Below are 144,179 nucleotides of genomic sequence, written 5' to 3'. Positions count from 1 at the left end.
GGTCTATGGCAGCTGAGTCCGTGGCAGGAGCTGTAGGAGTGTCTCAATAAATCAGAGCGTGAAATTTAGATTAGCCCACTGCAGGCGATCAGTAGAAGGGGGTAAAGAAAGAGTTGGCTTGGTTAAAGGTGTAACCTGTTTCTTTTGGCCCCTAAAATCTTTAAACAGATGGTGTGACCAGCTGTCTCTTTCAGCCATTTAACTCTAAGTTGGTAACAGTTTGAAAAGATTATCTGCAGTGGATTTTATTGTGATTTTTAAAAAACGAATAAGTGATCAAATTATTATCTTGCCAAGTATCTAAAAATTGAAAACAACCTATAAAATAAATAAAATATTAGATAAAATTAATTCATATATAATATGTTTTATATTTAAAAATCATGTTTGTGGATTTCAGGCTATCAATTTTAATTGTTTTTTAAAAAAACTACTTGGCACATATCTACTACAATTACACCAGCAGTACAATCAAACATGTTTAGCCATAATATTTTAATTCTGTTGAACTGCATGGATCAAGCAGTGTGCTGCCTTGTATTATTATGCTGCTTTGAGCGACAGTTCAAGCTTCAACAACAGTATTGAAATCTAGGCAAAGTGGTTTTGCTAATATAAGAGAAGAATCAGATAGAAATGTCATTGAGAACAGTTGTAAATATTTGCTGCTGGGGAAATAATTACAATTCTTTTTCTGCCTGAAGTGTATTTAAGTGTACTTTACCAGTTAAGGACTCAGTTTCCTTTGAGAAAATCCAGCAGCAAGCAACCTAAAGCCTGATACTTTTTTTGCAGGCTTCTCTATTATAATGTTTCCATAGTTTACATAAACTCTTAAGGACATGGTTTAATGCAGAGTATAGTATCACACAGTTCACACTACTTACAGGTGAATGCAGTGAGGATTCATACATGGTTTTGCATTTCTATAAATTAAGGTAATGGTGCTTGGTGACAGACTTGGAGTCATCCCTGATTAAGCTAATTTTATATTCATAAAATATCTTTCATTTTTTTTACTGCATTGTGGTTAAAATGGAGCTTTTTTCACTGACAAATTATTTTTTCAATTCTGAGAATTTCAGGTACATTTCGCCATTAGATTATATATCTCCTGACTACTAAATAGGATGATTTTCCAGCATTTTGTTTGTTGTTTACCACTATATTATTGCATATTCACATCAAGAAACATCCGGGCTTATGTTAACCTAATTCACCTGGCAGTAACAGGGATTTGCCCTTTTTACACCATGTCCGATTTTGTTCTCAATTGAAATCTTTGGAGAATAAAATTAGAAATGAAGCAACATGAATGGCTGACCCAGTCCCATCAGCTTCTCATCAGTTGATTTAAGTTAAAATTAACCCATCATCATTCGTTGGAAGTAGCCTAGTCCACTCACCCCTCTGTATTTCATTTGTACCTTGCTGCACATCATGCAATTACGTTATGGTGCCCATGTGGCCTAAACCTCTCACCCTTAACTAAGTTTACTAAGCTCCTTCTGTAATTTTTGCTTTGATATCCCATTTATTTTAGGTGAGAGTACAACTTTAACGTTAGTGCATTACTAAAGTTATAGTGATGCTGATAATAACCTGATGCTGCCACCTACAATCTTTACGTATATAGGCCCTTAAGTTACATGATTGTTCCAGTGGTCTTTGACTGTAACTCCACTAGGAGCCCACTGGAATAATCATAAAATCAATCAGGATCCAACAGAGACCGAACCCAGTCTTCACCCACCCATTTTAGACCACTGAGATGGGGATTCCCTAGGCTAGATTTTTATTTTGCGGTCAAGACCATGATGTCAGGTGAATCTCTGGGTCCCAACCTGCATCACATTGGCATCCCCTGCCCACTAAGGCCAACTGATGGAACAATCATGCATTTGCCATCTATTTAGTCGTGGTGATTGAAGGTCAATCATCTCAATTACAGGACATCACTACAGGAGTTCGTCAGGGTAGTGTCCTCGGCCCAGCCATCTTCAGTTCCTTCATCAATGACCTTCCTTCCATCATAAGGTCAGAAATGGGGATGTTCACTAATGATTGCACAATGTTCAGTATCATTTGCAACTCCTCAGATACTGAGGCAGCAAGACCCGGATAATATCCAGGCTTGTGCTGACAAGCGTTAAGTAACATTATCGCCACACAAGTGCCAGGCAATGACCATCTCCAACAAGAGAGGATCTAACCATTGCCTCTTGACATTCAATTGCTGAATTCCCCACTATCAACATCCTGGGGGTTACCATTGACCAGAAACTGAACTGGGCAAGATATATAAATACTGTGGCTACTAGAGCAGGTTAAAGGTTAGGAATCCTGTGGTGAGTAACTCACCTCCTGACTCCCCAAGGCCTGCCCACCATCTACAGGACACAAGAGGGGAGTGTAATAGAATTATCTCCATTTGCCTGGATGGGTGCAGCTCCAACAACACTCAAGAAGCTTGACACCATCAGGACAAAGCAACCCGCTTGATTGCTACCCCTTCCACAAACAATCAATCCGTCCACTACCGACAAACTTTGGCAGCTGTGTGTACCATTTACAAGATGCACTGCAGGACCTCATCAAGGTTCCTAAGGCAGCACCTTCCAAACCCATGACCATTACCATCTAGAGGGACCAGAACAGCAGATAACTGCAAACATCATCACTTGAAGGCTCCCTCCCAAGTCGCCTACCATTCTGACTTGGAAATATATCGCCCATTGTTCCTTCACTGTTGCTGGGTCAAAATTCTGGAACTCCCTCCCTAACAGTACTGTGGATGTACCTACAACCCAGAGATTGCAGTGGTTCAAAAAGGCAGCTCACCACCACCAGCTCACAGGCAACTAGGGATGGGCAATAAATGCTAGTCTAGCCAGTGACCCCCACATCCCATAAATGAATAAATAAAGCAGAGGCAGGAAGTAGGTGGAAGAGGAGCATGGAGGGTCCAATGTAAACAGAAATCAACAGCCATTATTGTGGTTGTTAATCTGTTTTGTAGTGGAAGGAAGAGGAGCTCAGTGACACAGCAGCAAAACAAACACCTATGCAAGGGCAGCCCCACAATTCACTGGTGTCATCTTTGATGTCATTTTTGAGGCAGTTGCACCTGGAGAGAAAATTCTATTTCCAGTGAGCAAAGGTCATCCAGCCAGGCTAAGCAGGCAGGGCTGGAGGTAACTCAAGAAGTGAGAAGCTGCAGCATTGCCAGGAGGACATGTTCCAGTTTCAGATGTGCTTCAGTGACCTGTGGATTGGCAAGAAGTGTGTAACTCTACCCCTAAATGGTAGGCTTTCAGATCTGTCATCACAAACATAGTAACAGTTTTAACAACACCAGGTTAAAGTCCAACAGGTTTATTTGGTAGCAAATACTATTAGCTTTCGGAGCGCTGCTCCTTCGTCAGATGGAATTTCCACTCCATCTGACGAAGGAGCAGCGCTCCGAAAGCTAATGGTATTTGCTACCAAATAAACCTGTTGGACTTCAACCTGGTGTTGTTAAAACTGTTACTGTGTTTACCCCAGTCCGACACCGGCATCTCCACATCATCACAAACATATCCATGATTGGAGCAGCCTAAGGGCATGTAGTCCTCCTGAATATTAAACATGTGTACCAGGAACATTACAGAGCTGTGGGAAAAGATCACATTGTTAGCAATAGTGGAGGAAGCAGCAGAGATCAGTGACATCACATGTGTTAGCACTGCTGAAAGTAGGGTCCTAATTCTCTCACTTTGGATCTTTCTTAAGAAAAGAGTACACCATGCCAGAGAAATGGGTCATTCATATGGTGAAGTACCCTATCTATTGATTCTGATATCTCTGGAGAAGGAGGCCCTTTATGTGATAACTTTGAAGACGACTCGTTATGGCTTCAAGTTATCTCGGGTTTATTATCAACAATATTTACATATGTACAATCAAGGGTCAAAAGAACTACAATACATGTCTTCCCCCTCTGGCCGAACATTGTGATCTCCCGACAACTAACAGAGGGTTTTTTTTCTCATCGCCAGTGTAATAACTTCGATGGTGACTCATTGTGGTTTCAAGTTTAAAGGATTTAGTACCAAAAATATTTATATATATGTACAAACAAGGGTCTGACAGACTGCAATACACGTCGACTCCTCTCTGGCTCCAACTGAGCTTCCTCCCCAACCTAGGACACATGCTCTTGCACCCAATTGGCTCGGCTTCCCATGCTGCCTCTCCGTAGGGTCCGGCCCTCAGGGATTGCTCCCTTAAAGGGACCACAACACCACACTGTACATAGCCAGGGCCAAAGTGCTTCAGGAAGTGAGAGATGGTGAGATGGGAGTCTGTCCAAGCTTGGTGAAATAATCCAAACATCTCCAGGTGACAAAGAGGCTACCTTCTCCCCGGTTTCTTCTTTGCCAAATCATAATCTCTAATGCTCTGCAGAAGCAGCACTAACAGAGGCAATTTAGCATAACCATATTCTTCAGTCTTCCACCAGGCCAGTTGTGGAGGGGGAGCCAATGCAGACCAGTGTGGCATCACTGTTATCCTCTTCAGAGGAGGAAGAAGCAAGCATGTCTGCACCATCACATCAGTCCATCAAGACACACTTATCTCAGTGGGGCTGCATGTAATCCCAGAACAGGTAGCGTAGAATGACTATCTCCTCATGATTGAACAGGATGAGTTGAAAGAAACAGAGACAGCTGTGGGCAGACCCCATTGGAGTATGAAGGGCATACACACTACTGCTTAGTTAGGTGAAGGTGCCCAGCCACAGCTATCACATACATAGTGGACCAGTAGCGTGAGGCGATGCCGAGCCATGGACAGAGATTCATCATATCTGCACCACCATGCCTCAGGTTTTTGAGCTTCCCCCCCAATAAATACAATAAATATCTCAACTGCAGATTGGGACCTGTGACATATGTTGCAACACATGGGCACCATCCTCCGCAACCTATTCCTTATGCTGTTTCTCCTCCGATGTGATGTGCAGTCCAGCACTTTTCCCTCTTCACGGTATACTTCTCTCTGGATGTCCATGTTATGGCGAATGCAGCAAGCTATCACAATGCAAGAGACCCTTGAGGGAGGATACTGGAGGGCAGTACCACCTGTCAAGGCATGGAATTGCGGTCCAGTGGCCTGCTTGACAGTGGTCCTTGTGATGAGATAGCCTTAGTTATAATGCCTCTGTGCTTCCATTACAGGATACATATAGATATCTGTAGCTGTCTCCATGGGGGATATCCCTTGTCTCTTCACGGGCATCCACAATATTTCTCAGCTGCCATGAAGAACCATGACACCTACCATTGCCTGAGGATGGAGGAGTCATGGCAGCTGCCAGGAAATTATGCACAAACCTACATAAAGTGCTTTTTGTGGTTTCAGACTAACTGGACATGTATAAATGAAACCCCTTGTTGAGAATGCCCCTAGATTTTCAGTTGGTGCTTTATTGGTCACTGGTGCAATCAATGACATCCCCTACACATGAGGGAATCCAGCAATGGAGGTGAATCGGACTGTCCACGGTGTCTGTGTTGGAAGATCTGTTTGGAACTGTGTAAGAGGCTGCCCTCTTAAACAGTACATCCATGCAATGATGGGCAGCTGGTTGAGAAATGTCACCTGGGTCAAAAGCCAGCCCTTGAAAAGCCCAGATGCAAAGACATTCAGAACCATTGTAGCTTTACTGCCAGGGCATGCTCTGGAGACCTGTTAAGCCTGAGATAATCGTCAACGAGGGCCCACAGCTCAGAATTCAGTTGCCTGGATAGGTGCAGCCTTCTGTAGCACCGAAAACCTGATATCTCTTAAAAAATGTATTCTTTGTCAGTACATCCTATCATGAGGGTATCATTTTTTTGGCCTCCCAGCTCCTCATTCCTCACCACTGCATCGCTTATGGACAAGGGTGTGCCTCTGCTCCTGCTGGGGCTACACCTCATCACTGCTGATTTCCAACTCAAAGTGGTTAAAACTCCATTTCCAAGAATGGCCATCCCTGCAACCAGCTGTAGTATTGTGGGTTCCTTGACCCCCTACTATGTCTGATGATCCCTGTGGGTTCACTCTCTTCCCCCCCCAAGTTTTACTGATCAAACTCTCAGGGAGCATTGATCACACGATGGCCACTGTGTGGAAATGTATGAGGTGTTCCCTGAGCTTTCCCTCTCTTGTGCAGTGTTCTGAGTAGTACCCACATCCACGACCAACTCCCCATTGTGATGTTGTACCCTCCCCATTGTCAGGCCTGAGACCCTCCATGTTTCCTGTGCTTCCTCTTAAACACTGCACTTCAATGCGCTGTTAATTAGCTTGTTTACATGCTTGATTACACCACCATTTTCAGGTGGCTGACCGCTTCCTGACTCCTTTGCAAAAATCACAGTACGTAGGGATGGGTGCAAAATCTCCCACGTGCACAACACTCAATTCTGTTCCCACCCCCAGCCTGCTACAAAAATACAGCCCCCTATGTCAGGATTTCTCTCTCATGTTCTTACTATCAAAATAGGGACTCCGCATACAATTGGCACAGGTAAACTTGGTTTCACTAAGAGAATCTTTGTCAAAGGGCTGAGTGGGCACCCAAATATTTTTTCCTGGGTGCAGAACCTTTGTCCAGTTGGCTACCTCTGACTTTATGGAGTCTTTAGCAAATGCAAATCCATACTACCATAGATTCACTCCTATTGATTATGCCCTAACTCATATATTCAGTGTGGTCAGTAGTAGTTTCACAGCAGACACGATCTCTGAATTACTGTTGGGATCACCCTGTAATGATTTTATAAACCTTAGACTTTAAATTCTGTGAGACCATCTCTTGTGTATGTAACCATGCATATGCAAAGTTCTCCCTGGACTGAATAATCAGAGGCAGGAAAATTTCATGGTAAAGATAATTGAGTATGGTGTAAGGTGTGCTGCCAATTTGTGGTGGTCCAGTTTGCATTACTACCCAAGACAAATTCACCCTGACCCCAAATTTCAAGAAAAACACAATAGTACTTCCTGGGTTGAACTGATACTAAGGATCTAAGACCAGTAGTTGCAGGATTACAGCTGTTTTGATTGGAAAAATTTATTTGCTATATAACCTAGTTCGCTTACCCCCTATACCAAGGGGTAATATTGGCAACAGTGGATAATTGTCACAGAGTCAGGTTCTAGACACTTAACTAATTTTCAGAAAACTGAGACCAATTGTAGTATCATCACTGTCGCATAACCATCCACAGCAAGATTATGACAGTGAAATTGGACTTTGTAGTGCAGTTGGTGCCAGCAATACAAAAGCCTCAAAGGTATAAAATTGCACAGGTTGTGCTATTAGCCACTCTGGTGTGGTCCGTGATGTGCTCCAAGCTGGGAAAGGTGCCAACGTGAACATATCATTTGTGCAGCAGTAACTTCAGGAATGGTCAGGTTGTGATATCAATTAGCCTTTCTGGCTAATTTGATGCATGTCTTTCAAATGCACATTGTACAGATGCAGTGAATGTCTGTGTGAATCACTGACATAGGGGATTTTCACAGTAACTTCATTGCAGTGTTAATGTAAGCCTACTTGTGACTAATAAATAAACTTAAACTGATACCTTAACACTTTTTAACTGCATGAGGAGCGTTATTTAATGGGAAAGCCATCCAACTTGCAGGGGAGATAATTTTGACTTGCTTCTTCTGTAGAAACATATTGTGGCTTGTTTTTGGAAGATTGTTGATGAGCAGGCATGTTCAATCACAGAGGGCAGAGGGGTATGGAGGCTGTATTTTCAGTGTACCTCATCTGCAGCACAACAGAGAAATGGGAAGCTCTGTAAAGAGGGAAGAGGAGCCCCCCGCCCCACAGAAGGCCTAGTGCACTGTAGGTTTTCTGTGAGTACTTATTGCACCTACACCTCAACTAGGAGTAAAGCCTAAGGTGACTCAGAAAAACAAGGAGGTGGTCACAGAATTGTATCACTTCCTCTAACGGGACCTGGAGCCTCACATCAAGGAGGAGGATGGTGATGCCAGTGAAGGTCACAGTTGTATTAAGCTTGTATGTGACTGGATTATTCCAGGCAAGAGTGATGGCCAACATCTCCCATTCCTACATTGGGGAGTTGATGGAGCCCTTACCTGAGGAGAGATGATTACATCATGTTCTCTCTAAGCAAGGGAGAAGCAGGGTAAAACGGTGTGTAGCTTTGCTAGCAGGATTCCCAATGGTGCAGAAACTATCAATTGCACAAACATGCCTCTGCAGTCCCCCACATCACTGGTTAAAAACATAGGAATTGCAAGGGCTATGATTCTGTCAATGTGCAGTGATGTGCGATCATACACAGACCATAATGTTGGCAGCAATAACAATGCTTTCTTTCTAAAGTAGTTTGCCATGCCCAACATCTTCAGGCCTCCAAGAGGAATCAGAGTGCTTGCAGACTAATATCATCCCCCTCTATTGCTGGCTGGTGACCACTCCTCTCCTCCCCCTAACACTCCCTCCACCACATGACCATGTATGGACATTGGGCATATAATGAAAGCCACGAAGCCATCTGTGAGTCAGTCTACCGGTGTGTTAAAACAACATTTCTACTGCCTGGATAACCGGGGGGTGGGGGGGGGGGGTGCTTGCCGTACACGCCAGAATGTGTCACCGACCTCATGGACATCTGCTGCCTCCTCCACAACATTATCATCATTGCAGTGCAGCCATTGCCACCAGGCCTCTGGAAGTCACATCAGGAGAACCATTTAGCCTAAGAGTGGCTGCTCAGATTCCACTTCCAATAAGACAACCTCCCTTCACCAACATGGCTGCATCATTTCCCACCCTACCATCCATATGAGACTCTCATGACAGAGTTTCCTTGGCTAAGATCCTGCCATAAAAGCCACCAGCAATTGCAGTGGTGGTGGAAGGCTGTTTTCCACTGGGGAGACTGCAGATGATCTTGCAGGATGCCTTCAAGCAGCTCTGGATCATGAAGGCCTGTCTTCGGACTGTACCAATAAAGGGCAACAATAAGTGGAGTGGTAGTGGAGAGAGCACAAATGCTGTTATCCTGAAACAGCAGCGTAAGTTTGTGCTCCACAAAGTCACTAGCACCTGTGTTGGACAGCATCTCGGCAATCTTATTAACTTGCTGGAGGAAATATTGCTGGATTGGTGCATGAGCTTGCATGGCCCTTTGAGCACAGAGATCCATAGTCAAGATAGCAACAGTCTGAGCCTGTATGGCAACAAGAATGAATCTCTCGACTTTCGCTGAGCTAGCACTGAGATGTTGGGTGGCTTCTGCTTGTACTGCAACGGAAGCTGAGACTTCGACCATCAGATACTGCATCACAAGTGGGTCCATTAGTGCTATAGAGTTAGTTACCACATCCATGGGGAAAGGATGTGCTCCAAGCTCTGCACAATGTCCTCTGCCATATTGGAACTAAATTCCTTCTTATTCCTTGCCAGCGACAGAAAGCTGTCTAGCAAGCTTGCCAATGCACCAGACATCTTAGTGTTCTCCAGTGTACCGTCCCATCCAGACTCTTATGAGTCCCCTGTAGCAGAATTTGTCTGCAACTTTATCATCTGCTGAGTTGTAGCCCAATTGTGCCTGGTGACTCACCATCTGAAGATCCTGAAAGAATGTCAGTGATTGTGATCCATTGTGTTTGGATGATATATGCCTGCTATTGATGAATAGCTGAATGTACCTGGTGACAATGAGAGACAGATCTGAGACTGGTGTTAGTGAACGACGAGGGTGAGATTGAGTAAGATCTGAATACTGAGTGCTAGGGTATGTTGGTGGGTGCAAGATAGGGGTGTAGTGCACTGATCACTGTGAGAAGTTAGTGGTGTATTGGGTACAAGATGTCATCTGAAGGTGCATTCACTTAACTTGAGCACCCACTCGAGGTAATTGAACTTATTCCAGCACGGCTGCCAGGTTCTTGGCAACAGATTCCCAGCATTGACCTCCCAGGCCACCTAGAACCATAGAAAATTACAGCTCAGAAACAGGCCTTTTGGCCCTTCTTGTCTGTGCCGAACCATTTTATGCCTAGTCCCACTGACCTGCACTTGGACCATATCCCTCCACAATAGAACCTGCTGCCATTCCCTTCAGAGGGCGGTCCTTGATGGCCTTCTGACCTCCTGCAGAACATGGCCTCTCTCTGCCAATCTCTATGACTGAAGCCTTCAGTCCTGCATCTATGAAGCTAATGGTTGCTCTCTCTCTTCCTTGGTGCTCCATTTACTTTATTTTTAATTGTAGAGTCACTCAGATACCTTGCATATTCAGAGAATTGAATTAAATTTTTAAAAATGGATTCAAATTGAATTCAGTATCCAAAGCATTTGCATAGCATCTTTGCCTCAAAACTAGCCTCACACTCTGCTTGACCCAAAAACCTCTGCTTGGTCCCCTGTTGGATGTGTCGCACTCGGCTGCATGCTGTAATGTGGAAAATGAGGAATCCTGGGTGCAGGTGGATTGTGAATCATGAGCCCAGGGCCAAAAGTGAACGCAACCAATTTTTAGCCATATGAAACTGTGTTCTTAAAATTAAGCAAATACCATGTCCAGGCATACATACAGAAGTTTCAAAGTAAGTGAAGATAGAAATTAATTAACCTTTAAATTATACTTCAGAAGTTCACCTGATTTGATACAGATGCATTAATATTGAAATTACCAAACAAAAAGCACAAAGGGTAGCCAGCATGGATTCAGGAAGGGCACATCATGCTCACTTAATTTGTGTACCATAGTCAGCAATGGAAATGCTGAGAGTGTTTTTTGCTTACATTTCCAAAGAACTTTTAATTAAGTTCTGGGTTAGAGATTATTGATTAGGAACCTAGGATATCGTTCATCCATTTGAAAATGTTCTGCCATTCATTTATGTCATGGCTTATCTGAACTTAATTTACCTGCCTGTGCTCCATATCCCTTGATATCTTTATCTGACAAAATTCTTATCAAACTCAATATTGAAAGCTCCAATTGACCCAGCATCTATGGCCTGAGAAGCAAGTGAGCTCCAAATTCCTACTACCTTTTGTATGTAAAAATGTTTCCTGATTTCACTCCTGAATGGCCTGGTTCTAATTTTAAGATTAGATTCACCCTGCATTCCCCCACCAGAGGAAACTGTTTCTTCTTAATCTACCCCTTTGAAACCTTTTATCATTTTAAATACCTCAGTTAGATCATCCTTCAACCTTTTATATTCAATGGAACACGAGGCAAGTTTATACAACCTGCCCTCATAGTTTTAGCCCCATGTCATTCTGATAAATTTGCACTGCACTCACTCCACAGCTGATATATCTTTCCTGAGATGCTGAAATTCTGAAATTTCAGATGAAAAATACGCAATGAGAAACAAACAAGCCATCAAAATTCAATTTTGTGCATCTAATCTATCAAGCAGCATTTTATTGATAATGATTACAAAAATCAAAGTCTGTAAACTTCACCTTGTTGCATGGAAAAATAAATAAAATTTTGTTGATTGTTAAAATTGCAAATTCAACTATAAATAGCAATTAAATGTAATATTCTATAAATACAAAGTAATTACAGTCTGAAATTTTCTATTCAATATTCATTTTACTGTTCTGGCTTCAGTTTCATTTTGAACTTGTAAATTGAAATACATAATACATATTGTGAACGATTGTCCATCATCTTTTTAAATATAGTTGTCTAAATAGGGTAACAAACAAGGGGCACACTTTTGCCCACATTATCAGTAGCCATCAGCTAGCAGTCATCAGGTAGGGACAATAATTTAAAGTATAATTTATTATATTGTAAGAAATAAAATTGTTAAATAGCTTTGTTTTAAACTCAGATTCTTTCAGAGATTTAGTGAAATAAGAGTGAAAATAATTTAGCAACAAAAATTTAGCAACAGAAGAAATCTGTGCGTGTGATTTTCCCAGAGGAAAATCTGAAAATTCTATCATTATGTTAAAGATGATAGGTTGTTTTTAAATTAATAAAAACATGAATTTTGTCAATTTAAGATAATTGACTGAATATTTGATTCCATTTTACAGACATGTAAAAATAAATCTTTCTAATCCAGCATTTTACTAATTTTTGCTGTTGCAACATCTTTTAGATCTGGAAAAAGCTATTTTTCACTAAAATACCTCCTGTTAAATAGAAGAATCACTTATTTATGATTGTCGTTCAGATAATGATCAATAATTATCGGCAGCACAGTGGTTAGTACTGCTGCCCCACAGCGCCAGGGACCCGAGTTTGATCCCGGCCTTGGTTGTCTGTGTGGAGTTTGCATGTTCTCCCCGTGTTTGCGTGGGTTTCCTCCAGGTGCTCTGGCTTCCTCCCACAGTTCAAAGGTGTGTAGGTTAAGTGCATTTGCCATGGTGAATGTGCAGGGTTACAGGGGTGGGGCTGGGCCTGGATGGGATGCTCTTTCAGAGAGTCTGTGCAGACTTGATGGGCCAGATGGCCTCTTTCTGCATTGTAGGGAATCTATGGTTCTAATAATAAGTAATCATGTTGAAGGTGAGTGCTAACTGAATTAGCCCAGAATATAAACAGGTTCACATTAAACCTGCTCTGACGAAGTGTCATCCAGACTCGAAATGTTGGGTCTATTTTCTCTCCACAGATGCTGTCAGACCTGCTGAGATTTTCTAGCATGCTGCTTTGTTTCACGTTAAACATAACCTTCAGTCCATGTTCAAAGAGTCAGCCTGGTATCATGGTATCAAAATAAGAAGAAACAGATCAAACACACATTAAACATTATTATTCAACATTAATAAATTAATTTTGTTAATGTCAGCATAAATACAACTTTAATAATAGTCATCGTGCTCAAGTCCATTATTTATATTTGTTTAATTGTCTTTTAAACAAAAGAAAACTATCTTGAGATATTTCATTTCTGGATTAAAGTATTATATTGTCAATGTATCAATTTAATGAAGTTGTCTTAGAATAATCTACAATCATATTTCTTCTGAAACAGAATTAACTATTGAAGGAAAATGTTTTAAAACTATTAACCTTTATTTTTACTATGTAAAATTGAAGCTTCTAATGCTATATACCTGCCTTCTTATTTTATGTGATATACCAAACTATAACTAATAATAGTTTTCAGAGCTGCACACAGCTCTGCTCTCGGAGACTGACCTACCACCCACACCGTGCACTTTGGTTGAGGTGTAGTGACCTATCCCACCCTGCCTGGCCTCAGGGCAATAAGCACTATGACATAGACCAACTCTTAAACATGCAGGCAGTGTAAGCCTCAAAGCTAGAATCACAGTATCACATTGCAGAAAATATCCCCAAAATTAGAAAGGCCAAAGTTTTGATCTCTCCCTTGTTTGGAATGGCGAACAATAGCAGCTTTTATTAAGACATGACATCAAAGCTCTACTGAATGGTTGCTAGAAGTATTAGTTTGTGGCAGATTATATTGGAAATTCGCAGATGTTGTTATGCTATGAGACACTACTTTTACTATTCAAGTACACAATATCATGAAACATTGCATTTGTGTGAAAAGTTCATATAAGACTGCAGTCATAGTCCTTGACCAGTATCTATGAAGTGTGATGTACAACTAGCAGACTACTACTGCTACCTGTACATCGCTGCAGGTCACAATAAGGTCAGGCACAAAGGGGTTCTGTGCATTCGTGCTTGGACGCATGTGCAGATTCCAATTTACAGGGCATAATTTCTCATGTTAGGAAAGAGTGGATGGGAGTGTCTGTTCTCTCACAATATTGATTTGTTCTAATTCCCAGTGGACTGCCTGGGAAATATCTGGAGTTTTACTAGCCAATTCAAACTCAAAAAGAACGACCTGTTGATCACTTAATTTGTCTTTGGTGTACTGGAGTTTCAAATTAGAATCTGATAAGTTATACTGTCTTGTTTATGTTGATCCACCCCTGAAATTGCTTACCATCAAGGTGAAAATGGAAGAAGAACTAGAGCTGAACGCAGATGTGAAGCTTGTGTTATTCAAAAGATTTAGATAGTACAGGAACTATTTCATAATTGAACATAGATTATAGGTAAAATCAAATCACAAACAGCTGTAACATATGGCATATGCTGATCCCTAACAGGTGTTCTGGCTGTAAAAGCTTTAGAAATGCGAGTAGTATTACATTTTTAAAAAAACCTCTAAATACAAATGAAAAAATATTTGACAACTTTGAAATCAACAAATATTGTAATAAAAGTTCCCTTACCCTTGGTTTTAAATATCTTTTCACTGCCTAACTTCATTTTGTTTATTGTAGTTGTATATCCAGTACACCCTCAAACAATTAATTTCCAAATGTTCCCACTTTCCCTTTGGACTGCAAGGTCACCCAAGGTCACATTAAATGTCTTAAAGTGATTGATAGCCAATCACTTCTGATTTTGAACCAGTCACATTACAGTCACAGCAGAATAATGATTCTGGCATGAAATCAGAGTATTTTTTTGATTTATAAAACAAGAACTAAGTAATTTTCAAATGTAAAACAATGTTTTATGCAGGAAATCCTGCAAAATTGGTGGTCAATGATCTCCACATTTCAGTAAAATCCTGTTTGTTATGGTTAAAGTTTTCATCCAGCTGAGAGTCACTTTCAGAAGGCAACAAAGGTTATTTAAAAACCTCAACACAATTTAAGCCTTATAGCATTGTGCCCTGTGCTTGAAAACCAGGCTGAGGTTTTTGCTTATTTTAGAAATAAATGCTTCCTTTTTTTGTTCCTTAAGAACTGGTAAGAATTTACAATTAAGACACTTCAATACAAAACTTCTAGAGGGCAGCATTTATAGATTGGAGAAAAGAAAGACAAACAAGAAGCACAAACACAGACTTATAACTATAAATTTTTGCTACCATGGAATGGAGGAAAAAGTTCAGAAATTAAAATATATGGCTACTTCATAAGAAATGAAAATAAGGGGTGGGATTTTACGGCCTCGCTCAAGTGAGACCAGAAAATCCCGCCTGGGGACAACGGACATTTTCATTGTCCACCCTTCGCCCGCTCTGATTCCATGACAGGCGGGGCAGTAGAATTCCAGCGAAGATTTTTGAAATATTTTGTTTTGAGCAACTTGCTTCTTGTCAAAAATTTAGTTTTCAGCCTTGTTTCTGTTGGAATGACAGGATGTGGCGATGCCGGCGTTGGACTGGAGTAAACACAGTAAGAAGTCTCACAACACCAGGTTAAAGTCCAACAGGTTTATTTGGTAGCAAAAGCCACTAGCTTTTGGAGCACTGCTTCTTCATCAGATGAGTGGGATTTCAGTTCACAGTTGTGAGACTTCTTACAGAATGACAGGAGTCAGTGGTGTAGTGGTATTGTCACTGCACTAGTAATCCAGAGACCTAGGGTGATGCTCTGGGGACCCAGGTTCAAATCCTGCACTACAGATGGTGAAATTTGAATTTGATAAAAATCTGGAATTAAAAGTCATAACAAATGAAACCATTGTTGATTGTCATAAAAACCCATCTCGTTCACTAATATCCTTTAGAGAAGAAAATCTGCCATCCTTACCTAGTCTGGCCTACATGTGACTCCAGATGCACAGCAACGTGGTTGACTCTTAACTGCTCCCTCAAGGGGGGCAGCCAGTGATGCCCACATCCGATGAATGAATTTAAAAAAATTTCAGCAATGATACAGAGTAAATGCAGGCACTTTGTTTTCTTATGATGTTTAAGGAAAGATGGTGGCACAATGGTAATGTCACTAGATTCGTAATCCAGAGAGCCAGGCTAATGCTCTGGGGACAAGCTTTAAATCCACCCATTAATCAATCTGGAATATAAAGCTAATCTCATTAACAGTAACCATAACTGTCATTGAGTGTCATTAAAACCCATCTGGTTCACTAATATCCTTTAGGGAAGGAAATCTGCTATCCTTACCTGGTCTGGCCTACATGTGACCCGAGACCCACGATGGTTAACTCTTAACTGCCCTCTGCAATGGCCAAGCAAGACACTAGTTTCAAGGGCCATTTAGTGAGCGGCCCAGCCAGCAACACCCAAATCCCATGAAAGAATAAAGAAAAGAAAATTATACTGATCTAATTCAATGTACAAGCTTTGGCAAAGAATTTTACCTCGTAATGAAGTGTATTGGTAATGAACATCCTGGTCAAAGGTAATGTGAGAGCACAGAAAAATGTTCACAAAAAACAGTTGTTCCTGATGTGCATGCAAAAAGAAACTTAACAGTAAATGATTACATAAAATGCAAAAATCATTTTAACACCCTCAGAAGAATGACAAATATGAGTTTAAATATCAACATTTTAATACTGATCATGTATACCTAAATGTATAGATAGGGCGGCACGGTAGCACAGTGGTTAGCACTGCTGCTTCACAGCTCCAGGGTCCCAGGTTCGATTCCCGGCTCAGGTCACTGTCTGTGTGGAGTTTGCACATTCTCCTCGTGTCTGCGTGGGTTTCCTCCGGGTGCTCCGGTTTCCTCCCACAGTCCAAAGATGTGCAGGTTAGGTTGATTGGCCAGGTTAAAAATTGCCCCTTAAAGTCCTGGGATGCGTAGGTTAGAGGGATTAGTGGTTAAATATGTGGGTGGGATTGTGGTCGGTGCAGACTCGATGGGCCGAATGGCCTCCTTCTGCACTGTAGGGTTTCTATGATTCTATGATTCTATGATGCTGCTAAGCAACTAGAAAATATGTTGCAGGTTAGTTTTATGTCATATTTTTGGTCAGTTTCTCTTTTCAAAAGGGTGAGGTCTGTCTGTTGCTTCCAGGGACTTATGAGATTTCCAGGCTTGGGATGGAGCTTCAATGACTTCTCCCTTCTATCTTCCAACCATTTTATGACTTTTCTTCAGCCAAATCTTTGATTAATGCTTTTGAGCAGAGTGACCTGTTGTGCTTGCCCAGTGTTTTGAGTGTTTTGCTGGAGCGTGCATGGTTCTCGTTTCTGACTTCTATGATGTTCCAGTTGCACTTGTATAATGAGTAGAAGGCCTGGAATGGAGACAAACCCTTGATCACATGAAAAGGAAAAATTGGAGGTTGAGACAACCCACATCACTCCTGTACACTTACCGCCAATTAGCTCAAAGGCATGTAACACTGGGGACACAAAAAAGGGAAATACCAATACACAAAGAAAAGAATGTAAATCAGTTTCAGTTTTAAAGAGTCACTTACCTGAACTGCTCAGTACTCATTGCTTATCCAGAGGGTCTCTCAAAGAGATTACTTCAAATTAGATATAGTTACAAATAGAATATGGAAAGAATATGAAATTTGCTACAACTAGAGTGATTGAGGCAAGTAACATCAATGCATTTAACAAAATCCTAGGTCAGTACATAAGGGAGAAAGGAATTTATAAGGATATGTCGATAGGATGAGGTTAAGTAAAGAAGGATGGGGAAGGCTAGTCTGAAACATTGGATCAAATGGCCTGTTTTTGTGCTGTAAATTCTATGCACTTCTAGAAGGATTAAAATCAAGATCCTACAATTATAATTTCAGTATTCTGACCTCATTTGTATCTTGTTATGTTTAATGCTGCCAAAGCAGCCACATTATTTGATGTGTAAATGGGAACAGTAATGCTGTGGTTATGAATTCAAATTTTACCATGGAACATTGTGAAATTTAACTCAATAATTCCGGTGATACGTGACACAAGAAAAATACCATCAAAGCTTCTGGATTGTCATAAAACCCAATTGGTTCACTAATGTCCTTTAGGGAAATGAACCTGTCACTCCTATATGTTTTGGCCTAGACATGACTCTTGTCCAATACTATGTGGTTGGCTTTTCACTACCCTCTGAAATGGCTCCCACCAATTTCTCAGGCCAGCTGGGGATTGGCACCAAATGAGGTCTTGTCTGTGACACCCTTATCTAGAGAACAAATAATCACATATGGCACAATGACTAAAGGGACTACAGCAGATTAAATCTCAGGCCTGTTAATTGATATCAGCCAGAAGAACAATAGGAGATTATAATTGGATTCAGTGATACCTCCTCATCAAGTGGGTGTTCGTGTGTGGGCATCAGGTGAGGACAGGATCACCGTCAGCATTAATGCACTCTTTGGTTGAATACCCTGTTAGTACACATTGTCACACATGAATAATGGCTTCTCAGGTTAGATATTCAATGGTACTCATTGCAAGATGAATGAGAAAGAAGTCAAATTTTCCAAGATTATAAGCAAAGGGGTTTAGTTTTTATACAACCTACCATTGCATTATGGCCTTATTTGCACATTTCCGTGGTTGCCCAAATGCGCTAATGACTAAGTATGGTATAGCTATTTATGCAATTTTCAAATAATTTTTACTTCTACTAAATGTATGAATGCTCTTTAAAGAAACACATCTGAAACAAAGTTCACAGCAAATTAATTACCAACATATCCAGCAATAAACAAACACTCCAGTGTAACTTACATGAACTTTTTGATAAGTACTGTACAATACCTTTGTACCTTTTCAATTACCTTATTCTTCTTTTGTCCTAATTGTCTCTCTGTGCAATGTGCTCGTAATCAGGCAGTCTCACCCAGTCAGATGGAGAGGGACCATGAGAGAATTTAAGATTTGATTTTCTCTGTGACTGTCTTTATAATGTATTGTTGAGAATGGCACAAGGATGGTACTTTCCCTTCTAAATTTCTTTCCTTTGTGACAAATAGATGAAAATTTCCAGACTTGTATTAGGCACAAGCTCCAGCAAGTATATCTGGGTCTTGAGCTGCTTATCCTATGATTCTTAACAGGATTGCTACAAGCCACAGACAAAAAGGCCCTGTTACTTTGCAAAATGTTAACCTTGGTATTTATGGGGAGTCAAGCAGGATGCGGGGAAGGGTGAAGCACCCAGCAAGGCTGGGAACAAGGTGGTCCTATCAAGATTAATGGCCTGATATTATTTGTTTTTGGTCCCATTTTCCACCCTGCAGCTGGCCAAATGAACAGGCAGGTCAGTAGCCATGAGTGAACAGTACTGCAAAGCATCACCGCCAGAGACTCCTAAGGAAAGTCCCTGGCAATCAAGAGGAAGGAGAGAGACCATGCTCAGGTGGGGAGGGGAGACAAGCCACAAACAGGAGAGGTGCTGCATTCTGAAAGTGGTGGGAAGGATCACAATCAAGGACAGAGAAAGGAGGCAAGCAATCAAAGATGGTCAAAGCTGAAGGCATCGATTAGGGATCAGGGAGGATTCCCACTCCACCTGACCCAGAAGGACTGCTGAAAAGGGCAGTTACCCTGTGGCGTCAGCAGTGGCTGTCTCAACTCCTGAGAAACTGGCCTCCCAAATGTACTGTGGGAGTCCAACTCCGATATGGCACTTAAGTTTCCTGCCTCTCCATAATGAAACATTGGAACGCCATGCTCTTTGCCACCGTAAAAATGGCGGTTAGCACATTTACAGAGTGTTGAGGATGCATTCCTGCAGTTAACTCTTTAACCCCGCCCAACCTTCTGCTGCCCATTGTGGGAGGGTTAGTATTGAGGCCATCATTTTTTGTGGAGTCAGCAGACACGTTCTTTGGCCTCTCTTAATTGCCTCTCTACAAAGCCCCACATTTAGCAGTGGGCCTTGATGCCAGACAAAGTTGGTTTCACCTACATAGTCAAGCTTCATTAGGGTACCTGTTGGCACATCCAGCTGTCCTGAATTATGGTGGTGAGGGTCAAGGGCAAATTTATTTTTAGTTCTTTGATCTCTCTTTTCTGGCACTTCATCACTGTGTACTGTCAGATTTGGTGTGCTTTGGGGTGCTAATGAGTTTAGGCTATTAGACACAAACAAATGGCAATGGGATTCCACCTTCTTTCTAATAGGAATTAAAATATTAGCTCTTAAGTCCAAAGTTTCTGTGAAGGGTGTTAAAGTGTGTATGGTGGACACACTTAACTGGATAAGAGATTTTAGTTACATCACTTACAGCCTGAATATTTCATTATAGCGGACATTTAGTTGAAATCAGATTTTTTTTTTTCCAAATTCAATAGATTTGCATGTTATTTTTCCTATTCTGCTTTGATATAGAAGGTAAAGGACATTTACAGCAATCCCTTCTTAATGTGTGCTGGTGTACAATTAATTTTGATCGTGCCATGCAGTGGCACATGTTTTTAGTTGAACTGAAAGCAATGGTGTAAATAACTTATTTGTTCTGAGGTTTTGTAGACTTTCCCTTCACATGAGAATGACCTGAACTGAATATAATTTCTTATGGTTTTTAAATGGTTGCATAGATTTAATTCATGCCTTTGGCAATTTTAAATTACCAACCCATGTCATATGCATAGTTATCCTCTCCGACACAAAAGGCAACTAAAAAAAAATCACTTCCCTTTGCTGGAACCTGTGTTATGAATTTCCTAGTTTGAAGCCCAAACCTTTGAAGCAATGAGTGCTTTATTTCAAAATACAACTGAATAAACAAACTTGTAATGTTTATTCGATTAAAGTAGTCCGATTTATGTAACCTAAATGTTGCACAAGATTTGCAGTTGCAACTCTAAATACACTACAATCAATGTGGAGTAAATTGCTATGATATCAGTGTAATTTGGAAATTATAAATTAATTTTCTAACTCTAACTGTCTTCAAATTATATATAATAGCAAATTTATAAATATCCAAAAGAAAATTAGATTTGCATTTTGCTGGAAAATATCAGGACCTGTCTATGAAGTAAAATGGACATACAGTGATAGTTAACCTGCCACAGAAATAAACTCTCAGTGCCTTGCATGAGACATTGGAATATTTTCTTCCATTTTTTTCCATTCTGCTTAAAAACATTTTATTTTGCTTTTTTCACCTGTTTATAATTCATGTTTTTACATGTGCCGTTTCTCAGTATTTAGTTGCAGGAGTCAATCTGTATGTACGTAGGTAAGGTGGGTGAAACTCATGGATTATTTTAAATTGGAGAAATATTGTGTGATCAATTCTCATATCGATACAAACTCCTGTTAGTACATAACTGCTCACTAGCTAAATAAATCATTACGCATTTAAAGTGAATTTATACTTCAGCATATGAACTGCATATGAGCTGCTGTGGGGTCATTTTGGACTTGGGAAATCAACTTAGACTAGCTTTCAACAAGTCCTATTTCCTGTATGTCAAATTGGTAGTCATGATGTGGAGATGCCGGCGTTGGACTGGGGTAAACACAGTAAGTTTTAACAACACCAGGTTAAAGTCCAACAGGTTTATTTGGTAGCAAATACCATTAGCTTTCGGAGCACTGCTCCTTCGTCAGATGGAGTGGCAATTTGCTCTCACAGTGTCTCTGTGCCCTGTTTGAGAGCAAATTTCCACTCCATCTGACGAAGGAGAAGCGCTCCGAAAGCTAATGGTGTTTGCTACCAAATAAACCTGTTGGACTTTAACCTGGTGTTGTTAAAACTGTTACTGCGTCAAATTGGTCAGCAGCTTGTTGTTGTTGTATCATGACTAATGTGGATTGACACAATTATACTTGAATTGCATTTATTCTGGTCAGTTTACCAAACTAATCAATAGTGGAAAAAAGTTCTTCCTATTACCTCTAAGAGGAATATCCAATTGGAAATTTCATTAAAAATCACAGAATAATCTTTCTTATTTTCTGCCAAAGTTCCATTCTATTTGAATCCTAACTACAGAAGACCATTTACACTGCTGTTAAGGCATCAGCAGTTTGAATGTGAATTCCCCAGCTGCTGCATTTGACATTACTTGTATCAGTCCCTGTTTATGCAACAATTTAAGAGTTGCACATCGCTTCATTGTAATATTAAAGTTGATGTACAGTATGCCATTAAAAATAATATCTGGAATCATTTTGATGACCCCCAAATCACTGTTAAGTGCGTTAGATCCTAGAAGCATTATTCAGGCTTCTTTATATTGAGTGAATATGGAGTAGAACTTTATGTAATTAACCCATTCCCATTAGACAGGATGTAGAGGCCAGTTGCTTCTAAGAATTTGTCATTTCTACACTTTTTTATCAGTTTATGTAAGGTGCTGGAGAGTCTCCCTCCAAAAGTAAGTAGGTAGCTTTATATAGCACCTGCCTCTGCTATCACAACCGCATCCAGGAATCATGTAATAATCACAAGAATTTACATCCTACCACTTTACAATAAAACAAATTCATACATTATGTCAGACTATCACAGAAATACGCCATAACTAAATACTGATGGAAAAGCATCTGTAAAAATATATCATAACAGATGGGAAAAACAAAATAAAATATCTTGAATCAGAATTGAGGAATAGCATTTCACTTACACATATTCTTAGTTGTTGATATACAGAAATGATTCTTATTGTGGAGCTGGCATGGCGAGAAAGCTCAAGTGCCATATTAAACACTGCATTTGGAATAGGACTGATAACAATTCTGACATCTCCATATTTAATATACATTTATTTTTAAGATATTGCACTACTATGTCTAGTGTTGATACTCAGAATTATTACGGATTATTCACATTTGTAGAAAATGCATAAGTAGTTTCCAGCTAGCTGTCAATTTTCTTCATTATTGAATGTCTTCACTATTGGTTTGTATTTTATCATTTCCAAAAAAAAATCACTGTAGTTGTGAATGAATGATAACATGGCCGGTCTTACAAGATTCTTGTTTAATTCTTTATTACAATGGACTATAGCGGAGGCAGAAACTTGTTAAACTCGAGTCAGATGACCTTCTGTTTATCTTTAAAGATGAGCTACTAAATGGTTTTATTTCTTCTTCTTTTCCTTCAGGTTGACTTGGATCCACATTCATTTAAAGCCAAGAAACATGAATAAAGCATTGGCATTTTAATGTTAAAATAAGCTTGAACCATGAACATGCAATTGTTGCATTGAATATTATGTAAACTGGTGATTTCTGATTTTAAAATGCTGTGCTTTTCATCAGGAGTTGATTTGGAAATTAAGGTAACACACTTTGTGCCACTGGGAGTAGTTTATAATTCACATTTGTAAGGTGGAGACAGTAATCAATCTCATTATTTGAAATATCAAAATGTGTATCTCATTTTGTGGTAAGTTTAGGTTGGATGAAACCAAGCTACATTTAAAATCCATTCTCTTATTGAATTATACCAAATGCTGTTTGCTAAGATCAAATGCATTGTCTATCTTATCCATATTATATTCAAAATCTGCACCTTTGCTTTAACAAGAGATATTTTGATTAAAATGAAAACTTTGTGCAACAAAATTTAAAATATTTCCACATCAAATGTCATGTTTGTTATTAAATTGAAACATGTCTTGGTTTACTCACCAGGTGAGTGATTTACGTTTAATTAGCATGTTCATATGATGTAAAACATGATTGGTATCTCCGAACATTTAGCATTGAACTCAAAATATAGCATTATAATTTTCAAATGAATATGTATTTGTGGCATATTAATGATGCGAAAACCATTCATACTAATCCATGTTCCAGTGTGAGTATCAAGCTGAATAAAATAATATATGGAATGACATCTAGTTTTCTATTCATTGAAATTTTTGTATCACTTATATGTCAATAGTATCACAGTTACCAGATTAATTGTGCTTTCCTGATTTAGTCTACCATCAAATATTCAGTTCAATTTTCCAAATCACAAGCAGATATGTGTCTTAAGATATTTCTAGAGGCATAAAGTGTATGATAGAAGACACATTTAACTATGTGCCATCAAAAGAAAATCTGGCCTTACACATCCCAGGTCTTGCTCTTTTTCTTTCAAGGAACTGTAACCAGTCTACCTAGGTAAATGACAACCATTGAAATAAAATGTGATTAACATCATTTTTTAAAATCAACTGTCCTAATATATCACTTTAATATTACTTTATTTTCTGGTCTTTGGAAACTGAAATTTCATTGATCCATAAATAAAAATAATAGCTGTTTGTGCTCCACTGTTCTGATCTAATTAAACTATCTATGGAAGATTATGCTTTATGAAGTTGTAAAAGGATACTTTATTGGTTTGTCTTATGATTATTCTAAAATATAAACTGCATGGGACAATTGTTTAAAGAGAAGACTACTTTATTTTTGAAGACGTTTGAAAGTAATTTTGATTATTTCCCTACCTTAACCTTTTTTCACAATTCAATTTCTTATTCATATCCTGATGCCACTTCATGTATAGCACACTTTAAAATAATAAAGAGCAAGTGAGCAAAATCCAAGTTAAATGTATTAACTTGGCAGTACCCTGGCACAGCGTGAAACTCCCATCTCACCACGACGGAATCTGGAGCCGTGGGAGAGGACTTGGCGCTCTAATCCCTTCAAAAGAGCCGCCCCGTTTAAAACTATGCAAGTCTCAAAAGTCTTTGAGGGGACACCGATTGTTGCTACAGGAAAGGATGATAAAGATCTCTGTGTGTTATCGTTTAGAAGGATTTCGTTTGCAATGTGCATACAATTGAAGTTAACGACTGCTGTCAGTATCATGTTGCCTGAAGGAAGACCTCAACAGTCTTTTTAAAAATAAAACACCTTTTAAGTTTATCCTAATAAGTGAATTTAAGCTTGTTTCCTAAACGTCAGTTATCAGTTCATGTATTGATATTGAAATATATGTATATACCCCAAGTCTCACCTCAGACAACAATACTGTATATTTAGTTTGAGTGTCTTTTTTCAGATTAGCCTGCGGATATGCAGCCAATGTAGATGACCTTTTTAAAAATATATATATAAACTTATAGTGTATTTGATTTGCGCTTTGTAAAACTTGTAAGATTGAAAAGTGGGACAAACCAATTAAATGGACGTGCCCACATTATTTCCACTGATCAGGTAGTTGATTGTAATCGATATATTAAATACATAGTAAAGGGCATGTCAGGGTTATGGGTTTCTACATATTTTTTGTTTTGTCTCGAACATGCACAAATAAGTTTACTTGACAAGGTATGCAAATGAACACCATATTATATATATATATATTGCTTTTGTAAAGATATCAACTAGTGATTCCGCTGCAAGTGTTGAGTTAGAGGATTTGAAAAGCTGCTTAAGGCGGAGATCAGGCGGAGAAGAGAGAAATTGTTTCCACTTTCCTTGAACCGAGCTGCTCCGCCTCCGCAGCCTTTCACGTTGCCACCACTTGAAGGGACTTAACAGAGCTATCAACAGCCTTCACACTCCAGCCTCTGATCTCTCCACTCGGGGACTCAAAACTTCAGGCTTTTGACGTTGGAAAAAAGTCACCATATCAGGGAGCATGGGCAGAGAAAGTTTGGAAGAGTTTCACATTTTGTGTCGTGACAATTAAACAATTTGGATTAACCGGTTCCAGTGGTATTGAAACATTTACCGATTTCCCTTAGTTTGTTAAACAATTAAAATACACGACTGTATTATAGTTTGGATTTAGCACAGGAACAAATTCTTCCAATTGATTTTAAGCAAATAACTTAGACTTACTATTGTGTTACTGAATTGTGTGCTTTAAAGTAAAACTGCACATTTACAATCGGCGAGTTTTCCTTCACATTGTTACATATTTCCAGTACAATGACACCCTTATAAGGGGGGGGGGGGGGCTGCATACATCGCTTCCAACACATATAAAAGTGCCATTGTGGTGAAAATGTTTTTAAAAAATGTAAATATCTCTGAATGATATGGTACTTCGTTTTCAGATGTTTATTAGACAACTTGCTTTAATGTTGCCATTCTCGGCAATTTCATTAAACTTTTCCGAAGTCAGCAACTCTTTCTTATCGTTTACACTTGGAGCAGAACTATGCTGTCCGTGATGCTGAGATGGCTGATTCATCTCCAATCGCCTTTATTTGCTAAAAGTCATCAACGCAGTAATGTTGGAACAGATTTAGTGGAGATAACAAAGCCACATTGTCACTTAGGGCTGTGCAACAAATCCTTAATTACAAAAAAGAGATCATATGACTTAAGCATCCAATACAACGGTCTCCTGGCGGCACCAGTGCTTTGATCACGTAAATCCAATTATTTGTGTATATACATTTCCCACATAGTGATTACTTCATTAATTGTCCCGCCTTTATCTCCTCCTTTACCATCCCCCCTAATAATCAGTTCTTTTATACATACCAACAAACACGCCATAGGAGCTTTGTGTATTCAAAGGATTTGGTTTCTCTTCTGAAAGACCCGCAATTCTTTGATGATTGGGCAGCGGCAAACTTCAAAGCCATAAATCTTTCTCCTGACTGGCTGGCGGTCTACCAAAGTCTTATCAAATTCTAAGAAGTGATCCCTCGACCACAGATATTCCAAGGATATCTCAGAGTAGCAGGAGGAGGAAAGAAAGCTCTCCATGCGACTGATTTCCCTTTAGTGCTGCATGAAACATTGAATCGTGTCTCCTTTCAACAGTTTGCACGGGGAATGGCTGCTGTGGCTGTTCTACGCAATGATTCTCTGCAAGCATTTTTCCAGGTTCGTACTTTTAAACACGTAAGAGGTTGTTTCGCAATAGCACAGATCGTTCCTGTTTTCAACCGTATACCAAGTATTTCTCAAACTTACCGCAGTACTTGATCAAAGTTTGAACCTCTTGCTGTAACTTTCGATTGATCTGAACTTTTTTTCTCTCTTGTTTCATTACTTAGGATCGTACACCAAATTCTTCCCCGGAGTCCACCAAGCAGTCTCCACTGGCTCTGTTAGCGGCAACGTGCAATCGGATCGGACAGACCGGGTCAACACACGCTGATCTTTTCCAGGTCCCATACGATCCAACTCTGAGTTCCCCGTCCCGCATTTTTCACCCATGGAGTAACGAGATCCCGACTAACCCAGGAGGAATCTCATCCCACTCCAGCTTGGCTCTAACCCCGCCAAAGGTTCATCAGCTACCGCCTCATATTCAGGCGTCTTATGGGTCTCATGAACTTCCTCTAACGCCGCCGGCGGAGCCGTCGTACCCATTCGAGCTCTCCCCCGTCAAGATGCTGCCTTCATCTATGCAGACCTTAGCTTCAAGCTGCCAACCAACCTATGTTCCCGCGGTCACCTATGGTACGCCGACTCCTATCAGTTCTGCCATGTCAGGCTTCGTCCCAACTGGATCCACTTTACTGTCTCATCAACACAGGCATATGTCACCCAACCAAGTAGAGGACATCCCATGGTGGAGCATCCAACAGAGTAGCAGTGCCAGCCACCCCTCATCCATTGCTCCTCATCGCTTCCCTCTCCAACGTTCCTTGGTTTTGGGTCACTCAGACTTCGCCCAGTATCAAACTCAGATAGCGGCTCTTCTTCATACCAAATCCCCTCTGGCTACTGCCAGGAGGTGCCGAAGATGCCGCTGCCCCAATTGCCAGTCTTCCAGCAATGGGGATGAGCCCGGGAAGAAGAAGCAGCACATTTGTCACATTCCGGGATGTGGGAAGGTTTACGGCAAGACGTCTCACCTGAAGGCTCACCTGAGATGGCACACTGGCGAGAGGCCCTTCGTCTGCAACTGGTTGTTCTGTGGCAAAAGTTTCACTCGATCAGACGAGCTCCAGAGGCATCTGAGGACTCACACTGGGGAGAAACGCTTCGCCTGCCCAGAATGTGGCAAGAGATTTATGAGAAGCGACCATCTGGCCAAGCACGTTAAAACCCACCAAAACAAAAAAACCAAACTTAGCGTGGAAAATGTGAAAAGGGAAGACGGGAATATGCCAGGGCACAACTAAACAGAGAGAGGGGTGGGGATGGGGGTGGGGGGGTTACTGAAACAAGACTGTGAGCTGTTGATGCAACTAATAGCTTTGGTGGTGCAATATCCTTGAATAAAGAATATTTTAAATGAATAGAAGGTATTGCTGTAAATACTTTCTGATAAACATGCTTCAGCTAATTTCACAGTTGGTCGCTATGCTTCAATATGAAGTTGTATATATTTATAGGGATGTCAAATAATACAAGTCCTTTAACTAGGGGATTTCAACGGCGTCTTTGGTGAAAGATCAGAACTGCTGTGCATAGAGTATTTAATAGCTTTGGTTGAATGAAAAGTGTTTTGCCTTTATTCTAGCTCAATGGGGAGTTCTAGCATGCTTTTTAAACTCCACACTCCTGTAAACTGAAACGACCTTATACTGTGTGAAAAATAAAAAATTCCGTTTGGCTTAAATTAAACTGCTCCCTGCTGAGTCGGTCTGACTTGATACTTTCTTGTGTTTACTCTTTAAAGAGTTTCATATCAACAGGAATTACTCAGACTGCGCGAAAAGTTATTTTATGAACTTATTCTCAAAGGGTGAAAATCGTAAAACTTGCGTATTTAAACTTTGTATAGACATTTTCTGCTATGTTAATTACATTTAAGATTGATATGAAGTTTATTGCATTTTATCCAAAGTGGTGTCATTTACATCGCCCGTAGCAATTTCCCCCGAAACTTTTTACATGAAGTTGCCGGTTTATTTACTTGCTGCTAAGTTGTTTTTATATTGTTCTGCTCTTGCTCACGGCTTTTCAAGGTAAGAAAAACCTCCTTGTGTATATTCTGTGTGGGTTGGACAAATGAAAGCATACGACATGTTTCCTCCGCAAAGTACTGCTCAACAGTTAAAATGGGAAGACATTCCTGTGAGGCTGTTAAACAACACATTTTTAAACTTCAACGTCATTCAATTTAAACTGCTCTTTCTTTGTTCTGCAATTCTGCATGGGTGGAGGTTAAACAATAAATATCTCGTGTTGAAGTAAAATTAAATTGTCATCAACTCAAATGAGGTGCACATATAATCGTCAATAGATATATCAGTCATTGCTTAAAGAATACTTCAAAGAGACGCAAGATGCCTGCCTTTTGTGGCATTATTTTGCTCAATGATTAATGAAATACAGGGAGCAAGATTTAAGATTATACACTTAGCGAATGCATTTATTTAGGTCTATTTGTAGGGTAACTGAATGAAATCTATGGAAACTAACCTTCTACAGAGTTGCCAGATATCATCTTTCCAATGACCCAGATAAATTGTTGAAGGTTGAATGTTTTCTATTTTAAACTAAAGTTTGCTTTTTCTTCTAACTTTAAAGCACGAATCTTCCTTTAGAGGGATTAGAGGCTCAGGCCGTTTTAAATGTGTCAAGGGTGTATGGGCAAATTGCAATGCCACTTAAACATTTCAAGAACTCAAGTTCTAAACGTTACTAGAAACCATATACCGTTTTATTTACTGGAGTGTATGAAATTGTTTATCTTTGTTTAACATCAGAAATGACCAACATGGATAATTGTGTACTTTTGGCCACACAGGGAGTGATACAAGTGCACTTTATGTGGAGAAATACATTGATTATCAATGTAATGAAAACAGTAGCTTAGATGAAATTGCATGAGTTGGAACAGTATCAGCCATACAATCTGCAAACGAATTTCTACTGTTGGTGTTTGAAGTATGAAAAGTTATTTATATTAAATTTCTATGAAGTAGAAACTATATCTTGGAACGAGAATGTCAACATATCCATACCTTTATAAAACAACGGTCTGTAATGTGATGATTAAGTTTATATCAATGGCAGGTAACACAATATATGAATAAATATTCTTTCCATTCAAGTGAAATAACATTGTTTTACAGAAAATAGATTTTTTTGTGTTTGCGAACTTTGTACAGCGCTCAAGTAAGATTGAGCATGGGTTATCGACATTCCGGTGTCTCTGATCCAAGCCCAGAAACACCAAAAACAATCTGCACTTTCAGGCAAATGTGCAATCTCAAATGTTTCTACTCAGTTTTTATGTTGACTATTCAGGTTTTTCAGGAAACTTAATATAACACGTGGGTCTAAAGGGGCACATTGCTTTTGGTATGGCTAGTTTCTTAAGTTGTCAATGCCCTTTGATCTCAATTTCCATTTCCTTGTTTCTATTACGCCATAAAACCTTAGATAAATAAACGAGGTTTCTTCTTGCAAGGTGAACTTTATCTTTGCGTCTCTATAGGACTTTATGACGGTATAGTTTATTCAAGTAAAACAGGGGAAGTTGTAAATTAACCCCCCCCCCCCCCCCACAAACACTTCACCGTTAGTGACAGAGAGGTTGAGCGTTACACACTTTATTGTTACTTCACAGGATGTAGTGACCCACCGACTCCTGCCCTCCCCCTTCTCCAAGCGCCCCATACATTGTAATTCTTCAACAACCCACCTGCCCATTTTATATACTCTCAAATCTTTGTGCGCTGGTTTATAAGTATGGTGGTTAAGTAATGTCATAAATAATGTACATATGCTAATTCGGTTTCAAATACATAACAAATATTGCAACTTCAAAAGACCATTGGAATAGTCAAACAAATTGATTTTCCGCATTGAATATACAAGATGCTTTGCTTTACAAATCAGGTAGTTGCCAAAAACAATGTAATCAGTTTCAAAGCGTCCTGCAGATCAGATTTTAGATAATAAGGAAATGTTCGTTATTTGATTTTCCTTAGCAATTTTTCAAATACTTTGTATATGAGCATCTTTGCAGGATGCCTTTTTCACGACAAAGACAAATGACCGTTCAGCAGCATGCGATGGGAACATTTTAAACATTCCCTCGGAAGCTCAATGTTTTCACTCGTCACCAAGCCTCACAGCAGCGCCCTCTAATGCAAATTGCAGGTTATCATTAAAACTAAATTGTCATCTTTAAGTGTCAAAGCTTCTGAGGTTTCTTAAATAATGAATTCCACGTAATCGATCTTGCGAGAACATTTGTATATATATTGGTAAAATCGGAAGATCTACAAGTTTGCGTATCAAAAGCTGCTTTACTGCCTATTGGGTCAGCGAGGGTCAGCGAGCAAGCCAAAACTCGTGTCACGCCACTAACAGACATCATGGTGTTTTTAGCCCTTTGATTTCAATGCATCTTTGTGTTGTGTTAAACCCCATAGAACATGCAGTCTACCTGCCAATAGCAAATGACATTTGCTTTCGCCCAGAAGTGAACGCATAAAAATATAACCAGCCTTTAACCTTCTCAATTATGCAAAACATACCAAAAATATACCCATTCAGTAAGCAAAGTAACAAGGGTGACTTAATTCGATTAAAATTATTTCTGCACAGTGGGCTTTTAACGCCAAATCCAAGGGTCTTTTCCTTGTTTATTCCAATAATTTTCACTTGATGGAAACCAGGACTGTGTCAGCATGTGTAGAATTAGGCCAGCATAAGTAATAAGGAAACCAGGGCTGATCACTGCACTAGTGATTTGTGCATTTGGTCATGGGGTCCATTATTTAAGACAGATTTTTTTTTTCTCAGAGGGTCAGGAGTCTCTGGAACTCTGTCTCAATAGGCAGAGGAAGCAGAATGTTTAAATATTTTTAAAGGCATAGTTAGATAGATCCTTGATTAACAAGGGGGTGAAAGGTTGAGGTCATATTAAGATCAGCTATAATATTGCATGGTGGAGCAGGCTCGAGGGGCTGAATGGTCTACTCCTGCTCCTCATTCATATGTTTGTATGTTCACTTAATGGTCAGACTGACCATGGATGAAGAGCAAACTGGAGAGCTACACAGGCAGATGGGGTTGCAGACAGGTTGGGGGTGGATAGGTTACATAAAAGGGCAGCTCCCTCCAAGGAGGGTTTTATGGGTAACATCAGAACATAGGACTTAGGTTACTTGGCCCTTCGAGCCTGCTCCGCCAGTCGATTATATCATGGCTGGTCTGGTTTTGGTTTCAACTCCACTTTCCTGTCTGCGTCCACCCCTGTCCACCCCCCTCAATTCTTGACTGTCAAAATCTATCTAATTCAGCCTTGAATAAATTCAAGAGCCCAATTGCCACTGTTTTCTGAGGGAGAGAATTCTAAGGACCCCCTGAGAGAGAAAAAATCCCAATCTCCATCTTATCCTTAAACCCCCGAGTTTTTGTCACCCTTGCAAGAGGAAACATTCCCCTGGTATTCATCCTATCGAGGCCCCTCAGGATATGTTACGATAAGGTCACTCATTCTTTTAAACTCCAACAGGGATAGGCTCAATATGTTCGACCTTACATTTCAGCTTCATAGCTGTCGGGGAGCAGTAGTGCTACAAAAGGCTAAAGCTCTCATGGCAGATGGTCACAGACATCTTTGTTTTTCTGAGTGAGGATTTCGGGCCCCAGGGTGCAGGTGGTCACCCAATGCCAGGGAAGGTGACAGTCCTCTTAACCTCCATGCCACTTGTTCATTTTGGGCTTTGGCTGGGGACATTTTTTGAACTTTTCAGTCAGCCGCACACGCCTGTTTAATACAAGTGACTGCAAAAGTTCTCCATGGATGAAACCAAATGAGACACAAAGGGCTGACTGATTTTCCCCAATGGCAAGATTCCCTTAGATTCAGAGGGCATAGACTGTACCCAGGGAGGTCCTGTGGTACAGTGGTAACATCCCTACCTCTGGGCTAGAAACTCTCACTTCAGGACTTGATGAGCACGGAAGATGCTTTCATAATGTGGCCAAACAGGTTGATTAACAGTCTGTAAATTCTCCCAATATGCATGATGGCAGGCAGTAAGAGCTGGAGAGTTTCTTGGTCAGCAACACTTCAGAGGGCAATGGAAAACCACTGCAGTACTTTGCCAAGCATAATCATGGATCAATCCAGGGGAAGTCCATGGTTGCCAACATTCTCTTAGGGTGTGGTACCTGAAGGAGAAGGAAACTGAAACAATGTAGTCATTAATTAAAACACTGTCTAAGGCAGCGAGTGGGAGGGATTCATTATTAAGAAAGGTTTCCACTCCCTGAATGATCAGATTATCTGTGACCACCTTACACATTTCATGCAGGTTTGTGCAAGGATCCCAGGCAGCTAAATTGACTCCTTCATTCTCAGGCAGTGTCATGAGCCTCAGTTATTCAGCCACCACATAACCTCCAGGGATGGATCCTGGGTGACAAGGAATAACCATTGAAGGCATGTCTCCCATCTACAACACATCAACAGAGGCAGAGGACCAAACAAACATTTGAATTGGAAGCAGGCGTAGGCCATTCGACCCCATGAGCCTGTTCCACCATTTGATAAGATCATACCTTATCTGATTGTGGCATCAACTCTACTTTCTGTCTATTCCCTAGACCCTTTGACTCCCTTGTCAATCAAGAATCAATCTAAAAATATTCAATGGCCCTGCCTGCATTCCTTTCTGTAGAAGAGAATTCCATTCTCGGAGAGGAACAAATTCTCATCATAAATTGAAATATCTTTAAAACTGCGTCCTAGTTCAAGTCACTCCCTTAAGGGGAAACATCCTTTTGGCATCCATCCTGTCAGAAGTCCCCTCAAGATCTTATATGTTTCAATAAGATCACCTATCATTTGTTTAAACTTCAATGGATAGAGGTCCGACTTGGCCAACCTTTCCGCAAAAGATCATAGAATCCCTATAGTGCAGAATGAGGCCATTCGGCCTATCGAGCCTGCACCAACAACAATTCAACCCAGACCCTATCACCATAACCCCACATATTTACCTGGCTGATCCCCCTGACTAAGGGGAAATTTAGCATGGCCAATCAATTAAACCTGCACATCTTTGGAGAGGACTCCTTTATCCCAGGAATCAATTGAGTGAATCTTCTCTGTATTGCTTCCAAAGCAGTTATATTCTTTCTTAAGTAAGGAGGTCAAAATTGTACACAGTACCCTAGATGTGGTCTCACCAACTGTAACAACACTTCCCCTGCAGCATTCCCTTCGCAATAGATACCAACATTCCATTTGCCCTCCCAATCACATGCTCTATCTGTGCACCAACATTTTGTGATTCATGTACTAGGACACCCAGATTCCTTTATACCTGAGTCCTGCAGTATCTCTCCATTTAAAAAGTATGCTGCTTTTCTATTCTTTTCTGCCAAAGTGGATAAGTTCACATTTTCCACATTATACTCCACCTGCCACATTTTTGCCCATTCACTTAACTTATCCATTTGCAGACCCCTTACATCCTTCTCACAATTTACTCTTGTCATCAGCAAATTTAGCAACCATACATTCAGTCCTTTCATTCAAGTCATGGTAAATAGTTAAGGCCACAACACTGATCCCTGTGGCACTCCATTGGTTATATCTTGCCAACCAGAAAATTTGCCATTTATCCCTATCTGCTTCCTGTTAGCTAATCGATCCTCTATCCATGCTAATATGTTAACCCCCTACGCCATGAGTCCATCAAATGCCTTTTGGAAATCTCAGTACATCACAGAATTTTACCGCCTCGCCCGTCCCAGAATCGGGGCAGGCGAGGCTCGCAGAACGGAATTCTCCATTGACCTCTGGCAGGATTTTACGAGCCTTGCTCAAGCGAGGTCGTAAAATCCTGGCACACATCTACATGTTCCCCTTTATCTGTGTTGCTTGTTATTTTCTCAAATAACTCAAAATAAAATAATCATATACGATTTCCCTTTCAAAAGACCATGTTGAGTCTTTCTGGTTGCATTAATATTTTCTAAGTGCCCTGCTACAACCTCCTTAATTATAGATTCTAGCATTTTGCCTCTGACAGACTGGCCTGTAGTTTCTTTCTATCTCCCTCCTTTCTTGAGTAAACGAGTCACATTCCTATTTTACAATCTGATGGGACCTGCTGCTTTTTATGTTCCATCCTGTCATCTGACTTGGCATTATTCTTCATGGAATTGTACGTTAATATTATAATTTGATACCATCTTTAACTTCCATAAATGATGCATCCTTCTCCTCGAAACTTTCCTTCTCACTGGAATGTATCGGTGCTGAGTGAGATATCTCCCCAAAAGTCTGCCACTGCACCTCTACTGACCTAACTCTTACTAATTTCCCATCACTAGTTTGCTCTGCCTTCACAGCCTTGCAATTTCCTTTATTTAAATTTAAAACACTCGACCCACTCTTCTTTCCCTCAAACTGAATGCAAAATTATACAATGTTATGATCACTGCTACTTAGGCATTTCTTTACTATGAAATCATTAACTAATCATCTTATTGTATACTACCAGGTCTAAAATAGCTGCTGTCTGGTTAGCTCTAGAACGTACTGCTTTAAGAAATTGTCCTGAAAACACACTATGAACTTATCTTCCAGTCTACCTTTACCAATCTGATTTGTTCAATCTATATGTGGGTTAAAATCACCCATGATTATTGTCATACCTTTCTCACAAGCCCCCATTATTCCTTCCTGTACACCCCATTCTGTAGTTACTGTTGGGTTACCGATAAACTGCTGCCATGACTCCACCAGGGCAGCAATCAAGTAGACTACAAATTCTCGAGATGCGTTTCTGGTGATTTGATTAGTCTGGGGAGTCTTAAGTCCACATCTATGAGTTTTTCTCAAATAGTGGTCATGTACTGTGCCTTGCACGACATGACAATGCATCAAAGGGAGGAGTTGGAGATAATGATGGACTGGTTATCATTTGCTGAGGACAAGGAGGAAGAAGAATAGTAGTAGTAGATAGACATCCATGATAGGGATGCAGGGGGCACCCTCGTCCATACCAGATTTTCATAAAGAGAGTTCAGTCTGCAGTTGCTGGTTTCAGACCTGCTGCTTTGAGTCATCTATCAGCTAATGCCAGATCTATCTCAAAACAATCATTTCACCTAGCACTTCCTAACGCATTCCAGGCTTAATTTGCATCCAGGGTGTTTAAGAGCAGGCCTTTTAGGTGATCTTACAGGGAAGAGAGGGCATTTAACGAGTTTGGCAGCAAATGATTTCACATTCAAATTTAGCATCTGAACATTCAACAATCAATGAAAAGCCACCCAAATGTGGTCCTTGGTGAAACTACAGTAACATGTAGAGCTTTGACCTACACTTCTACCTGGTTCTCCCCCTGTCGCTGAGGCCAATGTGGAGGCAGCCTGCTCCATTCCCTGCTGTGCCAAAGGAGATGCTGTGGCTGCTGTCACCTTGGTTGCTGTGCCTGTGAGGACTCTGCCCAGACTGCTTCATCTGCATGTTAAGAAGTTTAACCATGTTAAACTTCTTACTGTGTTTACCCCAGTCCAACGCCGGCATCTCCACATCATCTGCATGTATGCAGGGACAACCTCAGTCATGGATGCAGGTATCAGTTCCTATGTCTCTGGTAAAAGTGTCAGGGAGCCAACTGTTGACTGTGGAGTGCCTTGAGGGAGAGCCCCATCTTGTTGAATGGTGGAGCAGTTCGAAGGGCCAAATGGCCTACTGAAGCTCCTTTTTCTTACATTCTTAAGTTCATAATGTTATGGCCAGGAAATACTGACAGCGTAAATGGGATTTGCCTGCTCCCAGATCTTCAGGGCCAGAAATGCTCACTAATCGATCCAGGCAGCCATTCTTCTTCAATATCGATATTGGAGGATATCCTTCAATGCCACAAATATGACATTCACTAAAGAGAAAAGTAGAGACTGATACATTTTTTGACGATTATTATTTACGAAATAAGCTTTCTAACACTAAAAATGCTGGTTCTTTGGAAGAGAGAATTTGTTGATTATTGTTTGGGTAGATGTTGTGGTCCACTAAGCAAATGATAATTGGAAGAAAACAGCACTGAATGTCATGCTGTCTGAGGGTGAAAAGACAGCTGCCAACAAAATTATTTTTAGCACCTAGTGTTTAATGACCTTGTGATTTAAGCAGATCTCGTTCCGTATTATGTCAGTCTCTGTAACTGCCAAAAGCAATGGCAGTACATTAGTAACAAGCTGCATATAAAGCTAGGTGTGCATATGAACTATGATATTCACATTGTTCATGTACATTAAGTATCACCATGAACCAAAATTCAATGCACAATATAACCCCTATTGTTCAAAGGGCAGTCACAGCATTCTGTTAAAGGCACCATGTAAACAAGTAGAAAAGTGTTTGTTCATGGGTGTAATGACTGAACTCTATAAATCAGCAGTCACAGTCTTGCTTTACAAGAAACAATATGGCAAAGTAACCTGGTTTGATCTAAAGGGCTGTAATGACTGCATTATTTTTTTTCTCTATACTCAATATCGGACACATTTCTTATTAAATATCTTCTCTGCAAATAGTTTCAGCTGTGATAACAGCCTTCAGATATATTGTCAGAGTTTACAAGATTATTGACAGAAGCTTTTAATGAGTTTTTAAAGCCATTTCCTCCTCTCCTTTCACAAAAGTACTGATTGTTTTCTTCGGTCTCTTTTCCTTGAGTCGGTCATGTTGCAGGAAGTGGCAGCAGCTAATTAGACTACGAAACATGTTCATCCGACATGCACACTTCCAGCAGAGATCATTGGGTGGTGATCAGGAGTGAAAGCACACACCACTTTTCTCCTCCCTGATTATGAAGTGCTGAGACCAGTTGTAATATTGCTCTCATAATCTTGCCTGTAATATCTGGTACCTTCAAAATTGCTGATCAAAATTACCAGCAATATCTTATACAACTGTGATTACAGCATGCCATCTCCTCTACCTATAGCTTTCCATGTGGCTGATCATGTCATCTGAATCTTTGCCTCCTCTTCATGTTCGACTTGCCATGTCTTTCACAGTACTGTTGTTTCAATCCTATTTGCCCACAGTAGTCAATATGTCGGCTGCAATGTGTTCTAGAAGTGACTTCTCCAGAGGCCTCATTCATGGGTGTGAACTCAATAGGCCTCTCTACAGCTGCCATCCTTTCTTGAGATTGCTGCAGCGAGGAGAAATCTTTAAGTGGTGCTGCTCATGTTGCTAATAGACTCTATCAACTGGCCAACCAGCTGCACCACCTTCTGTGACAAAGTCTGCAGCACCTGTACATGACTACAATTCTCTGTTAGCTTCTTCTCCTTCTTCTTTGGCAGTCCCTCAGGGTCAGGGATGACTTGCTTCCACTCTGAGGAGGTGGGGTCTGCAGTGGCTGAATAGTCCAATCCTGGAGCTGCAGACTCTGCCACAAGCTTGGCAGGTGGTGTTTAATGGGGTGGGTGGGATGATCTGGATTCTGCGCTCTCTTTCCGTTGTTTATGTTTCACCTCCGTGTGCTCCACTGATGACGCTTGAGGTGATTGGCGCCTTCAGAGATGTTTCTTCTCCAGTTTTTGCATACTAAGGCAAGCGATTCCGACATGTTGATGGGGATGTTGCATTTACTTAAGTAGGCTTTCAGAGCGTCCTTGTAGCATTTCCCCTGCCCTCCTAGTGATTGCTTGCCATTGCGGAGCTCAGAGTAGAGCACTTGCTCTGTTAGCAGCCTTTGTTTAAAAGCAGGGCCTGCGAATTCTTTTACAAGTTAATCATTCTTAGGATGTAGATGTTCTTGCATTAATTGTCTTGAGAAGGTGGTGATGTGCCTTACGCTAACTGAACGGCTTGCAGTCACATTGGTGCGGGAGTAAAGTCTCACATAGGCCAGACCAGCTAATAACAGTGAGTGTCCTTCTATAAAGGACATGAGCGAACCAGTTGAATTTTTACATTACAACAGCTTTATGCAGACGCAGACAGACAAAAAGTGTGAAAAACAAACAGAAAAGCTCAACATTTCAGTGAGATTTCAGTGAGACCGGCAAACTCTCCTCTAGGATATAGAAGATAGAAGGGAGGAAGGCTGCTGGTTCTTACATGCCATATGGAGGGATGTGGCACTGAACTGCGTGCCAGCTCTCTCATCCTAGGAACTACAGATCAGTGCCGCAAGAAGTTGAATGACCTGACACCAGCTGCTCTCCCCTTTCTTCCTTGGGCGTCCAGTACAACAATACACTCATCACCCTTGAAAATTAACAGCTATACAATGAGGCCTTCACATGTCACTCTGCATTAAGGGGAACACTAACTTGGAAAAATACAATGTATGTTTCCATGTCCTCTAACAACAATTACTTACAAGCACAATAGAATTCCTTTGTCCAATTTTACAAGGTGACACCATTGCCATTGTTACGTTAGCTTTCCAATAGCACCTGGATGACAGTCCTCAATATTTAATGTTCACTTAAATCATTCAATTTGCTATAGGATAAATTATTTGCATTGCACAGAGCAGGACATCGGGGGTGGGAAATCCTTGACAATAAGGATTATGCACTGGAGCTGATGGGAAAGTATCCTGTGAGTGAGGCAAGTGAGGGCATCAAGAAGGTAGGAGTGGAGAAGCCTCGGCCTTTGCAAGTGTCCAATGATTTTGAGATTTTTGCAGCTTGCATGGATGAGAGCAGGGGCTGCAGGGTGGATGAGTGAACTGACCATACCACCGTGGTACAGGAAGCTGTTCAAATAGGAGGGAGTAAATAGGAATATAGAGGTAGTAGGGGCCAGTATGGTCACAGGGATAGACACGGTTCTCAGAAGCCAAGAGATGAGTCCAGACAACTGTGTTGTCTGCCTGGCACCAGAGGTCTGAATGCCTATTCGGGGAAATTTTAATGGGAGAGGGAGGATCCAATTGTTGTAGTCCACATTGGCACCAACAACACAGGTAGGACTGGGAAAGAGTTCTGCATAGAAAATATGAGCAGCTAGAGGCTAAATTAAAAAGCAGAACCTCAACAGTAATAAACTTTTGATTATTACCTGAGCTACAAGCAAATTGGTTTAGAGTAAATGAGATTAGAGAGATAAATGCATGGTTCAAATACTGGTGTGGGAGAAATGGGTGTCAATTCTTGGTGCACTGGCAACAATGGTGGGGAAGGTGGCAGCTGTACTATTGGAAAGGTCTTCACCTGAACCATGCTGGGCCAGCTTTCTAGTGAGTTGTATAACTAGAGTGGTAAAGAGGGCCCTTAAACTGAATAGTGGGAGGAAAGGATCATGTGAGAGGAAATGGTACATCAAAGGGAAGCAATGAGGCAATAGAGAGGTGTAAAATGTGAGTAATTATACCCAAAGTATGACAGGAAGGGACAGAGCATACAAACTTATAAGTACACCAGCAAATAAAGCCAGCGATTGCAAAATTTGTAAAAAGATAGAGTTATGGCTGAAATCCTGGAATTCCCTTTCTAATGGCACAGTTGGTGTACCTACACCACATGTACTGCTTCAGTTCAAGAAAATGGCTCACCACCACCTTCTCAAGAGATATATGGAATGGACAATACATGTTGGCCTGGTCGGTGATGCCCACATCCTGTGAAAGAATAAATTTGAAAAAAGAATCTGTATCTGAATGAACACAACATGTAACAAAGTGGATGAATTGTTTACACAGATAGAAATAAAAATTTATGTTCTGATAGCTATTTGTTAGGGACAGGAGAGGGATTAATTTAAGCAGCTCTGATTTCTCCTCTCACTATGTTTGTAAACATAAAAGTATTTTTGATTTCTGATTTCCCCTTCTATAAGTGGTGGGCTATTTTCCCCAACCTTTCAGTTTGTAGTGAATCTCTATAATAATCCTACAGCAAACCCGAGATAAGATAAAATAAGAGGATTAGTTTATCTTACACACACACTAAAGGCAGGAAAGGGGCTTCGCAATGTTTGTTCCTTTTACATTCATACAATAAGAAAGGGATAAGGGAGAGAAATTGGTATGGGGCAAGACCATGCTAAAATTAAGAGTTATGGTTTTATGTGAGTTCAGAGTCCAGAATCAAAAGTCCAATAAATAAATAATAGATAAAAGCAAATTACTGCAGAAGCTGGAATCCGAAACCAAAAGAGAAAACGCTGGATAATCTCAGCAGGTCTGGCAGCATCTGTAAGGAGAAAAAAGAGCTGACGTTTCGAGTCCAGATGACCCTTTGTCAAAAGTCCAATGGTGTATATTCCTTCAGAGGCTGTTACGTCTTTTCAGAAGCAAGGGCTTCCAAGATGGAAGACACATAGGACGGGATTTTACGATCTCGTCCGAGCAAGGCCGTAAAATACCATCCATAGAGTTGAATCAGTCTTAAAGACACAAATACAAAAGTTCCAGTGTTCTAGTGTCACACAGTGTAAATGAAAGCCAGGCAATTTAACTGGATCGAGCTCTTTCTGCTGCTACCCACTCAGTAGAATGGTAGAGCGCCTGGGTTCAGTTCTTCATGCCAATATTATAGGGTCTAGCACCTTGGGGGAGATCATGTGACATACCTTCCACTTCTTTTCCTGGCTGTTGAACAAAGAATGTATCTTCCCAGGTCTGGAATTTTGAGGTGTTTAACAGAGGAGTCAGGGTGTTTTTTGTCCCTTGCAGACAGGCTTCCTCCAGTGGCCAGGGCTCTGTCTTCGAAATGTAAAAGAATGTTAGTTTATTTCTTTCAATAATATTGAGTTCAACAACTTTAGACTGTGATCTTTATTTTATTAGTCCATGGGATGTGGGTAGTTCTGGCTGGGCCAGCATTTATTGCCCATTCCTGAGGGCATTTACGAGTCAACCACATTGCTGTGGATCTGGAGTCACATGTAGGCCATCAGAGGTCACTAATATGGGCATTTTATAGGCCTACTAACAGTAGTTAAACTGTAGGACAGAGTATACAATGCTCTATCTCACTCTCAGCAAATGCCCCGCTAGAATGGAGCTAAACTACAGAACAAATAGGAATCTGTTCAATCTCTACCACCTGCAGACCAGATCCAAGGTCATCCCATCCTCTGTCACTGAACTATGGTATGCAGATGATGTTTGTGTCTGCGCATAAACTCAAAGCCATCGTCAACAACTTGTGCATTAGAGAATGGACCTTACACTAAACATTTGTAAGACAAAGGTCCTCTGCCAACCTGCCCCCCACACAGCACTGCCCCTTGGTTATCAAAATCCACAACAAGGCCTTGGACAATGTGGACTACTTTCCATATCTTGGGAGCCTACTGTTAACAAGGGCTGACATCAGTAATAAGTTTCGACACCATTTTCTGTATGCTAGCGCAGCCTTTGGTCACCTGAGGAAGAGTGTTTGAAGACCAGGTCCTCAGAGCCGGCATCAAGTTCATGGTCTACAGGGCAGCAGTGATACCTGCACTCCTACATGGCTCAGAGACATGGATTTTGTACAGCAGGCACCTCAAAACCCTGAAGAAGTACCATTGGTAGGATAGGCATTGGTAGGATAGGCACACCAACTTCAGTGTTCTCATTCAAGTCAACATCTGCAGCATTGAAACATTGACCATGCTCGATCAGCTCTGCTAGGCAGGTCACATCCTCCACATGCCTGACGTGAGGGGAGGAATTCTCCAGCTGTTTACACTGGTAGGATCCTCTGGTCCTGCTGGCATTGCACCCTCTCCCATGCCTTTTGCAGTGGAGTGGGGTGACATCAATGGGAAATCCCATTGACAGCGGCGGGACCAGAGAATCCCACCGCCAGCAAACAGCACGCTCCGCTTGCTGCCGAGAAACATATAGCTGGAAGGTTGGAGAAGTCCTCCCGAGATTCCCAAAACAAGTGCTCTACTCAGAGTTTTGACACTGCAAGCAAGTCCCAGGAGGGCAGAAAAAAAATCCTTCAATGCCTTATTGAAAAATTCCAACACCTGGGAATCCATGGCCCAAAATGGCCCAACGTGGAGGCAAAGAATCTGGGAAGGAGCTGAATACCTTGAGTTTTATCACCAACAGCAAGCTGAAGGCAAGCGTCAAGAGGGAAAGGAGTGCGTAGCAATTCAGGAACCCAACCCTCCTACTCCTCCAACCACTCTCTTCCCCACTTCTGACAGAGACTGTTTAAACTTGAGATTTATTTATTAGTGTCACAAGTAGGCTTACATTAACACTGCAATGAAGTTACTGTGAAAATCCCCTAGTCACCACATTCCGGCACCTGTTCGAGTACAACTGAGGGAAAATTTAGCATGGCCAAAGAACTTAACCAGCACATCTTTTAGACTGTGGGCGGAAACCCATGCAGACACGGGGAGAATGTGCAGACTCCGCACAGACAGTGACCCAAAGTGGGAAATGAACCTGGGTTCCTGGCACTGTGAGGCAGCAGTGCTAACCCCTGTGCCTCCTTGCCTCCCTGTTGGTTGCACATTGGACTCCTTAGTCACCTGAGAACTCATTTTTAATGTGGAAGTAAGTCATCCTTTGTTTTAAGGGGCTGCTGAAGAAGAAGAGATACATGTTGAAATAAATGGGGTGTGTAAGAAAGGTCCCACAATAATCGTGGATGACTTTAATCTACAGGTAGATTGGATGTATCAGATTGGCAAAGATACTCTGAAAATGAGTTTATATTGTGCATTCAGGTCAATTGCTCAGAGCAGTACATTCTAGAGCTAACCAGGGAATATACCTGGTAATGCGCAATAGGACAAAGTTACATAAGAACATAACAGCAAGGAGCAGGAGTAGGCCATCTGGCCCCTCGAGCCTGCTCCGTCATTCAATAAAATCATGGCTGATCTTTTTGTGGATTCAGCTCTACTTACCCGCCCGCTCACCATAACGCTAAATTCCATTACTGTTCAAAAATGTATCTATCCTTGCCTTAAGAACATTCAATGAGGTAGCCTCAACTGCTTCACTGGGCAGGGAATTCCACAGATTCACAACCCTTTGTGTGAAGATGTTCCTCCTCAACTCAGTCCTAAATCAACTCCCCCTTATTTTGAGGCCATGCCCCCTAGTTCTAGTTTCACCTGCCAGTGGAAACAACTTCCCTGCTTCTATCTGATCTATTCCCTTCATAATCTTATATGTTTTTATAAGATCTCCCCTCATTCTTCTGAATTCCAAAAAGTATAGCCCCGGTCTACACGGTCTCTCCTTATAAGCCAACCCTCTCAACTCCGGAATCAACCTAGTGAATCTCTTCTGTACCCCCTCCAGTGCCAGTATACCCTTTCTCAAGTAAGGAGACCAAAACTGTACACAGTACTCCAGGTGTGGCGTCACCAGCACTTTATACAGCTGCAACATAACCTCGCTGTTTTTAAACTCTAGCAATGAAGGACAAAATACCATTTGCCTTCTTAATTACCTGCTACACCTGCAAACCAACTTTTTGTGATTCATGCACAAGGACACCCAGGTCCCTCTGCACAACAGCATGCTGCAATTTTTTACCATTTAAATAATAGTCCATTTTGCTGTTATTCCTACCAAAATGGATGACCTCCCATTTACCAACATTGTACTCCATCTGCCAGACCCTTGCCCACTCACTTAGACTATCTATACCACTTTGCAGACTTTCAGCGTCCTCTGCATACTTTACTCTGCCATTCATCTTAGTATCTTCTGCGAATTTTGACACACTACACTTAGTTCCCAACTCCAAATCATCTATGTAAATCATAAACAATTGCGGTCCCAACACTGAGTCCTGAGGCACACCACTAGTCACTGATCGCCAACCAGAAAGACACCCATTTACCCCCAGTTTTTGCTTTCTGTTTGTTAACCAATTCTCTATCTATGCTAATACATTACCCGTAACACCGAGCACCTTTATCTTATACAGCAGCCTTTGGTGCGGCACTTTGTCAAATGCGTTTTGGAAATGCAGTTACACCATATCCACAGGTTCCCCATTGTCCACTGTGCACATAATGTTCTCAAAGAATTCCACCAAATTAGTCAAACATGACCTGCCCTTCATAAACCAATGCTGCGTCTTCCCAATGGGATAATTTATGTCTCGATGTCTCACTATTACTTCATTGATGCTAGATTCAAGCATTTTCCCCCATTATAGAAATTAAGCTAACCAGCCTATAGCTTTTGTCTACCTCCTTTTTTAAACAGTGGCATCACATTTGCTGTTTTCCAATCTGCAGGAACCACCCCAGAGTCCAGCGAATTTTGGTAAATTACATGCATTTGCTATTTCCCCCTCCATCTCTTTTAGTATCCTGGGATGCATTCTATCAGGGCCAGAAGACTTGTCTACCTTTAGCCCCATTAGCTTGCCCAACACTACCTCTTTCATGATAATGATAGTTTCTAGGTCCTCACCTGCCATAGCCTTCTTGTCAATTTTTGGCATGTTATTTGTGTCTTCCACTGTGAAGACCGATGCAAAATACCTGTTCAATGCCTCAGCCATTTCCTCATTGCCAGTTATTACATCCCCCTTCTCATCCTCTAATGGACCAATGTTTGCTTTAGCCATTCTTTTTCGTTTTATATATTTGTAGAAACTTTTGCTATCTGTTTTTATATTCTGAACTACTTTACTTTCATAATCCATGTTACTTTTCTTTACAGCTTTTTTTCATGGCTTTCTGTTGACCTTTAAAGATTTCCCAATCCTCTAGATTCCCACTTTGTATGCATTTTCTTTCAATTTGATACCCTCCTTTATTTCCTTAGATATCTATGGCTGATTATCTTTTTTTCATGATGTGGAGATGCCGGCATTGGACTGGGGTGTGCCCTGTTTGAGAGCACATTTCCACTCCATCTGACGAAGGAGCAGCGCTCCGAAAGCTTATGGTATTTGCTACCAAATAAACCTGTTGGACTTTAACCTGGTGTTGTTAAAACTCTTACTATCTTTTTTTCTACAGTCCTTCCTTATCACTGGTATATACTTTTGCTGAGCATTATGAAAAATCACTTTGAAAGTCCCCCACTGTTCCTCAATTGAGGTTAATCAATAACCTCATGACAAAGGAGCCTGTAGGTGACAACAACCATAACATAATGGAATTTCACATTCAGTTTGAAGGGGAGAAGCATGGGTTTAAAACTAACGTTTAAACCTAAATAAAGATAATTACAAGGATATGAAGTCAGAGCTAGCCAAGTCAACCAGGAAACTAGGTTAAAACAGAGGACAAGAGAAATGCCGTGGCAGACTTGAGATATTTAATAACTCTCAGCAAAGATTTACCCCAGTGAGAAAGACTCTTTCAGCAGGATGCATCATCTGTGGCTAAATAATGAAGTTAAGGATAGTATGAAATTGAAAGAAGTAATATACAAATCTGCAAAGGTTAATGGTAGGTAAGAGGTTTGGTCAGATTTTAATAACCAGGAAATAATGACCACAAAATATAAAGAGGGAGAAAGTAGAGTAGCAGAAAAATATAGTTAGTAATATAAGAAAAGAGTAAGATTTTCTACAAGTCTTTAAATTGGAAGAGTTTGGGGAATTGATAATGGAAAAACAGGATACAGGCATTGAACAAGTACCTTCTGTCTGTCTTCACTGTAGAAATATCTAAGGCCAAAACTGGAAGAAACCTAGGAGTCATTGTAAATTCAACATTAAACATGGCCAACAAATGTAGAGCAACAATTAACAAAGCCAAACAGCAGAATATAAATCAGAAGAGATAGTAAACAATAGTTTGGTCAAAATTCTCCTTCAATACTGTGGTGAACCATCGTTGGTTCCCACTAGGTAGTACTGAGCCAGGGTCTGGCCAGTACTACGAGTATGTATATATGTTGCTGTTGGGGTTAGGGATGGGTTGTTCTACTTGTTGCTGTTGGGGTTAGGGTTGGGCTGTTACACCTGTATTATAGTTATTCTGGTACATCCCAGTCGGGCTCCGCCTCCTGGGAGAGGTATAAAGGTCACTGCTCTGTCTGGGACCCCTCAGTCTGGGATCGTGTACTATACATGGTAGCTTCGTTGTAATAGTAAATAAAAGCCTTTATTTCCTTGAGCATCTCAAGCCTCGTGTGTGATAACGCGCATCAAATACTGAATCCAATCTGGTCACCAAGAATTAAGAAAGACTTTCAAACACTGGAGACCATGCAAAGAAGAGCTATTAGACAGATCCTCTATGTCGGGGTCTAGGTTGTGAGGAAGAACTGTGTAAACATAGCCTTTTCAAATGAAAAAGGAGACAGCTAAGAAGTGATCTTACAGCAATGCAAGAAAATCTCTGTTATTCAGCATGCCCTGGGAATGGGAGGTGCTGATTCACGAGATATAAGGTGAGTTCTGCGCATTCATCCAATGAAAAAGCTCCAGGATGATCACGTTGTATTGAGATCTCATGCAAGGTGCCAGAGCACCTGAATCAAATGAGTCGTGCTATGGCAATATGGTGCTGCAGAGCAGTGGGAGGCCAAGGGTGGAGTGAAGACCAGCCACAGGTAACTATTACTGGTGAATTTGACATCTCCAATCAAGAAACACCTAAACCCTAGAATTCTGGTTAATAGAGAATTCCAGTTAGTGGAATACCAGATAACAAGAGTCTTACTATATCTTTAACAATCTAATAGGCAGTAAAATACACATTAGGTTTCATTTGTAACTTTGATTAGGGTTATTTTATTTGTCCAGCACAAGCAGAAACCTGATTGGAGAGATATAAACCGGGATTTGGCAGAAAGATGGGAAAGAATTTGAGGGGCAACAATGCTTTTAAGCATTTTTGGAGAGGAAAGGGAGAGTGGAGATGTGTTAGCAGGGAGTGGGAAGCCTTGGAAAGGTTTGGATCAGTGGGCAAACAACAGAGACAACGGAATGGATGGCCTTAACTTTGTGACAAACAGGTCCATGAGCTCCTTTCACTTAAGATATGAGGGTGCAGGAAGCAGGGGTAAAGTTTATTAATTAGTCACAAGGCTTACATTAACACTGCAATGAAGTTACTGTGAAATTCCCCTAGTCGCCACACTCCGGCGCTTGTTTGGGTCAATGCACCTAACCAGCACTTTCAGACTGCGGGAGGAAACCGCAGCACCACGCAGACACGGGGAGAACATGCAAACTCCACACAAACAGTGACCCAAGCTGGGAATCGAACCTGGGTCCCTGGCGCTGTAAGGCAGCAGTGCTAACCACTGTGCCACTATGCTGCCCCTGGGTAAGAAGTTTAATAAGAAATCTAGTAGTTGAAAAAAGAAGCTATGCTTTATCTTTGATTTCAGCATGGTCCCAGAGTAGTGAGTGATTTTGCCAGAATGAAACTCAATAACATTTGATGTCTTCTAGCCTGATCTTATAATCGATGGCTAAACCAGCTGTACACCAGATACCATTACCCCATCGACTTGAAGGAACAAAGGTGGGGGTTATAAACAGGAAGATAAGATGGAAGAGGAGGTGGTAATAGTTTTGTTGGAGACAAGGCCATTGAAGATGGAAGTGAGGAACTGGTTGGACAGTTTAACAGCTGCAGAAGCAAAGTGCCAAATGTGAGGCCAAAGGCCGGGCAATTGGGAGGTTGAAAGTGAAGTGGTCGGTGACTTGGAGAAATTATTTTCTAGGCTGGATGCAGAAGGAGGTGGGTTGTAAGGGATCAACTAGAGGGATGTGGGTTGTGAAGATACAAAGAAATGCTCAGAGATTATTTTTTATCAGCGATTGAGATATTGTGAACAGGAGGGGGGGAGGCACCTGAGATTGTATTGTATTCCCTCTTTTCATCCCTCAAACCCTCCACGGAGCAACTCCTCAGCCTTGGGTGAGCACAATCTCTGTCTCACCCGCCTTGCCCTTTCTCTGTTAATGCAATGGCCCTCCATTAACCTCTCTTTCCAAACAAACTTTCCTGCCTATACTCATGGGCAAACTGCACGTTTGTCCTTTCACTGCATGGGGGCCTGTTGTGTGCAGTGTGGGCACTGGCGCGCCCTGGGGAACTGAGCTTTGTTTATTTGTATATTTTGTAAACAACTTGAGGTGTGTGTGTGTAAATATATACATATATATATATATATGTATGTGTGGTTGTCCTGTAACACTATTCGTCCTATTGAAATTGAACAAAGCTGTAACTGAACACTTACTGACTGGAAACAGGCCGCTGCGGTTACCCTGGAAACGACGCCGCAGTTACCAGGGTGAGGGTTTGTGTCGATCCCGAGGGGGGGGGGGGATTTGGAAACGAGGGGAAGGGGGAAGGGGGGCTTTGGGAAACCGGGGGAGGGGGGTGGTCCCCGAGCGGTGAGGGTCGCTCCCCCTGAGCGGTGAGGGTCGCTCCGCTCCGCCTGCCCGCGGTCGCTGCTGACAGTCCGGGGTTCCCGCAGGCAGAGGCTGAGGCAGGAGCTGAGCCGGTGAGTGTGGGACAGACAAACCGGGACAATTGTTGCTGTTTATGATTATTATTATATATTTCCTGGGCTCTGACCTGTTGATTTATTCTTTCAGCTCATGGGAGATGGCGGAAAGGTCATCTTTGCCCAGGGTGAGTGTTTGATCAATTATTGTAATCGGTTAGTGTGGCGGGGAGAATATTTCCTCCTTGGTGCAACACTATAAAGTTTTAGTATTAATTATTTTTCAAAATAAAAAATACTTCACATAAAATTTATACAAGTACACATAACAGTTCAAATTGGACATTTCATAAAGTGCAAAACGGATCTTTTTTTTTCAATCCAGTTTCTGGCACTCTGGCCTCACTACATTTGTTATATTATATACATTTAATATCAAACATACAGTCCAAAGGTTTTAGGAAGTTGTTTTAACACTGGAAGACTAGGCTCTACCTGACTCCAGGCCCAAGTGCTGTCAAAGTACCTTGAAGGGACAGACTGGAACCATGTTCTCCTTAGAACTGTATGATTCTAAGAGGGAATACAATACAATCTCAGGTGCCCCCACCAACTCCACCCCGCCCCCCCCCCCTTCATATATCTCAATCGCTGATCAAAATGATCTCCGAGCATTTCTTTATATCTTCACAACCCACATCCCTCTAGTTGTGACCCCTTACAACTCACTTCCTTCTGCACCCACCCTAGAAAATCGTTTCTTCAAGTCACCTACCACTTCACTTTCAACCTCCCATCAATATCTCACGTTTTTGTATTTGTTCATGGGATGTGGGTATCTTTGGCTAGACCAGCATTTTTGCCCATCTTTCGTTGCCCTTGAGAAGGTGGTGTTGAGCTGCCTTCTTTCATCACAGCTATCCTTGTGGTGTAAGTACACCCACAGTGTACGTAGGGAGTTCCAGGGTTATGATTCAGTTAGTGAGTGAAGGAATGGCAAAATAGTTCCAAGTCAAGATGGTATGTGGTTTGGAGGGGAACTTGAAGGTGGTGGGTGGTGTTCCCATGCATCTGCTACACTTGTCCTTCTAGGTGGTAGAGTGGTTGTGGGTCGAAGGCACCTTGGCGAGTTGCTGCAGTGTATCTTGTAGATGGTTAACACTGCTGCCATTGTATGTCAGTGGAGGAGGGAGTGAATGTTGGAGGTGGTGGATGGGGTGCCAATTAACTGGGGTATTTTGTCCTGGATGATGTCTGGCTTCTTGTGGAACTGCACCCATCCAGGCAAATGGAGATATTCCATCATACCTCTGACTTGTGCAGGCTGCTCTGCAGGGTGATCTTTGGCTGTACCCACAACCAGGTAGGGAGGGTCTGTAGACCTTCCAGTATGGCACCCCAGCTTGCCACTGGGTGCTTGTTTCCAGACAGCTGATTCATCTCCTGTCATGTGGGGAAGCCGGAAGCTGATTCAACAATCCCAGTTAACAAGCTTTTGCTTGCTTACCTAATGGGGTCAGAACCTGCTCCTGGGCCTGGCGAGGCGAGCCACAATAGGTCCAGGCAGTGGGTGATCGACGGGGTCATCCATCCTGACTGTCTGCCCCTCTACCGCGGCTATATTTGTGGCCAGGTGTCCCTGGAGAGGGAGCATGCGGCGATCACGGGTGCAGTTGACACCTTCCGTGACCACTGGGCACCGCAGGGGCTTGGGTGTATTATTGACCCCAATAACCACATTTTGATTTGATGTTCTAAGTTTCCTTTCTGCTTTGATTTTTGGTTCGGGCGGGTCTTCCTCCTTTTGGGGAGCTGCCCTTTTTAAGTTGTCCCTCAGTTAATTTGATTTAGTTTATTTGGTTGGTACCTGAAAATAAGTACCTAATGGGGTCAGGTGACATTACTGGGCCCCAAACTCGCCTCCTCCAAAAATGGCTGGAACTGGGAACAATGTTCTGAGACTGCCACACAAGCAGGCGCAGGTATTTTTGTAACCCCCCACAACTGTCTCTGTTCCTGACTTTGGGGTGCAAGGGGGAGGTGCTTTAAACTCAGCCCTTATATTCTGAAAGCTATGTCTGCTTGACCAATATTAGTGGGCCCTTTGAGTAATGTATGGAGGGGCAGGGTGACAGGAAACCCATGGATCCGGTTATCCAGTGGGTGATGACATGCAACGAAGAAAGTAATTGCAACAGGCAGTGTAAAAAGGTTCACAAGATTCACAAGACCTTAAGTGGATGTGACTCAGTACTGGATTGGTTCCCAGGGACACAACTTGTTTCTTCAAGGTTCTAATGGAAAAAAGAAGCACCAATAATACTCAACTATGAAATCTTTCACAGGAGTACTCGGGAAAATTCCTGATTTCCCCGATATGGTCAGCCCACCCTGAAGAGATCATAAAAAACCTTTTGTGGCTCGTATCATATTTTGTTACATAATTCTCCAAAACATCTTGGACATTAGATTACGTTAAAGGGATATAATAAATACAAGTTGTTGTTGCCTGTTATGAGGAAATATAAAGGCAGTCTTGGATCTGCCTCAGAGAACAGTGGAGATTCTCAAGTAATAAACATGTTTAAAATGCAGGGATGCGATAGAGTAAACTACTTAGTGTAGCACTGACAAACACATTTGATGTGGTGGACCAGACTTAACATTCTGGTACTATGGTATGAGCCATATAAGCAAACATTATTTGGATTCATAGAAAAATAGAAGATAGGAGCAGGAGGCCATTCGGCTCTTCGAGTGCTCCGCCATTCATTACAATCATGGCTGATTGCCCAACTCAATAGCCTAATCCTGCTTTCTCCCCATAACCTTTCATCCCATTCGCCCCAAGTGCTATATCTAGCTGCCTCTTGAATACATTCGTGTTTTGGCATCAGCTACTTCCTATGATAATGAGTTCTGCATGCTCACCACTCTTTGGGTGAAAAGATGACTCCTCACCTCTGTCCTAAATGGCCTACTCTGAATCCTCAAACTGTGAACCCTGATTCTGGACTCCCCCAGCATCGGGAACATCCTCCCTGCATCTACACTGTTTAGTCCTATTTGTATTTTATAAGTCTCTATGAGATCCCCCTCATTCATCTGAGCTCCAGCAAAAACAATCCTAAACTAGTCAATCTCTCCTCATACATCAGTCCCGCCATCCACAGAATCAGCCTGGTAAACCTTCGCTGCACTCCCTCGAGAGCAAGAACGACCTTCTGCAGAAAAGGAGACTGCACACAATATTCTAGGTGTGGCCTCTCCAAGGCCCTGTATAATTGCAACAACACATCCCTGTTCCTGTACTCGAAACCTCTCACAATGAAGGCCAACATACCATCTGCCTTCTTTACTGCCTGCTGCATCTGCATGCTTGCTTTCAGCAATTGGTGCACAAGAACACTCAGGTCCCGCTGCACACTGCCCTCGCCCAATTTATAGCCATTCAGATAGTAATCTGCCTTCTTGTTTTTGCTTCCAAAGTGAATAACCTCACATTTATCCAAATTATACTGCATCTACTATTGATTTGCCCACTCACCCAACCTGTCCAGATCATGCTGAAGGATCTCTGCATCCTCATCACAGTTCACCCTCCCACCTAACTTGGTATCATCTGCAAACTTTGAGATGTTACATTCAAAGGAGAATAAACTGATGTATGTTTCACTTGTTCTCTGGATGTAAAATGGCAAAATGTATACAAATTTCTAGGCAGGAGGCTCTGTGCCCAGCTACCATCACAATGGACCTCCCTGTTTTTAGGACTCCATCATGCTGGATTATCTTAAATATGCAACAAATCACCGGTTTCAGGGCCCTTCTGGGTGAAAATCTATGTGGAACATGCGTTGTGCAAGCTCTACTAATTATTCCAGCTCTACAGCAATCTAACGCGCAGTCTTTATAGGCACAGCTGGAGGATGCTAAAGAAATGGTAGAGAATTGTTTCTTTTCTTTTACTTACCCTTTCTGTGGAGCAAGAGGGTTCCTTCTAGCTCCACAGTATAACCATGGGCCGCTGCTGGTCCTCCTGCATTTTCCTGTGCCTTACATCACAGAAATTACAGGCAATGCAGAAGGCTGCTAATGAAGGTGCGAGTTAGGTCACCACTGTTATTAAAATCAGAGCCAAGGCCTAATTTCTGATAAACTTTGGGCCCTTTTTTCTGGTCCTTTTTTTGGATGTAGTTCTAAAAAATAATTTCCTCAGAAAATGGTTTAATGACAGCTATTAATTGCTGCTTTTTAAGTGATGGTGTGCAACTTTCCTGTAAACTTGCATTTTTCTCACTGTGATGAAGGTAACAACTTTTAAACAAAATTTACTTGATTTAACAACCTGACTATGTAGGATTTAACATATCGAGATATTACAAACTAAATCAATGGCGCAGTGGTTAGCACTGCTGCCTCACAGCAGGTTCGATTCCCAGCTTGGGTCACTGTCTGTGAGAAGTCTGCATGTTCTCCCTGTGTCCATGTGAGTTTCCTCCGGGTGCTCAGGTTTCCCCCCACAGTCCGAAAGACATACTGGTTAGGTTCATTGGCCGTGCTAAATTCTCCCTGAGTGTATCCGAACAGGTGCCGGAGTGTGGTGACTAGGGGATTTTCACAGTAGCTTCATTGCAGTGTTAATGTAGCCTACTTGTGACACTAATAAATAAACTTTCGGGCAACCTCGGGTGACCATCTGTGTGGAGTTCACGCGTTCTCCCCGTGTCTGCGTGGGTTTCCTCCGGGTGCTCCAGTTTCCTCCCACACTCCAAAGATGTGCAGGTTAGATGGATTGGCCATGCTAAATTACCCCTTAATGTCCCAAGAGTTATAGGTTAGGAGGGGATAGTGGGGGTAAATATGTGGGGTTACGGGGATAGGGTTTGGGATGCTCCATTGGCGAATTGGTGTAGACTCAATGGGCCGAAAAGCCTGCCTCTGCACTGTAGGGATTCTATGATTCAGAAATCCATTCATCAAATGACATTTTTTTGAAAGATATTCAATCAAAGTATTTAGTTCCAAACATACAATAAATAATATATTAAGGGGTGAGATGCTCTTCAGAAAGTGATTGCAAATACTTGACTCAAAAATAATTTTCGGAATAATCCCTGCCAGTCTCCCCCTTGGCTGCCCTCTTTCAGCCATTCTCTTTTCTAATGATTTGATGCTTGTGCTTGGGCTCTGGCGACAAATTCTGCAAAAAACCTGGCGATGTGCTGACAGTTGAGACAGAGTCTCTCAGGCCCAGGGTTATATCCTGTGGAGCTCGGGCATTGGATTTGTAGCTTTGATATATGGAGCTTGCAAAGTAAAATCGGGCTGAGAGCTGGAGGCCACTGGTGAGCAGGTGAAGAAGAAAAAAACTGAGTTTTGGAATGGTGGAACCAAAGATGGTGGTGAGGGTCACAGGGCAGAAACCAGAGGTGGAAGGAACTTTGTTTCTACCATCAACTAATAGTGACTCACTGAAATTGCACTCGTAGCTAGTTATTAATAATATTGGTAATACTCAGGTTCTCCTCCAAAGTAACAGTAATAAAATAGCTAATCTAGAATCAGTTGTTTGGTAGTACAGAACTTGGGTATTGCGGAAAAAAGACATTTTATCAAAACTTTTCATCTTACACTCATCAGGACAGTCGTAAAGTCTGCTAGCTTTACCTGTTGCTCAAATTTTTGAGATTACCTTGGAAGGACAAGGTAATGTGAGATACTTTTGACACTGAAAAGTGCCCAGTCTGGCCTTAGACCAGCTTGTGAGTTTAGTTGCTACTATGCAGTAGCAATACGAGTGGTATTCTCTGCTAACAGGATGCTGCTGCCAAGACACAAAGACGTTCTGCCTATCACACAAATGAGTAATGTAATATATGAATTTCAGTGCCACAATGATGCTACGTTTGGAGATCACATGTCCCACACACGGATGGATCGTATGAAACACCATGCTCCTTCTGCTGCTCGCAATAGGCATAGTACAGCCTGTGGTTGCAAAATTCAAAACACAGGCCGGGTTTTTCCGGCCCTTAAGTTCCTGCCAGCAGCAACCTCCTGCAATGGGTTCCGAGGCAGCAGGGTGTGCGAAGTATGCAATATGCTGTTGACTTTGACGTGACCAGAAGATCCCGCTGGAATCGTTAGAGTGCTAAACATCACGGTGATACTCAATTTAAGATTGTCAGTTGGGCTTACAGTATGGCATATTTGTATGTACCGGAAGCTACGTACATTAATAAACCGAGCCCTTTTTTGCAGACACAAAGAACATATGCATACATTATGCCTGTTTCAGCTAAACAAAATAAGTGATAGCTATTCGCTGACTTATTCCTTGGGGCAATATCATGACCAATCAGCTTCAAGCTGCCTGGTTTAAATTTTCAAGCCATGCTTGACAGTTACTGTCATCTTTTACTGCTGCATTCTCCATGACACTGCCTCTGCCAATCAGAGCCCACTTGCCAACCAATCAGCACTGTCATCTCATACAGTATAAAGTTGCTGTTTCCCTGACATTGGTATTGCAATTGTCCCAATGAGCACAAGACAAAAAGCTTTGACAAAATGTCTTTTTTCAGCAATACTCATCTATAATCTATATATAACTAGTAATAATAAGCATGATGCTCTTAAATCGCATCTGTAACTGGTAGTAATCTTATAATACACTGATGTTCGTCCCGTAGCTACAGCCAACATCCTGTGAACTGCATTTAGGCTCCCTGAAAAGGCCCCATCTCTCCCTATCTGCTCTGACTCTGGTTTGGACTCTGGTTCTATGTGACAGTTTCATCTCTGCATTAAGTTATCCCTTAATAGTCACTTGCGATGACACATCTGATGATCCAATTGCTGTCAGTGAGAAAACCTTCCTTCACTCTAATCCCCTTGGTTCTTGCAATGAGAATCCTCATTCCATATTTTGCTCCCTTTCATCCACCAGTAGAAACAATCTTTCACTATTTATCCACAGTAAAGCCTCCAGTTTTCTACCTTCTTGTTACTGACTGTTCCTATCTTGGTGCTACTCCCATTCATCACTTGGCGACTGTTGCTGCTCTCAGCTCTGCAAATGATGCTAGACTTTCAAAAAAGGGACAGAATATGTGGAAAGTGGTAGTGACGGGGGAAGGGGGGATGGAATTTGAGTGTTGGGTGAATTTATTCTTTCTTCATCCATGGGACATGAGTGCCGCTGGCTGGCCAGCATTTATTACCCATCCATAGTTGCCCAAGGGCAGTTGAGAGTCAACCACATTGCTATGGCTCTGGAGTCACATGTAGTCAGACCAGGTAAGGACAGCAGATTTCCTTCCCTAAAGGACATTAGTGAACCAGATGGGTTTTTCCGACAATTGACAATGGTTTCATGGTCATCAATAGATTCTTAATTCCAGATATTTAAAAATTGAATTCAAATTCCACCATCTGCCGTGGTGAGATTCGAACCCCAGTCCCCAGAACGTGAGTTGAGTCTCTGGATTAATAGTCAAGCAATACCACCACAAGGCCATTGCCTCCCTTACGCAGTGGTGATGATCGAACACATAAGAAAAGTAACAGTAATGAGTGCAGAAATATAAAACAAGGTTTTGGCAGAAAGGATAGTAGCATGAAACAATCATAAGAGAAATTAAAGACATTTATGAGACACTGAACATATGAATGAATGAGATGATGAAGAGTATGATGGGTAGAAATGGAAGCAATAAAATAATTGACAAAGCAAAAGTTCTAGATCAAAGGAACAAACTGGCCTGCTAACTCAGTGTTCCAACAGAGGGTTCCCATCCCACAAACCTGCCCTTGCATGACCTCTCGTTCCTGGAAATTCTGGCACATCCATCCCATGTTGAAGTTAGAAATAGGAAAGGAGTGGTCACGTTGTTGGGAGTTTTCTATTGGCCCCCAAATAGTAATAGAGATGTGGAGGAGGAAATTGCAAAGCAGATTATGGATAGGTGTGGAGGTCACAGGGTAGTTGTCATGGATGACTTTAACTCATAAGATGCAAGACTGGGCGGAGAAGTGGCAGATGGACTTCAACCCAGATAAATGTGTGGTGGTTCATTTTGGCAGGTCGAATAGGATGAAAGAATATAATATTAAGGGTAAGACGTTTGGCAGTGTGGAAGATCAGAAGGATTTTGGGGTCCGGGTTTATAGGACGCTCAAAGGAGCGTCGCAGGTAGAGGCTGTGGTTAAGAAGGCGTATGGAATACTGGCCTTCATCAATAGAGGAATTGAGTTTAGAAATCGGGAGATAATGCTGCAGCTGTATAGGAACCTGGTCAGACCCCACCTGGAGTACTGTGCCCAGTTCTGGTCGCCTCATTACAGAAAGGATGTGGAAGCCATGGAAAGGGTGCAGAGGAGATTTACAAGGATGTTGCCTGGATTAGGTGGCATGCCTTATGTGGATAGGTTGAGAGAGCTAGGTCTTTTCTCCTTGGAGAGGCAAAGGGTGAGAGATGACCTGATAGAGGTGTATAAGATGTTGAGAGGTATTGATAGAGTGGATTCTCAGAGGCTTTTACCCAGGGCTGAAATGGTTGCCACAAGAGGTCACAGGTTTAGGGTGCTGGGGAGTAGGTACAGAGGAGAGGTTAGGGGTAAGTTTTTCACTCAGAGGGTGGTTGGTGCGTGGAATCGGCTGCCGGTAGTGGTGGTGGAGGCGGATTCGATAGGGTCTTTTAAGAGACTTTTGGATAAGTTCATGGAAGTTAGTAAGATAGAGGGTTATAGGTAAGCCTAGTAGGTAGGGACATGTTCGGGGCAACTTGTGGGCCGAACGGCCTGTTTGTGCTGTAGCTTTTCTATGTTCTATGTTGCCAGCTGCTGGAGAGAAAACGGGGGTTTTAATTAAGATCTGAAATATTAAAATCAGCGTAAAGACTGGAGAGTTGGGTACAGCTGAAAAAACGAGCTATTGTTCCTCAAATTTGCTTGGAATGGGAATGGAATAGAGAATTAAAATCACAGTAACATGGCGTTTGCATTTCCACTTGGAGACAGGGTGGAGGTATTTGGCAAAGTGGTCACCCTGTGTTTGATCTCCCTACTATGGTGATGACTGCACCTTGAGCTGTATGTAGTCTGTAATAAGTTGAGAAGGAACACACAAGTTGTCTCATGACAAAGGGATATACTAGTCTGTGTTCTCTACTGATGCTCAATAATTTTGGCATCTTTTTTGATTTTTTTTCAGATTTTCAGCAGCTATAGTTTTTGCTTTATAACACCTCCAAGCTAGGTTTCAACATGAGAATAGAAGCAAAATATTGCGGATGCTGGAAAATCTGAAATAAAAACAGGAAATGCTGGATAAACTCAGCAGGTCTGGCAATGTCTGAGGCGAGGAACAGAGTTAACATTTCAGATCTAAAAGATCTTTCTTTCCCCCGATTTATCCCTGGTCTTCTATTCTGCCCCCCTCCCACCCACTTTCCATCTATATAATTCTGCAATTTAGATCTGACAAAGAATCACCCAGACTCGAAATGTTGGCTCTGTTCTCTCTCCACAGATGCTGTCAGATCTTCTGAGATTTTCCAGCATTTTCTTATTTTGTTCATCTAGATCCAAAATGTTAACTTTCTTTTCTCTCCACAGCTGCTGTCAGACCTGCTGAGTTTATCCAGCATTTCCTGTTTTTATTTCGGTATAAGAAAGTTTAAACTCTTTAAACAATTATTCTCACAATCACACTTCACAGCTTATCTTTCCTTTTTACCTATGCAAGGCAATCTTAAATTGTTGTGTATTTCAGAGGGATTTCTCCAAGAACATACTGGTTCCACAATGTTTCTTTCTTAATTGACACGTCAACTTTAATAAAAAGTCAATATTTTTATCTTGAGCCTGACTTGTAACTGACTCCAGCATTTATTTTAAAATCAGCACAATTATAAACTCGAATCTCAATGAGGCACACACCTTTTTTCTTTACTTGGTACAGAATTCCTGCATTTATAAATCAATGTGCCCCCATGACTTGCAATGGGCAGCATCCCAGGGGATTTACTGATAAAATATTGAATCCTCATCATTGCTATTCTTTATCTGTGTACACAATTTATTGAAAGTATTGTTCTTGATCATTTTCTGAATTTAAACGTCAAAATCCAAGATCCAAAAATTGCAACCCAGCCACCTATAAATTGGGTGTAGAATAACTCAGTTTCTGACATTAACATTTTCATACCCATATGATTAATTTGTGAGGTTCATGTTCTCTGATGCAGTTTGAAGTTGGAAATGGCTAGAACTTCTTGGTATTTAACTATCCTCAGATTTTAATTTTGTTTATTTGTGAGAATGCAGTATAGAAAAAGTTGAGTCTCATACCTGATGTGCTCTGTTACTAATTATACGGCAGTCCTTTGTTGGACCAGAACCTCCTGAATTGGCAAGAGAGTAGAATTTGAGTTGAGTTTCACCTTCCCTCCACTCTTTTTTTTTAAAGCATTGTATGGGCCATTTTAAAAACTGAGATGCATGGTGAGACTTTCTTGTCATTCCCGAGAGTTCCTTCATCTCTTAATCCTCATCACTGTTAACTCAATCTTAGTTTGAAGCTAAAAAGGGAAATAGATACTTCTATTGATTCAGTGCGGCAGTATGTGCTCACTGTTGCAATGTAATAAAGCCATAGCAAGGTCCTATAGGAAGCATGAAACCCTTGCTCTTCTTCAATAGGATCTTTAGTTTCCTAATGAAAAGGCAGACAGTCCTCATTTTAACACTCCACCTGAGAAATGGCTGAAGTGTCAGACTGGATTATGTGCTTAAATCACAGGAAAAATTTGGCTTGAACAAATAACATTTTGATTTAGCAGCAAAAGTGCTACTACTGAACCAAAGCTAACACTAAGGTGGAAGTCTGTAGCAGTACTTTGCAGTTGGCAGTAATCACATGGTTTGGTTGTTGTAATATTGGTCTTAGAATATGGAAGCACTAGCAGATGGTGGCAGGATTTTGGAAGACTGGAACATTGTTGGACTCTGAATGTATTGATAGGGTACCTTTGGTCTGAGAGCAGTCAGAGTGGATTCTGTGGTTTGGGTGTGGCTCTGGAGAGAGGTGTTTGCATGTTATGGAAGTACTTGTAGGATGTCACTGAAATGTGGGAGAAGTGGGAATGTTGTGCAATCTGGAAGTAGCAGTGTTAGAGTCTGGATTTACTGGTGAATGATCCTAGTATGAGCTGGAGGTTCATACGGGTATTGGGATCTAGGAAAACTGAGAGGAAAACCACAGGGACTGAGAACTGAAAAGGTGTTTCATGTGGGAGCATAGCAGTAGTGAAAGAAAATTTTTAATATTTTGGAACAATGGCATGTGAAAGAACATGGTAAAGATGGCTAAGAAATGGGAATGCTGGAATGTATGTCCCATGATTTGGGAGTATTGATGGGGTATTGTGGCACCTGTGAGCTTTGGGGAAAGCAGTCTCTCTGTCAGGGAGAAATGCAGACGACATCGTGGGATATGGAGATATTGTAATGATATTGTAGTGATTCTGGAATGTGTGAACTATAAAATGGAGGTCCAGGTCTTTGATTAGTGGGACCGATTTCGAGACTGGAAATATTTAGGATGCAAATGTACTGAAAAGGCAGTCTGGGGATCAGGAGTTGGAATTGTATTGTGGTATGTGCAGCATTTGGAGGGAGGGTGGATTTTTCACTTTAAAGTCACAAAAACAGGTGAACTGGCAAACGGTTGGGTGGGGCATATTTGGGACTAAGCTGTGTTAGGGTGCTGGGTTGATGAAAGGTTAAAGAGGCTTCATTTTGGTTAAGGGAGAAGACTGTATTTTGGACAGGCAGCAGTTGGAATGTTTATGAGAGAGGAGAGGCTACCATTGGTAAATACTAATAGATTATTTTTGCATCAAAGCCACAAATGCAAGAACCAGATGCCAGCTAGTCATGGCATATTGGAAATCCAAATGGGCTTTGGCCGATTAAGTGCAGAGGAGTTGTTGAGTGGGTTGGTTAATCACATTGGTTCTGGTAGAGGTAATATCATTGGAGCCAAGGAATAAGGTGTAGTTATGAAACGTTATTTTTAAGTTTAAATTTACTTTGCTTTGCAGGCCTGCTGGGTTAAGGATGCAGGGAGAGCAACTGTAGAGCAGAGTGGGAAGCTGATTCAGTGGATGAGTGAGTCACATGGTACACATCAGGCAAAAAAGCAAGTATAAGAAATCGGGTTAAAAGTAGCAAGTTTTAAGTATAGCGGAAAAGAGTTACAGAAAAATTATGACTAGTAAGATTTAAAGAAGTTCATATCTTTTAAGAAATGTTCAGTATACTCCAGACTTCCACTGTCTTTCCATTCCCTGTAACCACATACTCAAAGCGCCTCCTCTGCTCCCAGTATTCTTGGCTGTGCTGACTGACATGAAAGTTTTCTATGGGACAAAACAAAAATTTATTTCAGAACTAAAATCAAATCAGAAAATGCTGTAAAAATGCAGCAAGTCGGGCAGCAGGTGTGGAGAGAGAAGCAGAGTTAATGTTTCAAACTGTAAAGTCTTTTCAGAACTCCGGAGTTCCAAAGAAGAGTCACATTGGACTCTAAATGTTAATTCTGTTTCTCTCTCCACAGAGGCTGCCAAACCTGCTGAGGTTTTACAGAATTTTCTGGTTTTATTTCAGACTTTGAGCATCCGCAGTATTTTGCTTTTATTTTTGTTTCGGAGCACAGCTGAGAAAGAGGCCTTTAGTTTGTGGAGGAACTTAGGGCTGGATTTTTATTCTGCCTGTTGACAGAAATGGGACAGGCAGGTGGTTACATTGGTGATTGGATGTTTTTTGCTTCTTGCTGAATTTGTGACATGTTCATACCCATTGCCACCTAACTGCCAGTCTTTCAGCAGATTTGACACCTTGGAAGAATCATGTATCGAGTCACTGAGGGTAGAGCTCAAACAGGAAGTAGGTAGTCACTATGATGGGGGTGTACAACAGGCCTCCCAAAAGCCCACGTGAAGTTGAAGTACGCATATATAAGCAGATTCTGGACAGATGTAGAAATAATAGGGTTGTTGAAGTGGGAGACTTTATTTTTCCTCATATTGACTGGCATTCCCTTAGGGCTAGGGATCTGGATGAGGAATTTGTTAAGTGTGTCCAGGAAGATTTTTTTGGAACAATATGTTAATAGTCTGATTAGAGAGGGACCTGGTACTAGGGAATGCGCCCAGCCAGGTCTTCAAAGTTGCAATGGGGGAACATGTGGTGAACAGTGACCACAATTCCATAAGTTTTCGGATACTCATGGAAAAGGACAATTCTTGTCCTAGGGTTAAGGTGCTAAGTTGGGGGAAGGCTAACTACAACCGGATTAGGCAGGATTGGAGGCTGTTGTTTGGAAGAGGCTGTTTGAGGGTAAATCCACATCTGGCATATGGGAGTCTTTTAAGGAGCAGTTGATTGGAGTGCAGGACAAGCTTGTGCCTGTGAAAAGGAAGGACAGGAAAGGCAGGATTCGGGAACCGTGGATGACCAGAGAAATTGCACGTCTAGTCATAAAGCAAAAGGATGCATACATCAGGTCTAGGCAACTAAACAGATGAAACACTTGAAGAATACAGGGAAAGTAGAAAAGAACTTGAACAGGGAGTTAGGAGGCCAAAAAGCGATCACGAAATTCCTTGGCAGGCAGGATTAAGGAGAATCCCAAGACATTTTATACACATATTAGGAACAAGAGGGTAGCTAGAGAAAGAGTTGGTCCACTCGAAGACAAAGGAGGGAAATTATGACTAGAACCAAAGGAAGTGGGTGAGATCCATAATGAGTACTTAGCATCAGTATTCACAAAGGAGAGGGACACTTTGATTGATGGTGTCTCGGAGGGGTATGTAAACCCTTTAGAACAAGTCATCATTACGAGGGAGGAAGTGTTAGGTGTATTAAAAAGCATTAAGGTAGACAAATACCCAGAACAGATGGCATCCCAGATTACTGAGGGAGACAAGAAGAAATTGCTGGGCCTCTGACAGAAATCTTTGTTTCCTTGTTGGCCACAGGTGGGGTCCCAGAGGATTGGGAGGATAGCCAATGTTGTCCCGTTATTTAAGAATGGTAGCAAGGATAACCAAGGTAATTATAGTCTAGTGAGCTTGACGTCAGTGACAGTAAAATTGTTGGAAAAGATTCTTAGGGATAGGATCTATGCACATTTGGAACTGAATGGTCTTACTAGCGACAGACAGCATGGTTTTGTTGGAGGGCGGTCATGTCTCACTAATTTGATTTGAGTTTTTTGAGGAGGTGACAAAAATGATTGACGAGGGAAGGGCCGTGGATGTTGTCTACATGGACTTTAGTAAAGGATTTGATAAGGTCCCTCATGGCAGGCTGGTGCAAAAGATTAAATCACACAGGATCAGGGGTGAGCTCGCTAGATGGATTCAGAACTGGCTTGGCCATCGAAGACAGGGTAGCGGTGGAAGGGTGCTTTTCTGAATGGAGGTCTGTAACTAGTGGTGTTCCACAGGGATCTCTGTTGTTTATAATATATGTAAATGATTTAGAAGAAAACGTGGCTGGTCTGATTAGCAAGTTTGCGGATGATACTAAGATTGCTGGAGTTGCGGATAGTATGAAGATTGTCAGAGAATGCAGCAGGATATAGATAAGCTGGAAAATTGGGCGGAGAAATGGCAGATGGAATTTAATCTGGACAAATGCGAGGTGATGCATTTTGATAGATCCAATTCGGGTGGGAGTTATAAAATAAATGGCAGAACCATCAGAAGCATGGACACACACAGATCTGGGAGTACAGATCCTTAAAAATGGCAACACAGGTGGAAAAAGTGGTGAAGAAAGCATATGGCATGCTTGCCTTCGTTGGCCAGTGCATCGAGTATAAAAGTTGGCAAATTATGTTAGTTATATAAAACGTTGGTTAGGCCACATTTGGAATACAGTGTTGAATTCTGGTCGCCACACTACCAGAAGGTCATGGAGACTTTGGAGGGAGTACAGAAAAGGTTTACCAGAATGTTGCCTGGTATGGAGGGTATTAGCTATGAGGATTGAAGTTTATAAAATTATGAGCAGTGTAGATAAGGTGAACAGTTGGAAGCTTTTATCCCCAAGGCAGAAATGATAATTACAAGGGGGCACAAGTTCAAGGTAAGGGGGGAAAGGTTCAGGAGAGATGTGTGGGGAAGATTTTTTTACAAAGAGGGTGGTGGGGGCCTGGAATGCACTGCCAACTGAGGTGGTTGAGGCAGACGTGTTCATGACATTTAAGATTTATCTGGATAGACAAATGCACAGGCAGAATAGGGGGATACAGGCGGTTGATCTAGATCGGACAACCTGATTGACAAAGGCTTGGTGGGCCGACGGGCCTGTTCCTGCGCTCATAATGTTATAAACTTCAATCCTCATAGCTAATACTCTCCATACCAGGCAACATTCTGGTAAACCTTTTCTGTACTCCCTCCAAAGTCTCCATGACCTTCTGGTAGTGTGGCGACCAGAATTCAACACTGTATTCCAAATGTGGCCTAACCAACGTTTTATATAACTAACATAATTTGCCAACTTTTATACTCGATGCCCTGGCCAATGAAGGCAAACATGCCATATGCTATCTTCACCACCTTTTCCACCTGTGCTGATCCTGGCACCCAACACCACCTTGCTGGGGCTTGCCAACCTGACCTCGACAAGACCCAGGACTTACCTGAAAGCATCTCCTCTTCAGGATTGCATGTAATCCCAACAGTGGCCATCACTCCTGATGGTGCTGTTGGAGCAAGAGAGCTACCAGTCACTTGAGCAGTCGCTAGCTCTCAAAGGCGGGACTTCCTCTCCAAGGGGAGGTCAAAATCCCATCTCAAGCTAATTAAAGCCTCGATGACCATTACATTGCTGTGGAGTGAGCCCACCAAGTGCATGTGAACTCTCCCCTAACTTTGACGCAGGAGTCAGGATAGCAGTGGGTGTGAATGTTTAAGGTGGTCGATGGAATGCCGATCAAATGGGCTATTTTGGATGGTGTCATGTTTTGAGTGTTTCTGAAGCTACACTCACCCATGCAAGTGACGTGTATTCCATCGCAGTCCTGATTTATGCCTTGTAGATGGTGGGCAAGGTTTCCAGAATCAGGATGTGAGTTACTCACCACAGAATTCCCAGCCTCTGACCTGCTCTTTTAGCCACGTATTTATATGGCTGGTCCAGTTAAGTTTCTGTTCAACAGTAACATCCAGGATGATGATGGTGGTGGGGGATCCAGCAAAGGCCTTCAATGTCAAAGGGTGATGGTTATATTTTCTCTTGTTGGAGATGGTCATAGCATGGTCTTGTGTGGCATGAATGTTACTTGCCACTTGTCAGCCCAAGCCTGGATATTGTCAAGGTCTTGCTGCATCCAGATATGGACCTAAGGAGTTGTGAATGGTGCTGAACATTGTGCAATCATCAATGAACATCCTTACTTCTGACCTCATGTTAGAGAGAAAGACATTGATGAAGCAGCTGAAGATGGTTGGATATAGGACACTGTCCTGAGGAACTTCTGAAGCAATGTCCCAAGGCTGAGATGATTGGCCTGAAATAATCACAATCATCTTCCTTTGTGCTAGGTATGACTCCAATGAATGGAGAGGTTTCCCCCTGATTCCCATTGATTTCAATTTTACCAGGACTCCTTGATGCCACATTTGGTGAAATTCTGCCTTGATGTCAAGGACAGTCACTTTCACTTCACCTCTCGAATTCACCTCTTTTTTCAGTATTTGGACTAAGACTATAAAAAGGTCTGAAGCCAAGTGCCCATGGTGGAACCCAAACTTAGCAATGGTAAGCAGGTTATGTTTAAGTAGGTGTCACTTGTTTGAATGTCACTAACACCTTCTAATACTTTGCAGATGATCGAGAGTAGACTGATGGGATGGTAATTGGCTGGGTTGGGTTTGTCCTGCTTTTTGTGACCAGGATGTATCTCGGCAATTTTCCACATTGTTGGGTAGATACCAATGTTGTAGCTGAACTAGCCTGCTTGGCTAGAGGTGCGACTTGTTCTGGAGCACAAGTCTCCAGTATTACAGCCGGGATATCATCAGGATCCATAGCCTTTGCTGTGCCAAGACCCTTCAACTGTTTCTTGATATCTGTGTATATAACAGTGTAAGGCTTTGAATACAAACTGAACAGTGAATGAGACCACACTTTTAATTGAACTTTTCTAAAGCCTATTAACTTCATTTTTTATTTGAACAGATATTAAGCTGAGAAAGAGATGCAGACATAATAGGAAAAAAGATGCAAGAAGAACTTTGGTGTCTGTCACTCATTATTAATGATGCAATAGTGCCCTGAAAGTAATGAGGAATGAACTCCAACACTACACCATTTCTGTCAGTGCTGTGGCCATCCTCTTCTTTTCAAGAGCCTACCACTGGGTGTCGATAGCACCTGGCTGAGCTAGGTGGTAGGCGCTTGTAATATGTGGACAGCAACTTCCCCCTACCTCATGAATCTTTTGGCAACTTGGAAAGCAGAGAATGGATTGAATCTTTCCAATATCTCAGAATTAGTTTGGGTTCATTGCGTAAGTTGCGGACAAGCAGATAGTGTAGTGGGTGCCATCTGGTTACGTTATTCACTTTTTTTTGATACTTGAAAGAGATGGCTATGATGAAACAACTGTCTTATTTTCCACCCTACATGTAATCACACTCTTTGGGATACTTAATAGCTACTGTGAAAATGTTCCATCAGTTGACCATTTTAAGGCAATACTGGGTGAAGTGTGCACCATACGTAGAATCATAAAATTCCCACAGTACAGAAGGAGGCCATTCGGCCCATCGACTCTGCACCAACCACAATCCCACCCAGGCCCTATTCCCATAACCCCACATATTTACAGAATGTGCAAACTCCACACAGATAGTGACTCGAGGTCGGAATTGAACCTGGGTCCCTGGCGCTGTGAGGCAGCAGTGCTAACCACCATGCTGCCCACTATTTTTTTCGTTAAAAGTTCAAGTTTATTTATTAGTCACAAGTCACACATTAACATTGCAATGAAGTTGCATGAAAATCCCCTAGTCACCACACTCTGATGCCTGTTCAGGTACACTGAGGGAGAATTTAGCACAGCCAATGCACATAACCAGCACATCTTTCGGAGGAAACTGGAGTTCCTGGAGGCAAACACGAGGAGAACGTGCAGTCTCCGCACAGACAGTTGCACTAGGCCGGAATTGAACCCAGGTCCCTGGCACTGTGAGGCAGCAGTTCTAGCCACTGTGCCACCGTGCGTGTGTTGTTTAGTATCAGCTGGCTGTTTAGCTGAAGAGGAGCTCAGTAGGAAAGTGTTAATCTAGTTTGTTGGCTGGCTGTGAGGAGCAAGAGAATGCTTCAAGGCTTCACAATACAATCCTGAACCACTGGTGCATTGGGTGCCACTCCTGAAAATGTATACCCTGACCCTTCTGGAATTATCTCCTGAGACACAGCTGATGGGATGCCGTGGGGCGCTTATTTTCTGGCCGAAACCCTGTTCTCAAAATGGACCAGCTCTCTGTCTCAACTGGCTGGCTGCCTTTATACCATTCAGAGGGAAAATCCACAGCACCCATTGTCCTATTGCTTAAATGTATAATTTGAAAACAATTTGTCAATGGTTTTGGCTGAGTAAAACACTAATTATTTGCTATTGAGTGGAAAATTTGGCAACTATGTGATGTAATTAATTGTTTTCTGCATGTTAAACTGATAAAATGAACCACTTTGTTTTACAAGAGTTTTTTAAAATCAAAAAGTACACTATGGCTCTTAGTTCAAGTAAATATATTTCCTGAGGTAATTTTTGTAACTGCTTATGATTGATAGCACTGTCATTCATAAGAATACAGGTTGAAAACCTTCATTTTCCACACTTTCAAGAAATGTAAAACTTACTGACTGGACCTTTTTTGTTTGGATGTTAAAAGAATTTTAATTATAACTGTCTTATATTTATTGTTCCATGGAGGTGAAGTCAGTTACACAGTTTGTTTAAGCAACTGTGATATTTATTCGTCTAATTAAAACATATTTATTTTCTGGGAAATTATCAAAAAAAGTGACTAATTGTTTGCCAATAATGTTTAGGAACGCAAACCAGCGCTGCTGGAACTGCCTTTACACAGCTACCAAACTCCACATTCAACCTCCACTTCTGTTAAATGGCCACTTTTCCCAGTGCTCCTCAATGCGGATAAACACCAACATCTCCACTTGTACTTGTTGTTTCGGCATGATCAAATCCCAAGATTGCTCCCAAATGCCACTAAATTTCATTCCATTTGTCCTGCCTTCTCAGTAGGCTAAGAATTGATGAGGTTCATATATTTTTACTTGGATAGGCATTTTTTCTTTAAAATTGAGTCAAATAACCAAATTTAAATGCTTCACCTTTGGGATTGTCAGTTTGTATTTGTGCTGTTTGTTTTAACATATTTGATGTATAATGAATACTGTTAACCTATTTAACAGAGTCCATCTCTTCGACCAGCAGGAAGAATGGAAGAACTTGTTCCACAGGGTAGGTAGTAGTTTTTTTTGTGAAATCTATTTTTTGCAAAATTATTAGCAGTGTATGAAATCTGTGGTAGGAAGTAACAAAGGAATGAGCTTTGCAAAAACTAGAAGATAAGTGTGCAGACTGTCTTTTCAGTCTGCTGCAGTCATATTGAACTTGAAACACTAATTCCCTTTCACTTCCCACTTCAAAATGTCTCATTTGTTCTACAAAAGGCTTGAGAAAATTACCTCCTCCAATAATTATTTCAAGGCAGCAGACACCTGATCTACAGGGTTAGAACCAGTAGCCTATCCACATGTCACAACATAGCTCAAGCCAGCAATTTAAAAATTAACTCAGGGCGGCATGGTGGCACACTGTTGCTTCACAGTGCCAGAGACCCAGGTTCGATTCCCAGCTTGGGTGACTGTGTGGAGTTTGCATGTTCTCCCTGTGTCTGCGTGGGTTTCCTCCCACAATCTGAAAGACATGCTGGTTAGGTGCATTGGCCATGCTAAATTCTTCCTCAGTGTACCCAAACAGATGCCAAAGTGTGGCAGCTAGGGGATTTTCACAGTAACTTCACTGCAGTGTTAATGTAAACCTACTTTGTGACACTAATAAATAAACTTTAAACTTCAGGGATTCCCAAACTGAATGTCTTAATAGTTATACAACTTGTTAAAGTCCATGATATGTCCTTCCAGAGTGCCAATCTGTTTTCCAAAATCTATCACTGTTCTGCCATACTTCATAGGCATGTAACAAATCATGTTTCTTGTAAATTTCATCCAAAAGTACTGATGGAAGGTCCAAGTCTTTAACACTATCTGATGGCAAATATAAAATACTAGATCTCTTGAAAGAAGTGATAAGTCAAGGTCATATCTTGGTTTCTCTTTGGTCGGGACCTAACTCCTGTTCACATATCTACTTCATTCTTCCAGTGGTTAGAGTTGGAACAATCAAAGTATAACCATAGCCCAATCATTTACACTTACTTGCCACTATTTTCCAAAATCACCACAAGGATTGTAGTTTTCGGTTTGAATTTGTTTTGTTCCCTTTGGCTTCCATTCTTCATCTTTAGGTAACCATTAATTGATCACAAAGTGTGGGCCAGAATTTTATGACCCCCCCCCCCCACAAAATCCCTGGGCAGGTTCTGAGGTTGTGCCGAGGGGAGGGGGGGAAGACGAGTGTGAAATGACATAGACAGGATTCCCTCTGGGATCCCACCTGCCCTGACCTGGTTGTGATTTTACACTGGGGCAGGCAGGGCCTTGGATGGGAAGTCCACCAGTGCCTTAATTCAATGCCCACTTTAATGGTCACTTAAGGGCTTTTCCCCACCCTGCGTTCATTTTTAGGTGGGTGGGCAGATGATAGATTGGGGGGGAACAATACCAAAAATGAAGAGTTTGATTTTGGGTGGGAAAGGGGTGGGGTGAGAGGAGCCTGCATCAGAAGAATCTTTCTGACTGGGGACACCCTTCCCTTAAGGCTCGGTGACATCTGGACCTCTGTCCACCCTCCACCCTCTCAATGATCGACCCTTCCCCACTTCCCCTTGTGAGCCCCTAGGCCTTCCTTACCCTATCTGCCCTGGCACCCTTGCCACTTGCCTCTTCTCTGGTTCCCTGGACTTAATTCCAGGCAGCTCCCAGCAGTTCCCCTTCCAGCCACTGCAGTGGTGCTCCTGCAAGGATTGGAGAGCTGTTGTTAAATCTGATTGGCTGGCAGCTCTCCAAGATGGGACATCCTTCCAGTGGCAGGGAGTGCTGAGCCCCCACCATCCTGAAAATTCAGGCCATAGAAATCCTGGAGGGGCTTGTTGTTTTCCATGCCTGGGAATTCTAGAACACGAGGACACAGGATGGGATTTTGTGATCCCCCACCGAGCATGTTTCGAATCTGTCGGGTGGCTAGCCCACTGCTTTCCCGCCCACCCCGAAAGCAGTCCCCATAATGTGGGTGGATAATTAAGGCATCCACTAGCCTGCCCAGCCTTGAGCCTTTTTGTGTTCAAAGGTCCTCTGTGCCTCCACTGCCATTAAATGCTGGGCAATGGCAGACAGGCGAGAGTGGGAAGGTCATTTTTCAAAGGGGGGAACAGCATTTGGGTGTTGCCCTGTGAGTATCAGGTCTACCCTTCCCCTGCCCCCCACCAGTTGTTCCTTTCCTTCTGACCACCAAAGCCCACCTTGCGTTCGCTCCACACCTGAGGCTCCCTGATCCCTCCCTAACTTACCTCTTTCTGGTGACTATGTCCTTTTCATCCTGGGGCCTGCTTGCAGTCCTAGCAGTGCTTACTTTTTGTTTTACTGCTGCTGGGACACTTAGAGCTGTCGGCCAATCAGATTGGCTGGCACTTCTCAAGGGTTTGATTTCCTCCCGCTGAGGGGTGAAAGTCCAACCCTCGGCTTGTTTACAACACCGGCAGCGTGTTATCACTCTGAGGGTGGCCTTACTTAAAGTTGGTTGGTTCGGAACCGATTTCTCCTTCCGGTCATTGCATCTTTCTCTCTTTCCCTTCCGATCACAGTCCTACAGTCTTAAAATAATACGCTGATGATTTAGAACTGAGATGCGGGGAAATTTTTTCACTTAAGAGGTTGTGAATCTTTGGGATTCTCTACCCCAGAGGAATGGTGCTGCTCCATTGTTCAATCTATTTCAGGCTGAGATGGAAACGGACAGATTTTGGGTTTCTTTCAGAAACCGAATATTGGCAATTATTATATTGGATTATGGAGCCGGCTCAGTGGTCCATGTTGTCTACTCTTGCTCCTGTTTCTATTTCTTTTGTTAACACTCTGCTTCCATATTAGAAAGCCAGTTGGTGAAGGATAGAACTGAAGATAATCTTTTACACACTTATATATTTGACAAGAGTTGCACATTATAAACATAAACCGCCAAACCCAACAATCACAATTTCAGTCTGTCTCTATAGGAATTCAAGTGAATAGCCAGTTAGTGAATATCACCCCTTATAATTAAACACAAAATAAAAAAATCCATTTAGCCAGTAAATAATTGAAGACTATTTAACCATTTTATTTCTTTTTTTTCCAAAACCAAAGACTTTAAAGGAAACTTGGCTAATCAGATTAAGGTGACAATTCTCGAGGTTATGATGCGCTCCATCCCAAAGGTGCCCAAGAAGGCATAAGCCAATCGATGAATATCATGTGTTCCCTCTCCAGGGGTACCCAGGTACAGACATAACTGTGAAAGAGAGGCAAACAGTTGAGTTGATCAGCCCCCTCTGCTTCATGCTGCTTGGAGCTGTTAATGGTCACCTTGGTCAGGCCCTGAAGCAGTGCCACAACAGTGCCTGTTCTGCTTGCTCTGCTCTGTATTTGGTGTCCAAATATGAGGAGCGTGAAATTGAATTGCTACCACAATTTGAAGAGTATCCCCCTAAGATAATGACACAGAGCTGCATGCTCACATATCCTATACAACTGTGAAACTAGGCCTGTTCCAGGCCAGAGAAATTTATAGCACGCTTTGGAGTCTGTGCACCCACTTAACCTTCTACTTCAGGGGACTGCCATGTGCAACACCCTCTGGCAAATCCCCAATGGACAAAGTGAGCATAGACAATCTCACACTGGCGACCCCTGCCTCCTCTGGATGGCAAGATGGAATCATAGAAACCATAGAAACCTTACAGTGCAGAAGGAGGCCATTCGGCCCATCGAGTCTGCACCGACCACTATCCCACCCAGGCCCTATCCCCACATATTTTACCTGCTAATCCCTCGAACCTACACATCCCAGGACTCTAAGGGGCAATTTTTTAACCTGGCCAATCAACCTAACCCGCACATCTTTGGACTGTGGGAGGAAACCGGAGCACCCGGAGGAAACCCACGCAGACACGAGGAGAATGTGCAAACTCCACACAGACAGTGACCCGAGCCGGGAATCGAACCCAGGACCCTGGAGCTGTGAAGCAGCAGTGCTAACCACTGTGCTACCGTGCCGCCAGAGAGTAAATGAGGATGGGCAAGTGAAGAATATGCAAGTGCAGCCTGTGCAGGAAACCCCTCTACGTAACATGGAATGGCACGGAGAGGATTTCTGAGAGATGGCTCTGGTTTGTTTTGGATTAATTCTTAATTCAAAATTGCTGGGTTGAATGTAATATCCTTTCCGAGGTGAGTTTGGAGGTGGGGGTGGCACTTAATCATACAGCAGGGTGTCAGGTGGGGACCACGTCACCTTCCTGCCTCTTCTCTGAATTAAGCCCAAGGCAGGAAGGCTCATGGACAGTCTTCCCACACCAAGTCAACTGATACACTTGAGTGGGTAATTAATGCCAATTTAAGTGCCTTATCCCACCACCACTTGTATTCAACCAGCGGTGGGCAGGGCAGTCACCAGATGGGACACCCCACTTGCAAGCTTTCAGGGATGAGGTTGGTCTCTTGTTTTAAGCCACTCAGTGCCTGATTGAGGGATCCATTGTTGGGAAGGGGGAGGGTGGGGGGGGCCTGCTGAGAGCCACCCCACTGCTCTTTCTTCTGAGCCAGCGATTTCCCTCCCCACGACTCCCATCCCATCATCACTCAGCTCTTGCCTGGGGCCCTCATTGATTCTGGGCCTCTGGTGTGTGCATTGCCAGCAGCGACTACTGCTCTCCTGGAGTCACTGAGGCTGATGACCTGCTTGCCTATGGTTGGCCTGTTGCTCATTCCTGGGGTCCTTGATCCTGGGGAAGGTCGACTGCTGCCACTTGAATGTCTGACTCACACTTAATACAATGGGCCTGCCGCAAAGGAAGCAATGTGGGGTTCTCCCACTGGTGGGTGAGACATGTTGCCTGGATTAAATTCCATTTGCTGTTGTTTCAGCTGTTGTTTCAACTGTTGTTTTTGATAGCAGTTGCCATTTAATTAGTTCCTCATAAATTTGTTTTTTATTGTTTTTATGTTTTTTGCCGTCCTCATTCTCACCTTTGCATTCCTCCATGATATTATATTACCCTATCTTTGTGTTTTTACTGACCCTCTCTAGTCTGACTGGTCTGTTGTGCAATCCTTTTCCTTTGCCTCACTTAGTGGCACAAGCACTAACTGCTTTGGCTGTACTCTCTGGAACCCCCTCCTTAAACCCTTCACTTTTCTATCTCTCTTTAAGAACCTTCTTAGAATCTTTTTTTCTTGTATATTTTTCTTCTTTCTGTGACATGCCTTGAACTTTTGTCTGTGTTAAAGGCACAACGTTGACGCAGTCACCTTTGAGCATTCTGAATTGAATGCGCTATGCTGGGATTGTTATAAATGCATTGAAGTCCCCATTAACCATTCTCTGCTTATTCCTACTGGATAGTTTCATCTGCATTGAAGCCATGAGTTCAGTTTATCCCTCATTTATATACCTTGTCTCGCATACACATATAGGATGCTTCACACACATATATGATGCTTCATACACATATAGGATGCTTCACACACATATAGGATGCTTCACACACATATAGGATGCTTCATACACATATAGGATGCTTCATACACATATAGGATGCTTCACACACATATAGGATGCTTCATACACATATAGGATGCTTCATACACATATAGGATACTTCACACACATGTAGGATGCTTCACACACATGTAGGATGCTTCACACACATGTAGGATGCTTCACACATGTAGGATGCTTCACACACATATAGGATGCTTCACACACATGTAGGATGCTTCACACACATGTAGGATGCTTCACACACATATAGGATGCTTCACACACATATAGGATGCTTCATACACATATAGGATGCTTCATACACATATAGGATACTTCACACACATGTAGGATGCTTCACACACATGTAGGATGCTTCACACACATGTAGGATGCTTCACACATGTAGGATGCTTCACACACATATAGGATGCTTCACACACATGTAGGATGCTTCACACACATATAGGATGCTTCACACACATATAGGATGCTTCATACACATGTAGGATACTTCACACACATGTAGGATACTTCACACACATGTAGGATACTTCACACACATGTAGGATGCTTCATACACATGTAGGATGCTTCATACACATGTAGGATGCTTCATACACATGTAGGATACTTCACACACATGTAGGATGCTTCATACACATATAGGATACTTCACACACATGTAGGATGCTTCATACACATATAGGATACTTCACACACGTAGGATGCTTCATACACATATAGGATGCTTCACACACATGTAGGATGCTTACCTCACAAATGTACAGCTAATTAAGTTTTTAGTGATTTATATTTCTGTTGTGCAACTATTTTAGATAAATTATTCAATTTGTTTTAGTTGAAGAAAAAAAATATTTTCAGTTTTGATTCTTGACAATACCCCTTCACGTTCTTTTGTAGATGCATTAATTGTGGAGCCTTTGCAAGTAATGGCACGGTAAGTATAGCAGTGTAACTTCCCCACGTGTACCCAAACTTGTGGAAGACCAGTTACTATTATTTTATATTGATGAAGTGAATGAAGATGCAAGTATGACTTTTCTTCTGTGAAATACAAAGCAAGGGTCTTGGCACAAGACTTCATCCAATGTGAGTGCAGATTGAAAAATCAGGCGCATAGTTCAGTGTATCCAGGTCACGATATTTGCTATTTAACAGCAAAAGGAGGCACACTGATTTCCAGATGTAATGTCTGATTTGTGCATCTCATCAAATGAGGTTCTGTATTGGGAACAGACCACACCACATTGAAATTTAAATTGACAATAAATGTTGCTTGAAAGGATTGTGAAATATGTAACTTTTTTTTATTTGGTTCAAAATTTTATTTTAACATTAGAAATTTCTATTTCTAACTGAGGAAAATGGTGGATTTTTTCCCCCAAAAAATACCTTGATTCAGTTGATTCACCAAGAGTCTGTGATGCTAAAAGTTAATAAGGCTTTACCTATTATAAAATGTTGGTATAAGATTTTCCATTCTGGCATTTTGAGAATGATTACTATTGAATAAAAAAAGAGAATTCATATCATGCTCTTCTTCACTACTGGACATCTCAAAGTGTTTTATAACCAATGAAGTACTTTTCAAGTTTGTCACTGTTGTAATATAGGAAACCCGGCAGTCAATTTGCACAGAGCAAACTCCCACAAATAGTAATGTGATAGCAATCAGATTTTTCTTGTGCCATGTTGATTGAGGGATGTATATTGGCTAGGACCTCCGGGATGGCTCCTCTACTCTTCTTCAAAATAGTGCCATAGGATTCTTTACATCCACCCATGCAGTGGATGGTGCCTCAATTTATCCCTCATCTGAAAGATGGCACCTCCAACAGTACAGCATTCCTTCAGTATTGCACTGGAGCGTCAGCCTTAGGTTACTGTATGCATAAAGTATGTGCTAAATTGTTAAATGAACTGTATGGATAGATAGATAGATGCAAAAATAAATGTTTCAGGTGGGAGAAGGTTTGTGTAACACAAACACAGACCTGTTGGGCTGAATGGCCTGTTTCTGTACTGTATATTCTATGTATAGTTAGCATATTGTGTACAATTTTGGGCACATTTTCTTTCAAAAATGCTGATGCATGGGAGATCTGATGTGTAATAGAATATGAAAGATGATTGCAGGAATTAGGATTCTTAAGTTATGGGAAAAGATTTGTGCAGTGCGACTTGATTTTATTGCAGGAAAAACAGTAAGAGAGTAAGTGATCCACTTTTTTGAAATGCTGAATGACATGGATGATGTAGAACTAGAACATTTAATTTCAACTAAAGGGCAAAGTGGATGAGTAGAGCAGAACCACATCAGAAGTTGGTTATACTATATTTGTTCAATCTTTCAAAAAGAAATTGGATAAATATCTGGTGAAGAATGAGATTGGAGCTACAGAATTAAGTCTCAAATGAGATGATAAAGTACTCCAAAAGGAAAATTGTTCCTTGTTTTGGACATAGGGAATGTTAACTGTGGAGGACAGTAAGTTAGAGCTGAATAGCAAGGGATAGATGAACATTCTGGAATTTTGTTTGATTACCAATAATTTGTGGATATTTAGATAGAACTTTCTCTCTGGGGTATAACTTGCTCAAAAATACAGACTTTACGTGTCGGGGGGAAGATTGGCCTTGATTCTTCACATACTAGTTTAAAAATAAAATACCTATGAGATACTAAAATATTCTCAATGTGAAAGGAAATTACTTGCCATTGTTATGAGAAGAAATTTCTCCGTATCTGTCCAATTGGACTTGCGCTGAGCCTAGTAATATTGAACTGAATCTTCCATTATAAATCTTATCGAGCTTGTTATTGATATTTTTTCAAACTGTTATGGATGATTTAAGGTGAGTGGCTTCTGTAATTCAGGTAGCATCTTTATCTTTTATCCTTGAATTCCATTCGTATAAATCACATTATGAATCTCATTAAATCTCATTAATAAAATAACAGAACTAGAGCATGTTTCAAGGTAGCTTCAAGGATACGCTGTGGCCAGCCAATATTCAGACTTAGCGCCCGGCCCAATCTCACTCTAAGATTTGGATCGTCTGTTGATATTGGATTGCAGGGCAATTAAGAGTTGTGACTACCTGAACTATCCCAACTTAGTAGTGGTAGTTAGAAAACTTAGTAGAAACAAGTAACCGTATAGAAGAGAAACACAGCAAGTTCCAGTGTGTGAACACAATGCACAGGACATGGGTAAGTGAGCTGAATACCAGCGCTTTGGAGAACAAGGCTGAAAGGGTAACATTACATACCTGAAAAAATTGCCTCAGTAACAGGAAATTAATTATAATTCTGTGCTCATGTGCCACATTTCTGTTGAATAGCATCCAATGTGCCCGGAGAGCAGTCAGTGATGCTGCTCAAGCCGTGTCCTATTTTTCCCTTATCCTTTAAGAAAGGTTTAGAGAGGGAAATTAGTTAACCTCACATTCCTTGTCAGGAAATTGCCAAAACCTATAATTAAGGATAAGGTGACTGAACACTGAAATTTCCATCAGAGGGAGCAAGCATAGATTTGTAAAGGGTAAGTAAATCCTGATGAATCTGCTTAAACTTTTTAAAAAAGTGATAAAGTAATGCGCAGAGATTTTCTATATGGGCTTTCAGATGGCACTCTAGAAACTGTAAGTGAGGTTCATGGAAATGAAGGCAAATTATTGACCTAGTTAGGAAATTGGCAGAACGAAGAAAGTAAAGATAATGGGCAGGTATTCTAATTGGCAGGATGTAACGAATGGTATCCAGCAAGGATTTATGTTGGGTCTCAACTATTCACTGTATTCATTAACGACTTAGATGATGCGATAGAGATGCACATCTCCAAATATTCCAACGACACAAAGATAAGCAGCATTGTAAGCAGTCTAGGTAGAAATTATAAATAGACATTTTTGATTAAGTGAATGGGCAAAACTGTGGCAAATGGATTTCGATGTGGGCAAAAGTGAGGTTATGCACTTTGGTCCCAAAAAGATAGAGTGGGTATTTTCTGAACGGTAAAAAGCCAGAAACCATAGAGGTCCAAAGAGATTTGGGGGTCCAGGATACAGATCATTAAAATGTCATGAACAGGTACAAAAATATAATCAAAAATGCTAGTGGAATTCTGGCCTTTATATTTGGACATATAAAATACAAGAAGGTAGAAGTCATCCGTGAGTTGTACAAAGCCCTGGTGACATCATACCTTACGTTTTGTGAGCAGTTCTGGGTACCACACCTTAGGAAGGATTTATTGGGCTGGAAAGGAGTGCAATGTTTTCTTTGTAGATAATCTTAAATTTTCCATGTAAATTCATTAAGTATGAAAAGCATTTACAAATCTATTCATGTGTATAATAATTCCACTTCAAAGAATTGTGTTGGCATTTACTGCACATGTCCTGGTTTTATAAGATGCCAAACTTCCGCCGGGTAGAAGATACAAAAGTCTGAGAACACGTACCAACCAACTCAAGAACAGCTTCTTCCCTGCTGCTGTCGGACTTTTGAATGGACCGACCTTATATTAAGTTGATCTTTCTCTACACCCTAGCTATAACTGTAACACTACATTCTGCACCCTCTCCTTTCCTCTATGTACGGTATGCTTTCTGGATAGCATGCAAAAAACAATACTTTTCACTGTAAACGAATACATGTGACAATAAATCAAATCAACATGGCTTACCTTTCAATCATTTTACATAATCCAGTTCAAATTGCATGAAAGGATCCACAAGCTCCTGAGTCAGAAGGTTCCAGTTTCAATTCCCACACTAGGACATGAGCATAAAAATCAAGGCTGAACTTCAGTACACCACTGAATGAATGCTACACTGTTGAAGCAGCTGTCTTTCAGCTGAGATGCTATATTGAAGCCATATTTGCCCTATTGGAGAGATGAAAAAGATCCCATGGCACTATTTTGAAGGAGAGAAAGGGAATTCACCTCAGGATTCAGTGTCATCCCAATATTTATCAATCAAGAACAGATTGACTGGTTTTTATGACATTACTCTGTGAATTTGTTGTGTGCAAATTAGCTGCCACATTTGCTACACTACATCAGTGGCAAAAGTACTTCATTGGCTGTAAATACTATTGCCACCAAAGCGCATAACACTGCTACATCGACTCTAGCAAGGACCTCCAGAGCACCTGGAGGGAGATTGAGGTCCTCCATCCTGTTCTGTAGCCACTGCAAAAGCTCACTAATGGCAATGGTGATGGAGTGCAGGTCTGCAAACATCTCCAGTAGAAATTGGACATTCTGCTGGACCAGGTTCTCGAAGGTGTCCACCACCCTCTCCATGGAGATCTTGGTGCACTCACATGTTGGCAGTATTTCAGTAGCCAGCAGGTGAACGGACTCCTCTGCTTCACGTGCCAATCTGTTGAGGGCCTCTTTCACTTACGCCTGATGATTCTAACCCCCCCACCCCCGCCATCTCTCGCTTCATCTCTGGTAGCTTGTCTGGCAGTGCTTCCAAAAGCTCATCATCTGACTCAGACTTAGATAAAACATCTTCTCCAGCAGTCCTCCAAATGCTGGTGTCCCTGGCTGTCCCTGCCTCCTTCTGCTGCAGGCACATGTCAGTGAGGTGACCACTAGAGTGTGAAACTCTGCCTGAATTAGATCTAATACACACAAGGTATGTGTCTTTGGACTGGTGCATGGTGTAGATGACTGAAATGATGGCTCTACAGGTAAAATGTCTTTGTTGTCCTTATCCTCCTCGGTCCTCTGCGGACTAGACCTGGAGTTGGCATTGGACTTGGTTTTGGAGTCCCCTGTTCTTGCTGGTACCTGTAATCAAAAGAGGCGGGTGTGAGTAACTGCAAGGGCTGCCTCCAACCTGGCACCAAGCATGACCCTTGGGTTTCTATGTCAAAGCAGTAAGTATGCTCCTTACTGGATGGAGGCTGGACACCAACCTCGCCGTCTGTACCTGAAATGGTCCTGAATCTCCCCAGTCAGTTTGGCAGACCACTCTTCGAATGGCGTGAGGTGCTGGAGAGCAGCCATTCTCTTCCCCCCCACCCCCCTCCCCTCTCTCTCTCTTCTGCTCCTTGTGTGTTAATTTGTCCTGTGGAAGGAGTGAAGATAGATTGAGAGCAATTAGGATTCAGATGGGATATGTATGATGCCATTATTCACTAACAATCCACTGGCTGTTGTGTGCCACAAGGGTTCTTTGGCAATGCACTGGGCTCATGCAGAAGAAGAATAAGGTTGACAGAGACATGGCATCAGCAGCAAATGCTGCTGCCCTCTATGCCAGTGCCCCCCACTTTCTCTTCCCCCCCTCTCCCACCAGCCCCCCCCCCCCCCCCCCCCCCCCCCCCTCCCAACCCCACACACACACGGTAGTTGGGCAGGGCCATACAGAGCGAAAAACCTAGAGTCGGCTCTACCTGGACTGTAGTGGGACTATGAGGCACCACGCATTAGGTGCACTTTTATGTATGGGCAGCATTGATAACGGCCTTGCCATTGAGGCCTGTGTTCCAGTTCCCATTCAGTGAAGTGAGTATGCGGCATAGAGAGTTTACTTACCCTGCTGGCACAGACGATGTCATTCATCCTTTTTCCTACACAGCAAGGCTGCCCTCATGTGAATGCCACTGGTATTCACCACCCTGGTGACTGCCTCCAATGCAGGGTTCAGGAGCTAAGCAGGGATCCTCCTTCCATCCCTCAGATAGAGGACATTCCTCCTCTCCTCCTCTGCATTCAGCAGTGCTGCCAATGAAGCATCACTGAATCTGGGTGCCGGTGCATGTGGGTTCGTTAGTCCATGTCCTGGTCCATAGTTGAGAATGCAATAAAGCCATGTCTGTCCTAAATAAAAGCAAATTACTGCGGATGTTGGGATTTGAGACCAAAAGAGAAAATGCTGGAAAATCTCAGCAGGTCTGGCAGCATCTGTAAGGAGAGAAAAGATCTGATGTTTTGAGTCCAGACGACCCTTTGTCAAAGCGATATCTGTTCTGCTGCCTTTTAAGTTAATGCCTGGATATGATGGTGGAGTGCACGACTTCCTGTCCTCCCAGAACAATGCTGAGGAAACTTTGAGTTCCATAAGCCCAGGATTGTGAAAATTGACTCCATTTTCCACTGGGTTCCGTGGTGAACTGCACTCACACTTCCTGCCCCCATCACAGGACTTGGGCGGTAAATCCTGCCAGGGAATCTGTAACAGTCAGCGGGAAATAGAGAGAGAGAGCTTGTGGAAGTTATTGGGAGACAAAGGATTTTCTGGCTCCAACACCAGTGGGCATCGTTGTGGGCAGGACTGGAAGATTTGGAGAACTATTAATGGGCGTACCTATACCACATGCACTGCAGCAGTTAAAGAAGACTTGCCTGGGTTTGCAAAATCTCACTAACTGTCTTAGCTGGAGACAATACACATCTCTTTAACCTGTGCTTAACTCTCTCTCCACTCACATTGTCTGTACCTTTAAGACTTGATTACCTGTAAAGACCCGCATTCCAACCATTATTTTGTAAATTGAGTTTGTGTCTTTATACGCCCTGTTTGTGACCAGAACTCCCACTCACCTGACGAAGGGGCAGCACTCCGAAAGCTAGTGGCTTGTGCTACCAAATAAACCTGTTGGACTTTAACTTGGTGTTGTGAACTTCTTACTGCAGTTAAAGAAGGCAGCTCACCACCAGGTGTCAGGCTGTTGATGGGAGCATGCAAAGCAATGTGGGTGAAGTCTTTGGCATCTTGGCCACTCGAGAAGCCTATCAACTGGGAATGTAAAGTATTTGCTTCTTGTGACAGAAATTACAGTTTGAGAGTTGTAGTTTTGCATTAAATGCTGTTTTTTCTGAATTTTGTTGCATTCCCAATTAACCAAGCAATTAAGCAAATCTTGGAGGGACCTGGAGAAGGATAAATGTAACTGTAATCTTTTTCATTAAGTTGTGAACGTAGCTAAAATGTCTATTTTGTGCAAGGTGAATAAATTAACAGTAGGATTTTTAAATGTGATTGCTGATGGATTATTTGAGGCTGCTGTTGCTCAAATTGATCCAAAGACTCATTTTAGTACAAATACAAATAAAATTAACTTTGATCATAAGATGAGTGAGTTTTACATTAAAGAACTGAATAAATACCTGTTACAATCCCAGCTGGTATTGTAATGGGACGAGAAGGTCTCAGAATGAAATCCTGGCTCAAAATACGTAACTTTAGGTTAGGTTGATTGGCTAGGTTAAAAATTGCCCCTTAGAGTCCTGAGATGTGTAGGTTAGAGGGATTAGCGGGTAAATATGTGGGGATAGGGCCTGGGTGGGATTGTGGTCGGTGCAGACTCGATGGGCCAAATGGCCTCCTTCTGCACTGTAGGGTTTCTATATTCTATTCTATATTCTATTCTATATTTACTTTTCTTTTATCAAACATCGAGGAACAAGGTCACAGGACCGCTAATTAGTTTTAACAACAAGGAAAAAACATTTTCAAACATGGAAAAATTTGATTATAATACAATACTTCTTTGCTCCCCACTTAGTTTAATTTCACACCAGTTTTAAGATTAACACCGATAACTAATTATATCTTAATCTACACTGGTCTCATTAACACACAAAGTCCATTTGATGCACACTAGATCACTGTGGTCAGGTATACACTACTCTCTGAACCCAAGTTAGTTTTTCAGAATTCCCCCAGATGACTACCACACTCCATCCCAAAAACATGCTTTAAAATCTCTCTAAATAATGCTTCCCACAGCAGTTTGCATTCTGAAATCCAGTCCAGGATTTCCAAATGACACGTTTAAATAAAGCTATCACTCCACTTTTAACAGCGAATATAGTCCAGGAATTTACACCAATCTCTTTAGGATTTCTTTGTCTTGACTGCTGTCCAAATTGTCATAATTGCTTTAACTCTTGATTCCCAGACTCTGATTAAAATGACCTCAAACATTTTGATTTTCCTAGTTAATGCGATTGTCTCTTTAACTCAGAGCACTTTGTTTACTCTTCCGTGAATTCTTCTGAACAATACCTTAGTCTCTGTTCACTTAACTTCAGTCATCTGAAATCTTCTTTCTGCCCCAGTTCCCTAGTTGTCTGGACTGTATCTTGTTTCTTAGGAAGCCCGCATCTTTGCAATTCCCTTGTCCTGTCCAGCTTCTGGCAGAATTGAGAACTATTCACTCCTCAATGATCTGTCTCCATTGGTCCTCCGGCTTCCAGTTAAAACTAAGAACAAAGGAAGACCCTCTCTCTGGGTAGTGGGCCTCCTGTTGCTAAGCAACATCCCTTCAACTGTAATTATTCTTCATAGACGTCTCTGAGCACAATAGAGAAACAGTTGGAACTTAACCAACCCCAACACATACAAACACCTTTGTCCAGCATGAATTTAACTATAATTAAACCCACCTGAAACTGTATCTTATTTCTAATGTTTACCCACACAAATATAAATCCCTTAAAACTACCATTTTGTGCCTTTTTGTCTACTGACCTGCACCAGCAACCAGACAGATAGTTCATGGAGGTTCTGCACACTGCTGCTGACCTGCAACTTAAATATCTTGCCCCTTCTACTCTAGCTCTGCATTACTGAGGAGACAGATCTATGCTGAAGTACTGCTGAGCCGACATTCAAAGACAATAATAAACTTTGACTGAGTTGTTCCTGCCTAGTGCTGGGGTACTGGGAACCCATGGAAATCTAACTTGTAGTATAGCATGACATTTTAACAAAGCACAATAAATATCTTCATGTGCAGTATGTCATCCAGTGATCTGGTATTAAGTCACTTTGATACATAAAGTGCAAACAATTTATTGAATTTAACACAGATTAATATCTGAGTCTGGAGTAACAATGCCATAAAAAAAATTCTCAATGTCCATTTGTGAGGCATGTTTGTCTAATTATCATTTAAAATTCACAGGACCTCCAAGTTTAAAGGGCATTCAGTCAATAAGATTCTGATTGAAGTGAAATGTTGCCTGATATTTGAATCCAGTACAGAATATTAGACTTGGCTGATTTATGTACCAATTGATTATACAACACAACATAAAGGTTGATTTGTTGTTATTTGGAGGAGGGTAGTTTTGTCAATGTAGCTGGGATGCACTGTGTGTTTTATAATAATGTTGATACAAATTGCAAGTATAAAAATTGTATAGAAATCATGGTATAGTTAAAAGAAGCGCAAGTGTTTTTTGTGTGCAAAGTAAAGGAATTAATGCATTGTTATCTGGCATGCAGTATTGAGCATCATCATATAGAATTGCGTTAATTTGAGCATTTTTATTGTTTGTAATGCAGTGTTGGTTTCTAATCCACCACAACATTTCTGTGATTGTTGATCTGCTCAGCTACACCATCGCATCCACTTTTGGTACCCCAGTGCCCACAAAAGCATTACTGTCTCTCACTCTGGCCATGCAAGTTGGCATGGCCTTCATCTCTCTTCCTTTAAGTTCAAGGGGTCCAGATTGAAAGGCTATGGTGGATAACTGGTTTAATCAGTCACGGCCAAATTTGGTTGGACAACATGAAGTACTACCAGGTCCTGCATTGTCTATCAAAATTATTCACTATTCCAGGATCATCTGGGAATTCAAAGATAGCTCTTGGCTTTTTGTATGATGCAAATCATCTTCCTAAACCCCTCCTCCTTGTTTCTTCTATCCTTTCCACCAGCACAAGTGTGAGGAACACATGGACTTATTTGTCACCAAGTCCAACCAGCTGCTTTTGCCACTTTGCTCCCTCAATCAGCCAAACTTCCTCTAAAGTTACCTCCTGCCCTAGTCCCAAATTGTTCTTTTCTCTAGTTACTCTTCTATCTCCTGTACTGTCCCGCTCTCCTTCAAATCTGCCAACAGCTCTCACTTCAAAAAGAATAGCTCTTCACCTTCCAACCTTGCAAACCACTAGCCCATTTCCAACCTCACTTTCCTTGAATGTGTTACTACCAAAGTCCATGTCCATCCTCCTTGGAACTCCATATTTGCATACCTTCAATCACTGTACTTTTATCAAAGTACAAATGACATTTTACATGACTGTGACAAAAGGCTGTCCCTGTCACTATCCTCCTTTACCTGTCAGTTACCTCTGGTGTCCCCGAAGGATCTATCCTTAGTACTCTTCTATTTCTCATCTACATATGCCTCACAACGTCATCTGTGAATACAATGTCAGTTTTCACATGTATACTGACATACCTTATCACCTCACTAAACCTCTCTGCTACCTCTAACTTGTCAGACAACATCAATACTGGGTGAGCAAAAATTTTACCACTTAATATTGGGAAGACTGAAGCAATTGTGTTGGATCACTGCCACAATTGCCATTCCCTAGCCACCAACACCATCTCTCTTTCTGGCAACAGTCAGACTTTTCACAGCTTTGGTATCCTAGATGATAAACATTACTGCTTTAAAAGAACAACTCACTAGTCACTCACTCACTTCTTTCCTGTTGATGTCACTTAAATATGTAGAAGTTGACTGAAATGTCATCTTATTTAGAAAAAGTATTTAAAAATATTTCCCAGTTCCTTAGATTAAGCACATGATTTTGGACTTGGGGGATATACAATTGCAATATTCATCAGCCAATCAACTCATGGCCCTCCTGTGATGTTGCAGTTTGATTTCTCCTCTTCCTTTCTTAAACGTGTGTGCCTTGGTCCATTGCTGTTCCTGACTCTCACTCCAGGTAAGCAATGGTCTCCAACCCTGGGCTTTAATTTATCTTCTCCCTGCTGTCTTTGATTCTTTCCATGTTCGCTGCTGCTCCAGGTATGCACATCAACTCAACTACCCTCATCTATCCTCTCATTTATCTCATCACAATCTCAAATTATTCATGTATCATCTGCCCTTAACAAATCCATATTGGTTTCCTTTATTAGTCCATGTTTATTTAGCATTTCACAGAGGTTTTCTCCTCACACAGGCTTCAACTGAATTTTGATTTATCTTTAGTCTGAATCAGATCAAAATTGTAAAGTTATGTATATGTTTGTAATAACGGGCCTGGTGGCTCAGATGGTTAGAGTATGGTTTTTATTAGTGCCAATAAATAGTCCAAAGATGTGCGGGTTAGGTTGATTGGCCATGCTAAAATTGCACCTTAGTGTCCTGAGATGCGTAGATTAGAAGGATTAGTGGGTAAATGTGTAGGGATATGGGAGTGGGGCCTGGGTGGGATTGTGGTTGGTGCGGACTCGATGGGCCGAATGGCCTCTTTCTGCACTGTTGGGTTTCTATGATTGCCAGGGGTCTATCTCTTCTACAATTGTGATTTCATTGATCCATGATTAGCAATCATCAGACAAGTGAGCACATTAAATGAAGAGGGAGAGAGATCAGTATTATAATGGTCAGTTGGACTCCCAAGTTTTTATGGAAATTCAACTTCACGCAATTTATTAGGAAAGCCTCAATAGCTTAATTATATTCATCTAATAACTAACTATATCTTACCTCTTGCTGGAAGTGCTTGTAAATTCCAGAATATTTGCTTTCTATCTTAATTTATTCTACAGTTCAAATCGAACCAGTAAAAGATTTGAGGGCATAACCCTCATTTTAATGATTAGTACACTGTTTTTCCGCAATTTTGTTGCATTAAATTATTGTTGTAAAGACTTTTGTGAGTCATACACAAGTAAAGACAAATTATGCAATGTTTATTATATCCTTCCTGCCTTTATCAAAGTATATTATCGAACAATATTGCAATAACATTGCTTCGTATGTTCATTTGCACAACCAGTTTACTTTTTTGGGAAAGTATCTGTCATGACTTGGAAGGATTACCCTTCATATATATCGTATATTGGTTGAACATTGGTTCTAATTTATTTTACAAACCCAAAAATGTTTCTTGACATAACAATATGTCAATTTATTTATGTTACAGGCTATTATTAGATTTTAACTTGTGGATAAATCTTGTTCACGATTGAAAAGGTCCTCTGGCCCATTTGATTTCATCCTTTGAGAATACTAAGCCTACTATTTTCATAGTATAGTATTTGGATTTTATGAATAAATGCAATGTGTCAGCCTCATCCTCGATTCCTACCATCCTGTTCAAACTGTTGATTACCATCTACTGACGCACCTCCTGATACCTGTTCTTAGCATGTGCCTCAGAATCTAGAACCCATGTTGTCTTGTTCTGCAGTCTTACATATCTGAAAGTATTGCCTAGGATTATTTTGTGATCTATTAATTATCTGAAACTTTTGCATTACTTCTGTGTTTTATTTGAATTGTGTGGGAACGGGGATAGGACCTGGGTGGGATTGTTGTCAGTGCAGGCACGAAGGGCCAAGTGGCCTCCTTCTGCACAGTAATGATTCTATGAACCTGCACCTGCATGACAAGGCCTGTTGACAGTACTGTTTCCAGGATCAGAGAGATGCCAAGTGAATTTCCGTGCAAGATTTCCCAGTTGTCTGCTACAACTTTGGTGGAAAAGCTGTGAAAACAGCGCTTATGCCATTTTCTGGGGTTCCGACAGGTCATCTGCTGCCGTTACATGAATGCGCTGGAGAACCCACTGGAAACTTAGTTTTATTGATGGTGATGTGAAAAGTCAGAATGCAACCTGCCATCACAGTTAAATGGGTTCCACTGTAGAAATACCATTATATACTTCTAAGATCTCCTCTGATATGTCTCTTTCTAGTTTATGTATACATTCTTCATATTTAATCCAAAAAAGCTAGTTCTTCTCCATGTTGCCTCCAAATGAAAAGAACTAGGTAATAGTCCAAATTTTGCTCTGAGCAGCGAAGAAGTGGCTCATTCACCTTTCATGCAGTTGCCCAAACATTTTTTTGAGGGCTTATCTATGGAAATTTCCCATTAACTAGTATCTGTTTGAACTTTGAACCTGATGCTGGGAATTGGTGCTATCTATGAGCAAGACAAGCACCAGGGAGGTTTTTCAACCAGTCAGAATGAAGAATTTTAACTGAGTCACGAGGCTGAATTTTCATTTTTGGTGGTGGCGAGCAAGAACCGGGATGGCTTCCAGGTCTCAAACTCATCCCTGGGGAAGGAGGAGTGGAGGGGGAGCAGTCACTTATTGGAGTTTTGACCAGGGTGCCCATTCTTAAACGTGGAGGTCCAATAAAAGGTATTCCAAGCTCAGCGGGGCAGTCAGCTGCAGTAAAGGGGAAGTAACATGGAAGTGCCCTCTCACCAACTTGTTTCAAAAATTTAAAGGATGGCAACAGGAAGAATACCTCTACAGGATGGTCTTTGACAGCACTTGCATCCCGGCAGGCAGAGAGGGCCAGTCGACCATGCCTGGGGTTCTGGCAACTCATCTTTTACTAGATACCTGTTGCCAGGCAGTTGAATTTCTCCATTGGGTCAGGATACTGGAGTCCATCCGGAATATCCCAGCTGGCCTCCTTTACCAATCGATAAGGCTTAATTAGCTGCCTGCCTCATGAAAGCAGGTCCCAACCTCTGCCAGGTCCAGAAATTGTGCCTATGTAGACTGCAAACCATGGGTTAATAATCTGGAAATATAAATTACATTTAAATTAATTCTTAACTGTTGTATAGGAAGCAAAATAAAGATTGTGGCATGTGTGCAGGAAAGACCTAAAAGAGAAAAACTGAAAAACTATTATCATTTTTAAAAAGATCTGCTGCAGTCATTTCCTTCTGAGGGAATGTAACTATACAGTTGAAACATTTTCAGGGCCAGATGTTTTGTTTATCAACAGTTATCACTTGCTATACTGTGTGTAAATAAGTTACTTATGATTGTACCAAGTATAATATTTTATCTGTCTTTACAGTGAGATTCGTGGGTAATTGGCCTAAATCTATACCATCATCGTGATCTGTGCAGATTCTGTCAGTGAAGACAATAACGATGCACCTTGTGGAGAAGCAGGGCATCACTGACTAGATCTCTCAGATTTCTGCATTTAACTGCGCATGTTTGGATACCAGAAATTGTTGGCACTTTTATCCAATAATAACTTAAGTCAACAGTCTTACTATTACTAATATAACAACATTCAAGCCAGTAAATCATTTAAACTATGAAGTTGAAGTTATGAGTTGCTGAGCCTATGTTGGATAAATTACAAATTTGAAGAATTTGCAGTTATATTTGGCCATGTAAACTTGGCAACTACAGTGTATGCAAAAAATAAATGTTTTTTTTCCACATGTTTTATTCTCCCAGCACCTGATTAAACATTATTAGATCATCTATGAAATTTGTGGGATTGGGAGGAAGTTGGTGACTTGGTTCCTTCTTTTAAAAAATGTACATTTGTTACCACTATCAACTGCAGTGTTGTTTGATACTGTGAAATCCACTTTGTATTAGGAATGGAATGTTTATGGAGAATCAATCAACACTGACAATGAGGACAAGTCATTGCAAAGCTCCTACTTTGGACACCTACACAAAACAGTCCTCCTTTTTGCAGGAATGCACAGGTAGCAGTAGTTATTTTAAAATTTGAATATGAACACCTTTTGGTTATTGTAAAAATGTTTTGCTTATTGCCAAAATGCATGTTATATATACTTTATAGACATACAAAGCTATTGAATAGGATAAATGCTATTTTCTTTAGTTTGCACAGTGTTATTTACTTTAGCATCCCAATCACATTGATGAGCTTGCTAAAGGGTAAGGAGTCGCAGGAAGCAATCTGTTCATCATTGTCATTATAAAGATGATCAAAAGGTATATTTTAGAAAATTTGCATGTAGGTCAATGCATATGTTATTTCTTTATTTTCCCCTCCTTCCCCCATACAAATGAATGTCATGTTGGGATACTCTTCTGCTTCATTAATTTTTGATTTATCTGTTTGAAAATAAGTACATTTGTTTATGTTTGTTTTGGACTGAGCCTTTTACAAGCATCATATGCTATTTTTGTCTTAAATTCTGTTACTCCTGATACAGAAACGTTTTCATCCATGATTTGTGATCTTGCTACTCACAAAATAAGCATAACATTGAGGACTGTAAAGGTGACCTCACATGTTTCATTGAGTCTGGTTTGGTTGCAATTAACGTCACAGGTCATGGGAAATTGATATGTAGAGGGTAAATCAGCCTTCCAAAGGTTCATTGAGTGAAAGAAACTATGGTTTAACATGACTAAACCCCAAGGGCATCTGGGTCAGCAGGGTTCAAACTATTTCCTTCAGCATTGGGTACAGTTTCTACATAAGATCAGTGATTACATACTTGAGTCTAGAGTGGCAAAAGCCTTTGACTAAAGAAAGTGAAGTGAATTTACCACACTATGGACGTAAAAAATATTCACAGAATGGCTGAATGAATTGCCCATCTGTGTTACAATTTATTGTCCAACCCTAGTTTTCCCAAAAAGTTTGTGATGTATCTTTTGCTTGAAACGCTGCAGTCCTTCTGGTGCTGGTCCTCTTATGGAATAGTTAGGAAAGAAATTCCACAATATTGGCCCAATGGTGAAGAACAGTGGTATATATGTTCAAGTCAGAATTATGATTAATCCAAATCAAACACTAGCCTGCATTTGATTCAATCTTCTACATCTGTTGGCCTTCTGCACCCACAAGACCAAATTGTCCCAGAGTCTCCATCCAGTTGCAAACTCCTGAAGGAACATTTTTTTTTAATTTTAAGCGGTAACGGCTTTGCTGCCCAGCAGAATACTTTTCTGTCAGTGGAATATTCCATAGATCTGTTTTGATATCGCAGCTAAGCAAACTATTCCTCCTCTGTGTGAGAGCATAGAGGTTATTTGGTTAAAAGGAGCCCAGGCTATATCAGTAATGTCAATGCCTCATCATCTACGGAAGTGGAGGAGACCTTATTTGTGTAGTTTTTTTGCTGAGAAATAGGGATTCTGCCATATAAAATAAAATATATCCACAACATGTTATACACTTAAGTATTTTTGATTCTTGAGGTACTTGAGTGTAAATTCTGAAACACTTCCAATGTGAAGTTTGGTGGATGAAATTTATCCATGAATGTAACTTTAGTGTGATTATTTCCCGCATATTGAGAGTTTGTACTCATGTTGGTTCAAGTCAAATGGTAATAGTTTTGCAGAGGTTACCCCTGAATTTCCCTGGATAAGATTTGTAAGCTTTCTGTTTTAATTTAGGAAAGACTGCACGGTTTTAGGAGAGGAACAGTTTTTTGTGAGCAGGTAGAAACTACCTAGAAAAGTTTCCCAAGCATATAAAACCATACAATGTTGTCATGGTAGACCCAAGAAATCAAAGTATTAATGTTTCCAAAAAAAAGGGAACTTATTCTTGGGTTCCAGAAGGTCTGGAATAACCAACCAGGTAGGATGCAAAATGGTAGATTGAGATTGTTACAGCAAACTAAATTAAGAGTAGGACAAGGAATTGCAGGTTCAAACTGGTAAAATGTGTGGCTGTGGCAAAAAAAATCTTTATCACACAAAATAGGACAAAAACTTGGAACGGACTCCAGGTAAGGATAAAAACATGGAGTGGAATCCAGATAATGTATAAACACAAAAGCTGTGGAATCACCGAAGAGGCAATAGAATGCCGCAGTGGGACAACTCCAGGGTGTTTCTGGATGGCTGAATTAAGATAGACCAAATAGTATATTTCAGCTGTAATTAAATGCACTACATCCTGAGATGACTTGTACCATGATGTGGAGATGCCGGCGTTGGACTGGGGTAAACACAGTAAGAAGTTTAACAACACCAGGTTAAAGTTCTTGCATCTTTGTAGAAACTTGATGTCTGTGTCGATATGCGCGATCTTCTTGGCGATTCTCTCCACTTGGAGCCGGCAGTTTGCGGTGTCTATGGTAGTCATGATGTGGAGATGCCGGCGTTGGACTGGGGTAAACACAGTAAGAAGTTTAACAACACCAGGTTAAAGTAACCTGGTGTTGTTAAACTTCTTAATGACTTGTACCAACATAGTTTCATTTGGTTACATACTGCAGAATTAGATATATATGTGATGAGTTTCCATACTGGTGAAAGGTTAAGAAAAGTTAGGTAACCAAAAACTTAAGTATTTTCTGGGCTGTTACATGTGAATGTGAACAGTAATAGTATAGAAATGTGAACACATTAAGTTTCGTGTTTGAGTCTGAAAATTTTGTGGTAAGGCTATTTTCACTTTGGAAAACAGTGAGGAGTTCAGTTTCATTTAGTCACTGTACTATGAAAAAATCACTGATTTTGTTCTACGGTAAAAATGGATTTCATTTCAACTTTTTGATATTGATATAGAACCTAGGTCACTGGTCTAGATTAATCTGTGCTTTCGGACATTTGTCTGTACGCCATCATCAGTTATTTATAATACTTCAATACACAACAGTTTGAAAGTAGAGATTGATATGAGGAGGAATTCTAGATTAATGTAGCCTTATGTCAGTCGATAAGTCGGCAGTTTCATAACCATCAGCGCAGCTCTCAACATCAGTTACAGCAGGTATCAATGCCAGTATCTATAGCAAGGGAGGATACCGTGGCAAAACATAGGATGGATTTTTCTGTTCCCTATTCAATCCCTCTGCACTGGCCAGAGGTGTCACAAAGCTTTGCTGATGCAATTAGAATGAAGCAAAGTTTTTCAATTCCGCTAAGAATATAAGAGACAGCAGATGTTTATTCAGAAACTGCACCTTCAGCTGTTTTATGCCTTTCAGGCCTGTAACAGAGCAATTGACCAGGGTTTTCCAGTCCTGTCTTGGCAGGTTCCACTGCAGCGGATACAATGAGCCAGCCAAAGGTCCATTAACTTCAGCAGGACTGGAAGATCCTCCCAGCAGCTGGAACTGGAAAATCATGCACATGGTCTATTTATACCCAAAGGCACCCTACAAAATGGTTGCTGGATCCTTCTGCGTTTTCATGTTTCTGGGCCATATGTAATTCCATTGTGCTCTGTTGTTAGCACAGTGGCTAAAATGCAATTGGCTAAAGTGTGTGACAGGTGTTATTAATGATTTATGTGTATTGAAGATCAATTCAAAGCTAATGAAAAGCGTGAGAAGTTGATGAGCAAAATCTTTAATTGATCTATCCTAAGCTTTGTACATCAGAGTGTGGTGGACCTCAGTTGTGCCTTTGTCCTATATGGACCACCGTTGTGTGTGTTTGTCATACCTGGACACATCCCCTTCCAGTTTGGTTCCTCCCCTCGGCACCTAGTATAAAGGTGGCTGTCTCCTCCCCCTTGTTCAGTCCAGGTTGGTTATTTGTTGGGATCTGCTCCTGATTCTGTTGTGAATAAAAGCCTACACTTGTATTGGCACATCGGTAGTCTTTCGCCTTATTGATAGCGCATCAATTTTATTCACAACAGTTGACCAGCATGGAGCAGTTTCTAAAACCCGACAAGTTAGCATTAGACCCTCAAGAGGTTGGAGCCTCTGATAAATTTGATCATTGGCTGGACTGCTTCGAAGCATTCGTCGACACCGCTACGGCCATCGACACCGACGACGCTAAACTCCACGTGCTCCGTGCCCGGGTAAGCGAAGCTGTCTATGGAATCTTCCGGGACGCTGCTATCGAACTCCTAAAAGGGCAGTTCCGAAAGAGCCCTAACATGGTTTACGCCAGACATCTCCTAACTACCCGCAAGCAGCAGCCAGGAGAATCGTGCGCCCAATTTCTGCGTGCCCTGCGGGTCCTAGCTCGAGCTTGTGACTGTAAGGCTGTTACAGCAGCTCAGAACACGGAGGACCTGATCCGTGACGCCTATGTTGCAGGCATTGAGTCTACATACATCTGGCAGCGCCTGCTGGAACAAGATGACCTAGATCTCCGAAGAACAGCCACGATGCTTGAAACGTTAGAAGCGGCCTCTCACAATCTCGGGTCTTACCCTGCATCTCGTTCTACCGACGGCTCCACTGCGACGGCTGTTCCGGCGGGGCCCAAATGTTACTTTTGCGGCCTACCCAAGCACCCTCGGCGTCGCTGCCCGGCGAAGGATGCGATTTGCTCCGGATGCGGTAAGCTAGGCCACTTCGCTAAAGTCTGCCGGGCAAAGCCGCTTCCGAAGCCTCGTGGCGCCACGTGTGTTCCGCGGGCGCAGCCATCTTTAATGCAGGCGGCGGCTGCGCGCGAATCGCCATCTTTAATGCGGTCACCGGAAGTGCGGGAATCGCCATCTTTGATGCGGTCACCGGAAGTGCTGGAATCGCCATCTTTGATGCGGTCACCGGAAGCGCTGGAATCGCCATCTTTGATGCGGTCACCGGAAGCGCGGGAATCGCCATCTTTGAGACTGGCATCAAGACGCGCTGAGCAGGAAGCTTTATCCGTGATGTCATCAGACGGGGCCGAAGACGGATTCTTCTTGGATTCGACGGTGGCATCGATTTGCCTGGACCAGTCGCAGCCTCATCAACTCTCTAAGTCAATAATGGAGATCAAGGTAAATGGTCATGCAGAAAACTGCCTGTTCGACTGTGGGAGCACAGAAAGTTTTATACACCCTCGCACAGTGTGTCAACATGCCCTTCCCGTGCGACCCTGGAGCCAGACCATCTCCATGGCCTCGAATTCTCACTCAGTGGAGGTCCTCGGGTGCTGCTTGGTGACGCTGACGGTACAGGGCACAGTCTACGAGCGTTTTCGGCTCCTCGTGCTGCCGCGAATCTGTGCAGCTGTACTGCTGGGGTTAGATTTCCTCAGCCATCATAGGAGCATCACCCTGCAGAATGATGGCCCTTATCCCCCGCTCTCCGTCTGCAAGGCGCCGTCACTGCAGCGCCCCTCGCGCACCACCTGCAGTCTCTCGACCCTCAAGATCACCCCCCCCCCCCTTATTTGATAACCTCACCCCAGATTGTAGGCCTATAGCCACCAAGAGTAGGCGCTATAGTGCGGATGACCGGGCCTTCATTCGGTCCAAGGTACAACGTTTGCTCCGGGAAGGGATTATCCAGGCCAGCACCAGCCCCTGGAGGGCGCAAGTGGTCGTAGTTAAATCGGGGGAGAAACACCGCATGGTGATTGACTACAGCCAGACCATAAACAGGTATACCCAACTAGATGCGTATCCTCTTCCCCGTATCGCGGACATAGTCAACCGCATCGCGCACTATAGGGTTTTCTCGACCATCGATTTGAAATCGGCTTACCACCAGCTCCCTATCCGCTCGGAGGATCGCCCATATACTGCCTTTGAGGCGGATGGCCGCCTCTACCAGTTCCTCCGAGTCCCCTTTGGTGTCACCAATGGGGTCTCAGTCTTCCAGCGGGCCATGGATCAAATGGTAGACCAGCACGGGCTACGGGCCGCTTTCCCGTATCTGGATAACGTCACCATCTGCGGCCATGACCTGCAGGATCATGATGCCAACCTACAAAAATACCTTCGTACGGCCACTCTCCTGAACCTCATATAATCAGGTGAAGTGTGTTTTCCGGACACGCCGCCTCGCCATCCTTGGGTATGTGATAGAAAATGGTGTCCTTGGCCCCGACCCAGCCCGTATGCGTCCCCTTATGCAGCTTCCCCTCCCTACTACCCTCAAAGCACTGAGGAGATGCCTGGGCTTCTTCTCCTATTATGCCCAGTGGGTTCCCCATACGCCACCAGGGTCACTGCTCACTCCTCTCGCCCCTGTGTACAGCTCGCTTGAGTCACCGGAGCCGTCGCCACACAGTACCCGACGACTGGACAGGACGACGGATCGGTCCGCTTCACACCATCTGGCGCCTTCTCTCGATGCTCACTGCACGGAGCCTGGGCCGACATCGCTCCCTGCTCGGACGACTCTGCGACCTGCATTACGACGATTGCGACGGCGGATCAAGCCACCGGTTCGTCTGGACTTGTAATATTGTTTCCGCTTCACCCCCGTGTTGTTTTTTTAAAGGAAGGGGTGAATGTGGTGGACCTCAGTTGTGCCTTTGTCCTATATGGACCATCGTTGTGTGTGTTTGTCATACCTGGACACATCCCCTTCCAGTTTGGTTCCTCCCCTCGGCACCTAGTATAAAGGTGGCGGTCTCCTCCCCCTTGTTCAGTCCAGGTTGGTTATTTGTTGGGATCTGCTCCTGATTCTGTTGTGAATAAAAGCCTACACTTGTATTGGCACATCGGTAGTCTTTCGCCTTATTGATAGCGCATCACAGAGTTATTGGAAAGGTCACGCTGCTCTTCATCTAGACCATGCCTTCAGTTGCTTTGGCCTTAAGTTCTGAAATTCCCTCTGCCTCTCTCCCCTGCTTTCTTCCTTTAAGAAACTCCTTAAAACTTAGCTCATTAACTAAGCTTTGTGTCATCTGATTGAATTTCTCCTTATGTGGCTCAGTGTCATATTCTGTTTTACAATGCAATTGAGGTATACAACTATACATTGTTGTGAAAAATTGTTTTAACCGCCAGCTGAAAAGCAGTAATAATGCTTTCAAGACTCCTATGTGCAATGCCTTTTTAACCAGTATGATTAAATAATTGATTTTCTTTTACAATGATTCTGAAGTACTAAGTTACCTTATAGTACAATTACAAAATTAGATTTTGTTTAAACCGTTTCATTCCATTCATATTGCACCACAAGGCAATTTCATAAGCAGCGAGTTTGGAAAAGGCAAAGGAAAATTAGAGATCAAGGTGCAGAGGTGATGAGGTCAAGAAAATAAAAATGAATGTAGCAAAAAGATATTTGCTATTTTGTTTTTACTGGTTTAAATTCTATTTTGTTTTCAGAATACCCTGAACTGAAAAAGTTAACAACACCAGAGTCAAAAGGGCCCCCCAAGAAACAACAGAATATGGACAGTAAGAAACAACATGTTTGCATTCAAGATGAGTGATCATTGTACATTGGCAGTGGATCACTTCACTATTTTGTCACCTGCTTATGCTCATTTCAACTTTTTCATTGCTATACTTATTGCCGAGCAGTGTTCTGTCAATGTTTTTATTCTGCCACTCACTTTTTATCCTTGGAAGAATGAGATACAATTGATTATCCTATGGTGAAGGCCCCTCGAGGTAGCAGCGATCGTAATATGATTGAATTCTGCATTAAGTTTGAGGGAGAGAAGAGTGGGTCCAAGACTAGTGTATTAAATTCAAATAATTCTGAGGGCATTAAAGCAGAGTTAGCTAAATAAATTAGCAAATTAAGTTAAGACATATATCAATAGAGATGTCGTGGCATATATTTAAAGGGATATTTGAGAATACACAGAACAGATACATTCCAAAGAGAAGACCCATCATAGAAACCCTACAGTGCAGAAGGAGGCCATTCGGCCCATCGAGTCTGCACCGACCACAATCCCACCCAGGCCCTACCCCCACATCCCTCTAACCTACGCATCTCAGGACTCTAAGGGGCAATTTTTTTTTTTAGCATGGCCAATCAACCTAACCCGCACATCTTTGGACTGTGGGAGGAAACCGGAGCACCCGGAAGAAACCCACGCAGACACGAGGAGAATGTGCAAACTCCACACAGACAGTGACCCAAGCCGGGAATCGAACCCGGGACCCTGGAGCTGTGAAGCAGCAGTGCTAACCACTGTGCCACCGTGCTGCCCCTTCTGTGGTTAGCTAAAAAAAAGTTAAAAGATAGCATTAAACTTAAAAAGCAATTAATTGCACAAGGATGGATGGCAGGTCATAAGATTGGACAAAATATAAAAAATAGCAAAGAATGACTAAAAGATTAACGAGGAAGGGAAAATGACAAAACACGAGAAAGCTAGCTAGAAAGATTAGAAATATGCTGGTTAGGTGCATTGGCCATGCTAAATTCTCCCTCAGCGTACCCAAACAAGCATCTGAGTGTGGCGTCTAGGGGACTTTCACAGTAACTTCATAGCAGTGTTAATGTAAGATTACTTATGACACTAATAAACAAACTTTCAAGACACTAGAGTTTCTGTAGATATTTAGAAAAGAAAAAAGTTAGTGAGCATTGATAAAAATGAATCTGGTGAATTAGTAATAGAAAATAAGGAGGTGGCAGATGAATTGAACAGGTATTTTGTATCCATCTCTACGACAGAGGATACAAGTAATATTCCAGAAATAGCTGTAAATCAGGAAATTGAAAGGAGGGAGGGAGATTATACCATAATCAAGGAAGTGATACTGAGCAAATTGTTGAAATTGCGGGCTTAAGGTTTAAAAGAGTTGGCTAGTGAGAAAGTTAATGCATTGGTTTTAATTTTTCAAAATTCCTTAGATTTGGGGAAGGTTCCATTAGATTGCAAATTAACGAAGGTAACTCCTTTATTCAAAAAGGGAGGGAGGCAGGAGGCTATAGGCCAGTTAGCCGGCAGGGAAAATGTTACAAGCTATTATTAAATATGTTATAGCAGGGCATTTAGATAAGTTCAAGGTAATCAGGCAGTGTTAACATAGTTTTTTGAAAGGGAAATCATGTTTAACCAATTTATTGGAGCTCTTTGAAGAAGTAACCTGTGCTGTGAATAAAGGTAGCTGTACTGTACTTGGATTTCCAGAAGGCTTTTGATAAGGTGCCACATCAAAGATCATTGTGGCAAAATAAAAGCCCATGGTGTAGGGGGTAACATGTTGGTATGGATATAATCACTAGCTAACAGGAAACAGTAGGCATAAATGGGTCATTTTCTGGTTTGCAAGATGTAATGAGTGGTGTATCACAGTGATCAGTGCTGGGACCTCAACATTTTGCAATTTATATCAATGACTTGGCTGAAGGGACTGAATGTATGGTTGCTAAACTTGCTGATGACATAGATATAGATAAGAAAGTAAGTTATGAAGAGGCCACAAGGGGACTAGAAAGAGATATATAGTTAAATTAAATGAGTGGGCAAAACTCTGACAAATGGGAGTATATCGTGGGAAAAGATAAAACTGTCCATTTGGCAGGAAGAATAAAAAAGAAGCATATTATCTAAATGGTGATAAAATGCAGAGCTGTGAAATGCAGAGACATCTAGGTGTCCGAGTGCATGAATCGCAAAAGGCAAGTATGTAGGTTTAGCAAGTAATTAGGAAAGCTAATAGAATGTTATTTATTGCGAGGGGAATTGATTACACAAGCAGAGGGATTATGCTTCAGCTATACAGGACATTGAGACCATATCTGGAGTACTGTTTTGGTCTCCTTGTTTAAGAAATTACGTAAATGTGTTGGAAGTAGACCAGGGACGGTTTACCAGACTAATAGTTGGAATGGGAGGGTTGTCTTATCAGTAAAGGTTGGACAGGCTTATATCTGCCAGAGTTTAGAAGAGTAAGAGGCGATTTGATTGAAACATATGACATCCTGAGGGGCCTTGACAGGGTGGATGTGGAGAGGATATTTCCTCTTGTGGGAGAATCTAGAACTAGGGGTCACTATTGAAAAGTAAGGAGTTGCCCATTTTTGACGGAGAAGAGATTTTTTTTTGAGTCATGAGTCTTTGGAACACTCTGGGCAGAACTTTACGGGAATGATTCTAAGTGTCCAGCTAGCGTGAAAATGGGAGAGTTGCAGATCCATTTTTTGGGTGAGTTTTCACACCCAATCTTGTGCGCACAGTGCATGGAAAAATGGTCTAGACCATTTCTATCTGCTACAGGCAGTGGGTGGGGCTTAATTAACCAGCCAGTCTACAGAGGGAGCTCTGATTCTGCACATACACAATAGCAGCAGCAGAGTTCAGGACAGACAGAGAGAGCACTGTCAGGCCTTTGCTGCAGGCAGCCTCAATAAACTCCCCACCCCCACAATTGGGGGGCCCACGGTGAACATGAGCCCCACATTGCCCAAAATGCAGTCCCCTCCCACAACCCCCTGCTGCTCAAACCAATCGCACCCACCCCCCCAACAATTGTGATGCAAAATGGGGCCCCTCCTCCCTCCCCATACCGATCGCAGGCAGCTGCACTCATCCAGTCAAGGGGTGAGTATTCCATCACACTCGTGACTTGTGCCTTTTGGATGGTGGACAGGCTTTGGAGGGTCAGGACGTGAGTTATGTGCCGCAGAATTCTAGTCTTTGGCCTGAACTTGTAGCCATAGTATTTTTGTAGCTAGCCCAGTTCAGTTTCTAGTCAATGGTAACCCCCATGATGTTAGTAGGCGGGAATCAGTGATTTATAATGCTATTGAATGTCAAGGGGTGATGGTTGGATTCTCTCTTGTTGGAAATGGTCATTACCTGGCACTTATGTGATGCATATGTTACTTGTGACTTGTCAGTCTAAGTCTGGATATTAATGTCTTTCTGTATTTGAACATGGACTGCTTCAGTGTCTGAATCATACAATTATCAGTAAATGTCCCTACTTTTGACCTTCTAATGGAAAGAAAGTCATTGATGAAACAGTTGGATTTGCACCTAGGACACTGCCCTGAGAAACTCCTGCCATGATGTCCTGAAACTAAGATGATTGACCCCCCCCAATCATCTTCCCTTGTGCGAGGTATGACCCCAACCAGTTTTCCCCCCGATTCCCATTGATGTTGGTTTTGCCAGGGTTCCTTGATGGCACACTTGGTCAAATGGTGGATGATATCAAGGACAGTCACTGGCACTTTACCTTGGAGTTCAGCTGTTTTGTCCATGTCTGAACCAAAACTGTATTGAGGTCAGAAACTGAGTGACCGTGGCGGAACCAAAATGAATATCAGTGAGCAGGTCATTGCTAAGCAAGTGCCACTTGATAGCAATGTTAATGACTCCTTTCATCATCATCCCTACCATGAGAGCAATATCCAAAGTAAATCTTTTCCCGTAGACAATGCATCCTCCCAATCACTTTGAACTCAGTCTAGATTGTGAGCTCACATATAATTAGAGGTCTGATAACAAGCAATCAAATAAAATTAAGAACAAACCTCCAAACTGATTGTTTTATTTCAACCACTGCTCAAGAGCAGGAATAATACTTCCAAGATACCTATAAACAAAAAACTTTTAGCAAGTATGACCAATATTTTTACAATGGTCTGAAATAAAATGTTATTTTTGTAGTATAATTCTCTAGTTGTAACTTGTTTACCACATTAACTTGAATTCTTTCATCTGTATTGCACCATAAGAATATTTAACTTAATTTACAACTAGTTTGGAAAAAAGAAAGGCAAATTAGGAATGAAGATTTGGAGTGAGGTGAAGAAAAGCAAAACAGATTTGAGGATAAACACAGCAAATGGGGCATAGAGGTCATCGAGGTTTACAGCATGGAAACAGGCCTTTCGCCCCAACTTGTCCATGCCTCCCAATTTTTACCACTAAGCTAGTTCCAATTGCCCGCATTTGGCCCATATCCCTCTATACCCATCTTACCCATGTAACTGTCTAAATGCCCTAAATGCATATTTGCTTTTAATTATTTATGTTCTGTTTTGCTTTCAGAACAGCCTGCGTCACCAAATAGTGAACTGAAGGCGATAACCAAACCAGAGTCAAAAAGGTCTTCTGAGAAACAACAAAACTTGGATATTAAGAAACAGGGTGTTGCACCCAAGATAAGTGGTAATTATAGTTTCGTAGTGGATTACATCAAACAGTATTTTTTGTCACTTGCCTATTATTTCATTCCCAATATTGCTATATAGTTTTAGGATGGGGGGGGGCAGATTTAAAACAGATGAGGAGAAATCACTTCTCTCAAAGGGTCAGGAGTTTGTGAAATTCACTACCCAATTGAGCTTGGTGGATGCTGGGATATTGAGTAAATTTAAGGACGAGGTGAACAGATACTTTAATTAGTAGGGGTTTGAAGGACTATCGCGAAAGGGCATGAAAGTGGAGTTGAGGCCGAGATGAGATCAGCCATGATTGTATTGAATGGCGGAGCAAGCTCGAGGGGATAAATTGTCTACTTCTACTTCTAGTTCTTTTATTAAATTCTTAAATGGGGGACACCTTATTTTTAAACAGTGGTCCCTAGTTCTTAATTCTCTAACAAGAGGAAACATCCGTTTCACATCCACCTCAGGATCTTAAAGGTTTTGATCAAGTTGCCTCTTACTCTTCTAAACTCTGGATACAAACCTAACCTCTCCAACCTTTCATTGTAAAATAACTTGCTCATTCCTGGTATTAGTCTAGTAAACCTTCTCTGAACTGTTTCTCACACATTTAATTCTTTCCTTGGATAAGGAGACTGGTACTCCAGATGTGATCTCACTAGTGTCCTGTGCAACTGAAACATAACCTGCCTACTTTTGTAATTAATTCCCCTCACATTAATTGATAACATTCTATTGGATTTCCTAGCTTTTTACTGAACCTGCATTGAGTTGAGAGGGTTGGCTTATGAGGAGAGACTGAGTAGACTGGGATTATACTCAATGGAATTCAGAAGCATGAGGGGAAATCTTATAGAAACATATAGGATTATGAAGTAAATAGATGAAATAGAAGCAGGGAGGTTGTTTCCACTGGCAGGTAAAACTAGAACTAGGGGGCATGGCCTCAAAATAAGGGGGAGCAAATTTAGGACTGAGTTGAGGAGGAACTTCTTCACCCAAAGGGTTGTGAATCTGTGGAATTCCCTGCCCAGTGAAGCAGGTGAGGCTACCTCATTGAATGTTTTTAAGGAAGGATAGATAAATTTTTGAACAGCAAAGGATTATGGTGAGCCAGCTGGTAAGTGGAGCTGAATTCACAAAGAGATCAGCCATGATCTTGTTGTATGGCAGAGCAAGCTCGAGGGGCCAGATGGCCTACTCCTGCTCCTAGTTCTTATGTTCTTATGTAACATTTGTGATTCATACACTAGGACACCCAGACCCTCCTGCATCTTGCAACTCTGCAATTTCTCACCATTTAAATAATGTGCTTTTTAACTCTTCCTGCCAAAATGGGCAACTTCATATTTTCCCACATTATACTCCATTTGTCAGAATTTTTCCCAGTCACTTAATTTATCTAAATCCCTTTGAAGCCTCCCTGTGTTCTCTTCACAATTTATTTTCCTATCTTTGTGCCATCAGCAAATTTAGCAACCAACCATGCCTTCATCCAAGTCATTTATATAAATTATAAAAAGTTGATCTCTATAGCACACCATTCATCCCATTCTATACCATTCATCCCATTCTATCAACCAGAACATGTCTAATCTGTGTATTCTGAAATATCCCTTTAAATGTCTGCCAACTGTTATGCCAACTTTGTTTCCTGTTAGCTGGCCAATCTCCTATCCGTGCCAACATGTTACTCCCTTCACCATAAATAATCTTTTATTTTCTGCAATAACCCTTTATCAAATGCCTTCTGGAAAGCTAATAGCAGTACATCCACTGGTTCCCCTTTATCCACAGCATATGTGAAAATAGCTCCAATAAATTGGTTAAACGTGACTTCCCTTTCAAAAAACCATGTTGACTCAGCCTTGAATTTTTCCAAATGTCCTGCTGTGATGTGTTTAATAATAGCTTCTAACACTTTCCCTATAACAGATATTAGGGTAACTGGCCTATAGTTTCCTCCTCTCTGTTTCTCTCCCTTTTTGAATAAAGGAGTTACATTTGCTATCTTTCAATCGAATGGAATCTTCCCTGAATCTAAGGAAGCTTGGAAAATTAAAACCAATGCATCAACTATTTCAGTAAACACTTTTTTCAAGACCTGGATGGACCTTCAAGGTCCATCCAGACCTGGGAATTTGTCAGCCCGCAGACCCAACTATTTGCTCAATACCACTTACTTCCCTGCTGATTGTAATATTCCTGAATTCCTCCCTCCCTTCCATTTCCTGATTCACAGCGATTTCTGCAATGGTACTTATATCCTCTGTAATGAAGACTGATGGAAAGTACTTGTTTAATTCATATGCCATAGTCCTGGTTTCCATTATCAATTTCCCTAGAGGCACTTTCTATAGGATCAACGCTCACTTTGTTAACTCTTATTTAAATATCCATAGAATCTCTTCTAATCCATCTTTATGTTATTATTCTCTTGTACCCCAATGTTCCCCTCTTTATCAATCTTTGTCATTCTTTGATATTCATTATATTCTTTCCAACCTTCTGACCTGCCACTTGTCATGCTTTTTCTTTCAATTTAATACTGTTGATAACTTTTTTAGTTAACCATGGATGACAGACCCTCCTCTTGGAATTTTTCTTTCTCATTAGAATATGTCTGTTCTGGCGTATTCTGAACTATCCCTTTAAATGTCTGCCACTAAACCTCAATCGATTTATTTCTTTACCAGTTCACTCTAGCTAGCACCATTTTCATGCCCTCATAATTGCCCTTATTTGTGTTTAAAATGCGAGTCTTGGACACGCTTTTCTCTCCCTCAAATTGAATGTAAAATTCAATCATATTCTGATCGCTGCTACCTAGGAATGTCTTCACTGAGGTTATCAATTAATCTTATCTCATTGCCCACTATGGGCTCTAATACAGCATGCTCCCTGGTTGGCTCCAGAACTTGCTGTTCTAAGAAATTATCCCAAAAACATTTTATGAGCTCCTCATCTATGCTACCTTTGTCCATTTGATATTTCCAATCTATATGTAGATGAAAATTCCCCATGATTATCACTCTACCTTTCTGACAAACTCTCTAATCTTGTCTTTCATATTCTGACTTACTATGTGGTTACAATTAGGGAGCCTGTACAGCACTCCTACAAGTGACTTCTTGCCTTTCAGTTTTTATCACAATCCAAACTGCTTCTACATCCTGGTTTTCAGAACTCTCCCTTCCTCTCTTGCCTTGTTTCTACTCTTTGGTACACATCTTGTCCAATTTGATTCCTTGCCCCCCACACCTCCCATTCAGTTTAAAACGCTCTAGACTTGCCTAGTTATGTGGCTTGCTAGAACACCAGCCTCATCATGGTTCATGGATAGTAGACCTGTCTAACACAGCCATCTGGACTCTTGCTCCTTGCTACAGAAAACAGTGTCAATCCATCTGACACTACTGTCCTCTACTACCACTACATTCTTATGTGCTTCCTCCCACTTGAATGGCTTCCTGTGCCATGGTCAGTTAACTCATCCACCCTGCAGCCCCCACTCTCATCCAAACAAACTGAGAGAACTTCAAAAGTATTGGACAATTGCAGAGGTTGAAACTCTTGCCCTCTGGGTCCCCTTACTTGCCTCACATGCAGTCACACTCTCCTGTCCCTGACCGCTGACCAAATCAGAAGACCCTATCCTGAGAGATGTGACTGCCTCCTGGTACAAAGCATTCAGGTAATTTTCCCCTTTCTGATGTATGTAGGGTCTGCAGCTTAGCCTCCAGTTCAATGACTCTGAGCCGAAGTTCCTCAAGCTGCAGACTCTGAACTGCAGACTTGTTTGTCCTGGATCACAATGTTATTCAGGAGCACCCGCATGGTGCAACCATGAGACAACACCTGCCCTGCCATCTTAATATGTTTTAAACAATTATTTAATTAAGTAATTTATTTATCTATAGTGCTTTTTATATATTTTATTAACTTCACCACCAAGTTGTGTACTGTTTTAAACCTTAGGGATAAAGTAGAACTCACCCACTAACCAAATCTTCACCAAGTAGCTAACTACTTTGTAGTAAAATAAGAACAAGTTCTAAAGGGTGAGAAAATAGACAAAGGGAAGGGAAACAAGCAACTGTTTCTCTCTTTCACTAAACTCCCCCACTTACCAAACACCAGTAGAAACCATGTAGAAAGGGCTAGGTATTCATTCTGGGCAGTGCCCCTTCTCTATGCTGCTGCTGGTTAGATGGAAAAATGGCAGACTGAGTTTGCAGTACAGAAAGGCACGTTAAGTGATGCCACCAGCTGGAGGCTCACATCACGTGACTCCCACCTACCCACATTGTCTTAGACAAGGGATGTATATCCTTTCAAGTCTTAATGGTTAGAACATTTAACCATCTCACGAACCCAGACAAATTGGGTTTCTGAAATGGTTAAATGTTCTAACCATTACGACTCGAAAGGAAGGTCCTTTGTCCCTCCAGACGAATAGGCTCCGGTTAGCCAGCTGGCTTATGAAATGTGGGTAACTTTTGTATTGCACTATTTGAATTTGGTCTCTGCAGTATACGGGGGAGGGGGGAGGGGCGTGGTTGTGATTTGTATCTCTTCAGAGATAACAAGGTGTAGGTGTCTTCAAATCTGCCAGATAGCTCCTTTTGTTAATGGGGTTATAGACAAACATAACTTCAGCCATTTTAAAGATCATTGCCTATTTTTTTAAATTTCTGAAATAGTCATGAAGATATCTATTTAAAAACATAGTGTGTGAGGTCAATTACATAAGCTTCAGTCTTAATCTCTGAATTTGGGGTGGCATCTTTGTGATTTCTTTCATGTTCAGTAAAGTTTCCAATGGTTTATGATTAGTTTTGATCAGCCCAAGACGCTGTCAGAATTTTTTAAAATGCCAAACTGCAAAGGCAGCTCAGAGTCATTGAACTGGCTGTCTCTTGTGACAGCATAGCGCTGTTCGGTTTGTATTAAGACCTGGATGAATAATAGACAGGTCATGTCCTATCACTCTGGACCTGGAATAGCACCGCTCCCAGCCCTGTTGCTGACACAACTGCCGCAACAATAATTGGAAGATCAGGATCATAGTGAGCTAGGATTTCTGAAGCTTTCAACTTTTTTTGGATTCACTCAAATGATTGCTATTGATGCTCAGTCCAGCACCATGCCTGGTCTTGCCTCAAAAGTTGTCTTTTGTTTGTTTACTTGAGCTATGTGGGTAGGAATTTTCTTAATTGGTTCATCATACCTATAAACCCTTGGAGTTGGATGGGTATTCTCCTGTGCCTTCTGTCTTCTGTGGGTCTTCACTGATTCTTGTTTCCTGTATAATTTTATCGTGGGTTTTGAAAACTCACACTTCTCGTTAAGTGTTAATCCAGCAAGTTGACGTGCTTTTAATATTTATCTTTTCTTTAGTCATATTCCTCCTTTGTTGAGCCATGGATTGAAGCGTCATTAATTTGGTATATGACGCCTTCCACCCTTCCAATATTTTGGACATTGCCCTTGTGGAAATCTCCAGTGTGGATGTGATGCCAGAAGGTAGATGATTGAAACAGAAGCATTCAAAAGTGTTATGAAGGTGGTTAGAAGTTTTGACTCCTGATCCAGCAGTAATTACCAGAATCCACTGTTTGCATTGAGCTTGGTAAAGATTGAACACTTCACAAGTTTGCTATGTTCTTGTCTACAAATGCTATTGAGTGCATCTTGCATTCTACTGCCTTGTTCCATTATGTTAGGCAACACAGATAGATCCATTTGGTTTTGGAACTGGTACCATACCAGAGCACCAACTGGATGGTTCATAACTGGTTAAGTAACACCTTGTTGAAACAATGCCCCAATCTCAAATCTTGCCTGTTTTAGAAGTGGGTGTGGGACCTTCCTGGGGTGTAAAAAGACAAGTGGGTTTTGCATCTCCTTTTAGTGTGTTGCAATACAGAGTTTTCAATTTTGCCAAGCCACCTGAAGGGTTTTGGAAATTCTCTCCTAAATTTGTTGTCTTGTTCTTGGTCATTGACTTCTTCAGCTTTAAGTTCAAACCTATATAGGATTCCCTGCTTATCATGGAGCATTCTTGATTCTGAATGACAAATTAGTGTCTCAGATATTTTCCTGCCTTTCAATTTTAATGTTGCATCAAGCTGACCTTTCAACTCTTAGCTTGATTCCCCTCCTGGACCTTGAGGTTTGAAGGTTGCAGAGTAACTTTTTGCAGCCAATAAACTCCATCAGACAGAACTGAGATTCTAGCGCATTGGTATGATGCTCTTTGACTTCACTATTAAACCTCTAATATTGGCTTCTATTTTTTTTTATTTGGTTTTTTTGGAACAACATACTGTTTTAAAATGACTGGCTTTGCTGCATGCGTGCCATTCTGCGGTGTGGATGGGATATTCCTCGCGCCTATGGATCTTCTTCTCGCCATGGCGAGGACATGGTAAAATGGTGGTTGGTGCACTTTTAGCACACTTCCCTGGTTGATGCCACAATGTTCTTTCAGTTTCACATCCAATAAACTGACTTCAAACAGCTTTTTCCACAGGATTTCTCTCTCAACTCTTACAAATACCCAAATTTGTTTTCACTCTTCAACTTGCCTAGCCAGTTGCACTGTTTTACTCAACATCAAATCCTCTTGGTATTGTAGAAAGTCTGACATGGTTTTTTCCAAAATTTGTTTCTTATTACACCATCTGGTGGCATGGTGGCACAGTGGTTAGCACTGCTGCCTCACAGTGCCAGGGACCTGGGGTTCAATTCCTGGCTTGGGTCACTGTGTGGAGTTTGCACATTCTCCCCATGTCTGCCTGGATTTCCTCCGGGTGCTCCGGTTTCCTCCCACAATCCAAAGATGTGTGGGTTAGGTGGATTGGCCATGCTAAAATTGCCCCTTATTGTCAGGGGGACCAGCTAGGACGAATGCATGGGGTTATGGGGATAGAGCCTGGGTGGGATTGTGGTCAGTGCCGCCTCAATGGGCTGAATGGCCTCCTTTTGCACTGTAGGATTCTATGATCTTTTAACGTTCCATACACTCAATTGTCAGTCAGACGACAGAGATCGTTTATAAATGAATTGATCCCTTTGTCTGGTCTTTGATTTAGACATTTGAATTTTGCCTTCTTTATGATGATGTTTTGACGAAGGCTAAAATATGATGACATCCTTGTAGGAGGCTGTCGCCTCGTCACCCACTGTTTGGCCAGCTTGTTGTCTGTGACACTATGGATGGCATGTATCAAGGGGCTAACCTTGTCCTTGTTAGTCTTGCTTGTTAGACAGAAGTATCTCAAGAATGAGTGAAATGCTTTCTCCAGTTTTACCAGTTCTCAGCCTGTCTGTCCCAGCGTGGGGCTCTCTATATTATGGGACAATTCTGGAGAGGTAGGGTAGAATTGCGCACTCTAGTTTGAAGTGCCTATTTCCCAGGCTGCATTGTGGCCTGGTCGCTGGGCTGTTCTTGTGGTTTCCATCTCTAGTCTGATTACTAGGTAAACCTAGAGGTTCTTCACCTGCTGCTCTCTGCTGATGCTGGGCATCTCCTCAGAGGCTAGTTCCTATCTTTTTATTCTGCTTTTCTCTGTTCTGGTCACCACTGCCAACATCTGTTGTTATTTCCGGATGTTGGGTGTCTTACTCTTAGCAAGAAACCTGATTGGAGACAAAGATCCTTTTCAGAGTAACCTTTGTTTACAGTCTCAACCATGTACAGGATTATCAATCACTAGCGTCACTGCTCCCCTCTCAGATTCTCCTCATTCTCTTCTGTGTGACATCATCATTACATAATTCCTTACACACATGCTCAGTGGCCATTGTTAAGAGTATTGCAGTGTCTTATATTCTTGGTCTCGTTTTGGTAACACAGATTATTCAGAGTCTGCCGAGGTAAGGAAAACAACTATTTTGGAATACCTCTTACTGCAGGCTTTCTTGCCATGCTGTCTACACGAGAGAGCAAGATCATGAGACGTTACATTAATTACTGTATCTTATTAGCACATCACAGTTCAAATTAACCCCTTCTATTAAAAAGTAGAGGAAGACTACATGCTTGTGCCTGCATGCAGCTGAGATACCTGTGGCCCCCTTTCATGGTGTCGAGGTGCTGTTAGGGCACCCCAGTAAACTGCCCCACCTGCGATGATGCCGCTGGTGCAGCCTCTGTAATGGGCTTGCTGTATAGGTGGTCCCTCTGTTTTTTAAAGTTTATTTATTAGTGTCAATAGTAGGCTTACATGAACACTGCAATGAAGTTACTGTGAAAATCCCCTAGTTGCCACATTCCGGCGCCTGTTTGGCTACACTGAGGGAGAATTTAGCATGACCAACGCACCTAACCAGCATGTCTTTCAGACCGTGGGAGGAAACTGGAGCACCCGGAGGAAACCCATGCAGACACAGGGAGAATGTGCAGACTCCGCACAGACAGTGACTCAGACCGGGAATCGAACCTGGGTCCGTGGCGCTGTGAGGTTGGGACCTACTAATGATCATAGAATCATAGAAACCCTACAGTGCAGAAGGAGGCCATTCGGCCCATCGAGTCTGCACCGACCACAATCCCACCCAGGCCCTATCCCCACATATTTACCCGCTAATCCCTCTAACCTACACATCTCAGGACTCTAAGGGGCAATTTTTAACCTGGCCAATCAACCTAACCCGCACATCTTTGGACTGTGGGAGGAAACCGGAGCACCCGGAGGAAACCCACGCAGACACGAGGAGAATGTGCAAACTCCACACAGACAGTGACCCGAGCCGGGAATTGAACCCTGGAGCTGTGAAGCAGCAGTGCTAACCACTGTGCTACCGTGCCGCCCTGAAGATGTCCAACGAGGGGTAGTCCTCCTTGACATCACCCCTGCCTGTCCAGTCCTTTTATTTCACTCGTATGTCTAAGGGCATGCTTCTTTGCAGCATCAGTGGAACTGACTGGTAAATACTGCAGAATATGATCTGCATCTTGTGCATGGCAGTGCGATGTTCTTGCATTCACTTTGAGTGATGCCATGTTATGGTTCTCCACAATGTTGGCCACTCTTACAGTGGAGGAGCTCATGCAATCATGTACCTTTAGACATTTCAGAACACTTCTCATGAATGGACTGTTCCATTCTCTGCGCAAGGTTCCACATTGTCTCAGGGAACTCCAATAGTCAGCCACATTTGTCCAGTTGCTGCCGAGCAACCTACCTTGTATGTGATTCCAGAGACTACATCTCTATTCAGCTGAGCATGGCTGGAGCTGTCCTCTATCCTCTGAGGGAGATGGGCACAATTACTTTGGACTTCTGCTCACAAGCGAAGTCCTAGTCATTTTGTGCCACCCATTCTAAAGTGGTGTGAAGCTCCACTGAGATGAATATGCTGGTGGAGCATGCACCTGATGGCGATGCCATGGATACTCATTCTCTGAAGTTGCTGTTGATGATATAGCATACGGTTGCTGTTCCAGAATTGCGGTGGCACAGTGGTTAGCACTGCTACCTCACAGCACCAGGGACCTGGGTTCGATTCCCGGCTTGACCTGAGGCTGTTCTCAATCCATACCAGCATATTGCCCTCAATCCCGTGTGCTCTAATTTTGTGGAGTACGAGCTCCCTTATTAAGTGAGGGGAGGCTCACCCAATGGAAAGTGAGCAACGGGAGGTTAAAACCTGTTGTTCTAATCTGAACCCTTGTTCTAAGTCCCTGAGTACAGACCTGCTTGCTGTAAGCCTTGGGAATGGCTCTTCCTTCATTTCTAATAAAGGGTTTCTGTTGATTGGAAACTGGTCTTGGCTGAATTACTACCTTGGCGATGCGGTGTTTTTAAAAAAAAAAGAAACATCTGATCTTCTTCTGGGCAACCTACGCAAGTCGAGAATCTTCTCCGGTAAGGAAAAGCAATTGTGCTACTTTTCGGGAAACTTGAACCCCTATTAAAACCAATGGGGAAGAATGGGCCCAATGTACAGCGCGCATGCATTGCTTCTTCCACCATGTTGCTAACAACATTGAAGGAGATGATAAACAAAAAATAATATTTTTGACTGTATGTAGGGCCCCGACCTTCACTGTGATTGAAAAATCTGACCTATCCAGATGCCCCGACTCGGACATTTAATGAGCTAGTAGATCTGGTGAAAAACCATTACGATCCAAAGTCCTTTGTCATACTCCAAGAGGTACCGCTTCAACATGGTCAGGAAAGCCCCTGGGGAACCTGTCACCCGAGTTCTTGACTCGGTTACGAAAATTAGCAAAACGTTACGAATATGGACTGCTTCAAAATGAAATGTTGTGAGACAGATTGATATGTGGCACAAATAACCAAACTATTTAAAGCAGGCTGTTCGCAGAACCCAATCTGGATTTTAAAAAAGCCATTGAAATAGCTTTATCACTGGAGAATGCTGATAGAGGGGTTCAGGAGCTACAGGGGGCATCAGGCAGCAATGCCTTCCAGCTAGGGGCAGGATCGTCATGTAAACAGTCCTCCATGGAGAGTCCATGTGTAACCAACACTCTCCATTGGAGTCCCAATAACACCACCGGGCAGTCAAGGAAAGGCAGTGACAACCCCAAGAGTGTTAGAGAACATACACCAGAGAAGTGCAGATGCCAGACGATGGATTATTGCAAGCGCTGTTAAATGACACAGCCAAAGCGAAATTTTAGAAACAGTCAAAACGTATGCTGCCTAGCGAAGAAGCCAAGGTTAGTACCATGCAGGTATCCCCTCTTTCAGAGACAGGTACAAAATAGCAGGGCATCTGGATAGAAATGGTTCGATCAATCAGACACAGCATGGATTCATGAGGGGAAAGTCGTGCTTGACGAACATGTTGGATTTTTATGAAGATGTGACTAGGGCGGTTGATGGAGGAGAACCGGTGGATGCGGTGTTTTTGGATTTCCAAAAGGCGTTTGATAAGGTGCCCCATAAAAGGCTGCTGAAGAAGATTAGGGCACACGGAGTTGGGGGTAGTGTGTTAAAGTGGATTGGGGACTGGCTATCCGACAGGAAGCAAAGAGTCGGAATAAATGGGTGTTTTTCCGGTTGGAGGAAGGTAACTAGTGGCGTGCCGCAGGGATCGGTACTCGGGCCGCAACTATTTACCATTTATATAGATGATCTGGAGGAGGGGACGGAGTGTAGGGTAACGAAGTTTGCAGACGACACAAAGATAAGTGGAAAAGTGAATCGTGTGGAGGACGGAGAAGATCTGCAGAGAGATTTGGACAGGCTGAGTGAGTGGGCGAGGATATGGCAAATGGAGTATAACGTTGATAAATGCGAGGTTATACACTTTGGAGGAAATAATAACAAATGGGATTACTATCTCAATGGAAACAAATTAAAACATGCTACCGTGCAAAGGGACCTGGGGGTCCTTGTGCATGAGATGCAAAAGCCCAGTCTGCAGGTACAACAGGTGATCAAGAAGGCAAATGGGATGTTGGCCTATATTGCGAAGGGGATAGAATATAAAAGCAGGGATGTCTTGATGCACCTGTACAGGGCATTGGTGAGGCCGCAGCTGGAATACTGTGTGCAGTATTGGTCCCCTTATATGAGGAAGGATATATTGGCATTGGAGGGAGTGCAGAGAAGGTTCACCAGGTTGATACCGGAGATGAGGGGTTTGGATTATGAGGAGAGGCTGAGGAGATTGGGTTTGTACTCGTTGGAGTTTAGAAGGATGAGGGGGGATCTTATGGAGACTTATAAGATAATGCGGGGGCTGGATAGGGTGGAGGCGGAGAGATTCTTTCCACTTAGTAAGGAAGTTAAAACTAGAGGACACAGCCTCAAAATAAAGGGGGGTCGGTTTAAGACAGAGTTGAGGAGGAACTTCTTCTCCCAGAGGGTGGTGAATCTCTGGAATTCTCTGCCCACTGAGGTGGTGGAGGCTACCTCGCTGAATATGTTTAAAGCACGGATGGATGGATTCCTGATCGGTAAGGGAATTAAGGGTTATGGGGATCAGGCGGGTAAGTGGTACTGATCCACGTCAGATCAGCCATGATCTTATTGAATGGCGGGGCAGGCTCGAGGGGCTAGATGGCCTACTCCTGCTCCTATTTCTTATGTTCTTATGTTCTTATTACAACTGAATCATATCATCACAACAAAAGTTGCCCCCATAGTGGTGAATTACTGGTTAATGGCCATCCCTTGAAAATGGTGGTGGACACAGGAGTTGTGATCTCCGTTATTGGAGAACAGACTTAAAAGCGCCTCCAAACTGTCAGCCAACTCCTGAGCTTGGAAGACACAAAGGCCAGACTCACCACCTACATGTGGGAACCTTTAAAAATAAAGGGCACCACAGTGGCCCCAGTGATTTACAGACAGCAATCAGCTCGCCTCTCACTCATTGTTGTATGGGGAAAGGACCAAGAATTAATGGGAGAGATTGGCTCCAGCAGATCCGGCTGAACTGGTGGAGATCATCAAGTTAGGCATGAGAGGACTGTACAAAGTTATTAGTAGATACCCTGGAGTTTTCCAAGAAGGCCTAGGAAAAATAAAAGGGGCCAAGGCAAAGAACTACATTAACCCTGGTGCTACACTTGGGTATTTCTGAGCAAGACGAGTTCCATACTCCTGCTGGAGAAGGTGGAAATGGAACTTGGGTGCCTTGAAATTTTAGACATAATAAGGCCTGTGCAATTTGTAGAATGAGTTGTGCTTGTAGTCCTCATCCTTAAGCCCGACAAATCAGTTTGTCTTTATGGGGACAATAACAGGGTTTCCAAACTGGATAGGTACCCCATGCCCCGAATCGAAGATCCATACGTTAACAGGTGGCCAGACATTCTCCAAGTTGGGCATGAGCCATGCCTATCTGCAGCTTGAATTGGATGTGTCCTTCTGGAAATATGTGACAATCAACACACATAAGGAACAGTATACTCACTTGCTCTTTGAGGTCTTATCAGTGTGCACCATTTTCCAGCGGGTCATGGAGAACATTCTTCACGGGTTATCCAAAGTAGCAGTGTACCTATTGACGTCCTGGTCATTGGGGCTTCAGAACAGGAACACCTGGCAAACTTAGAAACCTTCCAAAGATTTTCAAAAGCGGGAGTGCGCTTGAAGAGGGAGAATTGTATCTTCCAAGCGGCTGACGTAATCTACTTAGGCTGCTGGGTAGATGGCAAAGGGCTGCACCTAGTAGAGGATAAGGTAAAAGCCATCAAGGAAGCACCAGCTCCAAGGAACACCAGAGTTAAAATCATTCCTGGGATTAATAAATTATGAAAAATGCATCCAGAATTTGGCTTTTATGCTGGCCTCCTTGCATACCTTACTACTAAAATACCAGAGGTCCTGGGCAGCTCAGCAGGTAGAGGCTTTTGCCAAAGTGTCAGCCACTGTCATCTAACTTACTGCCTGATTTTGTTCCAAAGAAAAAACTCATGCTGACATGTGGCACTTCCCTATATGGGGTTGGGGAGATACTTTCATATTGCTGGAAAGACGGGATGGAAAAGCCGTCGCATGCATCCAGGACCCTTTCACATGCAGAGGAAAGGTATTCTCAGATTGAGAAAGAAGGGTTGGTGGTTGTTTTTGATATGAAAATGTTTCATTTATACATCTATGGCAGATGTTTCATAATAGTTACTGATCACAAACCCTTTTGGGACTTTTCAAAGAGGATAAGGTAGTCAGTCCCACCTATAGCGTCCGGTGTTGGGCCTTGTTACTTGCAGCCTACAAATATCTTCGAGAGCACAACCCTGGAATCCATTGAGTCAATGCCAATGCACTGAGTCACCTCCCATTGCCCACATGCCTGGCTCTTTTACCAGCATTAGAAGAGCTTAAGTTTCTTGGAGACCTTACCAGTGTCCGCAAGGCAGATTAAGGCCTGAGCAATAGATAAACTAAGACATATGATCCCAGAGTCCAAGGACAACCCTCTGAAGAAATGAAACCCTACCTAACTAAGTAAGATGAGCTCAGTGCTGAGGATGGGATCATTCTTTGGGAGTCTTGTAGTTATTCTACCCCAGGGCATCATCCAATATTAATGGGATTACATAATGGCCAGAAATGGAAAATGGCTGGAAAATCTCAGCAGGTCTGACAGCATCTGAGGAGAGAGAATGGAGCTAATGTTTCAAGTCTGGTCAACCAGCTGGAGCCTCTGCTACTTTGACACCCAAGGCTCACTAGGAGGAAGTGGCTGCATCTGTTGCTGCCCTTGCTACTTCCTGCTGCACGTCTGTGAAGTGCTCACCAGACTGTACCACCTATTCTACACGTGCAACACAACGCACTGGTATCTGTGCTAGTAGAGGTGTACAGGAATGAAAAGTGATGCAGTGGGGCTGCATCTTGTGATCTTTCAATGAGCAATACTTTCCATTTATAAAGTAATGTCTCAGGCAAGGGAAGTGATAATGTATAGCTCGCTGTCTGCACTGCTGGCTTTTCCTGCAATATTTTTGAACATTTGGTGAGGTGGGGGGGGGGGGGAGGGGAAGGGGGGAAATGCTGGAATCGTGGCTCATGCTGATACACTGGTGGGGCTGGAAAAAACCGGCAGCCAGAATCCCAAGATTCCTGAGACAGCAAATCTCCATTCTGCATCATGGATTTCCCTTTCTCTGAAAGAAGTTGCAGTTGTGAACAGACCCTTTTGACGTCCTCTGCCAGAGAGGAGATATTACTTTCATAGCTGTTCACTCAGCTCCATTGTGTTCAAAAGAGTCTGCTCACACCTGCAGCTTCTAAGAGAGAAATCCCTGATGCAGAATGGAGCGCTGCTGCGATTTCAAAGCTTGCCGGGGCATGGAAATTAAAGTGACCAGGTCTCTCAAACTTCCACATTTGACAGACAAGAATGTTGAGCAGAGGAGAGCTGCCTAAAATCATCATGCAGGAGTGATCGTCAGGTCTGCCAGAGAGAGCTGGAAGGGGCAGTCCAGCCATAGGACCCTCCCATCCCTGCTGACAGTGCTGAGATCAACACCTTGTCCCCAGCCCGAGCCCATCCAACCCCAGGGAATCTTGGGGAATCCTCACTTTGCAGCCTGGCAGTGGCAGAGGGAAAAATGGCTACTGGTCCTACCTCCTTGACCCACCCCTCGAGGTCCAATAACGCCAACCCATGCTGATCATTACCTCCCCACACCAGGGAAGCGGTGCATGGTGGGAGGCTGCTGAACCGGCCAATGAGCCCGCCAATCGTATTACAATTAGGTTTGCATAGGGCCCGACAGAGTGAATCGGATGAATTCCAATTGTTTTCACGCCTGGCAGGAATCCCAATCTTTGGCCACACCCCATTCGGCAGGGCGTTGGGATTCCTGTGGGCCATCTGACTGGGCTGGAGAATGCCCCCCCCACTTAACGTGGAAACATGAGAGATAATTAATTTTGGTAGAAGGAACAGATGTGCAGAGTATTCCTAAACGGTAAGAAACTATAAAGTGTATATGTAAAAAGTGACCTGGATGTCCTTGTCCATAAGTTACTGAAGGCTAGCATGCAGGTGCAGCAAGCTATAGGAAGGCTAATGGAATGTTAGCCGTTATTGCAAGAGGATTTGAGTACAGTGATGAGGTCTTGCTTCAATTGTACAAGAACTTTGTTAGACCACACCTGGAGTACTGTGTGGAGTTATGGGCCCCTTACCGCAGAATGGATATTACTGCCATAGAAAGAGGGAATGCACCAAAGGTTCACCAGACTTGTTCCGCAGATGGCAGGACTGTCTTATGAAGAGAGATTGGGTAAACTGCGCATGTATTCTCTAGAGTTTTGAAAAATTAGCATTGATCTCATTGAAACCTACAAAAGACTTAAAGGAATAGATAAGAAAAGATACTGGTATGGTGTTTCCCTTGGTTCCGCAATCTAGAACCAGGGGCACAACTTCAAAGTAAGGAGGATGCTACTTTGGACCAAGATGAGGAGAAATTTCTTTACACTGAGGGTTACCAATCTTTGGAATTCTCTACCCCAATAACTTGTGGAAGCTTAGTTATTGTGTATGTTTAAAGCAGATTGATAGATTTCTGATTAACAACATAAAGGGTTATTGGGATAATGGGTGTAAAAGACATTTGAAGTGTCCAGTCAACCATGATCATATTAAATGGTGGAGTAGGCTCAACGGACTGAATGGCCTGCGTTCGCCGGCGAGATTTCCAAGTCTCACAAGAATTTGTGCCCACGTCATCATTTATGCTCATGGCGGATGTGGGTGCAAATTCAGGACCAATGTCACAGTATCCCTCATCAGCTGCTGGACTTGGCGGAGATTAACTATTAAAGTGATATATGTAGTCCTTCAAACAAAACCTCTTGCCTCCCCTTAGTAAGGAGCTTATAGTGGTTGTGAGGGCCCACACAGGTGGTTCATTCCAGATGTTGTGTAGGAAATGTTGGATGCAAACAAATGTTTACACATTCCATAGTCTCTACAGCTCACTTGCCCTCAACAACAGGCTGCCCTGCATTGACCCATCCAATCTACATGGCCTCCTCCTTCCATCAGTGCCATGGTGATAACAGCAATTTTACCTCTGGTTCATTGGTGCTCTCTGATACTTTGAGTGCCCTCCTTCTGTGAGCCTGAATGTAGGCATTGTCAGCACTGTCAGCTGGCAGGTATGTGATGGTCATTCTAAAGCATAGTAAGCATGCAGCACCATGCTGCTGGAGTGGCACGATGAAGCAGCCATTCATCCATCTCAATGCAGCATTCGTGCATTCCAGAGCATGAGTCTTGTGTGCATGATAACTCAATGCCTCAGTGTTAATATTGGTACCTAGTGCTGTACCATGCTTAGGTCTACCACATAGCCTCCGATTTCATGGGTGCTTTATGCTGGGCTTTCTATTGCCAGCTACTAATGCCACTCATCTTTCCAGGATTGAATAGGTTATTAATTCCTTCCTGCGTTGGATCCAGATTCTGGCAACATCACCTCAGCTGCTCACAACATCTGCCAACTCCAGCCATGCTTTTTGGTGCCACTTGCTGGGCTCTTCCTCCTGTCTCTTGAGAGAGGACCTGCCCCATTTTGCAGACAACTCCTATAAGTCCATACAGGTAGGCGTCATTGAAGCATAGAGCAACACTTTTTCTCTTTCTGCCACCATGTCCATACTGCCTTCTCAGCTGTCCATCCCTCCCTCATGCCTCTGACTTCAAGCTGACTGATAGACAAGTGTGTTTAAAAATCCCAGTTTAAAGCAAGGTAATGGCACTAGAATCCACCCACCACTCTCTTCATTATCTGCTTCCATGCTGGCAGCCCCTTAGTTGGCTGCTGATGGTAAAACGCAGAGGGAAATTTTATAGGAGGTTTGAGAGACAAGCTTTACACAGCGGGTGGTAAGTGCCTGCATTGCACTGCCAGAGGTGGTGGTGGATGCAGATACAATAGCAATGTTTAAGTAGCGTCTTGACAGATCCATGAATAGAGGGATACAGACCGCATAAAGGCAAAAGGTCTTTAGCTTAGAAAGGCGTCATATGTTGGTGCAGGCTTGATGGGCCAAAGGAGCTGTTCCTCTGCTGTACTGTCCTTTGTTCTTTATAAAACTAGTCTTAGACCATGATGACTAACAGCTTATTCAAGTTCCCAATAATACCAAATTTGGTAGATGTATTTTTAGTTTGTCAGTAATGATGAGGCTTCCTGGCATTGTGAATTGTTGTAAAAACACATCTATCCTTCAGGGAATGGAATCTGCCATCCTTATCCAGTCTGGCCCACATGTGACTTCACACCCACACCAATGTGATTGACTCTTCACTGCCCTTTGAATTAATTTCACTTAGGACATTTCAGGAGAAAGGAGATTGAGAGATGTTTCAGCGTGTTTGTCTGAACTTGATTTGAATCCAAAGATGAAAGGAGTCCTGACTCAGAATATTCATTCAGTTCTTTTCCAGTTTGATTAATAATACCCATTTTGATATATAGTTCTTCATTTATCTCTAATGTTAAGACCACTTGGCAATATGAATCGGATCTTCAGGTAGGCTCAAAGTTGTACTACCAACATTTATTATGATGTATGATTTTAATCTTCTAAAGTATTGATGGATAACAAACTCCCTTGTAGGATTTTAAAAGTAATAAATTTCAAATTGATACTTACAGTAAAGTTGTGGATATTACTTGTGTTTTACTGTGAGTTTTTCTATTTCACTGAACTACCTTCTCCAAATCTTGATTCCAATTTTCCCTTTATCCCAAAATAGTTCAGCTATGACACATAATGAACTGGAGATTCTATATAGATTTACTTGGGCTGCATAACTACCTTTAGCCTATTTCAGTATGAGGAATTGAAGCTTCAATAATGATTTTCATCTCATCAGAAAGTTGTGAAATAAGCAGGGTTTAGATATAAATTTTTGTGAGCTAAGTGCCCAACCTGTCAGTGGTTTGCAATGTATTAGGCCAACTAGATTAACAGCTGTTTTTTCCAGGTGGTGTCCCTCACCTGGTCAGAGTTCCTTCCTGTTGCATTTAGGAGCCATTGAAAAACTGCTGTTGCTTTACAAGAAACAAGAGATTTTATTATGACCCTCTTTTGACAACAAAGGGATATTTCTGTGGCTTAGAGATGAGCAAATTCCTTGAGATGGAGAAGTTTATGACTGTTACAGAGTCAGACATTTTAATTTAGCAAGAGAAATTGCAAGTCTTGATTAGCTTCCTGAATGCGTTTTCATGTCAAGATTGACCCGAGACATCCAAGTGTTCTTGTTCAAGGTAACAATTACAGATTGCATGTTTTTCTTTGTTTAGCTGGTACACACTTTGAGGAGTTTTTCAAAGTATGAAGCAGAGGGGGTGATCTTACCAGAATTTGGCAAAGTGTCAGGGTCTGACTGAAAGCTAAAGTGTTTCTCTCCAGTGAAACTGGCCGGGTTTCTCTCCAGATCTTCTGACATTCTGGGAGCGATTCTCCCACCCCGCTGTGCAAGTTTTCTAGCGCAGCGGGGTGGGAGAATCTCACGTCCGGGCCTGCAGGGGATTCACTCATGCGTTCCTGCCGCGTGCGCATCTCCCAGCCCCGGATTTCTGGCGCCGTCAGATCCGCACTGGAAACCAGTGGGAAGACCAGGTTAGTGATTTGCATCTATTTTTAATGTTATTTCAATGTTATTAGCGAGCCTGGGACTGAATTCTCCAGGCCCGTTAGCCCCTCTCACCCCACCAGAATATTTCACTCTAATGGGGTTTACAGTAGCTCCCCACTTCGGGGAACTATTGGGACAACCCCGCTGGAGTGAAGCGGGGCAATTGGGGCCCCCCCCAGAGGGTCGGGTGACATGGGCACCCTGGCAGTGCCAGCCTATGCCCCCAGCACTATCCAAGGGGCAAAGTGCCCATGCCCAGGGGGCACCTTGGCACTGCCCACCAGGGATGGGGCAGTGCCAAGGGGGGTGTGACCTTTAGGGGGCAGGGTCTGGTGGGGGGGCTTGGGGGCAATCAGTGAGGATGGGGGGTCCCGCTGCCACTCTGCATCGGGATTGATGGGGCCAGGAGGGAGGCCAACAATCGGGGTGGGCTGGGGAGGGTGGTGTCGGGACTGCTGGGGTGGTGATTCTGTTTTGGGGGGTGGGGGGGCTGGAGATCGGGGTGGGCTGGAGGGGGTAATGGCACTGGTGGGTGGGGGGGGGGGGGGAATGGAGATTGAGGCCGTCCGGGACGGGAGGAAGGGGAGGCAGGTGGGGGGTGGTTTGAGGCTAGCCCAGGAATGGTCGGTGGGGCCACGATCGGGCCATGGGGGTGTTGGGGGCAGCAGTGCGGGGTCCCAGGCTGGTCAGCGATCGAGCTGGCCACAAACAGGGAGGCTGACAGCTCGGGGCCACTGCGCACGCGCAGAGGCCTGCTGGTTTCAGCCTCCTGGGTGGGAATAGGCCCCACCCCCTGAAATCTAATGATATTCACACTGGTGGCCTCTTCAAAGTGTTGGAGATTCTAGTGTGAACTTCCACTGAAAAAAAACCAGCGTGAATTACTCCAGTTTTCCTGCGAATTTGACACTTAGAATTATATTGGGAGAATCGCCCCCTCTGTTTTTAAACAAAAAACACAAGTGGGTGTGTTTCGCAACCTCATACTGAAGGATGGAATCTAAACACCAATAAATCCGGCTGCACTGAGGTAAGAGTGTCCTGATCAGAGGAAAAGATACCCCCCCCCCCCACCACGGAAGTATCTGGGGTGCTCCCCTCATTCTCCCCCAAACAGTCATCGCGGACATCCCGTCCCCATTCCCCTGTTGGACTTTAACCTGGTGTTGCAAGACTACTTAGTGTGCTTAATGGTTGAGACATTTAACTGTCTCGTGATACCCGGACAAAAGATTATTACATCCCCTGCCTAAGTCAATGTGGAGAGGTGGGAGACATGTGACATGGACTCCTGTGTGGAACAATTATATTGCCTTGTTACACTATAAACTCAATCTGCCATTTTACCATCTAACTAATAGAACAGAGAGGGAGCTCTGCCCAGATTGAATACCTAACCCCATCTACACTGTTCCTGCCGGAACTTCTGAACCATTGCCTGCAAGACTGATTTATCTCTGCATGCCTGTCTCATCATGTGAAGTCAACAGCGCTGGAGAAGTGAATTATACCACATTAGTTTTTAGCCCACCAATCTCTGTGAAGGAATACTTCATTGCACTTTAATTCTGGGCTCTGGACCCATGTGAAATAATATATTTTTCTCTGTGGTCTCTGCACTGTAAATCTATTTTCTCTATCCCTTTACTGTATGAATGCAAGGGAGGTACTGTTGCAACTCTCCTCCCACGGTTTGAGTGCGTACAAATAAATTAACCCTTTGAGTTCATCCAATCTCAAGATTGCTGTGGGGTTAATAGAAATTGGATCACACCAAAGCTGAAGGGTCGGGAAATATGCGACCGCTTATAAATCAAAAACACCTTTCTGTTTAAAGATGGATGATGAAAGGAGAAATTAGTACTGTTTAAATTAACCCCCCTTCCCTGTCCGTAACACAAGACACCTGTAAACAAAATGTGACCAATAATTTTACAATTGTTTCTCTTCCAGCACCTAGTGGTGCACAAGGTAGACTTTCATCTATTTTCATAGCTCGTTTTTCTTGGAACAGATCGCCACTCCATATCAAGCATGGCTGACCAAATGTCACTCCCACTCTTACTACCTGCCATTGGCATGTGTTGGAAGGATTTTGCAGTTTGGTACTCAGTCTGTATTATGAACGCACTATCCTTGGCCATCTAGTGCTAGGGTGGAACTCGAACCTGGAACTTCCGGTTCAGAGGCAGGGACTGTGCCACAAGACCTCCATATTTTTACAACAGTCTGAAATAAAATATTAGATTTTGTATTATGATTCTGTAGTTGGATTATTTACCCTACTAACTGGATTGCTTCCATGTGTATTACATCATAAGAAAATGTTACTTCATATATGACTTGATTGGAAAAATCAATGGCAAATTAGAAATCAAGATTCAGAGGATGGTGAGGTGAAGAGAATTCAAATATTTACAAAAGGATATATGCTATTTGTCTTTAATTATTTTGATTCGATTTTGCTTTCAGAACAGACTGTCTCGCCAAATAATGAACTGAAAAAGTTAGTAAACCCAGAGACAAAAAGATCTCCTGAGAAAAGACAGAATCTGAATCTTAAGAAACAATGCGTCGAATCCAAGAGGAATGGTAATTATATATTAGGAGTGAATTACTTCACTCAGTATTTTTTGTTATTTGCCTATTTTTATTTTAACCGTATCCCTTCTACACTGATTACCAATGTTCTGTTTAATGCAATAACAATTGTATTAAAATAGCATTGTTAATGTTGTAAACTGTCCTAAAGCATTCAAGAAGTACTATCTAACACCGAGTCACATAAGGAGGTATTAGGATAGTGAGTGGAAATCTGGTCAAAAGTGAAGGTTTTATCTTTAAAGCAGTAAAAATGGCATTGAAGTAGAGAGGCTTAGTGACGAAATTTCAGAGTTGAAGGATCAGGCAGGTGAACACACGGTGGAGTTATCAAAAAGGGAAATGCACAAGGGGGCAGTATTGGAGGAGTGCAGAGATCATAGGTAGGTTGCGCTGTTATTCCAAAGAAGAGGAGGGTGGAGGTCATGGAGGTATTGGAAAACCAGATTAAGAATTTGAAAATTGTCCATGAACACAAATGTTATGAGACAACAGAACTTGGCACGATTAAGATATGGCAGCAGAGCTTTGGGTGAGTTCAAGTTTATGGAGTGTGGATGGCGAGGCCAGCCAGAGAACATTGGAATATTCTAGCCCAAATGTAAAAAAGGCATGGATGAGAATTTCTTCAGATGAACTGAGATCGATGGAGTTGGCTGATGTTACAATAATAGAATTGGTGATGGAGTGGATCTGTGGTGAGAAGTTCACCTTGATGTCAAATAGGATGATAAGATTGCAAACAGTCTCATTCAATCCCAGAAAGTGACCAGGATAAGGGATGGAGGCAGTGTTTAGAAAACTGAGTTTATGACCGGGATTAAAGACTGTGACCTCAGTTTTCTAAATACTTGGTTAGAGAAGATTCTGTTGTTGGACAAGCATTTTTGAGGCAGTGGAGGGGTCGTGAGAAGTGGTGGTGAAGTAGGTGTTGTTAACGACGTGTTTTTGGATGATGTCACCAAGTCCGAGTAAGTAGATGAGAAATAGGAGGGGGCCAAGGATAGATGCTTGGAGAATTTCAGAGAGCAGGAGCAGGAATGCCCATTGCTTGTGATTCCTTGGCTAAGAGTGGGTAGGTAAGAATGGATCGAGGTGAGGGCATTCCCATCAGCTGTATGGCAAAAGGAAAAGGGTGTTAGAGGAGGATAGTGTGTTCATTCATCTCAATGGTTGGAGATGGGTGCTGAAGGATGAGGACAGATTGTTTACCATGGTACAGTCCCTTAACTTGTCTTTTATGGCTTTGCTAAGAGTGGTTTGTGCTATGACAAGGATGGATATCTGATTGTAGGAGGACAAACATGGAGTTGTGGGAAAGATGGGCAGAGATTTGAAAGAGGACAACAAATTCCAGGACTTTGGAGAGGAAAGTGAGTTTGGAAGTGAGAGATTGGTTTGCAAGAACAGAGGGATAAAGGCTGACATCAGTTTTGACATCATCCTTTATCCCTCTGTTCTTGCAAACTACTCCTTCACCTATAATCTCACGGTAGGAAGGATTTATTAACAACATCAACTAACTTGGGGAAGGGAAGATAAGTAGGCAGCAGTTCGTTGAGAATAGATTCAAGGGTACCTAAAGTGTGTTTCACCGATGAAATTCAGTTATCATTCTTGAAATAAAGAAGTTGTACTATTAAAATATTCTCATATTGCCTAAAGAATGAATTGAAACTTTAAAAACCTGTTTCACTCGGGCATTTTGGGAGAGAGGAATTGAGAGATGTTTCAATGCATGTATCTGGATTTGATTTGAATCCAGAGGTGAAAGAACAGTAACCTACAGTTCCTCAGAATGTATTTTATCAATTTATTTTACAAGTTGCCTAATAACAAGTTTTGGTAGATATTTTCTTCATTTATCAGTAATGATAAGGCTTCCTGGCAATGTGAATCAGGTTTGCAGCTTCCAAGTTATATTGCCAACATTTATTATGATGTATGATTTTAATCTTCCAGGGTATTGATGGGTAACACATTCCCTTGTAGGATTTTAAAAGTAATAAATTTCAAATTGACACTTGCACGAAAGTTGTGGATATTACTCATGTCTTTTACTGTCTGAGCTTTTCTGTTTCACTGAACCACCTTCCCTAAATCTTGATCCCTAATTTGCCGCTTACTCCAAAATAGTTCCATTATGATCAGAATTAACCATAGATTCTAGATCGATTTCTTGGGCTTTTGCATAACTACCTTTAGCCTACTTTAGTTTGAGGAATTGAAAGTTCAGCAGTGATGTTTATCTCAGCAGAAAGTTGTGAAATAATCAGGGTTTGGACATCTATGTTTATAAATCACTGTTTGAGTTTTAAATGGTTTTTTAATGTATTAGGACAATTGGATAGAGAGCTACTTTTTCCAGATGGTATCTGTCACTTGGTCAGGGTTCTTTCCTGTTACACTTGAGAACCATTGAAGGACTGTTGATGCTTTACGAGAAGCAGAATTTATTCCAACCCTCTTTATACAACAAAGGGATCAGGAGGATTTTTCTGAGGCTTATAGATAAGCAAATTCCTTGATGGAAAACTTCATGAGTGTTAGAGTCTAAAATGCTTTTTTGCAAAAGATTGCAGGTCTTGATTGGCTTCCTGAATGTTGTTTTCGTATTAAAATTGACACTAGACATCAAGGCCGGAATTCTCCCATCCTGCCCGCCACTGGAATTTTAGCGGGCGGGTTGTGGACAATGTGAAACCCCATTGACAGTCGGGCGAGAATTTCCAGCTTTTAGACCAGCGCGGCCAGAGAATTCCACCCCAAGTCTTCTCATTCAAGGAAACAATTTCATCGACAACATTTGCATGTTTAAAATAAGCATAATACTGCAGATGCTGGAATCTGAAACAAGAACAGAGAATACTGGAAAAACCCAGTAAGTCTGGCAGCATCTGGAAGCAGAGAAAGTAGTGTTTCAAGTCCTTCTGGCCCTTTGTAAGAACTGAAGGGTGGAAGATTGTGTTAGATATTAAAGTGTAGCTGTGAAAGATTGCCACAAAAAGGAACAAAAGACAGATGGCCTGGTGTGGGGGTGGGTGGAGCTTTGCATTGAGGCAATACATGTTTGGGATATTTTTAAAAAGGGGTTTAAATTGGAGGAGAAAGGTCACAATCTAAAGCTGCTGAATTAATGTTAAGCCCCGAGGGTTGCAACGTACCCAACCGGAAGATGAGATGCTGCTCCTCAACTTGCACAGGCCTCCACTGGAGCATTGCAGCAGGCCAAGGACAGACATTTGCATGTTTATGTTTGTTTAGCTGGTGTAACACTTTGTGGAGCTGAAGTATGTCTGGACTTTCTGCATCTCCAGGATTATTATCCATTGTAAAAAAATCCTATCCTTCGATGAGTTGGGTCTTGACATCTTTAACAATTTAACACTCACGTAATTAACAAATGCGAGGTTATTCACTTTGGAAGAAATAATAGCAAATTGGATTATTATCTAAATGGAAAGAAATTACAACATGCTGCTGTGCAGAGGGACCTGGGGGTCCTTGTGCATGAGACGCAAAAACCCAGTTTGCAGGTGCAACAGGTGATCAAGAAGGCAAATGGGATGTTGGCCTATATCGCAAGGGGGATAGAATATAAAAGCAGAGATGTCTTGCTGCATCTGTACAGGGCATTGGTGAGGCCGCAGCTGGAATACTGTGTGCAGTATTGGTCCCCTTATTTGCGGAAGGATATATTGGCCTTGGAGGGAGTGCAGAGAAGGTTCACCAGGTTGATACCAGAGATGAGGGGTGTTGATTATGAGGAGAGACTGAGCAGATTGGGTTTGTATCGTTGGAATTTAGAAGGCTGAGGGGGGATCTTATAGAGACCTATAAGATCATGAAGGGGCTGGATAGGGTAGAGATGGAGAGATTCTTTCCACTTAGAAAGGAAACTAGAACTAGAGGGCACAGCCTCAAAATAAAGGGGGGTCAGTTTAGGACAGAGTTGAGGAGGAACTTCTTCTCTCAGAGGGTGGTGAATCTCTGGAATTCTCTGCCCACTGAAGTGGTGGAGGCTACCTCATTGAACATGTTTAAATCACGGATAGATGGATTCCTGATCGGTAAGGGAATTAGGGGTTATAGGGATCAGGCGGGTAAGTGGAACTGATCCACTTCAGATCAGCCATGATCTTATTGAATGGCGGGGCAGGCTCGAGGGGCTAGATGGCCTACTCCTGCTCCTATTTCTTATGTTCTTATGTTCAAAGGCACAATGCACCCTTATTACTACTTTGAAATATTAGTCCATATTTTGATTATTGGAGGACTAATGATGAGCAAACAAATAAAATGCAGAACAAACCTCCTTATTTTTATGATTCATTTACTCTGTAGTCTAAAAGATTGTGCTTGAGCAGTCATCAAACAATGGTACTTTCAGGACACGTATAAACAAAGACATTTAACAAGTGAGACCAATACTTTTACAATGGTCTGAAATAAAATGTTAAAGTTTTTGCATTATAACTCTGTAGTTGGATTATTTACCACATTAATTGGAATACTTCCATTTGTATTAGAAATCATCATAGAATAGATACATTAATTGGATTACTTCCATTTGTATTATATTGTAAGAACATATGCAACTTATTTAGAAAAGTCAACAGCAAATTAGGAATCATGATTTGAAAGATGGTGAGGTGAAAAAAGTAAGACACCCATATATGGATAAATACAGCAACATGATATTTAATTTTAATTAATTTACCTTCCATTTTGCTTTCAGAACAGCTTGCATCTCCAGACAGTGAACTGAAGAAGTTAGTAAACCCAGAGCCAAACAGGTCTTCTGAGAAACAACAGAACTTGAATCTTAAGAAACAACATATTGAATCCAAGATGAGTGGTAATTATATATTAGGAGTGGATTATTTCACACAGTATTTTTTGTCATTTGCATATGCCTTTTTGACCATATCCTTGCTACACATTGATTAATAGTGTTCAGTAAATGTAATAACAACTCTTATTATACAAACTTTAGCATAGCAAAAGGCTTCATAAAGTACTATCCAACACCAAGTCACATAAGGGAGCATTAGGATAGTGATTAGAAATCTGATAAGTTTTTAAGGAGTGTCTTTAAAGGGATAAAAGAGACATTGAAGTACAGAGGTTTAGTACGGAAATTTCAGAGCTTAAGGATCAGGCAGCTGGAGGCACAACTGCTATCGGTGGAATTATTAAAATAGGGAATGCACAAGAGGGCAGTATTGAAAGGGTGCCAGGATCTTCGGTGGGTTTTTGGGATTGAAGGACATTACAGAGATGCTGAAAATCAAGGCCATTGGGAAAAAAAGGCTCCAAGTTTTGAAATCAAAATCACCAGGCCAGGAACCTGATAGATCAGTGAGCACAGATATCATGAGGGGATAAGAGCCTGGCGAGATTGGGATGTGGGCAGCAGAAGTTTGGATGAGTTCATGTTTATGGAGGGTGGAGGAGGAAGGCTGGCTTGAGAGCATTGGAATAGTCCAGCCTAGAGGGACACTCATTGATGAGGGTTTCAGCAGTAAATGAACTGAGTTAGGCAGAGTTGTGTGATGTTACTGTAATGGATTGGTGATAGAAACATCAAAAATAGAAACAGAAGTAGGCCAATTGGGCCAACTGGCCCTGCAAGCCAGTTCCACCATTCATTATGATCGTTGCTGATCATCCAACTCTGTAACCTGGACCTGCTTTCCCCCATATCTTTTGATCCCGTTAGCCCCAAGAGCCATATCTCACTCCTTGAAAACGATCTGTGGTTAGAAATTCACCAATGTCAAATAGAACGCCAAGGTTGCAAACAATTCAGTTCAGCTTCAACGTGACCAGAAAAAGGAATGTTGGCAGGGAAGAACGGAGTTTGTGACCAGGATCAAAGACAGTGACCTCCGAGCACTTAGAGAAGATTTCTGCTGGTGGTAGTGAGATAGAGCTAGGTGGTGTTCGTGTGTGCGTGAAACCAGTTATGCTTTAGGATGATGTCACTGAGAAGGAGTAAGTAGATGAGAAATAGGAGGGAACCAAAACACTTGGAGAATTCCAGAGCTGATGGTGCAGGAATAGAAGCCCCATTGCAGGTCATTTCCTGGCTAAGACTGGATAGGGAAGAATGGACCTAGGTGAAGGCATTTCCCACCCACATTATGGCAAAGGAGGATGTTGTGGTCACACATCTCAATGGCGGTAGACAGGTGCTGAAGGATGAGGAAGCATTTATTACCATGATTACAGTCACTTAAGATGTCATTTGTTACTTTGATAAGGATGGTTTTGGTGCTCCAGTAGGGATGGAAATATGATTGGAGATGTGCATACTTTGAGTTATGGGAAGGATGGACACAGATTTGAAAGGCAACAATACATTCCATGACTTTGGAAAAGAAAGTGAGGTCCGAGATGAGGCAGTAATTTGCGAGAACCAAGGGACAGAGGATGAGTGATACTGACAGATTTCAATTGGAGGGAAAAGTATCTGAAACGAGGGAACTATAAACAGCATCAGCTAATGTGGGGCCAGGAAGGAAAAATAAGTGGTCAGCGGTTTGGTGGGAATAGGGTCAGGAATGCAATTGGTGGATTTCAAACTATGCAATTCAATTTTTATCCCGGGAACAATGAAGCTACTTTAGTGGAATCTTCTCATATTGCACGAAAACGAATTGAGACCGAAAATGCATGTTTCATTTCAATCCAGGGAAGAAGAGATTGAAAGACATTTCATCCCATCTGTTTGGATTTGATTTTAATCCAAGTGTGAAAGGACAGAAACCTCCTAATCCGTAGATTATAGTTTTGCAATTCTTTCTTTCAAGTTGCCTAATAATGCCAGTTTTGGTAGATATTTTCTGAGTTTACCAGAAATGATGAAGTTTCCTTGCAATTTGAATTAGATCTGCAGTTTTGCCAGTGTTTATGATGATGCATGATTTTAATCTAATTAGAATATTGATGCGTAATACATTCCCTCTCAATTTTAAAAATAATACATTTCAAATTGACATTTGCAAGCAGGTTGTGGATGTTTTGTCATGTTTTTTGCTGTGTTTGTGTTTTACACTTTTGCCTGATCACTTATTTTACGAAACTGGGTCCACTGTGATTCATAAAGAACCGAAGCATCTGGATAGACTATCTTGCATAACTGGTTTTATTCTACTTTAGTTTGAGAAACTGAATCCTCAATAGCAATTTTGGAGCTCATCTAAGCAGAAAGTTATGAAATAATCAGGGTATGAGTATCCATGTTAGGGCAATTTGATAAATCATTGCTTTTTTGAGATTGTGTCTGACCTGGTCAGAGTTCATTCATATCACACTTGGGAACCATTGAAAAATTGCTAATGCGTTACAACATACAGAGATTTCACTGAATTTTTGACAACGAAGGAATCTGGAGAATTTTGTCTTGGCTTGAAGATGTGCAAATCCCTGGAGATAGAGAAGTTCATTACCATTGTACTGTCTCTGACATTTTTTCTAAGAGATTGTGGGCCTTAATTAGCCTCCTGAATCTGTTTTCATATCAAGATTGATCCTTGATATCACATGTTCATGTCCAAGGAACCAATTATAGCTGCAATACCTGCATGTTTAGCATTGTATAACTCCTCTATCAATTAGCAACAAACACAAAAATTCTCCCCAAAAAAATTCAAAGTGTCGAATTCGCGTAAAATCTGGAGTAAATCTCGCTGGTTTTTTCAGCGGGTGTTTCAAAATGAATCTCCCACACTCTATGCCCCGCAGAGTGCACAAGCGTAAATCAGTCCAAAAGTCAGTGGTTGGGGCCTATTCCCTTGGGAGAGGCCGGCAGCATAGCACTGAGCGGGCCTTCCGATCGCTGGTCAGCTTATACACTGGCCAGCCCTGCGCCCCCCCCCCCCCCCCCCCATGCCCGATTGCTGACCCCCCCCTCTGGATTTGTCCAGGCCAGGCCCGCCCCACCACGAACTCCCCCTCCCAGCAGGCTGACCCCCCCCACCCTGATCGTCCTTCCCTCTGTCAATCAGCCCGAGTGCAGAGTGGCAGAGGGACCCCCCCCCCCCCACCGTCACTGATCACCCTGTCCACTTGGCACTGCCCTATGCCTGGTGGGCAGTGCCAAGGTGTCCCCTGAACATTGGCACATCCCCTTTTGGCAGTGCTGTGGCCAGACTGGCATTGCCAAGCTGACAATGCCTAAGAGGCACGCCCGTCCTGGCACCCAACCCTCTGGGGGACTTCAATTGCCCCCCCTTCACTCTAGTGGGGTCAAGCCACCAGCTCCCCGCAAGTGGGGAGCTACTGTAAACCCCACTGGAGTGAACCACTCTTGGCGGGCTGAGGGGGTGGAGGCAACGCTAGCGGGCCCGGAGATTTCAGTCCCAGGCCCGCTAATGAAATGTAAAATAGATGGTAATGAACATTTGTATAATTTATTCAGCTCCATGCCAATTTCCAGCGCGAGATGATGGCGCCGGAAATCCGTCTGCCAGAAACACATGGAGGCCATGGCACCAAGCGGAGAGCCTGCGAAATGGCCTCCGCTCGAGTCTCCTGCCCTCTGCTCGAGTCTCCTGCCCTCTGCACTGCTTTTGTAGCGTAGCGGGATGGGAGAATCGCCCCCAAAGTGTGCAATAGGTTTCATATATCTCCAGAATCGTGAATAATTATAAGAATTCTTGTTTGAATTATGCCACAAGATCTTTAATGATTTAACACCTCATCCAAAGCACTTACTTTGCAATAGCACAGTGCACCCCCTTGATGCATTGTACCATCAGTCTAGATTATGAGCTCATGCATCTTTAGAGATCTAACAAACAAAATAGGTGCAGAGTAGGCCATTTAGCCCTTGAGCTTACTCTGTCATTCAATAAGATCATGGCTGATCTGTTTGATGAGCTTAACAGCCGATTAATTGGAGGTGAGTAGGTTCTCAGCACCCCCACCACCCTCCCTTTAAAAATTCCAGCACGTTTCAGAGGTGCCAGAAGGCTGAGACGTCGTTTGAATACATAATTTTCGAAAGGGCACCTGCACCTGACAACGGCACTTTATTGAAAATCCAGCTCCAAGGTTGAGCGGTGGTGGATTGAAGAAAATTAAACCGAGCACAAACGTAATCTGAGCAAAAGGCTATTTGCTTTGTTTTAATAATTTCAATTCAATTTTGGTTACAGAAAACTCTGCACCATCGAAAAGTGAACAGAAGAAATTAACAAACCCAGAGTCAAAAAGATCTTCTGAGAAACATCAGAACACAGATGTAAAGAAACAGCATGTTGAATCCAAGATGAATGGTAATTATATTTTGTTTGTATGTTCATGGAATGTAGACATCACCAGCTGAACCAGAACCTGTTGTGCATCTCTAACTTCCCTTGAAAAGGTGGTGGTTAGCTGCCTCCCTGAACTGCTGCAGTCCATGTGGTGTGGTACACCCACAGTGCTGTTAGGTGTGAAGCTCCAGGATTTTGACCCAGCAACAGTGAAGGAATGACAGTATATTTCCAAGTCAGGATGGTGTGTGGTTTGGAGGGGAACATCCATGCGGTGGTGTTCCCATGCATCTGGTGCCTTCGTCCTTCTAGATCAGGGTTTTTCAAAGTGGGGGTCACGACCCGCGGTGGGTCACGGGATGTTGAAAATGGGTCACCAGTTAAATTATCGCTGCTCTATAAACTGATCTTGTTAAAAAGAGCAGGATTTTCTGTGATCCCGTTCAAAGAACATTGGATTTTCTGTGATTGTGTTCAGAAAATGCAGGATTTTCTGTGACCCTGTTCAAACAAAAACAGGAGGTTGTGTTTATGCTGCACATTTTGTAGAAGACGGTATGATAATGAGGACCTCTCGGATGGTGACATAATCAGCATTAGGACTTTTGATGAGGAGGAAAAGCTTAGCATTGCCTGATACAATTCAAGTTATGTGCACTTTATGAAAGGGAAAGGTAAGTAATAGGAGAGAGGTGTTTTTTAAAGTGTGCAGTAAATCCCAATTAGATTGCGACTGTGGCGGCAGTACTGCAGCTTACTTGGTCAGCAGACTCTGTCTGAGTCTAAAATTTCCCACCGTGAAGGCCGGCTGTAACTTCAGAGTACGACAAGTACAATCTGTATCTTATAATCCAACTCATTATTTTTCCCGTGTGCATAAAAAATATTATACTGAATCAATTTCAAAATGAGATGACATCTGAAAACCATTGAGACGTTTTTTAATTATGGATGTATGTGGGAAAGGATAATCGACACATAACCACAGACTTCAATGGATGTAGCAAAATATAGTTATTGATGTGACATATCCCACTTACCAGGAAGGTTTATTAATAGGATGGTGCAGATAGAGATAATTGATGCCTGCCTTATTAAGTTTCCACCTAAAAGCAGAATATTAATCTGATGAGTTCTGTATTTCAAAGGTGCATCTTAAACGAGAAATCTGTCTCAAATAAACAGCAGTCAACTTGCTGGCTCATGCACAGTAAGTGAGGTTACTGTCTGATTTTGGACATTTATTTTGAATGTATACCTGGGCATGGTTACCAGGATCATATCTATGAACTCTTTTGCACTCGGATCACGCAAGTCCTGATGACACAGAATCCCCAGAGACTCCCTTCTCTGATCCCTTTAAATGGTATGGTGAACTCTGGCACCACTGCAACGGTAGCAACCCTGGCCTTCAGTGAGGACTGGCCTCATCTGCATCCTGACAGTCAGCTGTCTGCCTAAAACAGGCAAGAAGCAGCAGCTTGGTGGTGGGCAGGAGTGGTTGGTAGCAGAAGGCTACCAGGAGGCAACAAATTGCTCACAACAAGATGTGTTTCAGGTAGAGTTTTTTTGGAAGGGGTATGGGGAGGTTGATGCAGGGAATGCCTAAATTTTCCTTGTGGAACACACATGGTACTCCTGGCCCCAAAGGAAAGTTTTTTTTTAATGTTCAAAAGGTTTAGACCTTGGTTCAAGTTGCAGTCATTATATCCTAAGTTTTGATTTAACGAAGGACCCTGTTGACCTCGGGCAAGTGTCTTTGTTGTCTGCTCAGTAGAGCATGTTAAAATAGAAAAATGGAACTGGTGTGGCACATTGGCAAATAAATAATTTGGATGATTTTCACCACACATTCACCCAGTTTTCATCAGATTAAAATGCAGTCTGTGTCTGTCACCTTATGGAGCCAACAAGTTAACAACTTTAAAAGTAATCTGGATATAATTAGTCATTTGGTAGCACAGAACTACTTGCTGAAAAAAGAGATATGCTATTGAACTTTTTCATCTTGCACTCATCAGGACAGTTATGTAACAATTTATGGTGCATGAGAAGAGAGTGCTGATTGGTTGGCAGGTGGACTCTTGTAGAGATGTTGCCATGGAGAATGTAGCAAGGCACTGTTAACTGCCAAGCTGTTGTTTCAAATTCAAATCTGGTAGGTCAACTCTTTTGGGGACCACCATTGATTGCCTGTGACAATGCCTTGACCATTCAGAGTCCACATGCCAACCAATTAGTACACTCATCTCAGGCAGTGTATATTGTTATTCTCTTTACTGTGGCTTACATTCTGTAGTTCTCCTAATGAGGGCAAGATGAAAAGCTTCAATAGTATGTTTTTTTATTCAGCGGTACTCAAGTTATATACTGGATATATTAAACTTATTTATCCTGATGCACTTGCAGCGTTCAACAATAATTCCAAGGGCCTGTAGGATTGTATAAATATTAAGAAAAAATAGTTGAATAATTCTAACAAAGTAGATCAACGGTTGGTGATCTAACGGAGCTCATACAACCTTGAATTTCTGAGTCAGTGTAATAAGTTGATTGCCTTGCTTTCCTCTGGGATGCTCTTATAAACTTTCTGGAATGTCAGAGCAATGAACCTTATCTTACAGATGTGGTTTCTGTTCCTCTTGGATTATCTGACCCTCCTAAGTCCGTCCACCATGAATATAAGTAGCTATATTAAGACTCACTTCCCTTAGTCTTGGGGAAAATTCTTATATATTCTGGTGGCACAATTAAACTTTTTCCTGAATCTTGCTTAGGTTCTCCCTCAGGTTCAAAACTTCTGTAATCGTTCTCCGTTACCTCTTCGAGAAGACACGTCATGCTATCTCTGTGTGCCTAACACCACCTTTTATACTTTTAAGTTTCATCAAAAACTTCCTTCATTTTGTTAACTAATCTGAGGAGCAAATATTTTGTATGTGTTCATCCCTTTGGGTGTCAAATCACTTTCAACAGGCTTCCCTAAAGAATGGTGGCAATCCTACATTCAATCTGGAGCAACACAAACACAGCCATGTCTGGTGGATTATTTATTTCCATAAATTGTCAACCTTCAGTAACAAAAGACATAAACAACTTTAGAAAAATGTGTCTTTTCTCGTTTCTTGGCACGTTTGTACTAAATTATAACCTTAACCACTTAGATTTGCCAGGATCACAGTCAGAGTGCTTTATCTTTTTTGAGCATCCGCAAGTTATATTATTAGCTCTTTCCATTTCCCAGAGTTTAGCCAGGCTGCCGAATAGTCCATTTTGCCCTTGAGGCTATTTTTTAGGGAATTTTCATTCCAGGAGGCAGGAGATCAGAATTGGAAGAGCATAGAGCGTACTCTTCATGTTAGGTTGGAGGAGGTTGGTTACAAAGGTAAGGTGATGTGACGATAAATAAATATTTAATATACAAGGACAAGGAAATTGGTTAAACATCTGAAAGGATGGGTAGCTAGTTGCATACAGGTCAATGCATTTACACTATTTTAATGATTATTCTATTTAGTTTAGATTTATAGTTACAATGAAATGTAGGATTAAGTTCTGTTATGCAAATACAGAGCACAAAGGAATTTTATGAGAGTATGCTATTTCACTACCAGAGCACCAACATGTGAAAACCAACATGGTGAAAACTGGATGGTTGAAATATATTGAAATAGGATATTTTTGTATAAAGTTACAATTTTGGTGGCATGAACATAGCAAAAGAAAGAGTATATGTTCTATAAGTTACATGAGAGATGTGCGAATATACACTCACTGGGAAGATGCTGAAGATTTTCAGAAAAAACTTGGCATCCTTTACAAAAACCTCCTTACGAGCCTATATCCCAATCTCACTGCTAACTGCATCTGGTCACAGCGAAGACTGATTTTAAAAAAGACTTCCCAATACAATGAATATGTCATGTCAATTCATTGCCAAGACAAGATCATTTATCATTTTCAGAGCAAACATCATTACAGTCTGGTGCAACTACCTTTTGCCTCTGCCTCCCTTTTTAAAATATGCATGAATACACTTTTTTGTTACAGACAGAATGTGTTCTCTTACTTGTGTTTGGTATATTTTGTATTGAAAGTTTTTTTTTACCCTTTGAGTCTGTATTCCAATTGAATAACTCAGCAGCAAGATTTGAGAGTTTAAAATAAATCAGTTATTTCACAATTAGCCCAATTTTTAAAAAGTTTATGTATTAGTGTCACAAGTAGGCTTACATTAACACTGCAGTGAAGTTACTATGAAAATCCCCTAGTTTATTTATTAATTAATTAAACACAATGTCACATTTACTTGGTCTCACTCGCACTGCAGTTTTACAGATTATACTTATCACTGTCTCTGATTTATAATTGCCAGTCTCCCAGTGGCAGGCCAGTGGTCTTTTGAATGGATTTGATGATTTAAAGTTGAAATGAGCGTTTTGTAAAACAAAGGGTTCTCAGCAGATGTGAGGTTTTTGTAGTCAAATAGCTGGGAGGTTACATATTCTTGCAGTCTGATGATTTGCAGCTTGTTTGAGAGTCTGGTTCCGAAACTGGCTGAACTGATACTTCTGAGGGCTTTAGAAGAGCGGCTTGCACACAGCACAAAACTCATATTTTAAACAGACGATGAAAACTTGGCGCTCTCTATCTTTTCATAAATTCCAGGTGTTTTGCAAATGTGGTGTGGTGTTCATGTTGATTCTACATCTTGAGTTGTGGGTTAACACCACTGAGGCCCACCCAGTCCAGATTGGATGAGGAAATCCATTATGATACAAAGGGAAGTTGATAATGGCCATTCACTTCCATCTGCTACAAATTGAGTTTCAATCTTTGCTTTTATCCAGTGGTGAGGCAGTCAGTTGTTTTGGCCCATCCTTAAACAAAGACATGTGTGAATTTTCTGATGGCTGTGGGTGTCCATACTTAGTTAGAGTTTCAACGGAGACATGCCCAAATGCCAAAAGTCACATGATTTGTAGTAGCCATTTTTACAGCTGATTTGTGCTCAATTTTTAAAAGTATTATCTGAAGGTTCGCAATATGATATGCCAGTGCTGGGCATGGCATTTTCCTTTAAAAGTGTCAACACTATTACGTTGCTAAAAATAAAGTTAGAACATAACCTAAGTTGGCTAAATTGGCCTCAGTACCCAGGAACAATCAGCAAGCTCATGCTTCTGATTGCTACATGGACATCTGCTTGAAAGTAAGCCCATGAGGATGGTGGCAGATTCAGGGCTGACACTGCTACCTGAATAATGGAATTGCCTGCAACAACTGTCTAGGCAATTACATGAAGATCAGCTGCTTCGCCACTGGAGGTCACCTTTGCAAACATACAGGAGAGAAGCAAGAGAAGAGATCATTTGTAAAACAATATTTAACTGGTAGTTACCATAATAAATTATAACATTAAAAATATTTTAATAATTAATCTTTTAAAAATTGAGCTAGGCTTGTAATTAGTTATCTTCTTTCTTTTCTGTTTTTGCAGATGCACAGAGGTATCTAAATTCTTCCTATGCTAAAGAAGCAAAAACACTGGCAATCCCGGCGACTACCGTTGAATCACAAAATGTAGCTACCACCAGTGCAACGAACAGAATTTCAGAAGACTCTGAAGGGGATGACGATGCAACTGAAAATGAAGAGGGGGATGGTGTTGAGAAGGAAGAAAGAAAGGCACCAATGGAGTTGATGGGAGAGGTAAAATCATAGCTTTTAAATAGTTTTGTGTACCAGACATGGGTACATAACCTGATGAGAAAACAGCAACAATGCAGTGGTGTGGAGCAGCAAAGCTGCAGTGGTGAAATATATGGAATGAGGAGCAACATGGTTTAAGTCTTTAATCCAATCAGGGGGCACTGTGAAGAGGCCTCTGCATTTGTTCAAGAGGCAAGAGTCATGCCAGGCAGTGCCTAGTGCACAAACATACCTCGTCAGCAGACCAAATTTGGCTGCCGGCTTCTGAGAAAGACCTGGAAAATGTGTGTATTTTAGGCATTAGACTAGAATGCTAGCATTCCTGGTTAATTTTCTTCCTACATCTATCTTCCATCTTCATGAATTATGCAGTTCCTGTGATTATAAATAACCTTTACTTGAGAAAGGCAGTTGGGCAGTATGAGTGGTGGTGATTGTGTAGCTGAACAACCTTTCTGATGTGAATTTAAGATGCAAAGTTGCAGATGTCCTCTTTGAATTCCAGCAAACCATGAAGGACTTTTTTGGTCTGACTTGTATGGCTAATGTCTGTGTTTCAAGTTTAGTCAATGCTTCTTTTGAATATATATTAGGAGATTTTCCCAAATTGTTTCTTTTAATTCGAACTTACTGTAACTGAAGGAAATATTCCAATCAACTGGTGACAACATACTTTACAATTTGTTATACTTTAGCTTTTCAACCAAAAAAGATTAACTATCTCAGTACAATTGAAATATCACTTGCTTATAATGTCGCCAGTTCCGAGCATATTACGGTCATAGAGTCATAGAAGTTTACAGCATTGGAACAGGCTCTTTGGCCCAACTTGTCCATGCCACCCTTTTTTTTAAACCCCTAAGCTGGTCCCAATTGCCCGCATTTGGTCTATATCCATCTTACCCATGAAACTGTCTAAACGCTTTTTAAAAGAGAAAATCGTACCCGCCTCTACTACTACCTCTGGCAGACACTCACCACCCTGTGTGAAAAAATTGCCCCTCTGGACACTTGTAACTTTCCCCTCTCACTTTAAACCTACGCCCTCTAGTTTTAGGCTCCCCTACCTTTGGGAAAAGATATTGACTTTCTAGCTGATCTATGCCCCTCATTATTTTATAGACCTCTATAAGATCACCCCTCAGCCTTCTACACTCCAGAGAAAAAAGTCCCAGTCTATCCAACCTCTCCTTATAACTCAAACCATCAAGTCCCGGTAGCATCCGAGTAAACTCTTTCTAGTTTAATAATATCCTTTCTATAATAGGGTGACCAGAACTGTACACAGTATTCCAAGTGTGGCCATAGAACCCCTACAGTGCAGAAAAAGGCCATTCGGCCCATCGAGTCTGCACTGACAACAATCCCACCCAGGCCCTATCCCCATATCCCTACATATTTACCTGCTAATTCCTCTAACCCTCATATTTACCCGCTAATCCCTCTAATCTACGCATCCCGGGACACTAAGGGGCAATTTAGCTTGGCCAATCAACCTAACCTGCACATCTTTGGACTGTGGGAGGAAACCAGAGCACCTGTCAGGAAACCCACGCAGACACTGGGAGAATGTGCAAACTCCGCACAGACAGTGACCCGAGCCGGGAATAGAGCCCAGGCTGTACCAATGTCTTGTACAACTTCAACAAAATGTCCCAACTCCTGTATTCAATGTTCTGTCCAATGAAACCAAGCATGCTGAATGCCTTCTTCACCACTCTGTCCACTTGTGACTCCACTTTTAAGGAGCTATGAACCTGTACCCCTAGATCTCTTTGTTCTTAATTCTCCTCAACATCCTACCATTAACTGAGTAAGTCCTGCCCTGGTTCAATCTACCAAACTGCATCACCTCACATTTATCTAAATTAAACTCCATCTGCCATTTGTCAGCCCACTGGCCCAATTGATCAAGATCCTCTTGCAATCAGAGATAACCTTCTTCACTGTCCACTATGCCACCAATCTTGGTGTCATCTGCAAACTTACTAACCATGTCTCCTATATTTTCATCCAAATCATTACTATAAATGACAAATAACAGTGGACTCAGCACCCTGAGGCACACCGCTGGTCACAGGTCTCCAGTTTGAAAAACAACCCTCTACAACCACCCTCTGGCTTCTGTATTAAATAAAAACAGAAAATTCTGTAAAGGCTCAATGTGTCTGGCAGCATCTATGGAGAGAGAAATAGTTAAAATTTCAAGTCCATATGTCTCTTCAGTGCTGAAAAGAGTGCTGATAGATTATAGTTGGAAAGGTGGATGGCAAAGGTGGAGCAGAGGGTGGTCAGGGATAGTTGGGAGCTCAAGAGAGATTGACAAAGATGTTATAGACACAAGGCAAAGCACATATTCATAATTTTATAGACTAAAGAAGGTGCTAATAATGATGTAAAGGTAAGTTAGCTGAATGTGTTGGTAGAGGTGCTGACCCTTGTTCGGCTGTGAAAACAAAACAAATTACAGATGGCCCAGTGGGGAAGGATGTTGGGAAAAACAAATGAGAGTTCATGGTCTGAAGTTGTTGAACTCTGCAGTAAAGTGCCTAATCAAAACACTGCAACAGGCCAAAGACAGAAATGAGGGCATGGGAGCAAGATGGTGAGTTAAAATGGCAAGAGCCAGGTATGTCAGGGTCATGCTTGCGGACTGAGCAAATGTGTCCTGCAAAGTGGTCACCCAGTCTGCTTTTAGTCTCCTCAATAAAGAAGAGACCACATTGTGAGCAGTGAATTCAGTGGACTAAATTGAAGGCAATGCAAGTGAAATGTTTCTTTACCAGAAAGAACTGTGTTTGGGGCCTTGGACGGTGACATACAACGTTCCTCAGATTGCTGATCTCACCGGGTATTCACTATCCCTTCTTATCTTCCCCTCTCTGACGCTGAATGTCTGTGCTCAGCAAAGGACTCAGTTTTATACCCTTACACCTTCATCTCCATGAACTTAGGGCTCAGCATCACGTGCAACACTTCTGTTGCCTCCATCTCTGTGCTCATTTCTTTGAGCAGGAGTCCTTCACTCATTCCAGCATTCTCCCACTACCTGCCCCCCCCCCCCCCCCCCCCCCCAACCAAACATCAAACTATAGGTTCCAGGACTGTCACTGACCTTGCCTTCTCTGGACATCTTCTCTCCACAGCTTCCAACCTCACAGTCCCCCAACCCTGCTCAGTCTGCTTCTAACCTCCTTCCTAAAATCCACAAACAGGACTGTCCTGGTAGATCCACCGCTCCTTTCCTGCCCCACTGGACTCATTTCTTCCTTTCTTGACTCCACCCTCTCTCCCCTTGTCCAGTATCTTCCCACATACTTTTGTGATTCCTCTGATGTCCTATGTCACATCAATAGTTTCCAGTTTCCTGGTCCTAACCACCATATCTTCACGATGGACATCCAATCCCTCTACACCCCCATCCCCACCAGGATGGTCTTGAGGATTTCCACGTCAGGGACCTGATCAAGTCCATTCATAATATTCTCCTTTGCCTAACTGAACTTGTTTTTGCACTCAACAATTTCCACTTTAACTTGTCTTACTTGTTGAAAATGAAAGGTGTGATTATGGGTACCCACATGGGCCCCAGTTACACATGTCTTTTTGTGGGGTGTGTGGAACATTCCATGTTCCAGTCCTACTCAGGCCCCCTCTCGCAAATCTTTTACTGATATATTGATAACTGTATCGGTGCCACTTCATGTTCTCGTCTGGACCTGCAAACATTTATCCATTTTCCTTCCAATTTCTACCCCTCTCTCACCTTCACATTTCCAAAACTTCCCTTTCCTCTGTTTCCATTTCTGGTGTTAGACTGTCTACCAATATTCATTTCAAGCCCACTGACTCCCACAGCTACTTTGTCTACAGCTCCTCACATCATGCTTCCTGTAAGAACTCCACCCCATTCTCCCAGTATCTGTGCTTCGGTTGCATTTGTTCCACCAATGCCACCTTACAAAATGGCACTTCTGATATATCTTCTATTTTCCTGAATCAAGGTGCCCTCCCATCCGCCCCCCCCCCCCCCCCCCCCCCACCTGTGTTTGACAGGGCCCTCAAATGTGTCTGACCCATCTCTTGCCCCTCTGCCCTCACCCCTCCCTCCCAGAACCATGATAGGATTCTCTTTGTCCTCACTTTTCATTCCACCAGCCTCCATATTCAATGGATTATCCTCCACCAATTCCAACATGATGCCACCACCGAACACATCTTTCCCTCCCCTCCCTGTCTGCATTCTGTAGGGACAGTTCCTTCCATGACACCCTGGTCACTCCACCCCCAACACCACATCCCCTTCCCATGCAACCACAGAAGGTGTAATGTGTGCCCCTTTACCTCCTCCCTCCTCACTATTAAAGGCTTGAAACACACCTTTCAAGCGAAGCAGCGATTCACTTGCACTTCTTTCGATTTTCTCCACTGGATTTGCTGCTCACAATGCAGTCTCCTCTGCATCGGGCAGACTAAACACAGGCTGGATGACTACTTTGTGGAACCCCTTCACTCAGTTCGCAAAAATGACCCCTACCTCCCTGTCACTTGCCATTTTAACCCACCACCTTTCTCCCAAGCCCACATTTTTGTTCTTGGCCTGCTGCAAAGTTCCAGTGAAGCCATCTCAACCTGGAGGAACAGCACTTCAACTCCTGATTCGGCACTTTACAGCCTTTTGGACTTAACGCTAAGGTGATCAACTTCAGACATGAACTATCTCCTCTAGTTTGATCTTTTTTTCCCCCAACCCTATCCCTTACATGGCCATCTGTAACTTGGTTTGCATTCACAGAGTGCTGGCCCTTGTTCTGCTATTCACACATTCTGCTCCCTTACATTCAGTCCATTATTAAGACCTTCTTTTGTCTTCACCACTACCATTAATACTCCCTTTGTCTTGACATCTTTGTCAATTTCTCCTGAGCTCCCACCTATACCCGACCTTCTATTCTGCTAGACCTTTTCTGTTCCCTTCTCCAATTATATAATCCCCCCTTCTTCAGCTCTGAAGAAGAGTCATACGGACTTGAAACATTAATTCTCTCTCCACAGATGCTGCCGGACCTACTGAATCTTTCCATCATTTTCTATTTTGAGTTCAGATTTCCAGCGTCTGCAGTATTTTGCTTTTATTATCCGACCATATTAATTTTGATAATGGTTGTCTATGATGTGAAAGCCAAGATCACACTTACTCCAGTGACATGTTTCATTGTCACCATATGTGATCACCATATAAGTTTGATTGACAAGGTTGTCTATTGCAATTGACCTCCAATAATAGACCATCTGCTGAATGTGTCTTGGGCTGTGCCTGGAGTTAACTATCACATGGAAGCATAGTTGAGACCAGGGCACAGTTTATGGGTTATACCAAGCACAACTCAATATTGTGCCACTCTATAATTCCATACAACTGAACTCTTTAGCATAGTACCACCTACCAGCTGATCAAATGTACTATCTGCAGATTATATTTTATAACTGACTTTCCTCTATCTCACAGATATTTCTGTAGCTGCTGTTTGCAAACATTAGTTCAGTTATGCTATTCACCAGCTCGTCACCAGCTCCATTGCTCACAAACTCAGTAATATTGTTTTATGACTGCAAGCATCCTAATATGAATGACATAGTGGCATTATGCTATTCTAACAGAACAGTGGGTGGATCATGCTTTCACTCATGTTGATTTGCTCTGGATTTCAAACATGTATCATCTCTACTGGAGCGATTATGCCAGCCTTATAATTCTAAGGAATGTTAGGCATAGGCATGTTCTGTAAATTTAATATTCAGTGGGAGAAGTACTGTCCAGATATAAAGTTGAGAAAATATACAATACATATTTTATAATACAGAAACAAGTTGTCTTTATTCAGTCAACTATTGTTCCAAGCAGAACAGGCAGTTTGAAATAATAAGTGCCACTGTATTATTATTTAGTTATTAATGCTTTATTAAAGTTGAAGTAAGAATTTTAAAATTATTCTGATATGAACAGGACATAAGTATAGGTGGTGCTGAATGAGGTTTACAAGTAACTTTTATGTTCAA

At 42.1% G+C, this 144,179-nt stretch overlaps 3 protein-coding genes across 3 annotated transcripts in view; all 3 read left to right on the top strand.

Moving 5' to 3' along the window:
• The window catches only part of myo3b (myosin IIIB), a 548,412-nt gene extending 524,846 nt beyond the window's left edge, over positions 1-23,566 (top strand). The window contains exon 33 of the mRNA XM_078227705.1: positions 22,831-23,566. The gene's annotated coding sequence lies outside the window, so the exon portion shown is untranslated. The remainder of the gene's footprint in view (positions 1-22,830) is intronic.
• Positions 23,567-26,461: 2,895 nt separating this feature from the next.
• On the top strand, positions 26,462-27,762 carry sp5a (Sp5 transcription factor a). The gene is made up of 2 exons (XM_078229200.1): positions 26,462-26,512; positions 26,686-27,762. The coding sequence occupies exons 1-2, from the start codon at positions 26,462-26,464 to the stop codon at positions 27,760-27,762; spliced, it is 1,128 nt and encodes a 375-aa protein (XP_078085326.1).
• Positions 27,763-49,038: 21,276 nt separating this feature from the next.
• On the top strand, positions 49,039-125,114 carry LOC144503394 (uncharacterized). The gene is made up of 8 exons (XM_078227704.1): positions 49,039-49,070; positions 68,413-68,461; positions 74,846-74,882; positions 89,324-89,436; positions 96,678-96,749; positions 101,318-101,437; positions 123,016-123,135; positions 125,107-125,114. Exons 1-8 carry the CDS (start codon positions 49,044-49,046, stop codon positions 125,112-125,114), a joined length of 546 nt encoding a protein of 181 aa, XP_078083830.1. The 5' UTR covers positions 49,039-49,043.
• The last annotated feature ends 19,065 nt before the right edge of the window (positions 125,115-144,179 follow it).

The sequence above is a fragment of the Mustelus asterias genome, chromosome 14, assembly GCF_964213995.1.
Source record: "Mustelus asterias chromosome 14, sMusAst1.hap1.1, whole genome shotgun sequence".
Taxonomy (NCBI): domain Eukaryota; kingdom Metazoa; phylum Chordata; class Chondrichthyes; order Carcharhiniformes; family Triakidae; genus Mustelus; species Mustelus asterias.
The sequence above is the reverse complement of the archived record's forward strand: the minus strand, read 5'-3'. Positions and strand labels throughout refer to the sequence as shown.

Excerpts from the sequence above, each read along its gene's own strand:
- sp5a (XM_078229200.1), top strand. The coding sequence starts at position 26,462 with ATGGCTGCTGTGGCTGTTCTACGCAATGATTCTCTGCAAGCATTTTTC. Across the intron at positions 26,513-26,685 it reads CTCTGCAAGCATTTTTCCAG|GATCGTACACCAAATTCTTC; the intron begins GTTCGTACTTTT and ends TTCATTACTTAG.
- LOC144503394 (XM_078227704.1), top strand. The coding sequence starts at position 49,044 with ATGGCGGAAAGGTCATCTTTGCCCAGG. Across the intron at positions 68,462-74,845 it reads GGAAGAACTTGTTCCACAGG|ATGCATTAATTGTGGAGCCT; the intron begins GTAGGTAGTAGT and ends GTTCTTTTGTAG. Across the intron at positions 74,883-89,323 it reads CCTTTGCAAGTAATGGCACG|GAATGGAATGTTTATGGAGA; the intron begins GTAAGTATAGCA and ends ACTTTGTATTAG.